The sequence below is a fragment of the Hippoglossus hippoglossus genome, chromosome 20 (assembly GCF_009819705.1).
Source record: "Hippoglossus hippoglossus isolate fHipHip1 chromosome 20, fHipHip1.pri, whole genome shotgun sequence".
Lineage (NCBI taxonomy): Eukaryota > Metazoa > Chordata > Actinopteri > Pleuronectiformes > Pleuronectidae > Hippoglossus > Hippoglossus hippoglossus.
Window position 1 is genome coordinate 1,828,499 of NC_047170.1, and position 136,646 is coordinate 1,965,144.

The following is a 136,646-nucleotide window of genomic DNA, read 5'->3' on the forward strand; positions in this document are numbered from 1 at the left end:
AGACGTCGTCCATGTTCATTCCTTCAACTCAATTCAAGAATGGGGGCGAGTCTGCCGGAAATGCGATGCTACCAAGCGGACCAATCACGGCTCTTGCGGTCTGCATCGCCTCGCTGTGTAGTTACATTTTTACATCACCGTCAGGGTACGGTGTAGGGCTCTGCGTAGGGTGCACGTCTACGCGTAGGCTATGGCGTAGCTTCGACGCAGAATCATTAATTGGGCTTTATTATCCTAAACCTTAAAATCTACAGTGAAAGATTCGAGATTAGTTAAGTGTAACAGAAGAACTAAAGTTTAACAGAGATTTAATGAATGTAAAAATGTGCAACAGAAGAATCCAGATGTTCCAACAATTTGGAGGTGAATGGGCTGAGAGTGGACAGGCAGGTGATGAGATGGAGGGTGTGAACCTGAGACACAAGAAACAGGCAGAAGTCAGGACAGCAGGCGAGGAGGCAAGAACACCATCAAGAAGGTAGAAGGCAGTAACAGGAGTCTCAGAGTTACCACAAGGTTAAAAGGAGGATTCGATGATTACTGGGTGCAGAGCCAGGGCTTAAATATGGTGTTAGCATGATGATTTGCAGCGGGTGTGATCAGGTAAGGAGGAGGCAGGATGGAGCAGACCTGCCTGCCACACCCTGTATGCAAACTTACAGTAGCCGTTTTCAAACATGAACTCTGGTGCAAAGAATTGGGTCCAGACTTTCTCTGGAGTTTACCTTTCAAACAATGCAGCAGGAGATTCTCTGCTCAGATGTGTTCTCAACAACATAGAAATCTGTGGAGTGTTCAGGCTGTGCAGCAGGCAGAGGATGTATCGTATTAATGCCACTGAGAAAATCGTGTTTGTCTTCACACCGGCGTCGGTCCTTATCACCAAAACCTTTCTTCAGATCTCAGTCAGTGTCTTATATGGTAACACTTTTTTCATCTTGAAAAATTAGATTTTTTTTTTTTTTCATCTTTGCCTCCGTTGCATGTTAGAAACGTCATCAACATGGCCACTCGCTCGCGCTGAATCCTGCGGAGGATCTGCTGCTGTGCTCTCACATTCTTCTTACCAGCGGGCTTGACAGAGACAGCAAGAGAAAACGAGAAATAAGAAGAAATGGAGAGAGGAGAACTGCAGATCCCCCCAAGATTCAAGAGATATAATGTTTTTGCGATGCCCTTTACTTTATTATGAGTAAGGTTGAAAGAAATGTAAGACAATAAATGTTTTAGGGTAAAGGAAGCAACAACTGTCTTCAAGTAGTTGATCGCAATTGGTCTTCAAATGCAGCCTCTGAAGGATGATGATGAATTGAAACAGAGCTTTACTGCCATGATGACAAAGGGCTGGCAGGAGTGAGGTGGTGAGTGTGCTCGCAATGTGGCACGAATGAAGACTGATGAGACAAAGCGATGTTATACGCTGTAAAGACTCTTCAATACATTCAAATTTATTAGAATAAATGGGAAGGGTTTTCTGAAAACATCTATAGCGGAAGCTGAGCAATTTGGTGTGAGCCACAACAAATGAATGCATCACCTCCTCATAGGTACTGTGCAGGGATAAACCCAATTACTGTTGATAAGAAAAATGTTGGCTTTCAGCTGTTTGTGTCAGCTAGTGATTAGATTTTTATGTGCCATATCTTAGACAGTCAGGGCTTCAGTAACAACACTGTGAGAAGGAAGACACAACAAGAAAATATTCACAGAGACGGCACAGTCAAACGCATAATGTAATAAAAAATTATTGAATGTCTCAAATCCAACTGCAAATCACCTCCAGTCATGTTATATTTTACCAATTCATGCATGTATACATATATGTTGGATATGTATATATATATATTGCATTCCTGCATGAACAATATTTATTTCATGCCTTTGCTTTATTAAATCCAGTACTCGTGAAGGAACAAAGATATGAATTGACACTCTAAAAATCTCTTTATCAACAATCAGGTTTGTGAGTGAACATTTTTTACAGTCCAAACCTACAGAAAACCAGAGACATGTTAAGGAAAGGCACCATGCTCTTCTCAGGACTAAGGAAAAACAAAACCTACCCAGCAGTTATCGATAGCGAGACTGGCGTTAACAAATTATAAGTCCAGCTTCTCCTCCTAACCCGTGGCGGAGGTTTGTCACTCCAGGAAAGGATTTCTGGGTCTAAGTGCCGAGTGAATGAGTGTAAGTATCATGAGTGAGTGTAGGATGGTGCAGGAGACTGACATGCCGACTGAGGCAGTGTCTGCAGGAAAGCACACGCTGTACCAGACGTGGCGTAGTGAAGAGGCAGCTGATGCAGAAGGCAAAGCTCTCCCGTCGGATTCTCCCCTATACGATCCTAAGCTTTGGGTAGAGACTAAAGGAGCAAGACAATGGATACAAGACAGAGAGAGCTGAATAGGTTTCCTCTGCAGTGTGGCTAGACGCAGCCTTAGAGATAGAGCAAAGAGCTCTGATATCTGAGGGAGAGCTCAGAGTAGAGCCGCTACTCCGTCTCACCAAAAGGAGTCAATTGAGGTCGCTCGGGCATCTGACTTGCATGTGTTGCGAGTGAATTCTAATGTCTTCTCTGTGCGTCCAGCTTTTAAGAGGCCACAGGCTAGACCCAGAACACACTGGATAAATTATACATCTTGTCTTGTCTAGGACTGCCATGAGATCCTCCAGGAGGAGCTGGAAAACGTCTGGGAAGAGGGACGTCTGGGCGATACCTTGCTTGACCTACTGCCATCCCAACCCCGGTTAGGCAGCAGAAAATGGACGGATGGACGGATGGACGGATGGACGGACTGATGGATAGATGGATGCTGAATTTCTTCGTCAGTAAAAGAACACTGAGTTCTAGCAGGGATTCGGTCATTTGTCTGCTACAGTGTTTTGTAGGGATGGGTCTAAAATAAAAGCAGGGTGGATGAACTGAGTGGCAGAGCTCCATCCACAGCACCAGATATCAGGGTGGAGACCCAGAGACCCAGACAGGGCACGGCCCATTCCCTTTAATTAAACATGACAACTACACTGTGTGTGTGCGTGTGTGTGAGTGTCTGCAGTTCCTGGAACATAATTATTCCAGGGCAAAAATATTTATGAGTTTTCCCAGAATATTCTTAAATGTTTGTTACCAAGAATGATCTCTTCATCTGACTGTGTCGTCATAATTTAAATGTATTTTCATTACTATTTATCATATGCAATGGGGCCATTTATAAGACCACCTCCTAAGACAGATCTACATTCCGCAAAGGTGATATTTATTTCTCCCGTTCAAATTTTTCTTTTTAATTAGATAAAATAGCATTTATTAAATCCAGCTGCATGGAAGCTTTCTCCATGAGCATAAATCAGCCAACATTCAATTTATCACAGCAATATGTGGTGCACAGTTTGCTTTCCAATTCCAATTCATATAAATTATTTAGCACTTGTGTTGGAACTTTTCGATTTCACATCATTGTGCTGCAAATATGAACTGAAACATTTAATAAAACTCATTTTCATGGTACAGTTGAAAACAAATTAACTCCTTTTTGTAAATAATATAAAAAATTATAAATGAGTACCATTTTTAAGACCAATATTGACTTTAAATTATTGAAATAAACTACACAGGTCACGTAATGGTTATTTGTTTGCCACAGCCGAAGCAGCATTGGTTTTAAGATTTGATGGACCTCATGCATTTATGAATCAAATCCTCTGCCTTCTTTTTAAAGATTTTCACCAGCTCTCTTCATCCATTACACATGCAAGTATTGTTTGTATGTATTGGTTTTTCCCTGGATGTGTCCGTGTTCCCAGCCTGAGAACATAGTGAATTCAATATTGCACTACATGTGTAACAGGAACAGTGCCAGCCGCAGGCCTTGTCGTGCACAGGGACCGATTTAAGGAGCTTAAAATACACGAGGGAAAGGAGAGGTGCTTGACTGAATGAGCAGCGACATCTCATCAAGTATAGACATCTCGAGGATTCAGACAGAGGTCAGGTGCGTTACTTTACCCTCATATCCTGTTGGGATCAAAACAGACCCATTTTTAAATTTAGATCTGTGAAAGATATCTTCATTTTTCTGATCAAAACACGGCTTTGTTGCATCCTCAACAATGGCCTACTGAATAAAAGAAAACACATCAGCGCTGCCAGGTGTTGAAATGTCTTACCAGAGGATTAAAATTATCATATTTTGGGGGAGATTGTTGTACATGAGTCATATTTAAAGGGGACATAGCATGCAAATTCCACTTTGTTAGTGCTTCTACAGGTTAATGTGGGTATCTGGCATGTCTACCAACCCAAAAACTCTGGGGAAAAAACACTCGCGCGTTTTGTTATAGTTCCTCTAAGTCAGAAACGTCATGCTTGAGCGACTCGATTGCGCTTCCTGGGTTTTGTGTCGTAACAAGGAACTGGAAGTCTCCCTACATGGTCTTGCCCCCCCGTCCCCCCACACTCGCTACGCCGGGTTTACACTGGAGGCAGCGAGGCTGCGAGGCAGTGCAGCGCCGTTCCCAAGCACGCAGCCGGGCTGTTCACACGGGACGAGCATTTCTCCGCTGGTCAGCCCGCGATTCACTCACATGTGGCATTTGTCTGGATCGTTGGGACTGGGAGGCTGCAGCAGCTGCTCGGGAGCGACCGCTCGCTCTCCCGTGCGTGAGCTGGAATTTGTGTCAGCGCCACACAGCCAGCGGTGTGGAAGACTTCCGCAGTGTGCAGCGCTACTGTAACCCCCGAACCCCGACATTCAACGGGTACAACAACAAGCGGAGAAAGCAGAATCGCGGGCTGACCTTATATATACAGTCTATGGGGCTGACCAGCGGAGAAATGCTCGTCCCGTGTGAACAGCCAGGCGGCTGCGCGCTTGAGAACGGCGCTGTGCTGCCTCGCAGCGGTCTTCCACACTGCCAGCTGTGTGGAAGACTTCCGCAGTGTTCAGCTCTACTGTACGCCGGGTTAATCATGGGGGGAGAGGGGGGAGGGGGGAGCTGGCTCATTAGCATTTAAAGGAACAGGCACTCAAAACAGGTCACTCTGTGGAGGGCTGTTTTATACAGGGTAAAAAGGGTGCTGTTTTAAATGATCCTTGTGGTATTTTGACCAAAGTATGTTACAGACATTTCATTAAGACCCCAAGGAACCATATCAACTTGTGGTAAAATGGGCATGCTATGTCCCCTTTAAGAAAACACTACATAAACAATAAATAAACAATACTTCTATAAAAGACGTTCAGGAACAAGTATCTAACAGTGCCTACAAATAGAGAGAAACACTGTATCGCTGCCTGTGTCTCCTACATTATCCGTGCCAATTATGATTTGCTGGAAAGATGTCATGTGAAAAGAGATGTGTAAAACAATAGATCCCTATTTTACTAGACCGATAATTATAACTCCTAATACTGTCACTAGATGAGGAAAGTATGGGAATTTTGTAATTATTGATTTTACATTGTACAGAGGGCAAAATGATCATATAAATTGGGCAACACTGAAACACATTTGATAGTTTTTCTTTTTTGAATGCTTTGAATACAAAGAGTTGCATATATGAGTTATGGGTCAAATTGGATCCGGTATTAATTATGATTCCTTAATTATTATTTATGCAGAGAATTACATAGTGAATGTTGGCAAACCATTGCGAATAGAACAAATTACAACAAAGCAATAGATAATGACCATGTACAATGTTTTAACAAAAGAAAATTCTTAAATTGGGAAAATTATGATCAAACAAATTTTTAACGTGCGTATAAAATGTTGCACACTGAGTTCCTTCAAATCAAAACTCATTGACAAAAGCTACTGCCAGGGGGGATTCTTTAATGCTAATAGTACCATTCAGCCTTTTCCTACCTGAAACATCATAACCACGGAACTATGGAACATATAATGTCCCTCCCCAGTTCTATAAAACTATGGTTAGAGGACATTCAAGTGGTTAGGCTTTGTTGTTTTCCTACAAATTCTTTGTGTGTAAGTGTGTCTTATTTTAGCTTGTATATGCTTTTGGTTGAGTCTTTACATGGTTTTACTCATCATCTTTAGTGCCTTCCATCTGCTATGTGCCTTTGTTCGTGTTTTCATATGTCATACAGTTATGTCATTGCTTTAGTAATTTATGCAAAGTGACTTTGTATGTACTTCTGAGTTTTTTCAAGTTAGTTTATGTTATATATTTTTTGCCATCAACCTGCAAGGGATTGCAGATGAAAAAACTAGTTGCCATGGATAAATCTGGCACATTTACATGCTGGACTTAAGTCCACATGTTGATTAATGTGCATTAAATAAACATAAACATAATAATCCACAATACTATTAACTGTATGTTTAATCCCCAAATATCATATTGTTTTGAAAAATTCCAATCCTTACCAAAATTTTGAAATGTTTTTGGTTGGTGATGTTTGTGAGGTAAGTGCAGAGGGTCACATGCTTTCACTGCTACGGCGCTGTTAATAACACATGTACTATCTTTTGTTGTTCTATGCATTGTTATTGACATGTATCACATCTTTTAGTATGTATGTTGCACGATTAAATATTTGAATGTCAATAGACACAGTACATGCTGTGAATCTCTGAGAATATATCATTTGTTGGAGAACAATCACAGTTTTCTTGGAGCCAGCATCTAGAAGAACTGCAGCTGTAAACACCCTCAGTCTCAGTATTAAACTGTTGTCTCCATCATTTCTGCATGTCTATCATCTTCTAATCACAGTAAGACCTGGGTCATAACTCATTTAACTTCTCTTCCATCTCAGACAGACACTTAAATTTGTTCCACAAAAGCCAGTTATATATAGAACTTTTGGAGGAGTGGTGTGTGAATACATTCTGGGCAGGTTTCATGGCTCACAGCGACATTGGATTGACTCACACACTCGGAAGGCTGGGTGTCAGAAAGTCAAGTGGAGTTATCAAAGTAATGGAACCGTGTTCAAGAAGGCAGCAGAGATTCGTCTGAGTGGAAATGCTGAAGGGAAGTGACAGAAGGACAAACAAATGACTAATGACATAAAGCTTTGTTTGTCTGTGCTATCACCTGTCCCTCCCAGTTGCTCTTTGACCTTCCTGCTCCAGACAGAACCACAGAAGGGGTGAAAATATATTAACTAGAGGCATATTTACCGCTAACACATCAATCACCAATTATTGATTTTGTCCTGAAAAAACCCCCGGCATTTTCCTTCTTATTCGACGTCATTCAGTGTCCACAGCAACAACCTCACCGACCTTTATACTACTTACTATTGGTCGCATGTAATTTTGTGATTAAAGGTCGAAGCATTCTGACCACTCTAAACACACTGTACGTCATTCTGAATGAATGTGTCAGGTGAATACCAAAATTATAAATGCAAAAGAGAAAAGTACAGGCTTGAAAGCCTGACCAGCATGGCTAAGAGCAGGTGGTGCCTTTGTGTGTGTGTGTGCGTGTGCGTGTGCGTGTGTGTGTGTGTGTGTGTGTGTGTGTGTGTGTGCGTGGGGGGGGGGCGCATGAGTTGTCAGAGGGCCTCTCCATTTAACAACATCTGTTTGAGTAAATATCCCATTTAGAACTTTATATAAAATCCTACATATGTTGTGTCTCTGACTCATCTTCAGTTTACAGTAAACACTGTCTGTTGCTCTACTCATTGGACCAGCAGCAGGATTCTTATTCTCCCTCTTGCTGGGATCATTATGATAAATATGCATGAGCGAGAGTGTACCTGTGTGTGTGTATGCAGGACCATGCAGGGCTCAGTTGGACATCAAATAATAGGCCATCATCAATCTCTGTCACACTCTCCAGGGACTAGGGAGGCTGTGTGAGTGCGTGCACACACCAGAGGGAGGGGGAGGGAATGGAGGCCAGGCCAACTGTGTGTGTGTGTGTCTACTCAAGTGATGAAGTTAACGTGGCAGAGACAAAGGAAGGACCATCAGCTTTAGGACAATGTGCGAGGGCTGTCTTTGAGCATATGGTGCCGTGGCCATGATATGTTCCTTCAGTCAGAGTCACGGCGACACAATATTTATGTCTGGCAAAAATCACATGAGTGTCACCTTCCTCTCTGTCTTCCTCCAGGACTAAATAGTTTTTCCCCCTTCACCAAGACGCACTTTTGTGTTCTATTTAAAGCCAGGCTGTGTGAGACATGTTTAGAGAAGTCATACATGTTTTAACCTTTGACTTTTTTGGAGGCCAGAATGCAGTATAAAAAAGATGAAGATTACATGTAATAATAGGTAGTTTTAAGAGTTATTGGGTATACAGGAATAATTACTATTATTATAAGGTGGTTAATCGAAGCTGCTATTTAGTAAAACATTTGTTATTGTGAATAAAAATGAATAAAGCCTGTAAATGTACACTTTGTCATTACAGTGAATGGCAACAGTGTTTGTTTACAGCAGTGGGAGAGTTGCTCCAGTGGGGCGGGGTGTGGCAGGTTCCGCCGCCAATCAGGGCCGCTCTTCCCCCCAACAAACGCTGGAGAGGCAGGACTTGCGGTGCTGTCAGCCAATCGGCGGCTACCTTCCTGAGCACAGGGAGAAGTTAGCACTGGGCTGCCAGTCTGGTCCGTAGCCACGATGGATGCAACACCATGCCTCCTGCTCGTCCTCCTGCTCGGGACAGGGATACAAGTAAACAGCGGTAAGTGGCTTTTAATGGACACCGTTCAGTAGTGTTTTTTCCCGGTGGCGTTTTTCTCCGAAGTTTCTCTCGCGGCTCCAGCGGGCTCCGTTAGAAAAGCTCTTTGTTCAAGAGGCATGAAGAAGCGGAGTGTGTCTAACTAAGATGGCGCAGGGTCGGCGGCCAGCCTGCTGCTGCCTGCCTGAGGAATGTTTATTGTCTGGGGGGGAAAAAATGGAGCAGTGGAGCTAAAAGTCACGCTGGATGTAGTGGAGAGCCCGCGGCCACCGCCCGGGACCGGAGAGGGTGTTTCCCCCGGCTTTTAGCGGATTTAGCGCCAACAAAGAGCTCCGGAGTGTCGTCCGGTGGACGGAACAGCCAGTTTCACAAACACAAAGTTGGCAGCATCCCTGGGTGGATGTTTGCCGTTTCGAGTCGGACACTGGTTGTTCATTTACCTGCTGGTTGTCCCATCCCAAAGGTTTTTTCCCCCCTCCTGAGCACACAGTTGAACAGCAGAAGTTCACGGTGCCTCTGGGCGGAGTGTCCAGATCCCCGTTACTTCCCTGCGTGTGATTGTTGACACCTCGCTGGGCTGTCCCCGTGTCAAGTCTTCGCTCTTTCGCTAGCGAATCAGCTATTTCTGACGCGAGTCAAACCCGAAAAGCTAAATTTCAGAGTTTTTCCTCGCAGGTATTGTTGCGTCTATTCCGTTAGCAGGTTCGTTCCTACCCCGTATGTCCTCCTGTCTATTTAGTTAATAAACTGTCACAAGTGTTAGCTGCTAGTTTGACTTTCCGTGTGACTGATTCCTATCTACTCTGCCCCGCGGTAGTTAGCCTGTTAGCCTTTAGCCGCAGCTCACAGCATCGATTCACTAAAACACCGACTTCTGTCATTTCCCTGTGTTTTAGCTTCAAGTGTAACAGTTTCTCTTCGCGCAGGTCGCTGTCCTCATGTGCACCGCATGCATGCAGCTTACTGTGAAAACACGAGGGGGGGGGGGGGGGGGTCGATATCTTCCATACTTATAAATCTAACGGCATAACGAACTCGTGTGCGACAGTCTCTGTTCAGAAAATGCCGATTTAATGTCTTCGACCCCTCCGGGGAGTCTTCTGATGCATTTCTAATCGGCACATCCTTCTTTTAAAATCCACTTTGCACATCGCTCTGCAGTGATAGTTTCGGTTCACCTCATGTGAACGCAGCGGAGGCAGACTGCGGCTGAAACCTGCTGCTTTGTGCTACCTGACATCTTTTCTTCCTGCCAAGAGATGCACGTCTCCTAAACACACTCGGGGGAGTCGGCGTGTGATGATTTGTGAATTGGGCTCAAGCGTTTTTCCGCTGCTCATTAGAGAATGGCTCTGGTCCACCAGCAAGCCCCGATGCTTCCATTCATGCATTGTTGTTATTGCCGCAAAACTGTCCATCTCCTTTGTTTGCACTAGCCAGCACGCTTCTGCAAAAGGTGAGGGCTATTTTCTCATATGTGCAAATCGCAGGTAGCGTGTGTGCCTTCCTGTTGACTCGCAGAGTTTCCTTTGTGTCACATTCCTTTGTGTGGACGGAGAGGGAGAGAGAGAGAGCCAGCCTCAATATGAATGGAGGAGCATGCTTTTCGGGCAGCGTGCATTAAGATCTCATCGGAGCCCCCTCGTGCCAAAACGCATGGTCGTGTTCGCATGTGCCCCGCCGCTGCTTCAGATGCAGGCTGGTTATCAAATTGATATGTTGGCTCACGGACACGCGAGACGAGAGAGAATTCCGCTTCTTTGTCCAGCAATAGGATTGTCATGGCTCGAGTCCACGCTCAGGGCTGCGTCATTTGCATCAGAATAGAATCCAATATTGTAGATGCAGATAATCTGATTCAACGACTAGAAGAAATATCAGTGTTCCAATGTTCATTTCCAGCAGTAATGTGACTAACCTGAATATCCAGCGTCTACAACATGCATGTATATATGTGTCTTCACAAAGGAATCAATATCAGTTAGCCAGAGAACACCTTAAATGACACCTTTTACTTTGAGCCGCTGTGGGGTGTTCAGCACCACACCCCTGCAGCTCACCTACTCTTGTCTTATGTACAACTGTGTAGTGCACCCGCAAAAGCATCCACACACATCCGAGCCCCGGCAGCAGTCTAAATTAGGTGGTGTCACTACTACTCTCCTCATCCTACCAGTCTCAGTCATCCTCCCGCCTAATCGGCTCTGTGCTCACGCTCTGTCACTTGTTTCTCCCTCTCCTTTGCTTCAGCCCCCCCACCCTCCACTTTCATTTGTCTGCTCTGAGTCGTGTGTTTCTCCCCCTATGTTCCCCCCTTTAGGCATAGTAAGTAAATGGGCCACATTTAGCTGGAGTGGCTGGTATAATCAAGTGCTGTGTCAGCACTCTGAGTCCAATGCACTCGGCTGCCAAGCAAGACTCCAAATCAATCCTGGCGGTCCCAGAACACAAAGGATGTGCAGAATTAGTTTAGCATGTCATCTCAGTTTTTGCTCCAGGGTTACTACTAGTAATGAAGCATCTGGGGATTTAGAGAGATGCATCCTACAATACCTTTGTCCCACTTTCATACATGTACCAAGGAAGAGCTTAGGGGGATAGTTCACCAAAAAATGAAACTTCACACTCACCACAATGCTGATAAAGGAGTGGATAAGTGCTTGAGTCCACAAAACACTTTTGGAGTCTCAGGGGTAAACAGTGTTGCAGCCACATCCAATACAATTGATGTAAATGAAACCTCTTCTTTAGATGTCCAAAAAAACATACTGTGCATCCAAGTGTCCGGAAGCCCTGACATTCATATTTGACTCAAACTGCGTCATTTACACCATGAGACTCCAAAAGTGTATTGTGGACTCAAACACTTCACCCACCCCTCACTCGGCATAGTGGTGAGCAGATAATGAGTTCATTTTTTATTTTTCGGTGAACTATCCCTTTAAGGTATTGTTGCAGTTTCAATGCAACAAATCAATGGGAAATTAAACAGGACAGACGGTGGTGGTGGGGCAAGCTCCATGATTGGAATATTCTATCTGATTTCTCATGCAAAACAACAACAAACACGTTGATAAACCCATGATGATGATGCAGTCGCTGCAATGTACCAGTTATGTTCATAAAATAACACTTGATTTTTTTGATATGATGAAGTGCAGGTCTGACTTTTGTGCTATTTGGACCTGCAATACATTAGATATTAACACAAATGTAATAAACAGGTAACCAGTGCTCTGTAGCAGTCAGATTAAAAAACCACAGCATTTTGATAGTTGTTTTTTTAACCGACATTCGTAGATGTCACGGCTGCTGCTCTCCGTCATGGCAACCACATTCATAGAACCACTTCCTCTTTAAAGTAAAAGGATAATGTTTGTTTGTTGCTGCAATGCTTTATATTGAGCGGAATAACAGAGCTTCTATTTTGTGAAGTTGTGTCTAAAGATTGGTTAGATGGTTTAACTGACATGTATGAAAAAAAGAAAAAAATCGTCTGCTTCTGTTGGTTTTAGCGTCTCTGCAGAACGTTGTCTCATCAAATACACCTCCACTCTGTAATACCATTGTACAACCATGAATGAACCGTTTCTACAGTTCCAACAGAGTGATACGTAGATGTTAATATAAGTATTGAATATCAGCATAACCAGTTTTAAAGCACCCAGATCTAGATCAGGACTAAAAACAGAAATAATTGAAAACCTAGTCTCCTTTTTCTATTGACAACAAATCTATTATTATGGCCCAAACACATTTTCATTTTTCTGATTATCTGCCTTATTAGACTTGATGGCATCTGTTAAAGTTAGTTAGTTAAACCAAAGATCTGATGGTAAATAATAACAGATCATTAGACTGAAAGAAAGATCATAACTAAGTTTGATTGATTGATTGGCAATTGTATTGCCACTCCTAGCTTTCTATGGTAGGGCCAGTGAAGGTTGATTATTGCAAATGTCCAGTGAGCACACAGGCAGCATGTCCTCATATGCCCCTGAATGACAGGTACTCAGAGAGAGAGAGAGAGCAGGAGTTATGCTGAGAACTGCATTTAATAATGTGGGAACTTGTACAGCTTAAGCATAAACAAGTTACGCCAAGGATTTAAAAACATTTCTTTATTGTAAGTCCAGCGATGGTGCAAAGTTCTTGGTCCTGTTGATGGCCATTCTGACTATGATAGATGGGTCACTGTGTTTGTATGTGAGAGAATGAGAGAGAGAGCAGTGGGGCATCGAGTGCTGCACACCGCTCTACAATGAAGAAATTGCACAAAACACCTTTTAATGCTATTATGAAAAGTGTCCCTGAAGCAAAATGTAGACACTATAATTTTGTTCGGTTTGTGTTGGCGTTTAAATGAGCCTATTAGTTCCAATGTAATAACCAGAGAACATAAATATCTGTGGTAATCAGGCCTTCATTGTTTGAATAGCATAAAGTCTGTTTTTGTGTGTGTGTGTTTTAACAGCACACAAACATAACGCTGATCCTACCCTGGCTACAGCAGGGGAGATATATTACTTAAAACATGTGCTGTGTTTTTTGTGGGAAAATGCTCGAAACGAGGGAAATTCTCTGACATAGAAACTGCCTGGCCAGAAGAAATATGTAGTCAGGAGAAAAAAGCATATACTGCCTTGATTTGGGATATTAAATCTTCCGTACTTTTCCCTTTTTGCAGTGTAGCGATTCTTCCTCTCATCTTCATCACCCTTTCTTTTAATTTCAGTCTTGATCTCTTCACTCTGAAGCTGAGTCAGTCTTTATTTTTGTCTGTGTCATGGTGAAAGTAAATTCAGGGTCAGTTGATATATATATGCTAATGTTACTCTCCCGTGCTATTATAATCTGTTTTTTAAAGATATTTATTGATGGAACTGTCGCAAGCGACGGCTGCGGCTCTGCTTAGTCATCTGACTACGCAGGTTAGGATGATCTTGCAGTGAAAATACATGAGGATGATGTTTTTTAACGTACATCTTATTCCGCTACATTAAATGGAAAAAAGCTTTACATCTTGTTGGAAGTTTATCAGCCTGATATTGGACGGATGGAATTTATGTTAGCTAGCTAGTTGGTTAATTCTGAAACAATCCGGCAGCATGATGGACAACCTCTTGAAAGTAGTGCGAGTACACAGACGTTATTGCTCAGATGATGCCTGGGGATGAAAGGCTTTGAACTACAAGCAGTCCATGAGTTCTCGAGTTACCACTACCAGTGTCATGTTTCGGCAGATTCAGCTGCTCCAGTTTGTTGACATAATCACAGAACCATAGTGTTATGTAAAGATTTTACAATGGTGACAGGTTCATTCACTCAACCCACTTGAACACACAAACAATGATGCTGGTGATTGGATAAACAAGTCTGTGTTCTTTGTCGTGCCAAAGTTAACGAAATAAAAAAAATGTTACTATCTAAAACTTGTAAAAAACCGAAGGTCCCAGAACCTTAGGGAACGATAACGGCCCGCACACACACTGACTCTGCTGCTCTCTCTCTCACTAACTCTCTCGCAGACTCATCTGACGTCTCTGACTCGCTACAATTGGTTTGAAATGATGCCACAATATCAACACTGTTTGGCTCGATTCGGTTGTTAGTGCACAGCTCCTCGCTGTGTTAGAGACACAGATTTAATCAGTTAATTACTGACTGAGCCGGTAAAAACTGCAAAACACAACTTTAAACGGTCCAAACCTATATGAAAGACCCCAAATTGAACACTGTGCGCAGACTTCGTGGAGCTGTGCATGGCTCTCTGGGTGTCTGCCCCAGGCTGTGTCATATCGTCGTTGCAACATTCAACAACGTTATTGCATATTGCATCTTTTCCTAATATCGTGCAGCCCTAGTCCAGACCTCAATGACCTATAATGTGAAAACACTTTTCACTTTATACACTTTTTAACTCTACTTTCTGGAAAGAAAATTTCTCTTCACCTTGCCCAGCAAAAATAATCCACTTCTTGCGGACAAGCACACGATCTTTAATAAGGAGCCCTGCTAAAGGGAGACTTGAGAGAGTAATGCATTTTTTATTAAAAGTGGGCTGTATGAGTTTTCAGCCCGTTTAGAAAAACAATAGTCATTACATATTTCATAACAACGATAGTGGGAGCTCTGCTTCCAGCTGTCCGTAGGGTTCGCTAGATATTTTGGGTTTTTCATCTTGTGTAAGTGTAAATATTCCCTGTAGACTGTAGAGTATTTTGCACTAACTTTCATCTTCACCACACTCTAAGCCCCCCTCTCTTGCTGCTGCGTGTGCGTGTGCGTGTGTGTGTGTGTGTGTGTGTGTTTCAATGAAACGCCTGTGGAGCGTTGTTTTTCTGGGTGCTGTGTGCCGTGCTGTCAGTACTAGCAATGGAGGAATGCCAGGCATGTGGGTGACCCTGGACGCCCGTTGTCCCGGACCAAGGAACCACGACTAATTTGCGAGGTTGTAGCCGTGCCAGTGGCCATTGGATTCAAAGGCACCAATGCGTTAATGAACCCCCCCGCGCGCGCTCTCCCCCTCATGTGGAGGTTAGGGAATCACAAGCTATACTCCTGATTCTGTGTTTGTGTGAGGAGTGAGTTAGGCCCCAGTTATACTCTGGTACATGGACGTCTGTGGACACCAGAGTCATGTTTGTATTATACTCTGTTTGGAGTATGCATTCTACACATGTGCATTAGATCAGTTTCAAATTAAAACAAAATGGCGACGTCCATGCAAAAAGAGCTGCTTTGTCTGCTGTTGTCTTTGTGTTTTTTTTTTTAAATATAAAAATTGTAGCGTGTGAGTTGTCACAGCAAGTTCTAACTCGCCTTGGACCAGGTTAACTGAAATTTAGACTAATCGTTGACCAAATTAATTGCCAACTATTATTATAATCAATTATAATCGGTTAACTCGATTAGTTGTTGCAGTCCTAATCTAAGTGCATCGATGGACTGTAAGAAAGTCTATAGGAAACTAAAACTGAACAATAACTCTGGAGCTGTTCTCCCTGGAGTTGCAGATGTAGAGCTTGTGGTATATCAGACCAACTTGTAATAACCAGGCGTGCTGTGGACAAATGAGAGGGGCGCCATGCTCGGCAGCAGCCAATCAGACAGTTAGCCAGTTCAGTCTGAGCTGTGAGTCAGCTGCTTTAAACAGCACCCTCTCTGGCCTCCATTAACTTCCGCTGGTGCGCCCCACTCCGCCTCTTCCACTATCCCTGGCTCCGTGTGCGTGTGTCTGTGTGCCCACATGTCTATTTTGGAAGTGACGTAGTCATTTATCTGTGGCTGATCTGCTGTTGGACTGCCCAGCATAGCCAATATTGTGTACAAGGAAGTGTGCATACTGGCTCGTTAAGTTCACCAAAATGACTTCCATTTTATATTAATTAACCACATTTAGGCCTTTTGAACCTGGAACCTGCAAAGTGTGTGGCTGTTAGCTGTGTTTTGGTTGGTGTTTAGAAACAAACTGAAAACAGGAAAAGGAAGTTGGCATGGAGGAAGAAGCCTTCATACTGTCTTATAACAACTGCTTTTCAACACAAATTGAGTTATTGTACTGTCAGTTTTGCACACATTTGCCATATAGGATATATGTTAAGAGTGGGAGTCAATGAAATTGACAAAGTGGACATGGCGGAGGAAATGATGGTCTTAAAGTGAGTGAAGCCTGCCTTGCCTCTCTGTATCAAGGTATATAAAGGCCCAAGCTTATTACAATTTGTCGTTACCCATGTAGACCATACAGGTATAAATCAAACCCATCTCTTTGTGGTGCCAAAACGGTGGGTTTGAGAATCCTCTCTGCAAACTAAAGTGGGCTGGCATTGAAACAGGTCCTTGCTGCATCAACAAGAGACAGCCTTGCTATGCAGCCTGTCTGGTTTGCAGGCTAATTACTTGAGAAATGCTTTTTAGTGAAGCCGTCTCTGTTAGGAAACAGCAAGGAGGACAGATGATAATGATGGTGTTTATTTTACTGGACTCCTTGGTTAAGGGCTTCAACTTCAGATGTGTCTGTCATAATAGACCTTGTGTGTATTTGTGTGGGGGAGGGGGTGCGCGCGCTGTGACTAGGTTGGAGCAGCTGCCAGGGCACTGGCTGTCTAACCTTTAGATCGAGGTCCTGCATATTTATAATACTAGCAGCGCGGACAGATGTAACCACCCCACCTCCTCACCATTCTCAATATGTTTAGCTATACATACGTCTTCTTTGTTGTGTAGGAACAGAAAGCTTCCTCAGCATTATGTGTTCTTCAGTGAAGAAACAGGCCGGTTGCATCACAGGAACATGCTGTTGGGTTGTTATCAGGGTTGTCCTGGTATTTGTCTTGTGGTTGTGGTTGTGGTAGCTGTGAGCAAAGGGTGCTTATGCCCAAATGTTCTGCAAATGCAACATGAGAGAAACAACTTTGACCAACTGGGCTTCAAGTAATGTCTTCATTGTCAGTGTAGAGAGTTTCCATCATTGGCAGCCTATCATAGTCAGAGTGTCAAAGAACACTACACTTATATTTTGGGACACACCAATATATTGCTCTACAGATGAGAGGTACTGCTATTCTCTCCTGTCTTTCTGAAATTCTCAAGTGAATAAGGATTGGCCGCGTAACACGGCATTTTACTTCCCTGTTAGGGTTTTTTTTTCTGGCCACCTCTGTTATCTCTTAGCTATTTGACCTGTCCAAAACTGATAATCAATCTCCTGTTTCTTCAGTGTCAAGGACAGTGTGTTGTTTCTGTTATAGTGTTAGCCACTGTTTGGTTTCCAGTATGTTGCTGAGCTTTAGCTCCTGTCTCAACCTGCAAGGTCAAACCATTCAACAGGGAAGATAGTAGCCTTTCTGGTGTGCTCTGTGTTGTTGTGAGGGGGAGGTTAATCTGAGTCGGGGCAGTGGGCCCTCTTGCTCAACACACACATTCAGAGGGCACATCTGGTATGGACAAAGGGCTGGCCATAATGAAGCTGGCCCTCTGGCTGGGGGTAGGGTGGATGGGGCCGTGACCTATGGAAATGACTCTCCAAGCTGAAAGGCCCCACTGAAAATGGGGAACCGACACAGACACAGAATGATCTGAGGAACAGAGTGGGGGCAGGGCAACATGTGTGACAGCATCTCTGCGATAGATTCATTTAATGATTATTTTTTATTACTTGATTAATATAATAATGAATTTATCAAAAATCTAAATTGAAAAACTTGTGTCATTTATATTTATTTAATATTCTTCTCTGAAATACAAACAAATCTGACAAAAACAAAGTATGCACTGCAAGGCATTTTTCTACATAATAAATAGCCCAGTCTGAACTGCTAATCTGCTTTTTAAAGTCCTATATCCCTCCGAAATACAATTTGTGAAAGAGCTTGGTCCATTAAAGTAAAAGCAATATATCATCTACATTAAGCCGTCCAACAGCAAAATAAATGAAAACCAAAGTAAAATTCAAGTAACTTTCTGGAGGAATATCAACACTGTGTAAATTCAAGTTTAGCAGTCTATTAAAAAAAACAATCTTGAAGTATCCTAGTAGTTGTATCAATGTCTGCCTGAAGTCAAAAACTGGCTATAAATATTAAATAAAAATTCTGAAAATAAAGTATAATTCAATAGTAGTTCCACAATGTTTATTATTCATTTTCACACTGAACTTAAGTGTACTCTAATAATAAATCAAATATTCTTTTCTCATTTCAATTTAAGTAAAGTTTGCTTTTAAAAAATACAATAAAGTCTTTTGAAAAAGGCATCTTAAAATAAAGTGCTTAACTTTAGAAAAGATGTATGAGTTTGAGTTTGCCCATTTCTTCTTTTTCTTCATATATAACTACATTTCACGTAAACAATCTCAACAAACATTAACAACTAAACAGCTTTAACTTTCCTCTTTGTTCCAACTTTCTCTGGTTCAGTGCAGTAAACTCTACCGTAAAGACTGATAAATCTGCGCAGGTTAAAATAAGACTACCGTAAGTGCTAGAAAAAGTGCGCAGGTTAAAATAGAAATGCTCCGTCACGATCTAATAACAGCGTATGTGTCCGTATACAGATTCTTTTTTTTTTCCTGCTTCAGCTTGCTCCTCAGGTGACTGCATGCCTTAACTGTGCGCACCTTCCTTATGACACGTTGACGCAAGTTCCGTGAGTCAAATTATTTACGTAATCGATGACGTTGATTATGTCGACGAGTCGCCCCAGCCCTACTGCTGAGGGAGTGATACTCTAGGTTTGTTTCTTATCATCTCCTTATAATTGGCATTAGAACACAAAACATCAACAATCGCCTGGTCTGGTCTCAGGCAGAACTCTGCAAACACCTGTCATCGGAGTGGACAACACAAACAAATCACAATCCCTGATCACTGAATAATAACTGTTTGCTACAAATATATTGAATGAGAAAAGTACAGTAATGTCTCAGCCACTATTCATGAAATGCATCCTGGTTTTATTAATTTCTGTTATGTTTGTATCGACACATTTGAGTCTCGCGTAGTTGATTGCTAAATGATTTCTATTAAAAAACATCTCTCTGCTGAATGAGCTTAAGTATGACTTAAGAGAATGCTGGAACCGCACTGGTATTGAAAATCTTTGCCCGACCACTGTGCCATTATGCAATGATGGTCCTCAGCTGCAGTGAACAACAATTTGTAATATTACAGACGGTAAGAGACTGAGCCCGATAGAAAATCTACCAATATATGTTGTATAAAGCTGATTAAATGATTTTGTTGAAAATAACCTTCCCATTCATTAGAGGTAATTTACCCCTCTGATTTTTATCTGTTTGGTTAGAAGTTTCTGGGAAGTTCTGTCTCTTACCTGCCTGTGTTTTATGATTTAAAAAACATGTCCGTTTGTGGTATTTGCCCTCATTGGCAAAGGCATACTTGACAGGAGCTTCATCTACAGGGGAGATGTGCTCTCAAAGAGTTGTCAAGTTCAGAGGCATCCTGTTTGTGGATGAAGTGAGGCTGTGATGTCAGCTGGGTGCAGGCTTAGCTGAGACTAGTGTTTAATTCAGGACGGGTGTTTGAAATGTCTAACGGCATCTCTTTTGGAGCCTAGGGAAAGCAAAGTGTTGAACATTTTGAATCTCATTCAAAGTAGCTCACGTCAAACTTGGGAGCTTTCATGTTTGTGGAGCCTGAAAGCGAGTCTTTGTTCCAAGCTGGCACAGACATCTCACCTCGCTCCAGGGAGAGTGTTTTTCTGAGTGCTTAAAAATGTACAGCTTTTGCTTCATTGTAACGAGACCTCTCTCACCCAGGCAGGTTTCAGACTGGTTGTACTGTGAAGTGAAGATGCACCCTTCCTTCATTTCATCAAAGTTCCTTGTGAAGTCTCTACCGGTCAATGCACCCCTAACTTTGTGTGTGTACATAATGTACAAGCTCTTTTTGCTGAATTTATTTGCTCTACAGTAAACCTTTTGTTTGTTTTGTGGATCCTGACATTAATAACTCAAACCACTGATGTTTTATCATTAATGTCATCATGTTCACCTGAGCTGATGTGTCACCTGTTTTTTGCCATCCTTCCTTTTCCCCCCTGGCCTGCTGCAGCGTGATCTAACAGGGGGGGAACTTCCTTAGCACACAGACAGTGTTGCCTGTGCATGGCTGCAGACTAATTGCGTCCTGTTGCCTTGGGGACAATAGAAATTCTGTGTTGAGATGAGTTCTTCCCTTGTTTGCAAACAATTTTGTATTTATTTTAACTACCACTTAGGAAATGGCAAACTGAACAAAGTGCCGGCTTACTAACTACCATGTGGTGAATCTCCTCCTGCTGTTACTATAGTTACTATCAGCAGTCAGCACAGAACTTGAAATATTCTGGTGCAGATGTCAGCGGTCTCTTCGCACTGTCTGGATAAAGAAAACAGCGTGACCACCACGAGGGCGCTGCATTGGTTTTGTTGAATCCAAGTAGGTCTACAGACCTGGGGCCTCATTTATAACCATTGCGTACACACCTGCAAACGTTGGGATCTATAATAACAAACTTGACGGGAGAATGTGCGCACTTGTACGCTATTTCTGACCCATGCGTACAGACATTTTGGAGACGGGAAAATGACGATGCAGACGTAAAGTGGTGAACTGAAGCCAGATTATTGATCCACTTCATCGTCAGAACGTGACTGTGCCATCAAGCGCACAAAGTGCACTGGAGATGATTTACAAAAACTAGTCACTGTCAAACTTCCATTTCCAAATAATATCCCAGAGTGGGTGTTAGGAGTGTGTGAGAGTGTCCCTGCTCGTCTCTGTCCCTCTTCACACACACGAACTGATAATCACCTATTATTAATCGATGATGTCGGATCATGACTCCGGATCGTTCCGGTCACTTAACCCTGATGTCGTGACTGTGCGTGTAGCAGAATTTAACATGTGTCGTATAAACTCTAGAGCAATCAAACAAACACAAAGCAATCATCAGTCCTGTACGTGTCCCAATAACTTGTGATCAGTGCTGGTGTTTTATTGTTAAAGTGTAAAGTGAGCGCAAATCAGAGGAGTGAGGAGGAAGCTCAAACAGAAACTCTGACACAGGACGACCGGACATTTAATTAACGTAGTGGAAAACACTGATGTTCAGTCACTGCATCGATGCAGAGTCGTCCTCCTCTCTACAGGAGCCCAAACATTAACACGTGCTGCTCCTCCTTCGCTCTGTGCTGTGTGCATCAACCTAACTTGGGTGTAACTTTATTCCAGCCACATGATTGGCACGGCGCGGCGCAGTGCTATTCTCATTGGCTCTTCGTTTTATCCGTCCAAACATGGATGGGATGAATTCTATCGAAAATGTTATATCGCAATAATTATCGATTTCCGTTTTATTACCTAGCCCTACTCGTGCGTTCAGGTTTCCAGTTTAATTAAAGGGAACATTGCCTTCAGGTGTGCGTGCGGCTTTATAAATCGGAATCTTTTTTTGCGTACGCCATTTTTCGGCCTTTGTACGCAGGTACACGTTTTTAGTATGAATGCTACGCACTGTTTTATAAATGAGGCCCCTTGAGTCTGAGGTAACTTGAGGACACTAATCATTGGAAAGAAACTGTCAGCAGAAAAAATTGCAGGCACTACCCTGGCTGGGTTTAGATGACTTCAATCTGTCATTGTGGTCCTTATTCTTATCACCTCAGCCTAACATTTACCAAACATAGCTTGTACTTGGGGAACCATGGTTTAGCTGCAGATTGGGTTGATTGGGTCATAAAAATGAAATATGATTAATAATGGATGTGTCGTGGGTGATGAAATTATACATCATTAATGAGAATCACTTTACATTCTTTAAGCAGCAGAACAAAGCTGTGGCCCACTGCTGCTTCACTGTAGACTGCTTAATTTTTTCAATCAGCGGATTAATGACCCAAAACATGGCAAACTAACAATAGGGATTACTAAGAACCACATACAATACTATAGGTTTTCAGCAGCAGAAACAGGACTGCAGTTTTTTTTTTTATGCCTGAAGATAAGCCCCTAATATCCTCAGTTGTATTGGATTCAGCTGCTATCTGGCTGCTACACTGTTTACCCCTGAACATTTGTGAATTATAATTTTTGTGAATTATTCATTTAAGCTGCTGCCAAAATAACCGATTAAAGAAAAAAACATTTAGATTTTTGGAGGTTGCAGTTGAAATAGTTTTTCCCAAAATATTGGCAAATCAATGTTACACGACAATGCTGTGTACATAATCAATGTTCATCACAGAAAATATAGATATAATTGCTATAGTTTTACAAAGGAAGTGCACCTATTCCCTGTTTAAAGCTAAAGCTTACAAACTCCAACCCTAAATTCACTGTACACCACCTGAAATGCAGTATTCACAGCCTCAAAACACATTACGTGCTGAGAAACTCACTGTTTCAATGGTGTAATTTAACAGTTCAAAGTTCAAACATCACAAGTTTCAGTGGATATGTCATTAATTTAATCTTAGGAGAACATCTTTTTGATTGGCTGCCTTTTCACACGGAGCACACAGACAGACTGAGACGTTAATTAAATGTGGCTTTTTCATGAAGGCTTTTAAGGTCTTTAGCTCCTGCCTCGTTGCCTCTAAATGCAATTTGAACATTCAAATTGACAAGCACCAAGGCAAGTAAACAAGCACATTGGGTACATCGTCAGCTTGTGTTATGTATTTCTCTTTACATGGTGACCTTGCAAAGAAAACTAGCAGCCTGCATTTTAAAATGGCCGTACCACTGCTTCCACTTACATATATATGATCTTTCCGGGAAGAATGTGCTGACCATGATAAATTGCCCTTTTTAAATTTTACATACGTTTATTTTCATAAAGTACAGGTGTGAACGCATTCAGATCGGATATAGATCTGATCATGCCTCATCTCTCTCTTTTACTCGCTCGTGTCGACACATGCACACGCACACACGGACAGTGACATTGGACACACTTGTGTACTCAGACTGGGTAAAAACAATATAACTTGGTCTTCGTGTACTGAAGTGTTTGTTTGTCTAGAGCAGGGAGGTGAGATCTGATCTGAGATCTGATTATGAGACGGATGTCCTGGGCTGGCCCCGCCCACACTTACACAGAGAGAAACTGACAGTGAAACAGAGATGAGATTGGAGAGCCTATTAACGTGATTGAGGCAGTCTGTCGAACTAGCTTAGGAAAAGGGGCAGTGGGAATACAGGGTTTCCGCAACAACCAGCCGCTTTGAGTACACTTGACCCCAGCATCAAGTTTGTTTGATTAGTGTGAGCATTTCGTACCTTACCTTGCTACAGATCAACAAATTGTACCCTGGTCCCCTCAGGCACTGCGTTACAAAGCAATTGTAACCACTCTGAAAATGCCAACAGACAAAACGTTATCAGCTAATTCAGTGAGGTATGCACTACCACAACTGAAACTATGATGAGTGCTTGCTGCCTGCAAGGACTATTAAAAGACGTTTGGATGTTTTGATGGCACACTGACGTGGCTGGATTTCTCTTGTTGCTGCTAATGGTCAGTCAGATAATGAAAGAAAGGTCAATGTGTTTGTGTATGAGAGAGAGATATCAGGGCATAGAGCACGCGGCGCTACAATGAAGCATGGGTACAAAACACTGTTAGAGATCTCATGTGTTGTCTCATGTCGAAATTTACGGTAATTATGAAACTGTGGTGGGACAAATCACACTATGGCACACTGCCACAGTCTTGGTAATTAAAGGGAAACACTGGTTAATTTTACAGTTTGCAGACTTGCTTTGGCTTCAAGCTGAATCCCACAGAGCAGAGCATTGATACTGCACAGCTGTCTGAGCTGCATTCAGCCATGGTGCACTAATGTCACAGCCAGTAATTCCCATCAGCTGCGACAGACGAAATACCTGCTGTGACATCACTAGTAGGGGTGTGACAACACACAACACAGTGTCAAGACGCTCTGACGTAAGATTTTACATGCAATTTATATTTCCCACACATCACAGTCTGGAGAGTAGGGCTGCAACTCGATTCATCTGTATGTGTATATATCAGATAAAAACACAAAAGCTGGATTTTGACCCTTTTTAAAGCTATTTATTTAAAAGTAACATTGTCCTTTAATACAATGCTGTTTCTATATGTATTACACACATCTGCAATTTAAATATGACTATAGTTCCAGTTTCAGATGTCTACATTTTAATTGTAACTCGTCATAGTCCAAGTTCAAGATGTCATAAATTCATCTAAATTATATTAAGTTTGAACTAGTCCGTATGGTGTTGTATTTCTGACTAGTCAGAATCCAATTGTGTATATCTGAAACTGGAATGAAAGATTATAGTATAATAAAATTCAACTCAATTGTTACTGATTACAGATGTTGAAAATTTGAGTTTTGAGTAGTTAAAACAGAATCAAAGGTATTGTTTTGAATATTTAGAATGTTTTATAAAGCTTGTATGAAAATTCTCACTCGTCACATTGAAAGAAAGATTAGTCAAAATGGCGTCGCTTATGTATAAAGTTAATTATGGATAATCACACTTGTTTAACTAATGTTAAAACTACTTGTCCTGCTGAATGTGCCTGATACAGGGAGCGGTCTCTGTCACTCACAGCAGACGAGCTGCACAGGATATTTATAAAAACTTAGCCGTGCAACATTTCATTCCAGCAGGTTGTGTTCTTGCTTTATAACATAACCGCTGTGAAACAATTAGAAAATTACATTTAGTATCTTTGTTTCGCTGATTTGTGTTCGCTATTTACACTCCCTTTCTTCATTTAGCATATAAGTCTCTCGTTAAGTTGGGGAAGTGACAGTCTTTGGAAGTGTGTGACCAATTGCAGTTAAAACTTCAAAGAAAACTTGTGTAAAGCTGATTTCACACCACACAGCAGCACAACTTTGATGCGGTATGAACCTTAAAGTTGTTTATGTACCACCAGTAAACCGAGACGAGACGATAAGGAAGAAGCAGAATGTGTTTTCTCTTCAGTTTAATACCACCGTGATGTTGTGCTGCTCTTCATTGTAGAATCAGCTCATTGTTCTCGCATCTTTAACGTCTTGCATCCGCTGTTTCATTAGTGGCGTTTGTCTTCGCCATTTTTCAAACCTTAATTCCAGAGATGAGACTGCGTTGTCACGTCAACTACATAAGGCTTGGGATTGGCTGGTTTACGACCCCCACCTAAGGAGATGCTGCTGCAGTGTGTGCCGTGTATTTATCCGACCCAACTAATCGAATACTAAATTAGTTGCCAACTATTTTTGTAATCGATTTAATAGATTAGTTGTAGCCGCCCTACTGGAGAGGTTTTTTGCTCTTCTTAAAATGCCTCCCCACACGATGGCATCTTCTCTGACTTTGCTTGCTTATGATAAACACACACCTGCTCCACGTCCAGCTCAAGGTCCTTCGTTGTGGAAAAAGATAAATATCTCCTCCCCTAATGTCTGAAAAATGGCTTAGACAAACATCGCTAGGATACAGCAGAGACAAGTCGTCAAAAGTGTGAGAACACTTTACATTTAAGACTTTAGAGACATTTCGCTGAAGACCGTGTAAAGGTGTCTTCACATGGAACAGCAGTGCAACATCACTGGAATGAACCTGAAGAGAAAACAGATTTATCTTTACAATATCAACATCATTTTGCCTTTTACTGTCACTATTAAGAATTTGCAATTAACTGCAGCTACACTGTTCTTTTCTTGTGCTGACAAAGTATCTTCTGGGAGACAGTTTTGTCTCTAAAACCAATCCAGCAAATCGGGTCGGTCCATCCTACGATAAATGGCCATATAGACTGTCGGTAACAAAGGGAAATGCTTTCTTTCTTAACTATCGTTTGTAAATAGGTTGTCAATAACCCAACACAAGTTATTTTTAGATGGCCCTGATTGGTATAGATAGGAGAGAAAAGAGCTGCTGTGAGCTCGGTTCACACACCTAATGGACATTAGTACACTGACTTCAGGGATGAGCTGTCTTCAGTTACATTAGTGCTGTTAACTTCAGCATTATGTACATTCAGACACCTTTGTATACAAGACTGCCACGACTCAAGTTGGCAATAAGTGTGTGCCCAACCATATGGCATTTTTTGTAACAGGTATATTTGTCTCATTTGGTACCTGACCATCTGCACCAGCAAGCTGCGTTAGACTCTTTTAATGGAAAAAAGAGAATTGACTAAATCAACAATTGCACCAATCAGGAAAACATCATGCTTCATTACAGAGAACTTTGTATACAATTATCTCTAAGTCATTAAGATGTATATTGGATCAAATAAAGCAGTTATAAAGAGTACATTGCAATTATATTTTATATATCAAATTCAAGAGCAAGTTTACAAGAGAACATTTTCACACAAATGCAGTTTTAACATAGACACACACATTAGAATTACATTTTGCAGAACTTACCAATGCCGTTATATCCGCTACAGTTCCCTAGTGTCACCAGTGTAGAGAAAAACACAATGTACCATCTGTCTACTACTCTACAACACTTAGCCAAAGCTTTATTCACCCCAGTGATTTGCATGAACTTTGGAGGTGCTAACAAAGCCTCCAGAATAATGTATTTTCCCTTTTCACTGTATGCAAACACTGTTTCAATCACACACCAGGCTCACATGCAAACACATCCAACGCCAGGCAGATTACACAGAATTTATTTCATGCTTGTATCCTGACATATTGACTTTTTCTGATTCCTTTATTTTATCTGTTCTTCACACTCATCTCAGCGTTTCCCCCTCTATTGTTGTAAGACTGAAAGGGAGGGAGGGAAAGGGTCAGAAGAGGGGAGGGGAGTAGGTGAAAAGAAAAGGGGGATGAGGGAGGGCGAATTTGACGGGGGGGTAATTACGGTGAGCGCATTATAGGCAAGGAAGAGAGAGGAGGGGTGGATGCAGAGATACATGTTCAGCCTCTAACTGCTGACAGGCAGCTTTGTAATTTATTGTTCCTTTGTTGCCTGGCTATTACACAGCCAACAATACACAATATGTAGCGTAGATTTAAAAAGGTATTTCATGGATCAGTGTGTAGGGAATGACAGGATATGCTGAACCTCCAGATGGCACTGCCGTTCATTTGCATTTACTTCGATGTCGAGTCAAACACCAGACTACAAAGAAAATGTGGGCCACAAACAAAGACCTGACAATCCAAACACAAGGTCTGGTGCCGGGGATTAGTCCAGGAACATTTAGTTTGTAAAATCAATTTTTCTACAAATGTTGAGAATCAATTAATAGTTAGTAACTTGAAAGGATAAAATTGTTTAAACATTCTCTGCTTGTAGTATGCAGGGTTTACTGTCTGTTTTATACCATTGCAAACTCTGTTTGTTTGTTTTTTGAATATGTATTGCTTTTGGAAGGTGATTAATCATTTTTCTATAAAACCATAACACAGATAGTTTTTGTTTTCACATTAGCAAAAAGGTAAGTCGTAACTGGTCCAAACAAACAGACTGTGTTTCCGCTGCAGGAACTTGGACCCTTTGCAGGAACTTAGTGGTTCCACATCATGGATGAAGATCCAAATTAAGTTCGAAGAAAATCCTTTAACTCCTGAAACTACATCAACTTTTGCGTTGAGGCCGATTTTGTTCGTGAATAGAGGCCAAATCGTCTGGTGTGTGCGCGTTTTGACGATTATGATATGTCGGTCATTATGTCTGTAGTCTCCGTTTTTAAAATTAGTTAAGAGTTGAACATCCTGTAGAGTGCACCGCACCTTAGTTACACTTGTAGTCTCTCAATTTAATCTAGGATATCTGTTGTAATGCCTGAAAGGGTAATTTTATAGACTAAAGTTTAAAAGAGAAATTATTTTATTAGGGCCAATGTGGATTTATTTTCCTCTCTAGAGTGGTCGAGAACTCTCAGTTAATTTGTTTGCGTTCATTCTGTCTGTCTTGTAATCGTAGAGAAAACTACAGAAAATTGCAGTTTAGCTTCTCAAGACTGTTCTAACTGAGGTGAAGAGAGTTTTTCTCTGAATTATTTGAAAATCTGTGGATTACACTTCAAGAATGAACTGACCTACTTTCCCACTCTTCCCACTTCCACTTGTTCTCTCTGGTCTCTTTCACAGCATAGTGAACTTTAAGCATGAAGGGGAGAGATTGGCTGGCACAAATGCCTATACCGATTCAGAATCAGTCATGGAGGTTGGAGGTCTGACCTGCCATGTTGAGTTATGGTGAAGATGATGATGTAAGAGGTCCAGAAACGGTGAAGTCCTAGCCTGAACAAGTTCTCCTTGATTTTATTGACCGAATTGATTTCTGTGAAGGACAATATCAGGAGAATGAGGGGATAAAGAGAATGTCTTAAAATACAACAGATCCACACCTGGTCCAGGTTTTTAAAGGGACACTCCAATTAATTTCATATTGAATTTAAATCGAGTGGCATGTGGGTAAAAAGAAAGAACAGTGGGAATGGAAGCATCAGAATTAGAGATTCCTTGTATGAGTCAAATACTAACATTTCTCATTTGAAAGGTTGAGACTCTTTAAACTTTCTGTTTCCCAGCACGCTGTTTTGGGTTTGTCCATGATGTTTCTGATTCAAGTGGCTTGATGTGCTTTGTTTTCAACATTGATTTGCAACATTCTTCAGACTTTTTCCTGTTTTACTAGCCTGGGGAATGCACATTGGGTGCTCATTTTTCATCCGTGTGGTGACAGAGACTTTGTGACTATGCTGGTTGGGCAAAAATAGAGGATGTAGACGAGAGCTCCTCTTATGACTGATGTAAAGAGATTCAAGCAACTTGTCCTGTTGACACTGGCTGGAGGGACAATCGACCATTTCTGGCAGCCAGATTGTTGCACAGCTGCATCCAGTAGAGGTCAGGTGTTATGGTTTCACATGAAAAACAGCACAGGTTGTATTAACCAGACAATGTGTGACTAGGCTTCATTACTCTACAGCTATGTATGATTGGGAGACAACAAATATATATATATCTCATAAGATATAAGTGGGGGAGAAGGGACAGATGGAGAATCAAACATCCAGAATAAGAACACGGACTAATGACAAGACAGCAGTTCAAATTCCATGCAGCCATAGATACCTCACTGTACACACACTCTCACACACTCTCTTCATATTAAAATATGCCAGAGCAGTCTTGGGAACAGTGAGGCAGGCTATTGGTCCGTGTCCGTGTGTGTGTGTGGGGTCTGGCTGTCTGCCTGGCGTCATTCAAAGCAGCATCTCAGATTAGTCAGCCACATTCTGTCTGACCACATTGTAAGAGACTGGCCTTGTGTTTGTCTTCCTCTCTCATACTTCCTCTATCATATCAGACGCACTGTGTGAATGTCCGTCCCAGTTGTCTTCATTACCAGTCCCACACTTCACACTACGGCCCACACAATTGTAAACTACTTATGGATTTTAAGATTTATTTAGCTCAGTGTCCTCAATACTGAGGGTGTACCGTGTAACACAGGATTGTCTTTGGGGTTTCTTTGAATGAAATGCATGGTTCTGATTGTTTGAAGTGAAAGTTTGAAATTTTTGGGATAATTCAGTCTTTAAATTGCAGGAAGAATTTAGAATTTTTGATTTAAAAAGACCGTACCAGCCCCGGTTTGTGCTTAACATTTGGAATTCTATAATACTATTTCATCAGCTTCATCTCTTTCAAGGAAAACTGTTGATGCTGTCATTTTGTTTCTTTGCTTCTGTGCCTTTTCAATGATGTGAGCAACACTAACAAAATTACAAAAGTCTCAGAGACAAATATCTGAAACTAATCCTCACATCAGGGACCCACTGTAAGCTACATCTTGCTTCAGGCACTAGTGCGAGAATGAAAAAAATGAACTAAACCCTTAAGTCTCTCATAGATTTTTTTCCCTCTGTGATTTAAGCATTTCTCAGCTAAACCTGACCATCTATGAACATGTTCATCAGGAGCATTCATATTCAATCATACATCTAGATCTGCAGCTTTGATTGTAAACCATTTGTTCAATGTACGTCAGCTATTATATCAGCCGGTGTCTTTGTAGTTAGGATGATCTCTGACTTGTTGTCTGCAGATGCTTTAAGTGGTTGTTAACTCAGAGAGGAGCTAGCTGTGCCAATGAGAGAAAGAGAGGATTGATCTTGGTAAAGAAGAAAGAGCCTGCGCCCTCGGGGAACAGCGTAGAAGGCGTGTTATTTGGATTATTTCTCGGTTGTTTCATAAAAGCATTCAGTTGTTTGTCTGGAGGCTACAGCTGTGCACTGAAATGTGAAATCTCTGCAGGTGACTGCTTTTTAATAAAATCTTCCTCCAACTCTCCTGCTAACTTTATGTTGGAACAAAAACACATGAGAAAAGTTTAAAGCAGTATTAACCGGCTCAGACACTGTTGCCCTCTTTAATAACAGAAGAAATGGGTGTGTTTGTTTTGGTTTTGATTTCCTCTCCACGTATTTCTGACTCATCAGTGTTGTTGACTTATAAAACCAACAACCGCTGTGCACATCTAGAGACCTGGTTAGCTCTTTCTCTTGATTTACATGCTGACTGATTCATGATTTGGATTCAGAACCACACTCGGCTCTAATATATAAGACTGAAAACATGTGCACATTGGGACTATCACCTTGGACTTTGAGAATATTGATTTATATCAGAATGTCTGCCCCTCTAGTGTTTTAATAATCATCATGTTAACCATTTATTCACAGTAGTAGTTGTGGTAATACTAGAGTCTTCGCCAAGAAATAGTAGATTCTCAGCGATAAGCCACTTAAATGCAGATGCATTTATCACATCACAATCAGTTAAGCAGGTAGATAATTACAGCTGGTCTACCTATTATCGAATACAAAGTATTTGCTATATTAATAGCACCCCTCGGTTTCTCATGAGAGTGTACTGCGATCACATTAAGCGAGCACAATTTTCAGCTTTAAGCTACAGGTTTCAAAAATATATATGCTTGCTTTATTTCAAATTTGTTTATTGATTTAGTCGTTCGCATTAACAACTGCAGTGTTGCTTGTTTCTTGCCCAGCAACAGCTGGAGAGATCTAATCTGAAACTTTGACGTTTACCCATTTAAAACTTTAATAACTCACAGATGATGAAAGCTGGACTTAATGTGATTGGAAAAGAGGTTTTGAAGGAGTCAGATTTTATAAGTGGATGTGATACCCTATGAATTTTATATTATGCTATTGAACCCCAGCCCTGAGCCTTACAGATTCACTTGAATGGCTCTAGACTCATAGTCAGTGTTAATTTGGCAGCTGGTTTTGATTTTGTTTCAGTCTTAGCCCCTTGATGAATGTGGGCTATAGTTCTTGTCAATTTCTTATCCACAAAAACATGACATGTCAGTCATCATTTTTACTTCTTCTTTGATCGGTTTATTTGTGGGTGGCAACCAATGTCAAGGTGCATTACCACCATCTACTGTGTTTGACTCTTCTTAACTGAGGTTTTAAGTAGGACTGTCACGCTTTAGACAGCCATAGATCCTGCCTCCTCAATTTTAGTGGATGGGAGATGGACCAAAATATAAGGCAAAGTTCACATGAGATACATCTTGTAAATAATAGATTGTCTTTTAAGGTAGTACCTTCATATGTCAATGTTTCCCTTTTTTAAGTTGGATTTTAATTAGTTATTTGATGCTGCAAATATTTAGTACAACAACATGACACCTGAGACTGACGATTGCTGCGTATCAGTGTGTACCAGTTGGACTTCGCTGCTGCGGCTCCAGAGACGAGTCATTCATCTTTGCGGTCTCTGAGTGGCACAAACAGTCAACTCAGTAAATCTGTAAGCATAAATGAAATCATGGCAAATCCATTCAGTAAAGGGTTTTTCATTTTACAATACCTATTTTGCTTGGATATGTTTGACTCTGCAAGGAAACCTACAATTTTATGAGTTTTTGAAAATATTAAGGCAGATCTGTCACGATAACACATTTTGTTGTACGATATATTGTGATAAATTATATTATTGTCATTATTTTCAAACCATTTTATAATTTAATAGCATAATTATGCAAGTAACCCTGTTAAAGTGCGTGCGTGCAGGCATGTCTCTGTCGCTCTTCACATCCAAGCAGACGATCAGATGTATTTAGTTATTAATTGACCATGAATCCGGATCCTTCCGGTCACTGTAACACTGTCCTGGCCGTTGGCGTCTGATGTTGTGTGGCACATGAACTGAGTGCGCAGAAATTCTGGACTTTTTTTCTCAAAGTGTTTACATGCGTGCCTCATAAACTCTGGAGCGAATCAAACGATCACAAAGTAAACTTCAGTAATGTGAATTATTATTATTACTGTCCCTGTGAACATAGCCACTCTCTTTAATGTATAGGTGTCCTGGCTAGCATCACTGTATCTACCTGCTGTCCATGGCAGCGCAGCTACACATCTGACTCATTACTTAACTGTCTTAACTTAGTTTTGGTTAAGTTTAAACGCTACAACCTGCCCAACACAGCAAGTCAGAGACGTCAGCTGTGTCAGAGAGAGCGAGATAATTTTTAGATATATTGTACAGCTCTATTGTCTAGACATCTGAGACATACATGGCTGACACTGTGCTGACAGTCTGAGAGTGTATGCGGGACAGGCGAGACTTATCTGACTTATCTGAGGTTGAGTCAGAGGAGACCAGTGTCAGCTGGCTCTTATTTAGTTTTCTCCTGTTGTCCACCATATGGCCTGACAAATGTGTGTTGCATTTGTCAGGTTTCTCAAGAAGAGGAAGACTCTTCTTGAGAAACCTGGCAAATGCAACACACACACACGCGCACGCACGCACGCACGCACGCACACACACACAGCATTGCTGTTTCGACTTACTCACCTCCCTCACTTTTCCTGTCTGGAATTTACCCCCAGACAATTCCACGAATTCCAGGACTAGGACTCTGTTACAGGGAAACTTTGATAAAGTTGCAACATTCTCAGACTGATGATTCTTTCAAGTAATATAATCACTTTTTTCGGTTATGTAATTTTAATCTAACGATTTTAATCTAATTATTTACATCATCACTGTGAAGCTGTTGCACCACCCTTCACATTGTTAAAACCTTCTGTGTCTGCTGATGTCAAACCTCTTTACCCAACACGCCGTGTGCCTGACCTGTTAATTATTTAAAGGTCTCCTCTTAGAAGGTGTGTTGTGTTGCCTTAGGGTGGCCAGGCATGCATGAAGTGTTTCTGAGCTGCATAATGATACCAGGCTATGAGCTCCCTGTCTACCCTGTGCTGAAGGCAAGGACACACACACAGAGAGAGAGAGAGAGAGTGACCTGGTTTATTCATAGAACTCTACAACACCACTGCTAATGTCTAGAGGATTGCTAAACAGCCTTCCCTACAAGAAGCCCTTTCCTTACTCTGTTGTTGTCTGGATTGTGATTTCCCAGTGTTCAGAGGTGATTAAAGATGCCCCTTGCTGTGGTTCCAGCATCTTTTTACAGAAAAAGTTCGGCTTAGTTGAAACATTTTACATTTGAACTCCCTGAAACAACTGAAAGCCTGTCAAAACATCACATATCTGCATCAGGTATCTGGTTTTTTTTGTTAGCAGCACTTGGACACTAATTAATGATTAGCTCTAATTAGCAATACACAAGATACAGCAGTGCATTTAATGAATAACCTGGGGCCTGGCACTGCTTATTAGATTCAATTATGACCTTGAATTTCCTCTCTTAGCTAACTTTTCCACATCAAATGTTTATGAAAGGAAGTTAATAACTTGTAATTCCCAAAAGTCCTTATCATGTCATATTATAGCTAGTAGTAGTAGTCATTGCCATGTCGAGCAGAACTCGAGGTTGAATGTAGATATTCATGAAAGAGGAATGTTGATCCATAAGGTGAAACCAGATTTAGGCCAATGAATGTTGAATCATTCCATGTTGGACTTAATGTATCAGGTAATTATTCACTATCGACCTGGAAGGAAAAAGTTCACCATGACTGAAATAAAGACGATAAAGAATGAGCATCATTACTATGGAAGGCGTTTTTATTTATTTGATTTGAAAGGTCTAATTTGTATTGGCAGGAGGTTGTTCTTAAATTGCACATGTTGCCAGGCAGCTTTGTTAAGCTCCCCAATAAATCACATATCTGTTTGCCAGTTTGAAATATAAGTATAACTGTGAGGCATCACTTACGCTTTGACTTGCTAATATTGAGCCATGTGACTCACTTTTTTTGATTTACTGTAACATCACAGAGGTAACGGCTGTTAAATAATTGTCAGTGATGGTTGATTTCTACAACAGCCATCAGATATTACCACAGAATAAGAGAAGTAAGAAAAGTATTTTACTGTTAGTGTAAGGAAGTAACACTTGACTAAATGCACTTTTAAAACCCCCAGTGCTTCCAAATGCCTTATACAACTTCCCCAAAATAGTCTCCGACATTTGGAGCCCACAGTACTTGTATATTTTTGTCTGCTTGTTACTAGCAAGTAAATATATATTAAGCTGTGACGTTTCTGTCACAGCATTTTCTGGAAAGGATCACAAGGCTCTGAATTTCAGTTCCTGTCAGATGTGGAGGACTGTAAACCAAACACGCTTTAAGACGATCAGATTCTTGGCCTTTTTGTGACGTCAGTCATGTGCTCTCCAGCTGCACTGCAGCTGTGTGTGTGTTTGTGCGTGCCTGCATTTTCATCTGCCTCTTTCACGGAGAGTTGCAGTAAGAGCAAACGTTTAAAGGAAAATAAATCATAAAGTGTGTGTGACTGGAGAGATTTAACCTCTCACATTGCCTCCATGAGAGTTTCTTCCCAATCACCAACATAACGGACACTGAGACACACACAGACAATGACACACATTGTGAAAAAAGTGCACCTTTTCAAAAGGCTTTTTTCTCTTTGACAGATATAGGGACATTTTATTAAAAAATGGATTTAGACAACCCAGCAGATCAACTGAGGTGTGAAATAGCAGAAAAGCAGCTGAACAGTTTCCTGGCTCAGACATGGAGAAATAAATTTCCCCATGGGATGTTAAATAGTGGGTTGAAAAGAGGAGAGAACATGCCATAATAGAGGGAATGCTTTTTACTTCAGACACGTAACAGAAATGAAAAATGAGTTATGAATCATATTTATCCATGGAATTTTACCATGATGTATGAGAAGTGTGTTACTGTGTGTACAGCGAAGTCATGGCCTTGATAAAAGATTTTACATGTGATTTTGCTGTAGTATTTAAAATGATTGACATGACTCTTATTCAGTCTCTGTTGATCAACTGTCAACTTGGGTCTAACTGCAGCTCTGAAAACTCAGATGTTTTTGGTGAAGAAATGTAGCAAAGTGCTGGAGATGCATGTTTTAAACGTTGTTGGCCTTTTATTGGATCATGTTGTAGTAACTCTTTCTTCTCTGCTTCCTTCCTCCTCCAGCCCTCCAGTGTTACTGTGACCGCTGCAGCGCAAATTCCAGCTGCACGACAGATGGCGTCTGCTTCGTCGCCATACGCAAGTCCGGCAGCCGATTAACCATTGAGCAGCGCCAGTGTGTACAAGAAAGTGAACTGTTCCCGCGAGACCGGCCCTTCATCTGTGCCCCGTCCGTTAAACATGACACGGGTATTTACCCAATATGCTGTACCGCGGACTACTGCAACAAAGATCCTGACCTTGAATATTTCCCTGGTAAGAAAAAACGCACACAGTAGGGTCACTGCGGTTGTTGGTGTTACTGGTGTAACATGTTGTTCAGACACATAACTGACTCACTGGCCACACCGCCTCTTTCATATTTTAAATATAAAATGTATGAGTTTTTGTTTATCAGTGGTAGTCCCCACGTTCATCAAATATAACATCTAACATCATCTCAAGCTCACCTGTAAAATACTAGTTATCAATACCTACAGTTATAAACACTCATCTTTAAACTCTCCCCTCATTATGTGAGAAGACTCCACTGCTCTATAATGTAACTACTGCTGCACAGAGCAGACAATTGCAGTTTATAAGGACAGTAAAAACATTCTGGATGTAACAGCATGTAAAAGCATCAAACACAAATTTAGAGATCTTTAATATTATAATAAGTAGTTCCCCATAAAGCTTGGATTGTGCACCAGTCATTAATAAGAAGCATTTCTTTCTGTTTAAGGAGAGTTTTTTTTCCCTCTCCACAGTTGTCAATGCTGGTCATTGTGGGCACCGTTGGGTTTCTCTACAATATTATAAGGTCTTGACCTTACTATGTTAAGTGCCTTGAGATAATGAATGTTATGATTCAGCGTTATACAAAAAATATTTTATTGAATGTATGAACAGGATTCTTTTAGGTGGGGTCTGACATACTCTCAGACAGTTGTCCATTATTCATGATCCAGTACAGATCTGATACAAATGAATGTGAAATATAATGCACTGCAATCCAAATCTAATGACATACAAGTCAGTTTATTTTTTTCATTTTTACTTTTTATTTCTTTCATTAACTCATTACTTGGAACAAAATCCAGAATAGCAGTTATTACGAAGATAAAAAAATCTAATGAATATCAAGATAGACATATATAAGAAAAATAACATGGGCACATTTTTCACAATGTCTTATCCATTCTTTTTAGACTAGCAGAGAACACATCCCATCCTTTCTCTTGTATTCAATCTATTTGCTACAGCGATGACTCTGCTGTAGTCCTGGGATTATGGGTCAATTTTTCCCTGGAATATATTTCCTCTACAATGACCAGCCACTTGCTGGTGGGGAGGGTCACATTTCAACCAGCTCCTTGTTCTGGCCTTTTTATATGCGGGCATCAGGATTTAGAAGAGATTCTTTTAAATTATATCCCCGGGGCATCAAATCCCGGTTACACAATCTGGGGGGGGGTCCGAAAATCACCTCAAGAATGGCAATAACCCTGTCACAGAGTGTAGTTTATACATGACCAGACAATATGTGAGCAATTGGTTTCTGCTCACACTTTCTCCAGTACTGCTGATCTTTGCCCAATTGTTTATTTTTTATGTGTGGTGGAATGAAAAAAGCTGATTAAATGCTCTCATCCGTATTCCGTCCCTCTTGTGAAGCTAGTAGAAGTTTGTTTCACTCTACACTTGTCTTGCCAATCCCTCTTCGTCTGTTTAAGGTTAGATTCTAGTTCCCATTTCAGGTTTTACACATAGTGGAGTTTTTCCATTTTGTTTTTTGTAACCTTCTGTGTAGTTCAGAGACAATCTTTGTAGGGGTTTGTCTGGATGTAACTTTCAACACTGATTCCTTTTTTAATTTCTGCTCCACAGAAGCCTGTTGTGTGTCCTGAAATTATTTGTTTTGTTCAGTAAAATGATGCCAACTGGATATTGTTTACTTCTGTCTATGAGTCACAGTCATCCATCGTCATTATGTATTTTAACAAAGCTATATGTGCACCTGTACACCGTACAACTTTAAGGGGATAGTTAACTGAAAAATGAAAATGTCCTCATTATCTACTCGCCACTATGCCAATAGAGGGGGGGGTGAAATGTTTGAGTCCACAAAACACTTTAGGAGTTTCAGGGGTAAACAGTGTTGCAGCCAATTCTTCAGAAGTAAGAAAACAACATAACATGCCTCTATACGGCTACTGCGGTGTCATCCAAGTGTCCGCAAGCCCCAACATTCAAATTTGACTCGAAAAGCCATCTTTGGACATGTTTTTGTCTAAATGTCCTCTGATATCCCCCTCGGAGGTGCGTTCACATTTTCACAGGCACACCTGAAAACTGCACAAACTCTCGCCGAAGGGCATGCGCGGGGTGCGCATTCTCATCGCTACGGTGGTGGACATTTAGGGTTAAAACACAGTGTAAATAATAATAAATAATGTCGTTTCGAGTCAAATATGAATGTCGGGATTTACTATATGTTGCCTTTGTTACAGAGGTAGTGTTTAGTCATTTTTGCTGGAAGTCCATACGAGGTGTATAAGACAATGAAATGCTAAAGTTATTCAAGTAACAAAAACCTGTTGACAGCTAAAAAAAAAAGAGGCCAAATTACCTTATTGGACAGTTGCTAGTGATGGATGTAGCCATTATGAATAACTGAGACACTTCGTGAACCTTGCATCATTTAGAAAGGAGAATTAATATGGCATTAAATGTTTCAATTCTAGGTCTACCATTAAATGATTGTTTTCCACCAATTGCTGTCCTCAATGTCAAGGACAATTCCTGGAAAATGTCCTGGAAAATGTTCTCACAAATAGTAGGAACCCTGCTCTTTACTGTCCGTCTCTGCCGGTAACTTTACAGTTGGCATGTGTCGCTTTCTTGAATTAGGAGTGAGATTTGTGGTGCCACTACAATATTTTTAAACTGCTGCACACTTTTTATGCTGCTATATCGATTTAAAGATTTCAGAGAGTGCCAGAGGATAGTAGCAGCTGTTTCATCATGAATTCACAGCAGTTCCACTGGCTTTTAATGTCCACTGAGCCATATAAAAAAAAAACACTAATAAAACTTCTCAAGTCAGCATAATTCAGCATAAAACCAAGCAGATCTGGGTGTGATCATTACTCTTCCACTAAATCACTGATTATTCTATGTGTAGCAGAGCCTTGAAGCTGAAGGTAATGGTGCAACACAATATTAATGGTAGTGTACATAACATACTCGGTAGAAAAATACGACTGTGTAAAAATACTGATGCAAATACATTTAATTGTTATGCAATACATTAAATGCTAAATGCTGCAAAACTATATGGGGAAAGTCTGTATTTATCTAGCTATTTTCTATAAGTGATGTTTACTTCACAGTACAGTTTTGCCATTCACACACATTCATGCAGTAAATCTATGTGCAACACTTATCAAGCCTCATTCACACACTGTCAGCACAACCGTCAGGGGCAATCTGTTTTGTTTCTTGCCCAAGAACTGTTTGACACGTGATACAGAGGCTCTTGGGTTTGAACCACCAGAAGAGCAGCTCTATCTCCTAAGCCGTTGCTGCCCACACTACCACTGCCAGTCAACACCTTCTAATGCGTCTTAAGACCACACGCATTAGCTTTTTTTAATAAGAGAAATGGACATTTTTTTCTTCTGTCAATTTAACATAAGATTAAGTTGTGACCAACTTCAGCAAGCAAGGTTCAGCAGTACACACAGTTACAAAGATCTATATTCAAAGGGCAGTTTGTGTGCCTTTTTATACTGGGTGTGAATTGGCTGCATACACCAAGCACTTTGCCGTAAACTCTTTCACAACCACAGCTTGCAAAATGCGATCTCCTCAGCAGCTTTTTTGTTGTTCTCACCTTTTATCATTTTCTGAAATAAAGAGGGACAAAATATACATATATATATTTTTTTTTTACTACAGATAAGCTATTTCAGTGTTATGAGATTATTTGCCAAACTATTCCAAAACCACATTGTGTTAATCACACCAGTAGCAGAGCAGCAAGACCATACCACATAGAATCTGTACCTCCAGAAACATGAGTCATTCTACCATAAAGATCTAAAAAGGAAAACTGAAAAAAAAGAATCAGTTTAGTGGTTTTAAAGAGGCAAACAACTTTATTTGCATTTCACTATGGCTGACTAAAATACCTCAAAGCATCTGCTGTTGCCATGGAAATCAATGTCCAAATCAGTATTCAAATGCCTTTTGTGGCTTTTTAAATTATTGTAATATTATGATATCTATGGATTAGTACAAAAATTAGTCACCATGCATTTACATTATTATAATTAGAAGTTGTATTGGGACAATGACACCTAATCTTGGAGATAGTTTAGTGCGTCACATGAAGCGGTCACATTATCAGCACTGACACTGGGGTAGTGACACACGGTCATGTGGCTTGCTGACCAGGTCTACCCCAGCAAAATGAGAAAGAAGTCAAGCATCACAGCATAAATTGAAGTAACTATATTCATGTACATATATACATTAAAAAACACCAGTACCATAATCTCAAAGAGAAAAAATTATTTGCGCCAAATAAATCTACGAGATCTATCTGTTGTCCCTGGGCAGGAAGCTCTTTGAGAAAGGTCACTAAATAATATCAGTATGAAACTCAGGAGCATAGTCAGCATTTCTCCATTCTCTCCCTGTAACGTTCAGCCTGTACATGGAGAAGTAAGCGTGCAGGTAAGAGGGAGGAGCCCACCTACCATGTGTCTTTCTATGGTTGTGTGGACAAGGGCTACACAATTGATCGTATTAAAATGGTGATCTCATCTCACACACGTGGACAAATATCTAGTTTGAAACCATCGTTGTGACATTTAGTTATGATGGGTGACGTTAGGATACGCAGCTGATTTGATGCATTATGCAGATCAATCTCTTCACAACTATAGAAAATCAATTGTGTGTGTGTGTGTGTGTGTGTGTGTTACATTTGGGCCAAACCTCCCATTATCCCAGCAGATGGAATGTGCCCCCGCGCCACTTAGCCTGTTAGCTTCCTGGCTCATGGCTAGCACTTAAGATCTGCCACTTGCCAGCCCTCCATATGCTCATTCTAACCTTTCCAACAGTGTGTGGCCTCATTTGGTATCTCACATGTTGATAATGGTTTATCTGGCATGTTAAACTCAGTTTCTCAAATACGCATTCACAGGTCACATAGAAACATTTGAGCTGTTGAACTGCATTTTCTAATCTGATCTTTGTGTCTGTCTCCTCTCTGTCCTGCAGTCCCTACAGAACCGCCTCCTCCCCTGGGCCCTGTGGCCCTTGCAGCGGTGATCGCAGGCCCAGTGTGTGTTCTCTGCCTGCTGCTTGTTGTGGCATTTTATGTTTGCCACAGCCACAGGGGTCTGGGAGCCGGGGGCGCAGGGGCCCACCATCACCACCACCACCGGGTCCCTAATGAAGAAGATCCCTCCATGGACCATCCCTTCATCACTGTTGGAACAACACTGAAGGACCTCATCTACGACATGACCACCTCTGGATCTGGATCAGGTGGGCACCGATGGATACTTTAGGGTGTTTGTGTGTTACAGTGAATCTAACAGTATAGCAAGGGCTGATGATGTATCTCAGCACATGTTAGGAAGCTTTAAGGTTCATGTCCATACTCGTGTGTGTCAGAATGTGTTTCAGCTGTGACTTATTCTGAACTGTTCTCAGAGAGCAGTTCCGTTGACCTGAAACTGTTAAACGGAAGAAAAACAAAGTCAGTAGATTCAGAGGCCGAAAATGGGCCAAGAATTTTAAGAGCGGCGAATATCTTTGTTTAAACAAAGAATAAACATAAATCTGTAGTCATGTCAAAGTGCAGCCATGAGCTCATATTTTGGCTTCAAATCTCACTTTTTTGTATCGAAACCACGTCTTTTCTAATCTAAAAGACGGCAGCAGATTGTGGGATGCACCTGTTAGTAGCAGATAGTACTTTTGAGTCACAGTTTGTTGCTGGGGTGCATATCTGAGAGTGAGACTGCAAATGTTTTGGGAACTATGCTAAATTGCTTTCTCACAGAGTTTAGTGAGAAAAATTCTTCCTCTCTTTGATAAATAAGACTCTGTGGAAACAACTAGCATCCAGAATTAACAGAGTCCACTGGTAAATCTCCTCTAAAGCTGAATAGTTAGCTTGTTATAATTCTCATTTGTATAAGCAATCCAAAAAAACAAAGTATACTGGTTTGTTTTACAGTCAGTTATTTGCTGGACTATTTGTGTTCACAATTCTACCAGTCTTAGGTATGTGTGTTTGTATGTCTAATATCTGTGTAGATCCAGGGAGGCCTGAACAGATAAGTGCATTATAACATAATGTAAAAACAACCAAACCGATTTTCACTAAACTTGTTGAAGAGATGGGTCCTGGACCTGGAAAGGACAAATCAAATTTTGGTGCAGATGCAGAATAAGGGTTTCTTCCTCTCTTTGTTTTACCATGTTTTATGGCAAATCATCTCGGTTATCAGACCACTTTCCATATCTTTTACACTTGAACTAGAAGAATTAGATGATCATTTGTAGGATTGTTCTGCCGTGGCAGAGGTATGCACTCTACTGAGTGCCCCTCTAGTATTTTTACAATAGTTGTAACTCTGGGTTTGTAGAAGTGCCCTTTACAAGTAAAATACTAAAGCTTGTGTGATTCTGTTTCTGTGAATGTGTGTCTTCACACACACACACACACACACACACACACACACACACACACACACACACACACACACACACACACACACACACACACACACACACACACACACACACAGATTGTGGCTGCACTCACTGGCAAAAGCTCTTGTTTTTGTGAGCTGAAAACTAGCACCTCTTTGTGGGGACTGGCACCTCCAACACACTGCCAAGGAACGGCTTGGATTCAGTCTTCCTACCAGTTTACACCTTATTGGACAATTTGTGTGGATGTGGGTGTGTTTGTGTGTGTTCCAGGTATTACTCATGCTCGGGGACCTAACTGTTCGCACAGTCAAATTAAGGGGACTTCCTTAAGATACATGGACAAAAAGCAGGTTCCCATGACATAAATCATTAGATTTTTAGGTGAAGGCATGTTTTAAGTTCAGGATGAGTTTTAGGCTTCGGTAGGTAGTAGTTATATTTAAGCTGAAAGTAAGTCTCCAGCAAACTAATGTCAGTCTCTGTGATGTTATGGCGAGTATATGACATGACACAACACAATGTACATTCACTTTATGACGCCAACCTCAACTTTTGAGTTGTAATTTGTAAAGTAATCAAGAGTGTGTGATTATTATTATTATTAGTAGAATGAGTAACAAAGTAGAATACAGTATTGATCACTTACAGTATCTGCTAGAGACTGACAAATCAGCCAGACTAATACATCGGCCAATATTGGCTTATTTCAAATATATGGTATCATTGTGTATGTCGGCCGTAAAGTAATAAAAGGATGTTGTCAGTACAAAAAATTTCAAAATAGGTTTGAAGTTATTTTGAAACTGTGTCAACCTAAAAACCTCTTATTGGGAATCATGCGAAGGTCTCAGAGCATCCCTGTAACCATACTAACTGAGGGAGTGACCAGGGACAGACACCGCTCTGTTGCTCAGTCTTCTGTCCTACCCAGTAGTATCTTTATCAGGCCAGAGAGAACGTGTTGTCCTCTAGCTCAAGCCTAGGAAACTCTCCATGGACGTCGTCCTTCTAAATGCTTTTATATCTTTCCACGTGTTTTCCACTGTGGCTGTTTTCATTTTGTAATTTTTCCTTTCCAGGTCTGCCGCTGCTGGTGCAGAGGACCATTGCCAGGACCATTATCCTCCAGGAGAGCATTGGTAAAGGGCGTTTTGGAGAGGTGTGGAGGGGTAAGTGGCGTGGCGAGGAGGTGGCCGTGAAGATTTTCTCCTCCCGGGAGGAGCGCTCCTGGTTCCGTGAGGCTGAGATCTACCAGACCGTGATGCTAAGACATGAGAACATTCTGGGCTTCATTGCTGCTGACAACAAAGGTGAGGGAGAACCCTGAGAGGCCGTAGGGGAAGAGTTGTGGTTAGCATGCAATAAGGAAGATTGGAATATAAATCAGACTTGAGCCAGCCAAAAGGAAAATGATTTAACACAAATTACTGACTGTAAGGATGGAGAAAGCAGGTCACTCAGTTGTGAGGCTAAATAAAATACATGTCAGTTCTAAACCATGCAAATTCGGCCTTCATCATTCTCAAATGACAGTGTGGGCTCATTTGAACTTGAGCTGTCAGAGAAGAAAAGCAGCTCTGCTAAAGGTGAAGGAGGTGCAGGCAACTGTTCACTGAGAGCTTACAGGTCAGTAGACAGCATTGGGGAGTAACAGTTCACACAGTTTAACAAAATGTTCAAACACACTCGCACAGACGAGGTGTGTGTTAGTTAAAGTAAGCCAGCTCAGGATTTTAATTCATATTTGTTACTTATATTTCACAAACAATAATGGAAAAGGACAAGGGACAATCTCAAAATATATCTCGCAACAATGTTCATTAAAATATCAATATACATGTTGGTTGATCTTAATGATTTCTTTATGCCCTGAATCCATTTATTTGTTAGTGGTAAACCATAGAAAATCCCATCAGCATGGTTCTTGTATCTCCCACCTGTCTTTAAAACCTGTGGCAAGCAGTTAAAAGACGTCTTTAAATTTTGCTGAACTTTTATATTGGCACAGAGACGGTTCCAAAACCTTAAGTATTCACTCACACAGAAGGACATGTAGTGACTGTACAATAAGATTAGATCAGTCAGACTGTAGCAGAGATAAGTTCTTTCTGGAAAAGCACATGGACATAACCACATTAATTTCCTTTACCTCCCTGCTTGTCTTCCTGGTAATGTGCAGATAACGGGACTTGGACTCAGCTGTGGCTGGTGTCGGACTACCATGAACACGGCTCCCTGTTTGACTACCTGAACCGCTACACCGTCACTGTGGAGGGCATGATCAAACTCTCTCTGTCCACAGCCAGCGGCCTCGCTCACCTCCACATGGAGATCGTGGGAACACAAGGTGAGACACACACACTCATTTGTCCAAGGCTCACATGTGTTTCATCCTGGGGATACGAATATACATGTGCAAAACTAGGTTTGCATTTTGACAACTACTAGTTTCATGGATAGGATTGGAATCATGGATTCTTTTTTTTATAGATTGTGCTGCAAAGTACAAAATAACAGCCTTTGCTAAATTAATATCTGAATCTCATTGTTTAACAAACAGACCTCCATAAATCAAAACTGGAGAATAAAATAGTCTATGCTACTATTGTTCTATGCACTTTCTTAAAAGAAATTGGAGTACAATAACCAAATCGACGATACACTGACACCCGACACACGCCCGTCTTAAACCAATCAATGTCAAGTATAGGTAGACATAGCCTACGTAGGTGATGATATCAAGACGAGGTGAGGTGAGAAAAGGCCTTATCTATGTTCAGTAGGATAAAGGAAAAAAATGCCAGAATTTAATTAGACAAAATAAACTGCCTGATGTGACTCACTTATTTTCTAAAGACAATTTGCAGTTCATGTGTATTTTCCAGTTTTCTGCAAATACGAGAGGAAAACAGGTCCTCTGTAGTTGGAAATCCATCAGCTTGAGTGACATTTTGTTTTTCAGTTTTGTATGAATGTACAGAAAGGAGAGCATCTGGAGGAAAATAAAGGGTTCCTCCAGTGTAGGCTTGAGTATGAGCTGATGCACACAGGCAGTGTTCACTGTCACAGTAAAAAATGTCTGAGTGCTTATCCTTTGACGTCCTAGAAGTGTTCATGTCTGTCTTTTGGCCACAAGCAGTAAAGGCCCCATTCACCCATAGCAATTCAAAGCTTATACAAATCTTCAGTTGTACCTTGGCGTCATCAGGTTGTTTGAACCTTTTAATCCCAATACCTGGGGTAAGTGGAGGCTAAATGTAGATCTCACTGGCTACTGGCTTGCTATGGCAGTCCTATGAAAGCCATGTAGCCTGGTCATTAGATCAATCAATCAATAACATTTTATTTGTATAGCCCATATTCACAAATCACAATTTGTCTCATATGGCTTAAGAAGGTGTGACATCCTCTGCCCTAAACAAGAATAAGTAACTACCAAAAAAACAACTTTTAACAGGGGAAAAAAATAAAAACCTCAGAGGGAGGCACATGTGAGGGATCCCTCTCCCAGGACGGACAGAAGTGCAATAGATGTCGTGTGTAGCTGAACACATCAACAAAATACAACATTGATCAGAGAGTACAGCAGAGTAAAAAGCTGTCCCATTTAAGAAACTACATAAAATGTAGTTGCAATAATAGTAAGATAAAAGGGATACAAATTATTAAAACAACTCAGTAGCACCACCGTTACAAATCACGTTAAAAATGCCTTTCTCTAAACGCATGTTTTGAGCAGTGAATACTGACACAGGTAGTGAGTGAGCCTAATCTGCCAGGCAGGGAGTTCTAGAGCCTGGGAGCCCTGATGGAGAAAGCCTGGTCACCCTGAGTAGCCAGCCTTGACCTAGGGACAGCTAACAGGGACAGACGTGCCGATCTCACGTCTGTCCAGTTGCGACTGGGATTGTAGAGAGTCAAGAGCTTCGAAATGTAATTAGGGGCCAGCTCGCGTTGAGCTTTGAACGTTATTAAAAGAATCAATCCTGAATTTAACTGGGAACCAGTGAAGCATTGGCGTTATATGTGAGACCTACGGTTGTTTTAGTTAAATTACGACCAGCAGCATTTTAAACAAGCTCCAAACGAGTTAATAAGGTTTGACTGAGGCTTGTATAAAGTGCATTGCAATAGTCCAGACAGTAAGAGTTGTCTGTTATAGAAAAACCAAGTGCGATTGCTACCAATAACCATAGGCGACGAATTGAAATTCCAAACACATTCCTGTCAGATATTGAAATAGTGCACAAGCCTTCTTTCCCCTTCGATGCATATGTAATCTTTACTTCTCCCAAGTGTAACTATGTCTGAAAAGGCCCTGTGGAAAGAGCTTCTCTCTTCCTTGATAACTGCTCTTACTGAACAAAAGTATTTGGGAGACATTTGAGGAGACATTTGAGGACACATCCTATGGAAGAACACGAGTGTCAAGGGAATAAGTAAAAACCATTCAATATGCAATAGCAATATGCATTGATCAATTGGTCACAGAATCCATTTATTCACCTTTTAATAATAACAATTAGTAGACTACAATTTGAATAAATTCCTTATGTATTGTTTTTATGGGCGATAAAAAGAGAAATTATAAAAAGACGAATTGATAATTCAAAATACACGAATTCATTCAAAATTAAATACATTTAAATCTAAAAATCTAATTGAAAATGCAGTTTAAAAAGATAAATAATCAACTGGATTCACAAGCTATATTACAGAATTTAATCACGATATTAAAATATCAAGTAAAATCCTCACCCTTGTCTCTTTTCACATTGTTTTTTTTTTGAATAGCAGATAAATAGAATCCCCATTTATACATATTAGGTGTCAGCACAGGATTGTTCTTGAACTTGTGAATCCGCGTCTCTGTTCAGGCAAACCAGCGATAGCCCACAGAGACCTGAAGTCAAAGAACATTCTAGTGAAGAAGAATGGTACCTGCTGCATCGCTGACCTGGGTCTCGCTGTCCGCCATGACTCAGCCACTGACACCATCGACATCGCTCCAAACCACCGAGTGGGAACCAAAAGGTAACCTGACCCTTTTCCTGATGTAAACAGGTTATCACGTATGTTAGAGCCATGGACTTATGATTGAAAAGACTTCTCCCCATCTTGTTCTGCGCTCACTGTACCAGGAGGTTATTGGTCATAATTCTGAGCTCTATCTTTCATGGTGACATGAGAATCCTTTTGGGACAAACTCACCTCTACTTCGCCGTGTGGGCAGGTATTAGGGTTGCGGCGTTTCACAGCAGGTCTGAGCTTCAAAACAAGTCAATGCAGTGAATGGCAAGAGTAAGTAAAGAAGTCATCCCCATTACTGCCACCAAATATATAATCTTCAAGAGGCAACTCTATTTCAACTCTCAAGGTTCTCAGGATTTCATCTGTGGTTCATATGACTCATTTTGTCATTTTTGGCTCGCATGCCATTCCAGAGGGTTGAAACAGGCTGTGTTGGTGCTCAGGCCACCAGAGATTTGTTCAGCCTGACAGTCTGGGCCACTTGGAACCCCTGGACATCACAGACCTTGAAATGAATCCCCTGCTAAGTCACCAGGGCAACCACAACGTAGCCTTGAGTCTTTCCTTCTTAATGTGAAGCTCAAGGAGGCTATGAAAAAAGTATAGAAGCCATCAGGACCAACACAGAGATTTATCAGGAATATGTGAAAGGATCAGTCTGTGATGCAGAAGCAACAAGGAATGTGCGGGCATACACGTTTTATCATATAGTGGTGAGAGACTAGAGCTAAAACAACTGGTCAGGTAAGAGATTAATTAGTTAGTAGAGTGATTATATTTTTATTTAAATGCCCATATTTTTCTTCTTTTTTTACTCACCCCACCAATCAAACCTGTTATATTTCTTTAATTATTCTTTGCTAAAAGCAGGATGGTGTCTTACGCCAGCAGTTCTCCATCACCTAAGCCGGCCACAGGAATTAGTGCAGATTTACATCCATGTTAGACCCAGAATCACGTCATGGATCTGGAAAATAAACATTACTCCTCTAATCCTTTCTGCGATAATTGACTGTTCCACAATTTAAATGTTCAAGAGATTCAAGAGTTTATTGTCATATGCACAACGATAACATTAAGCAGTCGCTTGCAATGAAATATACATATCTAAAATATATATATACACCTAAAGAAAAAAGAAAAACAATAGTGCAAATATGCAATAGTGCAAATATGCTAAGGTGCAGAGTTATGACAGATTGGAGGAGTTTAAAAACGTTGTTGCCAGTGATCCAGGTATTAAACACTCATCGCATTTATGGTGAGTCAGCGGCAGCCTGGTATCTATTCATCTGCTTCCTTCTTTAATTTATCTCTGGTGGATGTTTCAGGGATTTGCAGATTTTTGTGATTTAACTTAAGGGGAACTGATAACCAGGAAATCCCTAAGGATGTTTTTTGTGAAATAGATCACAAATGTATATTTTCACCTCAAAAAGGAGCCTTGTAATTTTATAAAAGAGCTGACCACTTAATTTTATTAAAGCATTACTCAAATAGCAAGAAATTGTGCCCCTAATCATTATTTTCAGCAGTTTGGCATTTTTTACATTTGGCTCTCGAATTGAGTATTTGGAGCAGCAGGATGACTTATTTTTCCAATAACCAAAATAAATCTTAACATCAATGTCATGTATAAAATGTAACACATTGACAGTTGCATTCAATGTTACTACTCATCACCTGTTATGAACAACCAACCCTGTTCCCTTTTAATCCAATCAATTTATTTTTGTATGCAGCTCCAACAAAGTTGCATTAATGTAGTTTAAGTGTTCTGTTTTTTAGGCCAAACTGTCATTTTACACTAATTGTCTGGCGCAGCCCTACATAAATCCGACTGATTTTTTTAAATACAAGTCAAATGACTGACTTTGAAAAGTCTCTTTATTCAAAGCTTATTAAATGTTACAATTACAACACCCACTCAAAAACGTCCCCTTGCTTTTTCCATTTCCACTCAGCTTCTCCAGTTCTCCAGGCAGAGAGAACTTTCACTTTCCCTTTGTTTCTCTGCATCCATACATCTCCCGTTGTATAATGCAGACCCGTGTAGCTGCAGGGTTGGAAAGACAGCAGAGCACTGTTTCCTACACTCTGCTCCCTCCCACAGTGATAGCAGCATAGCTTTTGCTTTGGAATGATTTTCAACCCCCCCCCCCCTCGTTTTGTGGTCTTGTGTACGTCTTGCCCCTTCCTCCTCCTCTGTGGGCTGGTTTGATGCTGCGGGTGTATTTCATTGCCACTAAATGATTCAGGAAGCCGTGGGTCATTGGAGACAGAAGCCCTGGCTTTGGATGAAATCCATGTTACATACTGATGATCAGATCCCAACAGTGCCTTTTTCTTTTTTAAAACTTGTTTTCGCGATGCCAAGCTTTGAGCAAAGTATCAGTCCAACCCAAAAGTTTTGCTTCTTTGAAAACCAATAGTTTTGTGTGAGAAGTGAATGCATAGTGCTTTTATTAAAATAGTTTTTGTGCAGGCATCTGTTCTCAGCATCACATTTTTTTTCTGTCCAGCTTTTGGCGGTTTGGGTCCTACAGTTATCTGACTGAAGAATAACTCGATGACACGTTGTGCTGTTTGTTGTTTTTAAAGTTACATACAGTTTGAGCCTCCATTTCCTGAGGGCTGAGTTTTCTTCTGTAGCTACATAGAATGTAATTTCTATGCATATATATGTAAATGTTACTTTCTTTTTTTATTTTACCTTATTACAATGTCATCAGCATAGCATGCATCTTAAAATGAACTATATTTCACTTCATGTTTTATCTAAAATTGCAGCAGGTTACATTTTTATAATTATAAATGAATTCATAAGCGATAAAACTCACTCTTGCTCAGCTCAACACACTGTTTTGATGAACCTATAGATGACAACAGCTTGCTTTTAAAATTGCATTAACTTTCTGCCTAGTTGTTTACCAGTTAATTAAGCCTTCTCTAAGTTCCTCTTACTTTCTTCAGAACTATTGATTAAGGTCTAATGTTAACAGTTTGATGTTTTCCTCATTTATCTGAAGCAGCAGTTGCTGAGGGAGGCCATCCATTCATCATTTGTACACCAATCAGTTAAAGAATTCGATTTTGACTTGGTCTCTTATGCCCAGAGTAAGAGTTATTTGATTACACCGCTGAATCCATCTCCTTAGAGATCATCAGCACTGTGCACAACCACACTCGCAGGTTTAGCTCTCACTGATTAATCAGATTTCAGTATGTACAGAGACTGACGCCCTGATATGGTCAGTTATTCAAGGTTTTTCCTCATCCCTCCACTGCGCTAATTAAATAATGGCAGCACAGTGGATATAATGGCTCTTAGTCGCGAAGTGGCACTTTTCAAATTGGAAGCTGTATCTTCTCTCACATCTGCTCTGCTGCCTTCACATGGCTGCATTGATTTAATGAACTGAAGAGAAGACTTTCATTCTGACAGATAAGTCTAAAAATGACCCACTAATTTATAGATTGATATATAGTATTTTAATCTCCCCAATTTAAACATGTCTACTGGTTAATCGTGTTTTTTAAATTTGCACCAATCAGCGTTATTCCACAAGTCCTGCGCAATTGCTTTAAATATTAGCTTTCATGTTTTTGACAGAATTAAGAGATTGGTTCATAAGTCAGGGGCTCATTTAAACACTAAAGTAGCTTTTGTCTGCAGTTATCATTCCTCCTCTTCCTTCATTCTTATACCCATCATCTGCTTTAAGTCTTCTCGCAAAGTTTATATAAAGCTATTATGTTGCATCAGTGGTCTGTGTGAGACAAATCAAGTGAATATCTTCCAAAGTCTGTCTCTCTGTGTTTTTCTGAAGGACTTTGCTCTGTTTGTGTACCCAGACACGTTTCCTGGTTGAGCTGAAGCAACAGAAAAGTAGCACAACAGTAAATGAGAGAACATAGAAGAGACTATTCTTCTGAAAATACTAATTTTTCCATTATCACTTTTCCTAAAATAAAGCATAAATGGGTTCATCAACACAGAAATATTTTATACTTTGAATTCTTCGGTATATAAATACCGTAATATAAATAAGAGTTTTTTGGCTGTTGTTGCATCCAATGTTAATTGAAGTAAATTTTGATCAGCCTCTGCTCTTAGCGGATTTTGCTTTTAAACAAATTAAACTGTCTGTTTCACGAATATCTAGATCTGCAATTGTTTTGTCATTATATCTGTATTCAACACAACACAAGCAATTGGGATTAATCTAACACCCCAGCATGAGAGAGATGGATTAGTATAATGTAACTAAACATCCCTTAGTTTGATGTCAACAATAAATGATTAGATAAACCAAGAAATAAAAACGATAGCCTTTCAACATCAAACTGCTGCAGTCATTACTGTGATTTATTCCTGTCTGGACAAGGCTGAGCGATGTAGGGAGGGAGAGATTACGTCCACAGAATCTGTCAGAGGTTACACAACACATTGTTAGTTTGACACAAATCAGTATTTGTTAAGTACATCTGTTTTTATGTTAGGTCATATGTTTTTCAGATTTATACACCACTACTCATTTAGCATCAAACATGATGCCATGATAAATGTAAACATTTCAAGAAAAATGTATGACATGTAGCTGTAGCTTGTTCTTCCGGCCGCGATAGCCGTGATAATTTGAGTCACTATAGTTGCAATACAAAATTTTCACACTGTTTTTCGTCTGCATCTTATGACATGTGTTTTGTTTAACCCTTGTATCATATTCACTTTGGGTAACAGCGCTCTGGCTCCCACTAAAGAACAAGATCAGTTTTATTACTGTACACCAACATGTTGCTTTGTACTTTACATCTGCATGCTGCTCTGGACATGAAACTGTCAAAGTACAGTTCAAGACCGGGAAAGTACCTGCGTGTCATAGCATGCTTGTGCTGGTCTTTGTACTCTCAAGCTCAGTACTGTTTCTCCAATAATCTCCAACTGTGTCTCAGTTCATCCTTTTAGCAACGGGTGCTTAAATGTCTGAATAGACGGGTAACAGTCCATTATCTCTCTGCTCAGGTATATGGCTCCAGAGGTCCTGGACGACTCTATAAACATGAAACACTTTGAGTCTTTCAAGCGGGCCGACATCTACGCCATGGGACTGGTCTTCTGGGAGATCGCCAGCCGCTGCTCTATGGGAGGTGAGGATCAAATGAGAGGGGGAGGAGAGAGGGGAGGGTGAATCATTGAGTGAATGAATGGGTGGTTGACAGATTAATGGAGCAAGAGAGGAACAGAGTTAATTATGGAAATATTGATGCACCATTATCAGCCTAGATGGAGGGATGGATGCAGGAACAGCCCGTCTGAAAAATGTATCATGGAACCACCAGAATGTAAAACCAGAATATTAACCACAGATTTTGCTTTTTCTTGCAGGCATCCATGAGGACTACCAACTGCCCTACTACGACCTGGTTCAGTCCGATCCATCAGTGGAGGAGATGAGGAAGGTGGTTTGTGAGCAGAAGCTTCGGCCCAACATTCCTAACCGCTGGCAGAGCTGTGAGGTACGACTTGTGTCTCCGGATCTGACTCTAACTGACTCGCAGGGTTTTTGGGAAGAGTTCCATTTTATCTTCATTTTTTATTTCCATAATGGAATGTATGAGGCTTTCCAGTTTTGCATCTGCATACAGTGTTTCCCCTAGGTTTACAGCTTTGGGGGGGCGGCGGACACGGACACGGACACAAAAACTTGTGTGTGCGCGCACGTGGCAGTGTGTGTGTGCATGGGGATGGAACTCCGCCGTACGCGATACAGAGAGCAGAGGAGAAATCTAAACGCGCGACCATGTAGAGACAGAAATGACATGCCGTCGTGTAAATAAGATAAATAACATAAGGCCATTTAGTTTGTTTAATAAAAGAGCAAGCTATAGACCTGTTTTATAGGAAAGGTAACCTTAAATGACTTATGTTGAGATCTGGCGCTATATTAAAAAAAAATATAGCTCCCCCTAATATAATGGTAGGGGAAACACTGGCATATATATATTTTATACATCACAGGCTGGTCCTGAGTGAAAGTATTCCTCATGCGTCTGCTCCCAGGTATTTTATTCATCTTTAACTACAGCAGTTGAATGTTGAATCAGAAGCTTTCAAACTGTGAGGAGTGGCCTCGGAGAGATGAAGGGGGTCTTGGAGGTAGAGGTGAGGTGAAAGGGACAGATTCATGCTGGTGTTGTGAAGACAATACGAAGCAGGTTTTTGTAGATTTGTCCATTGAATTGATTCCTCTCATCAACACAAACAGGTTGTAGCAGAAGTTGTTGGAGGCAGGAAGGGTTCTTTAAACCCTTCAGCAGCCTTTGAGTCCTAACTCAAACCAAATCTGAACACACAAGCATGATACATTTGATGAAGATACCATTATATCCAATGTCCATCTCCAATTAACATCCATTAAGAAATTAATGAAATAGGAAGCCTCAGAACTCATCATGGCCTCGTTCAGACCTGATGTTAACATCTTCCCTGAGTTGTCCAATCACAAGCTGTCATCAAAGTACAGGTGCCATTTCTAACCAAACAGTGCAACTATGCAGTGTAGATTGAAATATCGTTTCTCCAGGGCAGTGCAATTTCAATAGTATCTAAAAAAACAATATGAGCCTTCAAACTGGCACTTATTTATTATACAGTATTTATTTGTATATTCACTCACTCATTGATTTATTCGGTCCGTCCGAATTTGGCCTTCATGGACACAAATAGGCTTCTTTGCACACAGAGTGCTGGTCACAGCAGTTCCATGATTGCATCCGCCGATACTGGCGAGCACCGCAAATCTTTCGTGGTTGTTGGGCTCGCTGTGACTGACTGTGAAATTCTAGCATATTGCCCAACCTTTCTGCCGACTCAGCTGACGTCTCTGACCTGCTACAGTTTAAACACATTTTTACGCTTCTCTGTGTTTATACATTAATTTCTTTGTGGCTAATGCTACAATGTCAATCTGATCACCTCATAATGATTGATACATTTCTTAAATTGGAGAAATCTTTATTCATAGTTCATACATTAATTTATTCTGTCCCTTCTGACTATGCTCCCTCTCTTTCTCTCTCTTTCTCGCTCTCTCTCGCTCTCGCTCTCGCTCTCTCGCTCGTACGCACACATAGACAAACATTGTCATCGGACACATTTGTAAACTCGGGTAAAAATACCATAAATTGCTCTTTGTGAACAGAGATGGGATTTTTTTATTGGCATATGGAGCTGGAAACTGAGATCCAATCCCATGTGGTCACAGGAGACACATTCAGTATGGATTTTAATACCAGGTGTGAACAGACGAACCTAAGGCTGTCCCCTTGTGATTGGTTCTCTCTGGACAGAGGTTAATACCAGGTCTTTTTCAGTAGTCCAGTGGTCGTTGTCCTTACATCCATACACAACAAACAGGAACGCTGAGTAACTTATTCACCATACTTCTGTTGGTACCACTTTTTTATAAAAAGTTAAGCTCAAGTTGCCCACAGTTCAAATCACTGATCCTTTTTTTATTGTTTTACATTCCCCAAAGAATCATAGTATGTGAACTTCAGCTGCAAAGTGTGCAGCAGGATTCTTCCCCATATGAAAGAAAGGATGATTAGAGGGTGCAGTTGTTTTGAATCTGTCTGTTTGGAGATCGACAACATCAGACTTTTAAAACCCTGCACCAAACTAAATGTAAGAGGGAACCTCTCTGCTGGTTTTTTATGTAAGAGTTAAAACATGCAGTTCCATGTCTATCGTTGAAAACTGAGATATAGAAATGTTGCCAAGGTGTCATGTAAGATGTTGTGTTCAACATGTTCGAAAAGTCGTATTTGGCAATAAGCCCAAGAATCCTTCTCCATACCATCACTCATATTTATGATACACACACACACAGGAGCACAAGCACTCATCTCATTCCCACAGTCCCCAGAGAGGAAGAAACCACTCAGCGTGTGTGTGCGCACGTTTGAGAGGGTGTGTGTTGTATCTTCTTCAGACTTGGGTTTCAGATTAATAAACTGTACTATGGGCACACACATTTTCATTATTGATTTATTGAATTTGTTGAGGGTCATTATGATTTAATTTGAGGTGATGGTGGTACATGTAAGCGACATTACTGTTTGGAGGCTCAGACATGATTGTAAGTTTTGCAGTGGTTCTGCAGGTCCTTTTTTTTTTGTATTAAAATGTGCTGAGTTGAGATCATCAGAATGAAAACAGTTACAGTCCAATGTATATTCATTCAGTGTGGGAGACATTATTCAGGGTTTGAAGGCATACACAGTGACACAGTGTATCGCCCTACGCTCTATTATTCTCAATGAAAAGGAAGGCTCTGGCCTCAGACAGGCCACCACTTGAAGCTAACAGACAGGGTCCAAGAACAAGCCAGTGTTGAAGTTACACAGGTCAAGACTATTTACCATCAACCTGAAAACACATTCAGCTTTTGTGTGGTTCCATGTAAACAGCCTTTCCTTTGCTTCTCTGCAGATAATATAAATATCACATTCATTTAATTTGTCTCCTCGGCATACATCCAGTTTAAAAGTATCGTCTGTGACACTGTTCATGTTAATATATATTTTGGATGCACATACACCACTGTAACCCAATGCATTGCAGACACCCGCACATAGACAGTCTTCTGAATGAGCTCCTTGAAGTTTTTCTTTGCGATGTATATATTGTTAAATATGTATTTATATATTTCACATTCCTAAACTTTGTGAGTATGCACTATTTTTCAACATTTTAATTTATTTCTTAAAAATGATTCCTGTATGCATCTTGCTCATCTTAGTGCCAGGGTACTTCATACCAACCAACTTGGCTTCCTTCAATTATATACATAAGCTCCCGTTTTTACAGACAAGTCAAATGGGACCATTTGCAATTCTGGTTTTGTATTTTACCACCATTAAATATGCCTTTAATTGTAACACAGCTTTTATTTGGACTCAGTTTAGACTTCATGTTCAGTGTTTTGTCTAGACACAAACACGGAAATGTCTGAGATCAACACACACACGCAACCACTCATTTTACAATGACTCACAATGATCCACAGACTATAATAATTATTCCCACACATCCAGACTGACAAACAGGTTCAGTAAGTCAAACTGCACATTCAGACGCAGAGACTGATTTTAACACATTAGTAGCAAAGATTTGTGATTAACATTTCTTGGCTTGGACTCTACCTCCTACTGAATAAGTAGGAGAACCTCAGAATTTATCAGTTGTAGTTTATTTTATTTTTTGTTGCTAAAAAAAAAAGGAAGGAAAATTGAATAATGATAAGCCACCAATCACCAGTGCCTGTCATGTTGAGTAATGGGCTTCTAGGTGGGCATGCACCTCATTCTGATGCCTTTTAACAAGAAAGATTTTTGCAAAGGTCAGATTACACCAACGCCACATAATATGTGCAGATTACTTTCAGGTAACACTGCACAGCAGGGTTTGTGTTTATTGGCTCATTAGACTTTCTTATTTTATTATAATCATGAGAGGCACATTTACTGCCAATAAATAGCGTATACTGTAGTGTGCACTTAAGATGTTTAGTTTCTTATCCACCACAGAATACCATCAGAGACCATCTGATCGGTCCCAAATTCAGTCATGACAACGAGCCCAGACACAGCCAGAGATGTAAGCAATTAGCTTCAGCGACTAAAACAAGTGCAACAGATGGTGTGACTCCCACAGAGCCCTGATCTCAACATCCAGTCGCTCTGAGACTACATGAGGAGACGCTAGACGCTGAGACAGACATGTATTGATAGATTAATATAAAACAGTTGGGCCTTGGAGCTATGAGTTCTACTGAGTGACATTCTAGTTTCTAAAGAATCCAGTGATACATTTTTTTTTACAGAAAGCGTGTGCACAACAAAAATGAGCACAATTGAAGAACATGATAGAAGGCTGGTTACTTTCCCTGGATAAATGTATATTTCACCCTCTGCTATTGTCTCTTCTTATTGTGTGCAGCCAATGACTAACTGTGATCTACAAGAGACGATTGAACAAATATAATGTCTGACAGCATTTGGCTGTATAATGGTCCGCCTCTGAAATTAATTCAACTGTACAACGGAACCTACGAACTGGCGCTTTTTATATATCATATTAACTTAAATACTACATTCATCCAGTCCATCCTGACTCTCTTTTCTCTCTTTTCTCTCTCTCTCACCGACACACACATAAACGCAGTGTCATCAGACACATCGGACTGAGTAAAAACAACATCATTTTGTCTTCATGAACATAAATATTGTTTATTTGCACACAGCAGTGAAATGAGATCCGACCACAAGTGGATACAGCTTCGCACTAATATATCGTCAATCAGCGGTTGTTGTGTTGACAGTTGCCGATTGGACATTTTTGCATATCACCCAACCCTATCAAGATCCCCAAGTGTATGAAGTGCTCGGTCAGAGTCAAGTCTTGTACAGTTTTACCTCTGTGTTGCTGCTGAAGACGTTCAGTTGAACAGTGGGGGGGGTTTCACTCGGTTTGCCTTATCTCAATAAAACTGCTAATCAGAACTGCAGATTAAAATAAATGTAGTTGTATTGAAAAGCATTTGAATCTGAAGAAATGAGCTTCAGCTTTGTGTGTGTGTGTGTGTGTGTGTGTGTGTGTGTGTGTGTGTGTGTGTGTGTGTGTGTGTGTGTGTGTGTGTGTGTGTGTGTGTGTGTGTGTGTGTGTGTGTGTGTGTGTGTGTGTGTACTTGGCATTGGTCCACCTGTTGCGTGCAGGACTGGAATGTGTCCGGCGCCTTGATGAAAGTTTCACAGATGATGCACAAGCGTCTCAGCAGACGGACACAGTGAGAGACTAACAGAGAGTGAGACACAAACAAACATTGACTCATACGTACCAGATGCTGTTTCCAGCCCCAACCAACCGAGATGTGAGGACATTAGTGTAAACTTCAGGAGGCTCTGGCCCTCTATCGGCCCAGTCTATTTACAGTGTCTTGACACAAGTCGTGACTTAAGTGAGACTAGTGAAAAACTGTTTATTTCCCAGAATAAGCCAGATCAAACCAAAAAAGATTAAGCAAGAAAAAGGTTTATGTTAAATTTATGAGCAGGGACAAACTACATCAAATGGTGAATCCTGAAAGTGTAAGAATGATAAAAGAAGTGACTTGAGGTAATGTGGCTTGAACTTTTTTCTGAACAACAGAAACTCATTTTGAATAATCATCTGCTCAAACAGGATCATTTCGTATAGCTGCAGATGTGAGAACAGTTAAAATGCAGAGTGTGAAAGTTTAGTCTCAAACTGGAAATATAATTTTCTTCACACCAGTCCATTTACTCCCAGCCATTTACTTTCAAGAGCTTTCAACAGCATCTCAGTCTCCGTCAGTGGTTGGAGTTTACGTGGATGTTGTCATGGCGACGGCTCATTTTCACACTAACTTACATTATGACAGCTGTGGCACAGTTGGCAGCATTTTTATGTTTCTTAAAGAACTGTCCGACACGTTCGGTGTTTCTCTTCATCATCTCACTCTAAAGACCTTTCAGCATCATCACATCTGTCTCTATTTATACTACAGGAGATTAGTGCCTTTCCCAAGGCATCAGACTGCTCCAGAATGATGCTGTAATTATGTCACATTAACGTTTGTCCTCTCTATCCTCCAGGCCCTGCGGGTGATGGCAAAGATAATGAGGGAGTGTTGGTATGCCAACGGTGCCGCCCGACTCACCGCGCTCCGGATCAAGAAAACCCTGTCCCAGCTCAGCCAACAGGAGGGAATCAAGATGTAGACGCAACCACCAAACACGCATACACGCACACGTCTCTGACTGGCATTCATATCTTTAGCGTAACAGCATTATATTATCTTTAATATTATTCATCGATTCTTCCTCCACTTTTGTTTGAAGGGAAGTGAAGAATATTTTCCAGCTTGTGCTCTTATTTTTCAAAACCCATTTCATTCATTGATAACCTGATAGATCCTCAGGAACCATTCGTGTGTGTGTGTGCTGCACTGGGCTGACATACACACACGAATGGCTGGATCGATGGATGGATGGATGATGGACAGATCAGATGGTTGTTTCTGAAGCGGATAAAGGAGTCAAAGGAACCCTCAACTCATTCTCCTCCATGTTAATTCACTACATTCATCACAAGAAGTCTTTCACAGACCCCATAAAGGCAACTGGTGTCCCGCTCAACTCCCGCCTCCACCGCTCATTACACCCCCAGCCAATTAGAGCTCACACCTCCTCAGCTAAGCTCAAGCCCAGACAGGGAGCTGGACATCAGCCGGAGAGGCCTCTGAGCTGCCGGAGCTTCACTTTCATCTCCTCATATCTTCATTACCGTCTCCCAATTTGTACATTTGCATTTCACTCTTTACTTCGGACATTAAGCTACTCTTCAGTGGGGCTGCAAGTCACTCATTTACATCTTTGGATAATTATTAAATGATGAAATATTCAAAGATCCTGAGTGTAGAAAAACGCATGAACCTAAGACTCAGAGGCTGTTACATGCATACATACATTCTTGAATGGATGTAATAATATGCACAACTGATTTAACAAAAGAAAATCAGTGAATATCTATTTAATCAACACATTTCAATGCAAACAAATTCTATTTGTTTTTTAAATATAAGCAACCGAAAACCATATTGTGTAGTTCAACCACTGCTACATACTTAGTTTAAATTTGAATACCCCTGCATTAAAGCAGTGAACATTTTAACAATGGGAAACAACAATCTGAATAGACATAGTTTAATTAATTTTAATTTTAATTTTTAACTTTGTATGTAAATCTCAGTTTCAACTTCTGAACTTTAAAAAACAGCAGGGATGGCATCAACTGGGACTCTGTCTAATCAGGTTTAGTATTGATCAGTGTCAGATCTATATCAATAGTGAGTAACAGTTAAATATCAACAACCTTGTGTCTCTTCATAATAATGATGTCTTGAAATTTAAGCTAAGGAAACAACTTTGGAGAAACATTTAAGCTATTAAAACATTAAGCTATTAAAATATACAGATGTTGATCAGGATTCCTCTCACTGCAAATAGTGACTCGGCCATGGTCAATCAAGGTAAAGGATGATTCAGCAGTTTGTCATGTGAAGTTGTTTGCAGCCCTACTCTTGAGTCATGTTACAGTAGCACTTGGGACTGAAGCAAGGAAGGAATCATGGTACTGCGTGTGCGCTGCTCTGTGGGGTTCACACACACACACGTCGGCTTCTTCTAGTTGAGTTGTAAAAGCAGAATCTCTCATCTCTGCAAGAATTTTGCACCTGTTTTTTCTTCTGTTATTGTGTTTCCCCGTCTCCCATCATGTTGTCAGGGAGTCGGACAGGTCAGTTTAATTTATTGTATTTCTTTTTTATTTTCTTTTTGGTGGCAGGGGATCTTTTGCAAAACTTAACAGGACATGATGACCTCATTCATTTTTGGCGAACATGCTGCAACATATGCAATATACAGTAGATAAATGTGTCTATTTTCTATACTCTGCTAAACCACAAACACCAAGAACAACAACAACAACAATCAGCTGCCACCATGCCTTCCAAGCCAGCTGTTACCGGAAAGTGCCAGTGCTTTAAAAACCCAACTCCTCTCATGTCGGCTGCCGTGGAGTGTGTGTTCTCGAGTGTATGCAGCTCTTTGCGCATGTGTGTCAGAGGAGGCCCGCGGGAGCCCTGCCGAGCACTGCAAGCTCGTACTATGCACACCCAAGAATAGGGATGGAAAAGCAAGAAGGGACACGCTGCACGTCACAGCACCCACAGTCCAGCCGACACCCTGGTGCCATTTCGTCGAACCCACATCTCCCCCACCCCCTGACACCTGAACACCTCAGCAACAACTCATTTTACAGCTTCTCTTCTCAGCGGACTGAGTCTCGAAACTAAGCTCCAGCACCTCAAACTGTGTTAAGTTGGGAAAACCTCGCCACAAAAAGCTCACGGCGATTTTCAAAAAGAGACACAAAGACTTGTTAGCATTACTGTTGTCGCCCTATAAATGTAAACTCTTGGATTTCTGATTTTTGTTTTCACACGTGTTTGCGCCGCTGACCGCGCAGCAGCACGAATCAACCTTTTAAGTGGTTTCTTCTCTGTAGGATAATCCACAACAAAACAAAAAAATCAGTGAGGTACATTCATTTAAATATAGCAAACGGATAATTACTAAGCCATAGGTTTTCCAGGTGTATCTGTTTGTTTTTTTTGTTTTTTTTTTGTGGCAAGTTGTTTTTCTACTAGAATGTACATTTACGAAAAACAAAAGATGAAAAAAACTATGGACAATTATGTCATTTCAGCTTAGCAAGCCTTAAGGGACCAACGCAGAGGAGTCAGGATCTGCTCTTATTCTTTTCTCCTTGTTTTTGTTTTCTTCTCTCTTTTGAGATAAATACCAATCATAGGGATCAGTGATATATGATCATTGATCCCTATGATAAAGATAGTGTCATGATTCTATCTAAAGGATAAAAAATATATAATGTAGCATCTGATTTAATAGTTTGTTAGTTTGTTTTGTCCTGTTGCCAAAATTGCCATACATCTAAACCCATTCTCTTAATCTACAGATTTGCTTGTGTCTAAGTTCCATCTGAAGCATAATTCGTTACCATCATTACAGTTTAAATACAGAAAGTATTAAAAGGTCAAAAATGAATACACCCAGTACATGAGGTCTGCCATTCTCAAAGAAATCCCACAGTCCCTTGATTGTTCAGCAATAAGTGCACTTCTGAACCACTTGGGGGTTTACCTGTGTGGCAGTTTGGTCGGTGAGTTTGTCTTGTCTTCATTGTTTTTCTGACATTATGGATACATAACCTATTGATGTGCTGCTAATTAGTTGTCCACCTCGCTTTTCAAAGTCGAGGTGAGAGCTGCCGTTGGATGTAAATATCCTCAAATTGCCTAAATCTGCTCATTCTGTGCCATGCTGCTCGGACGCTCATTTGTTAGGCAGTCCTCTCAAAGATTTGCTGATGTGTGTCGACGCGGTGTTTGCAGCCGCGATTTCTGGAAGAGCGGAGAGTCCACCTCTCTCACTGCAGCAGCTCATTCCACTGATGAGCTCTCTCAAGATGCACATCAGTTCAATCAGCTGCTGTATGATGAAACGCTGCAGCCTACATTGACCATGTCTGAAAACCACCGTGCCAATCTTTCAATGGGGTTCACAGGAGCTTTTTCTCTCCACTTTGAGGCCCGAACAGTTAAAAATGCATCTAGAGACAGTTTTCCCGTGTCAAAGCCTAAGTTTAGACGATCCCACGCGAAAGCAAGGACATCTTTTTTTCAGAAAACAATCAAAAGTACATTTACTCTTTAAAACCCATATTAATGGCTTTTGTAGCAACTGATCATGTAATAACAAACATAATACTAGAATTTGTCTAAATTAAAAAATAGATTCATTAAAAATCTAAAATGATGGACAGTTCCAGCCTAAGTAGACTGAGTTCTTAAACCGGTTACTGCAATGGCTCTCAATCAAACACATACCTCCGCCAAGGACAGGAATGTGGTAGAAATATAACATAGAAAAGGAAGTGCTCTGATGACCTAAATGATTTGTCATGTTGTGCCTTTGGGCAACCATATGTTCCCAATAAATTTGCCCATCAGAAAATATTTAATATTAAATAATAATTTAAATTGATAATGAAGTCCCCCCGGGGCACCACCCTTCAAAGATAGGGAAAATATAGATGATTTACTTATCCAGTCTCATAAAATCTATGAATTTTGAACTTTTTGGGGAATTTGGAATTTAACTTAATTACCGTAGCCAAAATTACCACACCAAGTAGTTTGCAAAGTTGAAGGATTTGGAGTTCTTGGCAGTTTTGAAGTTGCCCAAATTCACAAAGCAATATTAATAAACAGACAGCATGTGTGTTGAAGCAACATTTGAACAACAACAGTGAGCTTTATCTGCTAATGAAGACTGTGGTAGAAGTGAAAAAGTTGGTTTTGAGTGGAGGTTTATATTGCTCATCATTTCTAAAGAAAAATAAAAATCTATCTGACTGAAATATACAAAAGCCGTTGTAAAAATTACGTCTTCAGTTGCTACAGGTTTTATTCAGTAGTTCCCTTGTTATCCTTGACAGAATTCGGTGAAAACCCCGTTTGACAAACAGCAGTGCAGGTGTGACAAAACCCCCTGTGTACCACTGCTCCGAGTCGCTGTGAATTCCTAAATATCTGGAAATGTTTAGCAGTGGCAGAAGGGACTTAGAAATCCTTGTAAATGCCTTGTGGAGTAGACAACAGAAGAAAGCTATCCTAATATTTGAAGAAAGCAAAGTGGATATTGCTGCTACATTAAATACAAAAAGGGTGACAAACTATGCTGAATTAAATGTTCAATGTGTAAACTAGTGGGTCAACTGGGCCTTGCCAGGCGAAACCAGGGCCAATGCTTCTTCTTTCTAATCCGTGCGGGTGGCAGGGTGAGGGATTGGTGGTGGTGCAGGAAACCCTAAATTTCAAATCTCTACCTTCCCTTTAAGAAAGCCCTGGCTTGTCCTACTGGGCCTCTGGGTGAGATTGAACCTGTACAGTATGCGTATTCCATTTCAATGTCATTCTCTGGGACGTTAGAAACAACAATAGCTCAACTCAACAGCACCTCTGGTATGCCTCTACTCGGACAACCTTCATTCTGTCTTAAAGTCACCAGCAGCCTTGTACTTTTTCTTTTTCAAAACCCAAGATGACTTAACTGTAAAAAGATGTTTGCAGCCAATTGTTGTTCCTCTTGTGGTCTTTATACAGCAGTTGTTCTCTCCTTGATTCTATCTTGCCTTTCTCTCTTGTCATTCCATGTTGTCTAACAGACAGATGTCTCATTGCTACAAGGGCCACACTTGATTGCAGTCACTTCTCTTGCCTCACAGCTCCACGATGGCTGAAGCAACTCGCGTCCATCCCTGCCAAATTTCACGTCCTTGTCCCTCTGAACTCGGAGTGTGCTTGAAACAAACCAGTTTATATGATGCAATGAATTGCACAGATTTCCAGACACTCTCTCCTTGTAAGGCATTCATGGTGTTGTCCTCAGTTCTACACAAGACGAGACAGAAGTCACCTGAAACCGTCTCACCTCCATGCTGCATATTCCTCAACTTGTTAGGTTTTGAAAGTTCAGAAACTTGTCAGACACAGCCAAGACCAGCATCCTGCTTTTTAGTAGTAAATCAATATAGCGTTAGCATTATGAGATTGGATTGTTAGGGGGGGAAAACAAGGTAAATACATAATTGATGCTGCAGAACCAGAGGTATTATCTTTTTAATTCCACACAGTTTTCTACTTTTTCTACACAATCCGGTGCCTACATTGACCACAATGCAACTCAACCAGGAACAGTTGGATCAGAAATTTGTGAGCGTCATGCTAATAGCAGCTAATCTAGCATTTAGCTTCAAGCAGGGATGAGGAGAGAGTAAGGAGGTCTGATAAGCTCAAATCTTTTTCAGGTTACTCGAAGAAGGGCTGCATCCAACACAATGTAGTTTGTAGGTTTCTGATCACATCAGTTTGACCAACATCATGAATGTCTTCCAGGAGAGACTTTTCTTAAGTGTGCTTCTTAATGTATATGTGAAAGCAGTGTTTACAGGCTGCATGAAATCGCTGGAAACTTGTGTAGACATGGCTGATCATTTTGTACAAGCTTGCTTCGAGCATGCATTGACCTTCGGGATCCCTTTTGTGTGGAAATCATTGGGGTTAAAACTGTAAAACATGCTTTCCCTCCATAATTTGTGGGTTATTTGGATTTGACCGTTTTGCTTGGTTATTTCAATATCTAAACCATTTAGAAAAATACAAAGAAAACCCACTGTACCTCCCCTTTGGGAATCTCACCCCGTCTTTGTGTAGCTCAGATTAAAGGGGGGGGTCACTGTACACTGCTGATATGCAGCGTCCATATAATTTCAAACCTCAGTTCCCCACAAGTGAAGGTCATGAGTGGGAGAAACGTCATGGCTGAGCCGTTTAGTGACTCAAACCCAGACAAATGTGCAGTCTTCTCACGCAACACTTCTTAACCGAGAAAGGTAGAACACAAGAGTTTTCTTCTGCTCTGTGAACCTGGATGGAGGGACCAAGACGGAGAGGTTAACATGAACTATGCCAGCAGCTCTACCGCTTCAAACCACGCACTGAGAAATTCCCACAGCTGTGAATGTATCAGACCTCTCAGAGTAAACAACCGATCTGAGCACAACCTGCATAGCTCAACCCAAAGGTCGTGGCAGCAACGTAGTGAGCATTGCAAATATCCGCCACACGCACGGGTCTGTTTCTACGTCTCTGCCTCTCGTTATGCAAAGTCTGGGCCAAACATGTTTGCCCACTCAGTCCCCCTGGATCACCAGGATGAATGACCTTACTATGCTCGTATGATCCACACACTGTGAAGAGGTCCGTGTTAGGGTCAAAAGATTGAACCGTTCACCTTTCGTGGTTTCCCTCTATCGTCTCGGCGGAAGTCTGAACACCTCAGTGCAGTGCTCGAAAGCCAGGGAAGTGTTATAGGTCGATGAGAAGAGGGGTTTGGGTCACTAAAGGGCTCAGGCTCTGCTCAGTTACAAAGTTTGCTTCTCCAGTTCGATGCTGCTGTGAGGCCTTTGTGGCAACAAGGGTGGCAGAAAGCTTTATCATGTTTTATTTGGTGCCTAAGTTTGACAAGACTTCTTTTTTACCTTTCACCTCGAATGACAAGACTGCATGTGATTGTGTCTGCATTGATGTCTGCATTATCTGCTTTATAGATATCATCCAAAAGCTGAGATCTTAAAAAAGCATAATTAACATATTAAAAAGGTCACTTAATTGAAAAGAAAATACCTCCTTTTAAAGACCAATGTGTTTTACCTCACTGTATATATATATTCTTGATTTGTTTACTCCAAGTTTGCAATTTATCTTTCTCTTTTGTTTCTATGAAATGCTTAAAAAAGTTGAAGAGAAAAATTTGTTTTTCTTTTCAATTGTACTTTTTTGTCAAATGGCATTGTATTGTGTTTGTGTTGTGCCCAAGCAGTATACTATTCCTCTTTTACCATGCTCTGTATATGACCTGTTGGTTGTGTTCTGCGTGAGCTGTACAGTCAAAGCGCTTTACAAATGTCCAAGCCCCCTTCTGAGCTCTGGTTAAAAAAAAAAAAATGCCTTGTTCAATATATTCTTTTGTTTAACGAAAAAAAAAAATTGAAAAAGAAGATTCAAAGTGGAGGTGGAGGAGGCTGGAAGTGAGGGGAAGGACTGTATACCCCTCGACAACGGTCAAACTCTCCTCGCTCCACAATCCTCTTGGATTTCTAAACATATTATAATCTTGACTTTTTTTATATAGTATGTACAGATGAATGAGAGATCAGCATAGGAACTAGAGGATTGACACTTATGTTAACTTCTAACATAGCTGGAGTAGAAAATGGTGTGAATAAAGAAACAAAGTTTCACTACAAGTTTTGTCCTCATTTATTGGTTCAGCAACAAACCTCATGATGAATCCCTCAGACCAGAAATCATGGAACTGGATCTCTGCATTATTGAGACTCTGATATTCAAACATGGTTTAACTAATCCAGACTGAAACGGTGTTAGCCATGTACCATAATCCAGATCATTCTTACCCTTAGTTTGTAAGCACCCTTCATACACAGGTAGATTCAAAGTGCTGTACGGACATTATACATGAAAAATCGAAAGGCACAGTTTGAGCAAAATAAAGGATTCAGAAGAGAAGTTTAAAAATAAAATCTGTACCAAAATTTTGAAATAAGGTGAAAGGGAGGAATAATAGAAATGAAATAGGCCAAACTGTCGGATGATAAAAATGAAAATGGAATGAAATACAATGATGGTTATGACCTTGTAAAACAGCTCAGTTGAAGGCACTTGTGAATGAAAAAAAGTTTTCAAACTGATTTTTATAATTGCAATGGATCAGGCGGTTGGTTCCAGCGCTGTACTGAATAGTGACTAAAAGCTGCTTCTCCATGTTTCGATTTGACCCTGGGCACCACTAGCAGACCAATCCCCAAGCCACTAACAACCATAGTCACTTAAGAGTCTCCAATGAACCTGACCCCAATCTGCATGTCTTTTGACATGTATTTTATTTGTATTTCCTAACATGATCCCATTATTACTTGAGTATGATTTGCTGGTGTTATGTATACGTCTCATCCAACTCTGCATCTCTTCTCAGCTTTTTGGCTCCTCTTTCAGCTCCTATAGTTTAGATTTTAGGAGCGTTCATCAACTACAGCAGGCAGCTTTGACTGCAAACTGAAAATATATATGGTTCAGCTGATTTATGTCCTTAGAATTTAAATTTCCATACCAAGCAATACAATAGAGTAAGAACAGATTAGTTACAAGACTTTTTATCTACATTAAATACAATTGTAGTCAAGGTGCAGAAGAAGTTAAAATGTTATTCTCGAATCCCTTCACATTTTCACCGACATGCAGAGTTATGGTTTTTAAACCCTACAATGCACGACATTTGAAACGGTGTAAACCACATACACGTTTAAGTCGTTTTCAAACATGACCTCGGGAGGAACCCTGGAGAATTGGGTCTGGACTTTCTGCAGACGTGTTGACAACAGCCACGTATTTCCCGGAGAATTCGGGGAAGGGGTGGAGCAGCAGGCAGAGGTTGGATGTACCGTCATCATTCTGCTGCAGAGATCATGGGATTTTGTTTACATCACATCCACACGGCGTCTGCTCTTATCACCACAAACTCTCTCCGTCTGTTTCTTCTACGAGAATGGCTCCGCTTTTTCAGGCAGCCATATTTGTATTCTTTATTTTAAATTTGTATAGTCACTTGTTAGAGGCGGCATCAAACATCAAACTGCGGAGGATCTCTGGAGTTCAGTGCATGTGTGAAAGCAGCTTTTGCAAGATACAGTATCTCATTTTTATTGAAAACAGGTAAATCCAGTGTATTGACCCCACTTCAGTGTCTTGTCACTCCCTGTGCAGCGTGCTGAGCAGCAGATGGGAGCGGTGAGAGTAATCAATACAAATCCCCCCCCATTGGGAATGTAGGGAACGGAGCCTGCTAGTGGGGGCTGATCAGAGAAACGTGCAGCCAAGGGAGCGACAGGAGTCCTCCGCCGCAGCAGATGAACACGTGTAAGGCGATCTGTCAGGGACGTGTTTTGATGAGGAGGATAAATCTCCCTGTGAAAGAGCACGACAGTTGTATGTGTGCCAGGCTCATTTCCCTCAGAGAACTTTCATATTAAAATTTTAAAAAGTTGAGCAGCAGACGGGAGCACGGGGAGTGATCAGTGAGTGAATCCACCTACGTGCTCATATCTCTGCAACCACAGTGGAGCAGTTGCCAAACATTCACCTGATGAGACATCCCAGCCTGGACTTGTTTGTTATGATAATGAGGCTTCGTAATTGGAACTTAATCCCAGTATTGATTCATTTGACTCTGACCAACCTGAGGCCGGTACCTCATTTGTAAGAGGAATCGACTGCAGGCTGCTCTGATGTTGACTGAGCCTGAGGAGCCTCATCCAGGCTCATTTTGATCCATCACCTCCACTGATTGTCCTGACGCGTGTGATTGAAGTGCAGCCAGAAGACAAGCTACCAAAGGATGGCGTGGAAGCGACACACGCACACATTACGACCGTCTTTTGAAAAGAGTACACTTAAACGGTTTCTAGTTTTATCCTCGTCTTTTCTCTTGCTCTATTTTTACTCGTTTATTTTTCACTCTCTCTGTTGCTATTCCTGTACATCTTTTTTTGTCTTTTTTTTCTCTCATCACCTAGAGTGCAACCGAAATGTACCTTATTGTTTTGTTAGGCATCAAACCCACTAATCTTACCTTATTTCTCTTTCATTCGACACTCCTGTACGTCCTCTGCTTCCACACGACCTCGACATTGTGCAGTCTTACCGTTGACTAGTTGCCGCCCATCAGGGGTCACATTCATTTAAAATCAACGTTATCAAATGATTATCGACCGACTAATTCCACAGACACCTGTCCGTCTGCCGGCTCCACCAATCTTTGAGGCACCAGGAGCACGAAAAAAGCCGGGACAATTTGCCAATCCTGGCAGCTGCCCTCGGCTCGCCAGACGTGCCTCTCGTGTCTTTACTCCTCAACATGTAATCTAGTTAGCTGGTTTTGAGTTTGTAATGTTTGAGGCATTTGTGAACTTCACACTAATCTACCCTGCGACTGGACCAGGTTATTAGTGTTAGAAACTGATCCAATAGTTTTCCATGATAGGTTTGTTGTACGTGTGTATTACTCACACTTGCTTCTCGGGTGCTGTCCCCTTTGTGTTTTGGTTTTATAATAGTTAGATAGTTTATTTCTGTTTCCATTTCTGGTCACTGTTTTGTCTTTGTAGTTTGCCTCACCTTTTTATTCTTGTATTCCTAGTCCCAACTTTTTGTTCAATAAATAATTTATTAAAACTACTTACATCTGCTTTTTATGTTCCCTTCCCCCTCCGAGCTAATGGTTGTAACAATAAATCACACACGTGAAAAGCAATGAGGAAACATTGACTATCAATATCTTCATTGCAGATAAACCAGCGAGGATGAACACATAGTTGTCTAACTGCACTGTACTGATCAGGGAATGGAGCTGTGGTATCTAGGTCCCGCCAAAACCACACACTTGACCAATCACTAGTCAGTCTCTGCTGTCAATCATGACGTCAAATAACGAATTACATCCAAACTTATCAGAAACATGAACATAAACATCAGTGTGATAACAACTACCTGAAATGACAGAAACTTTCTGTGGAAAAAAATGTATTTGAAGTGTACTTACATTTGTGGTTTGGTCTATATGCCCTCTGCTAACATGGAGGAGGCGGTGTTTATGAAATACTGCAGCCAGCCACCAGAGGGTGATCTTAATGTTTGGATTTCCCGTCTGGGTGGTGTCGTGTTTTAAGTCTTTATTTTACAGTCTGTGTTTTTCAGTATAAAATGTGTCTTTAAATCTTGTACTTTCATTCCTAATGGGCAACATTCCAGGCCTCCAGCTTAATAATACTCATTCATTTAACACTCCCTGGTGTTTAAGAATTTTTATACTCCATAAATTCTCAAATAAATCAACAATTAAAAGCTGGTATTCAAACAATGACTAATGGTGTGTGTAAGGTGGTGGCAGAAATCTAAAACAGGCATCTGAAATCCTTGACTAACAAGATAACAAATGGAAAACCTGATACCTCGATGGAGTGAGGACTTGTGTTTTTATATCTAGGGTGAACTGACATGTAAAGGCAAATGACCCTGTGTTTTCAACCCTGCACTGGTAAAAGAGAAAGTACTCGTTACTCTTACAGAGTGACTATCAAATGACACAAATGCAACATATTCCCTTGTGAGTGTTTCACATCAAAACTATTCACACCAGCAGAGTGTGAATCCGTGACAGGTCCAACACTGATCAAAAGGTTTTATAATAGATTTGCATCAGCACATTCTTCAGGGAAAAGAAGGGATTCAACATCATCCTGTGATTAGGATCTGATCCTCCCCACTTGACAAAAGGTTTAGGTTTAGGGTAAATTCCATTTTACAATGTAGAGGAAGTAAAGGAGAGCTGCTCTGCCTAATGCAGGGTGTCACTGGGGTAGTTGAAGACGTGGTTCTTTATCCCAGAAGAACCACATCTTTATCCCAGAAGGCAGAATTTGATCCTAGGGTTCTACTGACCCACAGCAGCTTCTGGAAGTCTGACCATAAGGTAAGATGTTCTGCAGCCTAAGCTACTATTATGTACAGTGATTTGTTGATGCATTTTCTCTCAACTACCTTCTGTTGTCGCTGCATAATTTTCACCTTCTGATTGAAAGTTGTCATGGCAGCAACCACACCACTTTGACAAAATTTATTTATGTGTGAATTAATCACATGAAATGGCCCCAGTGTGTATGGAGCAGTACATATACACTCTCATGAGAAACACTTTGACTCACTGGCCCCTTCATGTCTGAATGTGTTGCACTCTCCAATGGTGTGCACCTGGGTTCCATCCTAGGTCCTTTACAGTTTGTTACATCAGCCAAGGAATGAGGGTTTGTTTTCTCCCGTACTGTTTGTATTTTTTAGTTTTGTTTTTTTGGGGGGATTATGCAAAAACTACAGCATGGATATACATGGAACTTGGTGGAAGGATGGAGCCAAGAGAGAACCCGTTAAAGGTAGGCGTGAGAAAAATGCGTCAGATCCAGGATTTTCTTTTACTTGATTTAACATTGCATTTCAAAAGAATTTAGATTTTCACAAATTTCCCAGAGAATATTTCATGGATCTTGATAAAAGAAAAACTGGCATTTTGAGGGAACACATTAAATTGTGGCTCATATAAAAATGTCCATTTGGAATCAAGGATGAACTAATTAAAATGTGAGGACAAAAAGATCACTGTGTCCTCTCATAGCTAGCAGGTAGAAAATAACTCTTTGCAGAACTAAGGGGCGACATTAGACACAGTGTTTGATGAGAAGGTGTATTTTTATCTCTCAAGCCTTCAGACGTGTATTAATCTGCTGCTGGAAATATGCACTGTTTCCTCAGAGCCGGGTTTGAAAAACAATACAGAAGCATCTGTTTCAGAAAGTTCCGGAGCCTTTTTTCAAAAATAAAACCTTACATTTTTGAGTTGTTTTTAAAGATTTACATCTTTGAGTAGGAAGCGCTGGGCTGAGAGCCACAGACAGAGCGAGTAGTGAGAGACAGACTGGCAGGTGGACACAGTCAGCAGCTGCAGCCGGAGGGTTGGCTGACATGAGGAAAGTACATGGAATGTAAATACGCTGTGTGGAATCAAGTCTCTCCATGGACCAGTCAACAGATCATTCATATTTATGACCATAATTGAACATTCAGTAGAACTCAGGGTGGTATTTCAGTGCAGTAATAAACGATTCCCAGTGTCTTTGATTCTTCTGACTGACAGGATTCCTTTAAAGTTAATGAAAAATATAGTTTATAATATATATATACATTTTTTTTTTTTTACAGGTGAAAATTCTGATTAAGGGGTAAAAGAAAAGAAAGTTAATTTCAAGGAGAAGATGTGATGCTATTACTGCATTATCCTCTTTACTTACTTCAAATCAAATAAGTTGATGCTCTAAACTCAAAACCTCCGACTTTTTATATTCACAGAATCAATGCTGCTACTTACATTTTTGTCTTATTTCAGTAGTTATTGTCTTATCTGTACTAAATCTTAAAGCCGCCGGGCAGCGGGATTGGAGTGCATCAGCAGATCTGCTCCTCCTCTGCCTCTCCATTTACAGCTTAAAACGCTTGTCTTCCCTCCTCTCCTCGCTGTGTCACAGTCGAGGCTCGGAGCAAGCAGCGGGAACGAGAGGTCAACAGCAAAATGGGGAAATCGATGCAGTGAATCATTAAGCGGGCTGTGGCTGCAGCACCCCCGCACACTGCAGTGCTGTGGTGCCATGTGCAATCTCGGAGCCATTGAGCTGTGGACTGCAGAAGCAGCACTTGTTAAGGATATAGAGTAAGAATGCCTCTACTACCGTACGTCCTGAGGGGGGTTCCATGTGGAGTCGAGTGATCTGTGCAGGGTGTTGTCAGCGACTGGACAGATTTCCCAGGAGAGAGGAAAAACTGGTGCAGCAGGTTTCTTCACAAGCGCTCTGTGTATTGGGAAATAATATGTAGAAGCACACCTCTGTGTCCAAGCACATGGATGTACTGTATGTATTTGTGGGAAATATTATCGCGTGATGTTGCATTCCCCCCCCCCTTCATTACCCCTTGGTAGAACTAACCATTCCCAGTTCTCCTCATAGGGCGCAGGGTGCAGCAGCGGCCATAAATCATTGACAAATGTCTGATAAGCGCTCTGACACTTGGAATCCTCCTCCTGCAGCTCCACTGCTTCTCCACTTCTCCTCTGATGAAGCTTCTATTCCACCTGCGCTTCACTGCAACACTTTATCTGCCTGAGGGAGGGGATGTGGTCTTAGGTAAGTTGCCTGTGAAGCACAGAGCCGTAGTTTATTTTCCTCCTCAGTCTAAGAATAGCTTGACAGGCTCTCTGCAGATTGACAGTGATGTATGGATGTTGGCCTGCTACACCTGCTGCTGTTGCAACATCTGTCCGCAAGCTGAGGAGCGCAGGCCTGAAGTCTCTCTGCAGCATTACTGAAAAACAAGCTGAAGTTAAAACATTAACACACATTACATTCATATTATTTTAAAAATGATGGATTGTTTCACGAGTCCTGTGCTGTCAGAAAGAAACAGATGTAAAATTTGTGATAATGCACCATCTGCACTCTACATTTTTTGCTTATCATATTTAGATGCACTGCATTTTTGGATGAACTTTCCATGCACTTAAAGACATTTCGGGACAGAATGTAAATCAATCAGCGAACTGTAACCTTTCTGTTGTGTAATACATCTCAGGCAGTATTAGTTTTATTCATTCATTCAACTCTGTGTCTCTGAAAACTCAGTTCGAGAGAAGAACCAGTTTGCACAGCATCACCTCAAAGCCACAATGTCACATTCACAGCAGTTAATACCACATTAACATAACAAGTCATGTAGCCTCTTAACTTCTTAACATCTAACTTTTGTGCCTTGTGTTTGGTTTATTCACTAAAGTGTCTGAGCTCTCTCACATGGACCAAGTTATGTCAAGTTAAAATGTTAGTTAAAATAAAAACATTTTAATGGGATTTAAATACTGAACAACAATAGATGCATTGATGCAGTGTATTTGGAATTGGACACGTTTTATTCTGATGTGTTATCCCTGTATTTAATCTATTTTTACATCACCAGACTTCAAATGATTGCATTGGTTCCAAAACACTGTTACAGGCTGTGATGGGTCTGGTCAATAATTATCACTAATCCACATTAGAAATGTGGCATTGCATCCTTTTTAGGTAAACAAAGCAATACTCTCTCTCTCTCTCTCTCTCTCTCTCTCTCTCTCTCTCTTTCTCTCTCTCTCTCTCTCTCTCTCTCTCTCTCTCTCTCTAAGACCATCTGGCTGTGCTGTACTGAATAATGACTAAAAGCTGCTTCCCCGTGTTTAGATTTGACCCTGGGCAGCACTAGCGGACCACTCCCCAATGGTCTCAGGGGTCTCGCAGGGTTATATTGGGCTAACATGTCTGTGGGCTGTTTTCTACTTTCTATAAAGTTGGGTTTTTAACAGGTTGCAATAATGTTGAATAACGTGAAGACACTGTTGGTTTTCACTCTTGTTGTCTGTTTTCCGCTTCACAGGTCTGTTGAGTGGAAACTTAGCTTTTTTTCCCCCCTCAAGCTGAAAGTGTGCAATCAAGCTCTATAATTGTCATTCAGCTTAAATTATTTATAAATTCTTGCCAATTTCCCTATGGCCCTGTCTGGAGGTTGGACACTCTGTATCAGAAACAGATAAGATAAGATAAAACTATATTGATCCCACACCAGGGAAATTCACATGTTACAGCAGCATACAGTCAGAATAAATAATAAGTGCATAATATACAACTGCAGAAATATTGTTACAGTTAATTCTCCATCTTGTCGTGTCAGGCTGCCTGTGTGGGACCTGCTGGGATCACTTGGTTGATGGTGGGTTTAGTGCAGTTAGAAAAAGTCGCCACTGGAGGGTGTGCTTCTGTCCCTCACATCAGTACTGCCACACTGTAAAGATGTACATACAACAGTGACACATCAGTGAGGATTCATAGAGACCACAGCTTTGTGTCTGTAAAAAACACTCAACTCTAAAATATAATTACAATTAATCGGTTAGTCAGTCCTGAAGTCACCATTCATGAAAATGTGTTTCTGTTCTTTGTCATTTAAACAGAGCAGAGTGGTGGAGCCCCTTTTGATTTGTCTTTTTAATTATTATTTATACACTGAGTAAAGGACTTGAAGCTTGTTCAAAATTCAGGAGCAACAAAAGGAATCCATTCAGTAGAACTTCACAGTTTACCACTGAATTATACTCTCCTGTAACAGGCCTCACAAACGGATCTTTGAGCTGCTCTGGTGACTCAGGAACAAACAATAATATCTGATGTAACTGAAGGAAATATTTTCAATGATTCTTTAGGGTCACAAAAACATCTCCAAAAATGTCTTCTTTAAATAAAAAATCATATATTATATATATTTGATTGGGATATGATCCAAGAGTATCCCTCCATTTCATTTGTTGCTGAATCAATAGTTTTCTCACTTTCCTATAGATAATAATAAATGTATTGTTCTTCAATGACTGTGGACTATAGTGGCATCCGATCTTGATGGTGGATCATGATCGTGGTGGCTGCTGACCGTGGACTATGATTGCAGCAGGACTGCTTGATATATAGTATTTCTCCTCAGATACTCCACCATTACTGACAATAATCAATTCATTGACCTTCAGTTATGCTTCAAAATGTTTATTCTTATCAATGCTGCAAATACCTTTATCTTTCTGATGTTCTCCTTTACACGTGGCATCTATTGCACTTCTGTCCGTCCTGGGAGAGGGATCCCTCACATGTGGCTCTCTCTGAGGTTTCTACCTTCTTTTGACCCTGTTAAAAGGTTTTTTTGTAGTTTTTCCTTACTCTTGTTGAGGGTTAAGGGCAGAAGATGTCACACCTTGTTAAAGCCCTATGAGACAAATTGTGATTTGTGAATATGGGCTATACAAATAAAATTTGATTGATTCTTTTTTTACTGTAATTCATGTCTTATTTGTATCAAATATCCTGTTATTTGTCGTTTATCTTTGATTTTTATCTTGAAGCACATTGAGACTATATGCTTGTCATATGAAATGTGCTGTATTAATAAAGTTGACTTATTTAAACCTCGCCCATCCTCAAACCCTCCCTCTGATGCCCGAGCGCTGATAGACCACAATCAATCACAGTCCCATTTCACACAAACATTGTTCAGCTGATGCAGGATATTTAATAGATCTATTTAGCAGTTATTTGCTGGCAGACCTTCAGTAGGAAAAACACCAGTGTGAGCTGTGAGCTGGAAAACAGCAGGTTAGCCATCAAGTGAGGCCTTGCCTATACTGTCCTGTGTGCTGTGTTAGGAGACCCTGCTGGTCCAGGAGAGAGGGAGTGAAACTAAACTAAACAAAGAATTTGAGGAATCTCACTGTTTTATTGCCACAGTCAGTAGCACTGTGACCTCAGGGTGAGTCCAGATCAACACGTCAAACAAAAAAACCCTGTATTAAACCAAACCACGGTTCTGAAAGGCCACCGAAAGAAAATATCAAGACACTGACCTCCCCAGCAGAGCTCATAAACAGGAGGAAAATGAAGGTGGAAACAAAATGGCAGCTCCCCCCTACAGGGCTTCCTTTAAATCCCCCAATCAGTAACTGAGAACTGAAGTATGGGTAAGTGGTTCCAGCTTAAGCCCAACACGAGGCTCAAACAGATGAAATGTCATCAAGTGAAGCTCTGACGGGGAAGTGTCGGGAGATGAGACAAACATGAAGCTGCTCAGCCTTTCTCTTGTCTCAGGTGGACTGAGTGACAGCAGCTGATCAGATGCACCAGCCAATAGCACGGGGAGGGAGGATCCAGGACTTTCATTCACTTATGATGGACATGTCCCATTGTGCAGCAGGAGTGCAGTGTCACAGTGTGGGCCCAATTTCAGACCTCTGAGTTATGTGAGATTCAATTTTGTATTTCATTTGAACACAGTCACCGTCTCGCACACACACACACACACACACACACACACACACACACACACACACGGGAAGAACTTGAAAACTTGATATTATTATGTAAACAGATTAAAGGTCACTCTGTAACTTGCTGTTTTTTTGTCAGTATCATGTATCAGTATCAGGTTTGTTGATCATAAACAGAACAATAGGTTTATGTATCATAATGAGAAAAACTTACAACTGATGTAAAGAGATGTAAAACATTCCAACTGTGACAGGTCAGGACCTTTCAGTCACAATCACACACACATACACACACAGGGGCTTGTGGTCCAGTGTGGTAGAATGTAGTTCACTGTGGTCCACTGTGGTCCTGTGTGGTTCTGTGTGGTCCACTGTGGTCCTGTGTGGTCCAGTGTGGTAGAGTGTAGTTCACTGTGGTCCACTGTGGTCCTGTGTGGTTCTGTGTGGTCCACTGTGGTCCTGTGTGGTCCAGTGTGGTAGAGTGTAGTTCACTGTGGTCCACTGTGGTCCACTGTGGTCCCGTGTGGTCCAGTGTGGTAGAGTGTAGTTCACTGTGTTCCACTGTGGTCCCGTGTGGTCCACTCCGGTCCACTGTGGTCCCGTGTGGTCCACTGTGGTAGAGTGTAGTTCACTGTGGTCCACTGTGGTCCTGTGTGGTCCCGTGTGGTCCACTGTGGTCCACTGTGGTCCCGTGTGGTCCACTGTGGTCCACTCTGGCCCCGTGTGGTCCACTGTGGTCCTGTGTGGTCCAGTGTTATAGAGTGTAGTTCACTGTGGTCAAATGTGGTCCAGCCCAGTATCCTGTGGTTTGCTCTAATTATCAGGGTCATGTTTTTTGGAAAAAATACATGTAGACATTTAATTCACTCTGTGGAGAAACTGCAGTTTTGGGCAGAATGGAAAATGATGAGTCAGCATGTCAACGGCGGTCCATGACCCCCTGCTCTGCTGCAACAAAAAATACACATCCGACAAGCTCTCTCTCTCTCTCTCTCTCTCTCTCTCTCTCTCTCTCCCTCTCCCCCCCTCTCTGTGTATGCTCCCTCTTGGCAGCAGCTCTTCTTATGTGAATGTGAATGGATGTGATCACGAAGCAGCCGCAGTAGTCAGTAGCCTTCATTTCAAGGTCTTTTGAGAACAGCAGCTCCTCCTGATATGTACAGTATATAATATATACTATATATGATGTTTCCTTCTCTCTCCAGTGACTAATCATCAGTGAAGAAGTCTTGCAGAGAGACGTGCGCTCCATCAGTGGTGCTGCATTTCTTACTTGTCACCAACAGAGGTCATTGACAGATTACAGTTGTCTCAGAGACTTTTATATCATGTAATACGTTTTACTTGCAGAAACTCACACTGGTGCAATGGAAACACCTGAATGCATTGTCGACCAAAGGAGTGTTAGAAAAAGGCAAAATGTAGGAAAAGGTTTTGTCTTTTGGCTGTTTTTATTATGTCAAATCATATTATGCATAAAAAACTAAAGTGATCGAGTTGGATGTATCAGATTGTAATTTCGTTTTTTAAAAATCAATAAGTATAAAAGGATGTAGGAGGCCATTACATTACTTCTACTTCAGTGGGGCCCAGTGTTTTTTTAAATGACAAGCAGTCCAGCCATTCAGCTACTTTCAATGTATTGATTAGAATGCATTAACCTGGACTCAAAGGGAGGAGGTGATGTTCAATAAGAAGATATGAGAGCTGGAACCATCCCCATCAGGGAAGGGACAAACCATTAAGGTAAACTGTGCGCCCAGCTTCACATAATTCACATACACTCATAAAACACATTGCATTCTGCACATTGTTGTGTCCTGTCTGTAGGTAATGTGTACGTTGTCTGAATATTGCCTGTACTGTATTTTGTTATGTATATTGTCAATGTATTGCTGTTTATTACTGTTTATATATTGTATTTATTATTGTCTATATATTGTATGGCATCTTGTCTATATGTTGTATTGTACATCGCCTTTGTATTGTATTGTATCTTGTCAAAATATTGTATAGTATGTTGTCAATATATTATAGTGTATGTTGTCTATATAGTGTAATGTGTATTGTCTATATATTCTATTCTATTATTATTCTATTCTATTATATATTGTCTTTACATTATATCATATCTCATCAATATATTGTAATTTGTATTGTCTAAATTGTATTATATGTTGTCAGTATATTGTACTGTATATTGTCTGTACTCGTAGAGCGTCACCATTAGCCTGAATGAAATAATGTAAGTGTGACTGACAGCCCTAATCCTAAACCTGGTGAATTCCTAAAGATTTACAGACCTGTAGTGCTGTTGTTGAAAAACGTGTTTTAACCCACAGCTGAAAAACGCCCCAAACATGTAACATTTGCTCAACACTACAGGGAACAGCTGTTTTAGGACACTATGAACTCCATGCAGTAAAATTACAATGGAGATATTTGTGAGCCATTTTAAAAGAGTTACATCTTCGGTAGGAAACAATGGGCGTGGTCTTTGATCTGATCTTGTTCTGGGATTTGTTGGAAATGGCGAAATGAACACCCTGGGGACCCCCTGACCTCACACACTGAGAGGTGCTGTTAAAGGGGAGAGTCAAATGACGTGAGAAAATGTACTGGCCTGGAGAGTGACCACTGGCCAGAGGTCACTGTCATACGGCGCAGTTTAGCAGGCGACCCACTTTTCTCTCTGATTAATTCCTGTGTCTGTGTGTGTGTGTGTGTGTGTGTGTGACAGAGAGACAGAGAGAGCAGCGGTGGAATAAAGCAGGTTATCCCCTCTTAAGGCTGCGAACCTCCAGCGTCATGTCATCACAGTGACATACTAGTTGCCATAGTGATAATCTGTGTGTTGCTTTGATCAGCGGTTGTAGACAAGGTGGAGCTTGCTGGGGAAAAGGAAGCAGATGGTGGGGAGCTATTAATGAATCATTTTCTTTACCTGTAAACAGCTGACTCAGCTGTAAACAGCCACAGCCCTGTGAACACCGTGTATAATAAATATAATTCTCAACACTTCTAATGAGTGGAAACAACACACTTATTGAGTGTTTGACACAAGGTCGTGGTCTAGGATGAAGAGTGGGTCGTCCACTAATAAGAGCGTTAGTGGTTCGATTCCTTGCATGTGAAGTCCACATGTCTAAGTGTCCTTGGACAACACTCCGAACCCCAAAGTACTCCTGACGACATGAATACTTTGCTGACAGCATGTGACTGAGATGCATGACTGATAAAAGCACACTGTGCGTATGAATGTCTGCTAAATGAAAAAATGAAAAACTAAAAGAACTAAAAGAACTAAAAGAAAGTTAATATCTCCTGGTAAAAAAGCAGTTCCATACACGTAGAAGACACCGATAAAGATCTCGAGAGAGTTTGTGGTGATAAGAGCTGAAGCCGTTCATCCTGCCTCTGCCTGCTGCTCCACCCCTCACCTGTCGAGGATTTGAGCAGAAAACCTTCCGCTGCGTTTTGCATGTGTGAAAGGAAAAAGGCAGAGAAACGTCTGGACCCAATTTTGATTTTTGGTTCAATTGTATGACACAGGAAAGCTTCACGGATGTTGTGAAGTTCGGCAGTCGTGACTCCCAACATCTCCAGGAGCCGCTGCTGACGCTGCTGGGTGTTCAAGCTCTGTTAAGTTTGCATGAGTTCTTTATGGCAGATTTCAGCTCTGTCCAGAGGTTGTTGACCATTGGCGTCATCATCTTGGTGTCACCCTCTGTCACTAAGTAAGCACGTCAGCACAGGGGTCCGGTCATGTTTGCTGCAGCTCAGGACACTTTCAAAGATGTTTCTATTCCTGTAGAAACCTGCAGTTTGTCTTCATTCCCTCTCGTTTGGATTATTGCAATTCTCTCTTCACCTCCTCAGCCCACTGAATCTACTTAAGCTGCAGCTCAGCTAAAATGCAGCAGCAAGACTATTCACCAAATCTGCTAAAAGAGAACATATGATTTTAGCTTCTCTCCATTGGCTTCCAGTACATTTTAGAATTGATGTTAAGATTTTATTTTTGACTTTTATGGCCCATTCTGGACTTGCACCTATACATTATGGATGTGTTGACACTATATGTGCCCGATTAAAAATTGAGGTCCTCAGCAAAGGCCCTACTCACATTCCACTGTCCTGGCTGAGGACCAATGGTGACAGGGGCTTTTCTGTCAGGGCTCCAGCTCTTTGGAAGAATCTCCCTGAGGAGATCCGTCTGTCAAACTCCTTATTCTCTTTCAAATCTCTCTTAGAGACACATTTGAATAGGTGTGCTTTCTCAAAGTGACCATATATTTTAACCTTGTTATGTTTTCTTTTATCTTGTTTTTGACTCATCTTAATATTTTATATTTCTCTTCAATTTTTCACTTGTAAACCACTTTGTAACTGTGTTTTGAAAGGTTCTATATTATTATTATTATTATTATTATTATTATTACTATTATTGCTGTTGTTGTTGTTGCTATATTATTATCAATATCAGGGGCTTTAAGCAGATTTTTTGTTTTTCACCAGCCTGGAATCAGAGAAATAAAAAAAAAGATGGGTGAAATAAAATGCTGCACCACTTGACGAATCGGACAAAATGTTCAGGGTGGCAAGCCCCACCCCAAAGGTTCCCAAGCTCTGTCCCTGAGAAAGGACATTTTTGTAGATTACGCTGCATCCAGGCGCTGTTCACTCCCCCTCGTCCTCCACAGGGTCGGGGAGCAGCTGAATCTTTCAAGGTCAAGGTCTTTTCCTTTTCTCGAGAAAGATCATTTATATAAAAGAAGTATTATCATTAGTTTTCTTTCTTTGTTCCTTTACTGTACCCTGTTTTTTCAAGTGCTCTAAAAATCACTCCCACACCATGGCAGGTCTCTATGGCACATTTGCACACACATTCACGTTTACACGTTTACACAAATCCTACACAACAGATTATCCTGCACCTTCTCTAACACAAATTTAATATATACATAAAAGTGTTTTTCCATCTGTTTTGTTTTTTTTTGCTAATTCTACATGGTCACACAACTAAGATTATATAAAACACCACTTACAACACTACTAAATTCTCACAACCAAATACTCTCAATATAACCAAATAGACACAGAAAGATGTCTCACCATAAAACAGATACATTTTAAGGAGAGAAAAATGCACTTTTTAACTATTTAAATGTTACATTTTGGGGTGATGAATGTTGTTAAACACTCCCAACACAAATCTCTCATGATTTCGTCATTGCATTTCGAGAGATACCAGCCCTTACACTCGTCAGAAAATAAGGTTTATCAAATGCTCATTCTTTTCAGGATCACCCAGATTCCTGTCGTATAAACACAGGATTCAACGAATGTAAAATGAAATATCTATAAAGGAACGAATATGCTCACACAACGCTTTTATTTGTGTGGGTAAATGTTGGCGTGGTGTGTGTGACTGCTGTGTGTGTTGTGCTTGACGAGACAGGCTGACGAATTATCCCCCATTGAGGTGAGGTAATGAGCAATTTGAAGCGCTGCCATTCTGCAGCGGCTTTTTGCATTTGGATTTCAGTCTGATCTGCAAAGCTGGATATGAAAACAAAACATCAACAGGAACACTTCTCCCTCTGCTACTGCAGCATCAGCTCGCGCACAGCAGAGAGAGGAGAGAAGGCTACTCAGGTACGACATCACTTCAGTTCAAACCGGAACAGCTGAGTGTGCAGTTCTGGCCGTCTCCCTGCAAGAGCTGCGTATTGTTATGGAAATGAGAAGCAAATGTCACCGGCAGAGGAGCAGAGCTGAGAATGAATCCTCTGTCCCTCTGGGGCCACAGAGGAAGGAGAGCAAATTATATTGTAATATATACATTATAATAACTTATGATCTAATAAGTCGACTGTAATGTCACAAATGTCTCTTCAAAGGAAGACCTGGAGAACACCCACGCAGGCACAAGGAGAACATGCAAACTCCACACAGAACGGCAGTTGTTTTGGCCCACATTTGGCCCACATCCCACAAGTATGCTAATGCCACATGTCAACCAAACGTGCCAAAGGTGGCCCGGATTAGTTTTGTGCTATTCGTGTAATATTCACCATTTACCACATGGGGCCATTTAGGTTCATTTTTTAATTGATAAAATGTATCTTGCAGATGCTATGATGTTACCTGGGGTCATTGGGTGTTTCGGGTCTTTCAACATCAGACACCCTCACCCAGGAGACCCAGGTTGATCAGACTCCGATTTCACTCTGCCCTGTCTCCCTATATTAAAACATTTGGTCATTTGAATATTATTATTATTTTGATGATCAGTTAGATTCTGTAGATAATCTGGTTTTGAGTTGTGTGTTGTATTATTTTACAGCAGGTATGTGTTGACAGTTTCTTCTGTGATGTCTGTGGTGTTGCTCTGTCTGATGTTTTTCCAGATATGTGCATGGGGTCAGATCAGCAGGTGGATCAGGGAGAGTGACAGCAGGTGAGTAGGATCAGGTCTCTGAGAGAGGAGGGGCTGGGCAGACTCAAGGTGACAGAGAATGGGGGAAGTGGCTGCATTAGATCCCATTGAGTCAACCTATTGCATTGATCTGCTGTATGTGTGCAGATAGGTTGAATTGGGAGGTCAGCAGGAACACAGAGTCCAAACTTGGTCTTGTCTTGAGTGTGGTTTCTCTTTGTCTTTCTGTTTATCTCCCCTTATACTTACCAGCACAGGTGGTAGGTTCCAAGCAGGTGAGGCTATAAAGCTAAATGCCAGTGAGAAGTGAGGGGGGGGGAGGAGTTGGCAGCTTGCAGTGAGGCTGCAGAGTGTTCTAGTTTTGTGCTCTTTTTGTTTCTCTAGTGTGATTTAGTTTTTTTTTGCATTTCCCAGGGATGTTTTTGTCTTTTTGTTGTAGAACCTTTTTGTGAATAAAATGCACCTACGGTTGGCATGCGTCAGTCACTGTGGTAAATACAAGTCTGAGCCTCCCCCTGCACTCAGCTGTACACAAATAACCATGTCGACTGTAGATAGAGATTTTACACTAACATTAAGGGACTCTGTACATTTCCTAGATTAAAAACATAGAAGGAAAGGGTAGTTGGGTCTGACCCTGGATCTCTAACCTACCAGTCACCTCAGGCCTTCTTTCACTTCATCATCCTCCTGGGAACTGGAGGGCACTGCAGCTACCATCTGTTTTCCCTTCCATGAATAGCAGAGTCTGCTTCTACCTCTTTCTCACACTATCTCTTTTTTTATTTATCTCTTTTTCTTGTGTTTCTTTGTATAGAACCTCACACTAACCAATAAGAGGACAAGTGGAGTGTGTTGACTGTTGTGGTGACAGTATTCAAGAAATGTTCTAAAGCTTTCAATGCGTCGTCCCTGACATCTGTGGCTATTCAACATGCAACATCAACACCTTTTAAAGGCTAAAGCGAGACTTTCTTTCAGCCTCTTTCTGAAAGTTTACTAAATCTGTCAGATTTTATTTACAGCATGAAAGAAAAATGCTTCCCATCCCCTGCTGCTCTGATAAACCTTGCGAGAGATTGCTGCAACTGATGAGACTTGTACAGATACACGGCATTATCGCTGCCTGCTCGTATGTTTGGAGCCAGCCTCTGAGGGATTAGAACATCATTACTGCCCTCCATGACTCCATCAAAAACCTCCCACTGAGTGCTGGATCAAGAGGGAGGAAGTTGAAAACAAAATGATCAGGGAGTAGCTGTTTATAGAAGGATATTGTGGATGCCGTAAATTCAGCAAGTGAACCATATTAATTGCTCAACCAGCAGATGTTCCTAGGATGTGACATGCTCTCCATAGTCCACTTCATCAAGCTCCTGGGGCTAAATGCACAGTGTTAGACAACAGTGCATTCTGGGCTTTTCTAGCGTCTGCTGTGCTCTAATGAAAAGCATGTAAACCACAAGCTCGTAAAGACACTCTTCCCAAGAGCAAGGACACCATTGTTCTTTCTTCTTACCATCCATGACCACAATATTTCTTTACTCCAGGATCAATCTTTCACAGTCATACAAATCATTTTTGTAATTGCCATTTGTGGAAGGCAATGACAATCTATTTCCTCATTTAGTCTGGAGAACCTTTCCTTAGGCTGAGATATGATGGGATATTAATGTAACTGGATATTCACAGTCCCCTGGGGATGAGTCCTGAAAGCATTAACAATAACAATAATTTAACAATGAGCATTTATCAGACCTCTGTAGCCCCCTCATCTGGCAAAAGGGGCTCCAGGCTACATTATCAACACATTACAATATCTCAGTAACAGATCTAGGAATTTTGTAAATCAGGGGCCATTTAGGGGCCACGATTTACACAGAGGGGCCAATTATATGGCCAACATCCATGCAGAATTCCTGATTCAGTTAGGTGCACGTTCCTTGTTTACTGTTTGTTAGATCTTTAGCTTTGAGCAAAGCCACGACGATGTACAGAGAACCTCCCGCTTTGTTGTGCATGTGTGAAAGGCAAACTCTGGGTAAAGTCTGGACTCAATTTTCCGGACTTTAACCGCAGGTCATATCTTCAGGGGCCAATCAGATTTCAGCTGGGGCCAGTGCCCCCCTGGCACAGCCCCTGGATCCGCCCCTAGAATATCTGACTGAAGAGGTTTGTCGAAGCTCTGTCATCAATGTTTGCTCTCTCATTAATAGTGACTAAGTTATATCTCTAAGGTTATTCATACCATGCACAAATATAGTAAAAACAGTGCTAACCTCACTGACAATCATTTCAATGAGTTGAATACTGATTTGCTAGTCATTTTTCCAAGAGCTGACAACAGCTTTAGTGACTGAATGTTAAAATAATGACGTGTACACAGGAAATCAAATTCCATGGCACTGATTTCTTTTTTATTTTATTACCAAAAACAGTCAATAGTCATCCCCATGCAACTCGGAGGCTTTATCCTTCATCTGCCTCAGCCTGACTCATGTAGTTAAGTCCCACTTGTTCAGCACATTCATTTACAGCGTGTCCGTATGTGATGAAGAGTGGCGGGAGAGAATCCGACCAGATGAGAGAGTGGGAGCTTCAGTGGAATAAGGCAGCAGGTCAGACTGATGCTGCTCTCCACACACACTGCTGTGAGGGAAACCGTTGATTCGAAAGCCATTAAGGCTGTGATCTCACTCATTGTAACCGTGGCCTGGTCTGTTTGAAGGGGGGGGGGGGGATCAGGGAAGCACTGATGTAAAGGGCTGGAGGGATGGAGCTAAAATTGTGTGCTGATGAAATCTTTCGAATTCTAGTAAATAACACTTGTTTGTCACAATTTGGTTAAATGGACACCCTACGTTTGATGCTCATTAAAACAGTGGTGCAAGAAAAGAGTGATACATGGTGAAGCAGGAGGAGAAAGTGACAGAGGGACAGTGGGAGTGAGGGAGGAGACAGGGGGAGGTGGTGGGATGTGTGGAAGGGCTGGGGGTGTGGATTTGTTTGTTATATTGCCTAATCCCGGCAGCACTGCATCCCACACAAACACCATCTGTCACCATTCATATTTGGAGTCAGCTGCCGGGGACTGGACGCGTACTGGCTGTCACAGGCGGGTACAGGCGGGTACTGGTGGGTACTGGTGGGGAGGGGGAGGCAGGGCTGGGTCCGCACACCTCCCGCTGCAGCCTGTGCTCTCAGACCGGAGCGGAGGGCGGGGGGGGCAGCAGCATCAGCATCAGCATCAGCAGCAGCACCCTGGTGGTTGGGTGCGCTCAGGCACAGAGGAGCGGGCAGGACGCAGAGGAGCGACGCGGTGATGCGGTGACACATGTCCGCCTGAGCACGCTCTCACTGCGGCTTCCACTCTCCATTCACCGGAGGCTGGACACTGGGACGCTGGGAGACGCTCCAGCAGCAGCGACCACCGGCCACGATTAACCAGCCGAGGCAGCTCCGGAGAGACCGGGGAGCCCAGGCACTGCTGATCGGGGATCCTCTCGGTAAGCTCCATCCTGGCTCCACCTGTCACCACCTGCAGTGTTGTAGTGACTCATGTAAAGATGTGTTTCATACAGCAGTCACAGTGTGGCAACCGGTGCCATCTGTTGTCACTGAGGGAATTCAATCGGTGTTTTACTGTTTCCACTTTACCTTCACATTTCATTCTATTGGCCACAGTGGAGGTGCTGAACATTCTGCCATTTCTGGTGTTTGCATTTACATATATATATATGTCTTTTGAAATTTATATCAGCCATCAGACATAGTCGGGCCTGTATGGACAGCTCAGCATTCCCAATGTGAAACCCAATGCCTCAATAATGGTCCACATGGCCTGGGCTGTTTAAATGTAGTTTTTTTCCTCCTTATTTGCTTCAAAGTTTCAGTGAACAAACTTGTTTCTCTTCTCGTGCCTTAGGTAGGCCCAGTCTTTAGTCTAATATGTGAACCACAACCAAAATCATGTATTTGTATAATAATAATAATCACCATAATAATAATAATAATAATAATAATAATAACAATAATAATAATAATAATAATAATAATAATAATAACAATAAATAATATGTGTTATTATTGTAAAATCTGGGCTGATTCATAGTATTCCGATCATTGAAAATATATTGTATATATTTAGATCACTGTGCTATGTGTAACAAACAGGCTGATAGAAGTATAATATGGTTGTTACAGTGAAGTTGTATCAGGGATATTGTCTTCAAAATGAAAGCATTTGTAGTCTACTGTAGATTTATATGTCACTACTATCATTCTTAAACTAGAGGAGTAACCGTTCTACTGCAGGGCTTCGAGTTTCTTTCTTAACTTGTCTGAAATTCATTTAGTTGTCGTTTAATGAGAAGTAGTCTATACGCCTGTATACTTATACAGATATTAGTTCGTGTCACTTTGTTGTAAAATATTCATTATTTGAAGCTAAATCGTTTTTTTCCCCTCTACAGTGTGACAGAGGGTTTTTTGTCCCCGCGGGGCCGCCGTAGCCATGGGAGAGAACATGTCCAAGCGGCTGAAGCTCATCTCGTCAGAGGCGGAGATGGAGGAGCGCTCGTTTCCAAACCGCTTCCCTGACTGGGACCAGCGGGTCGCCACCTCCAACTCAGGAGCGGACGTAGATTACAACGATCCGTTTGACGAAGAGGGAAAGGTGAGAGCTTTCGTTTCCCACCATGTTTGTTTTGAAATAACATCTTGCTAACAGTGACAGCAGCTAGCTTGGTAACACGCCTGCACTTGTGGCGTCGTTTCCAAAACTTGTTTCTGATAGTTTTCAGTAATGATTAACATAGAAGTACATATGTTAAAAGTGACATGTGAAGGTACTGGGGGCATTGTGGGTAAACTGTACTGACTATAACACACGTCCATGCTAAACGCAACACATGACAGCTGATGATAAACACACAGTGCATGTTGCTGTGGGCTGTTTGGTTTCAGTGTGTCATAGCGAAGTGTGTCCTCAGCACCACGGAGCTCACTGGAATCTGGGGACATTTGGTTTACAGCAACAAATAGTTCACTTCACGTGTCATTGCTGAGAACTATTGTTGTACATGGGAAACTTGGAAACATCAGTGTTGTGGTGGAAAGGTGCCGTCAGCCCATTAAAGGTCCCATCCCATTAAATCACCTGAAGTTTAAATCCAGTGTCTCTGTGCTAGTTGTTCATTTGCCCCTTGTTGTTTTCCCAAAACAATATCATAGTTTTATTTCTGTCATTTCTCCTCCTGTAAAGTCTGATGGCCTCCTGCACTCAGGGCTTCTCTCATTCTGCTTCCAGTGATAAAGCTCTCTGGAATCTGTAGCTCCCTCCCCATGACTATAGATCCTGACAGTTAGTGACCGGCGTACAGGGACCTAGGCTGTCCAGTTCATCAGCTAGATCCACAGGCACAGGCCAATTCCTCCACGACAGAGAGCAGGCTGTCGTCATGACTTTCCATGTTGAGCTGCTGGTTACTGCTAACTCACACACATTCAGCACTGTTGGCTTCAGTAAACACCAATCGATACATGTGACAATTCTTCAATATCATGTTCCTGCAATACACGAGGCTGCAGTTTGAGGACTGCATTTCAAAGCCCCTACTTTTTATGGTCATTTTATGTAACCACGTATGCGGGATGTTGAATTTGTAGTTTCTCTAAATTGATGCGGTAAAAATGAGTGATTTTCAGTATTTGTGCAGTCATAGTTGTCTTGAGCTTAAATCCATCAGTCATTGTCATAAATTAAGGAGCAACACCGTTTGATAGTACAGCAAAATCTGTTTGTTATTCATACCAACGTGCAGATGTGGGACTTTTAATTTGTAATTAATTTAACTATATACAGTATGTTTAACTGAATTACAGTATGGGTGTGTTATGGCAGCTCAATTATCAGACTTGAAATCATATAAACAAACAATTTCCCCTCACCTTTTAATACAACTTTGTCAATTAATAAGGGACATGGTAATTTTTTACTTTGCATACTCTGTGTTAATATTATACGTTGAAAAACGGATATCATTGTAACCCTGCATGTCAGCTTGCCTTGTGCCGTTGCAATGCATCTACCGTAACGGCTACAATACGGGGTCACTCCAAAATGAGGTTCATGTGGTTTGACCATGCAGAAATAAATGACAAATTGGTTGACAGCAGTTCAACCTTGTAGCATCAGGGGGCAATGTCACAAAAACCTAGGGTCAGATAAATGTGGTCCTAGAGATACTGCAGCCTCTGTTATTGCAGGAATCCCCTTCTCCCATCCCCCCAAAGCTTTGTTTTTACTGGACACATGTAAATATGCAGAATCCACAATTGATCCGACTTTTTTGTTCCATTGAGTCTTTAAGTCCTTTTTAGATGAAGTAACGCTGCCAAAGAGGAGATAACATTATTTCTGTTGCTTTGGAAAGCTCCTCAGCTTCTCTGTTATTCCTATCCAGGTTTAAGCAATAACCCTGTGGTAGAACTGCAGCCAGAGCTTTACTCTCAGTCATGGCTACAACGATGGGTCCATGTGTACCCAGTCTGTGTGTGTTTTTTACTGAGTTATAATGTCTGAGATTGTGCTTTGATTCTTAGTGTGCAGTCAGACTCGAAAGCAGTGTAGTGTTAAAAAAGGAGTTTCACTAATGGATTACTTCAGGGGCTAATGAGACAATGAGAAGGGATCCAGGAAAACCAATTAGAGGAATAGATCAATGAGTTTTGCTGGCTTAGCAGACGTCTAAAGACATCACAGCACTTTATATCAATATGAAAATGAATTTACAAATGTAGAAAGTTATCATGGTCAAAGACACTTAGCTTTGTTCACAGTAATCACAAGGTTAACAGTAGAAATGTACCATTCTTGTTACAAAGTAATCTACAAGTAGAGCTGGGCGATATGGAAAACAAATCTTATAACAATATTGTTTTTATATCAGTCGATATTGATATATATCACGATATAAATCAAATAACAACAACATATTTTTTTTCTTTTTTCTATTGCCTTTTTCAGTTTCTTTATTCTCTTGTCTACCTCGTTCTGACCTGCTGCTGTAACAGCTGGATTTGTGTGTGTGTGTGTGTGTGTGTGTGTGAGAGAGTGTGTGTTTGTGTCCCCGCTCGTCTCTGTCCCTCTTCACACACAAACTGATAATCACATTCACCATCTAGTCCTATATTCTAAAATAGTTTATCGATGATGTCGAATCATGTCTCCGGATCATTCCTCTCACTTTAACCCTGATGTCCTGACTGCGCGTCACGTTAGGTCTCGTGTTGTGTAGCAGGTTTAAACATGTCTCATAAACTCTAGAGAATCAAACAAACATGACGTATGTGTCCTAATAACTTGTGTTTATTGTTAAAGTGTAAAGTGAGCGCAGGTCAGAGGAGTAAGGAGGAAGCAGACTCCAACTCAGACCGGACTTTTAATGAGCGTCTGTCTGATCCTCAAGCAGTGCTGGTTATAATTAGTCAACGGTGGACGTAGCTGAAAACACGAATATGTTCAGTCACTGCATCGGTGCAGATTCGTCCACCTCTCTGCAGGAGCCCAAACATTAACACGTGCTGCTGCTCATCCTCCGCTCTGTGTTGTGTGCAAGTTATATCGCGATAATTATCGATATCGTTTTATCAACCAGTCCTATCTACAAGAAAAGTGGCCTTCCAGGCATTTTATTAGTTGGCATGGTGCCTTTATCCAGTAATGCTGTATGTTTTCTTCCCTGTTAAAAAGCTAAAGTAAAGCTTTAGATTTTCAGTCTTACGTTTTACTTCATTATTCTCTTAGCTTTTCTAAACATCCCTTTGTCATACTGTAAAATGTATTCCCTTTCCTCCGCCATCGATCCTGTTGTCCATGAATACTGTAGCAGTAAGTCAGACCACAGAGAAAAGGACATCTTGGTCATAATCCTCCCTGTTTGAAGACAGGGCACACTCTTCTCAGGCTCTCTGGGTTTTAGCTTCACAGACTGTTCAGTTGCACCTAACCTTTTAGCCCATGATGCATTGAGTAAAATGGAGAAATCAATTGCAGTTGGGCATTGGCTTGTTGAAGACTGTTTGCACAGGACCAGGTTTGAGCAGATTGACAAACCTCTTCTCTAAGTGGTTCCGGTTAATTAATCAGGCCAGTAAATGGGTGTTAAGTCCAACAAACATCAACAACAACAATATCCTGCCGTGTGCCGTCCCAGACTCCCATAGGTGTTAGTTTGAGGGGGTGACTCGTAAGAGACACTGAAACCTCTATGGCTGCTGTGATTCATACAGTTCACACTGTAAGCTGACTGTAAATGGGGCCTGTAGAGAATTATTTATCTCCATATCAAGGATTTAATCAGCCTTTGAAGCACTGTCTGACCTATGCTGTTAAGTCTGTAAAGGGTAAATAGAGCCTTGTGGAAAATTACCTTATTAACATAGTGTGTTTCCCCCAAAGAATCCTAATGATAAACGGGTTTGGGTCATAAAATGCCTGTAACTATTAAGCTTCCCATGACTTACAGCACACAATGGACAAACACACCAGCAGGCTTTTTTAGACCCCAAGGCAGATGTAAAGTTGCAGCTTGTTGATTCACTGAAGCTTTTAGATGAAAATCTTCTCCTTTATTCGATTGAGTCATGAGAAGCAGTATGGGGAGGTTGTAGGTGTAATGTGTGTAGGTGACATTAGTTTTTAGTTAATGGTCTGACAGACTCATGCTAGCCTTTTTAACAGAAACCATTTTGACATGTGAGATTAGGAAACAGACAAACTGCAGTTGATAGTTATTATTATTCAATAATTGTAATTGATTGCTTCTGCTGCCGTTTCTAAATATGCTCTCTGTCCTCCTTAGGTGAACGAAGCATTCCAGAAGAAAGTCCAGAGTAAGATCAAAGATCTCCTCCAGCAGATGGAGGAGGGCCTGAAGACTGCTGACCCACATGACTTCTCCACCTACACTGGCTGGACAGGTCTGTCACCAGCACCATGAAACTGTGATGACATGCCAGTTCTATATGTCAGGATCAATCTAGCACCTATCCCCAGTTTAATGGCTACAGCACATCTATTCTCTTTACAACAGGTATTGCCTTGCTGTACCTCCAGCTGCACCGGGTGTCCCAGGAGGCCTCCCACCTGCAGAGGGCACTTGACTATGTGAAGAGGGCCATGAGGATCCTGAATAGCCGCAAAGTGACGTTCCTGTGTGGCGATGCAGGGCCACTGGCAGTCGGCGCGGTGGTCCACCACAAACTCAACAACACCGCTGACAGCAAAGACTGCCTCTCTCGGTGAGTGGCTTCCACTGTGGATGCTGGTTGGGATGTGATCATACACTGTGTATAAAAATGGACTTGGACTTCAGGTCTAGAAAGTGAGGCCAATGCGTTCAGTCAGTTTCTGTAGTTTCTTCAGTTTCTTCAGTTTCAAGTCTTTTTCAAGACTGCATGATGTTCACGATGTTAAGTTCCCATTTAGAGTTAAATAGAAGATAAAGGGCCGTATGTATTGAGGCATAAATACCGTGTGACTGACTGACGTCCAATGGGTGCAGGTTTCTGGCATAGGTGGGCGTGCAGTTTCATCGTGGTCTCTGTTCATGTGCTTTAAAGTCGGAAAGTGGAAAGAACATGGATGCTGTGAACAAAATGTGTTGTATTTGTGTGTTAAGAGCATATAAACGACACATTTACACCTCTTTTTCCAGTATTTGCATGATAAAGAAAGCAAAGAAAAAGGATCAAGTGTGACAGGCATATAAATAATTTAAAGGAGACCTATTTTGCTTTTTCAGTCTTTCCCAGTCCTCTAGTGGGTTGTATGTGTTTTTTGAGAATCTATACGGTGTGCATTGCTCAAAATCCCAAAGTCCGCAGCAGAGAGAGCTCTTCTCTCCCACAGTAATCACTTTTCTGTGGGCTGCTGGAACGCCTTATCTTAGATTTGTCTAATACTTCCGCTGCACATCTACGTCACAACGCGGGTCATTAAGCTGGGCAGAGATCAGGGAGGAGGAGAGAGCAGCGTTTGCTGTGAGTTAAATTTCGTTTTTTGGGGGTTTTGTCGGAAAATCCAAACACTACACATTACAGACACATTTTAAATGAATTACACCTGTATAATTAAAAATAATCATCAGTGTTGTGTTTAGTTGAAGTGATGTCTGTTCACAGCTTCCTTTCATCCTGACGTACCTGAACTCATCACCACAAACTCCTGACATGTTCGTCGGTGTCTTCTTATGTGTGTGTCACCGCTTTTTCACTGGGAGATTTTATTTATTTATTTATTTATTTTTATTTTTGCATCTGTTGTGTATTAGAAGCATCATCAACCGCCCATTCACTCGCGGTGAATCCAGCAGGGAATTCCCTGCTGTGTTATCACAACGACTTCTCCTGGATTTCTCCGGACTTCTCGGAAGTCAGGCAGATAAAGTCCGTAGAAACTGTGGAGCGTCTCACTCTGACATCTTGGTTCACACATGCACCTTCTCTGTAGAAAATATGGAGGAACTGCGGAGTCCAGTGCATGTCTGAAAGCAGCTTTTGTGTTCTTTAAACCATATTGTTGCGTATTAAATGGCAGCCTCATCCCTATCAGTGATTCTTGTTTGTTCCTGTCAGACTCCTCCAGCTGCAGAGGTCAGTGCTGAGTCCAGACTCTGAGATGTCAGACGAGCTGTTGTACGGCCGGGCCGGCTACCTTTATGCTCTGCTCTACATTAACAAAGAGATCGGAGCTGACACGGTGGATGAGACCACCATTACAAAGGTAAGACACCACATATTTATGCATTTTTACGATTCCATTAATGTTGGCTTTGGTCTATTTTTAGTCCAAGTAACACGAAAGAAGAGAAGTTAACTTTGATGTCTTCTAAGTGTGTTTTCCACATTGTCCATATCAATTTATATTCAAATACACACTTTCTCAGTGTTTCACTGTTACAGCATCTCAATCTTATAAATAATGTTGAGCAGGTATATTACATGTAAAAGCTTCTTTATCAAGCTTCCGCTCCTAAAAATTGATGTTGTCAGTCAAACAGGAAAAATTCAGAGTCCATTATCCCATCGTAGTAAACTACAGTAGGAAAGAAAAGGGAGAAAAACTTCCAAAACCTAGTGGTCAGAATTTCATCAGTTTGGGAGAGTATACTCTGGAGGCAAGTATTTAACCGAACCCTATCTAATCTCTGCTCATGACTCTATGTGCCTTTGAGCAACCCTGACTTCACTCGCTGATCTCCTGAACAGAGTGAGAGTAGGCTCTCAAACCCGGAACATTTCACCAACAACAGCAAGAAGATGCCACACGGATTTGTCTCTTTCAAGCCCTGTGTGTGCTGGGGGGTTTGTATGTGCTTCATGACTTTTTCTCTCCACCGACCATCTGTTGACCTCCAGATAACCTCCACCATGTTTTCACCCATTTGTTTGTCATTAAGATTACACAAAAACAACTGAACCGATTTTCACGAAACTTGGTGGAAGGATGTGCTATGGGTCAGGGATCCAGAACTGCCAACAATGAGTGTGTGCAATTTGGTGCAGCTTGATTGAATTTGGGGACTGTTGTGCCTTGCTGAAGATATGCACTCTAGTTTACAAACGAAACACTGACCAGAGCTCATGTTCTGCTGTTCTTAGGGTTTTTTATTTAGCCAATATAATGGTCTGCTCAAACAAATTGACCTAGTAGCCGACACTTATTATATATTATGAATATTCATTCAGTCAGTCCATCCTGACTATGCTGGCTTACTTATTCTCAGACACCGACTCAGCTGACATATCTATCCATCAGTTTAAACATTTAGATTTTCAGTGTCCATGGGTTGAAATATTTTTTATTTTTGAAGCTACTGCCACAATGTCAACACTGATCACCAGATAATGATTGATCATTTTATTTATTGAGTAAAATCATCACAGTTGTGTGTATTTATCCACTTCAGGTCATTCTGACTCTGCTCACTCTCTTCCTCTATCTCTCTCCTCTGCTCGTGCCGACACACGCCTGCACAGATTGATGGTTGTTGGGTCGATGTGGCCGATTGGGGAATTTTTGCATAAAATGTGCTGTTGCAGTCCTAATGCTCTACAGTTTGGATTATTAATTTGGCCACAGGTTTAGGCTGCAGTTGACAGATGTGATTTATTAATGAAGGACGTGGGATCATTTTGGAGCCGAATTAGGACTGTTAAATTGACTGTTAAGATTAGCCTGCATATTGTCGGAAGATTTTATTCTGTGCATAAATCTGTGCTTATTTATAGACAGGACCAAGCCTATAACTGAGCTGTCATTGTTGTAGCTGTTGTTAATTTTGTTGAAGGGTTCCCTCTGAAACTTGGGAATGAATGAACAGAATTTCTTGCCTTTTGTCGATAACTTATTTTTCATGTCAGAAAATGCTTTATTGTTTTTCAAATTGAGTGACATAACCTATTTGAAAAAAGTTCAATATTTTGTTTCAGGGTAGGAAATCGATCAGGACAAAGGTACCTGGATTGAAAATGTGCATAGAAAGGATCCTCAGATAACTTAAGTCATTTTTCTCAGTGAGGGTGTTGTAATAACCATCTGCTCTCACTGAGCGGGGACAAGACACACACACACACACACACGCACACGCACACGCACATGCCCACGCCCACGCCCACGGAGAGAAAAGGGACACAAGAGTGGATATTAATCCCTGTACTCACTACTCTTTTCATCATCATACACACATACACACACTGCAGAAACAGCAGGACCAGCTGTCATCTTTGGAAAAGTACCATGCCAAACACCCGAACTGTTTGTGCATGCATGCACAGACATTGACATTGATTTCCTGGGGCCTTACTTATCCTTAACCATAACTACTCGCCTTCTAGACTGTGACAGAAAAACACACACAGAGGGACAGAAGGGCTAAAAGAGTAGGCAGCAGCAGTGTTGTCTTTAAAAGTGTTTGAGGTATTATTATAACTAATAAAGGACTAAAGATTTTGAGCCTTTAAAGCTCCATGTTGCCTGTAGTACTGCACTCCTGTTCATTTCACCATCTTTTGTCCACAGCAGCATTCTGCAAGCTTTATCGTCTTTAGTCTCCTACCCTGGTGTTGTTCTCTCCGATGCTCTGTGAGACATTTTCTTCTTTTGTCAACATTTTTGCTCATGTTTGTTTCATTATCTTACTCTTGAGGGTATTGTGTGTGTCTGTCTGTTTCACCTACATAGTTTTGTGCTCAGGCTGGTTATTTGCACTGGATTTTCTTCTCTGACTGACAGCTTGCAGAGTAGGGAGTGTCACTCAGTGCTGAAAAGTAGGTTTTAGAAGTCTGCCTTTTACCATCAGCAGATTGTCTGTTGTTTGGCTTCCTGCAGAGGCTGTGTGTCTGCTTCGTGACATCACTACAATATGAGAAAAAAACAAAACTAGCCTTTGTCTTCTGCAGCACAAACCAGAAGTCAGTTATCTCATGGGACACGTGCCTCATGACTCGGTCTTGCTGTTTCAGGAAGTATAACACATAATTGATCGAAAATCTTTTACTGTTTATTAAGTGTTTTTCATTTTCTGCTCATACCACAACCTTATCTCAGGAGCAATAATCAAACTTAAAAATTAAAAGAAATAATAATGTGACATTTATCGTGATAATTATTGATATCAACTGATGTAAAAATATCTTTATCGAAATATTCATTATTTAAATACACCTTTTGAGATGTCCTGCTCAGGACCAAATAGTTGGACAGGTGGACAGCAATAACATTATTTATTTCTCCCCCTGCTTTCAGACTGAGGCACACAGTGCATTAATACCGCTTGGTAATTTATTCAGTATATATTTAGTGTTTGCTTCGGGCTAGAAGAGCATGCGGAACAGCATTTCTGTGGTGAGACAGACGATGTTGGGAACTGTTACTGTCAGTCAGACTTGTGTGGAATCTGATCAGAGGGCTGCTTTGTTTCAAACAGGTGAAGTTACCAACCATAATCAGCTGAGTTGAATCAGACCAACGTCGACCCATTACTCCACCAAACTGAACTGTAAAAGTATGAGGTCACTTAACAGCAGCACTCCAGCTCCAGCTGATGTCAGCATATGCTGACAGCACTGACGCACTATGAGTCTGAGACTCTGTCGCTCCTGTCATCAGTTTGGATTTTGTCCTGACTCTGTTCACTTTACAAGCAAATAAATAGCCTTAACACTTGATTCAGTTAGTTATATTTAATCTGAAAGGCCAGTTGTGTGCAGAGAGATACGATTCAGCCTCCTCAAACCTCTTGGTGCTAAATCCCACCAGCTCTGGTTGGTTTCCAGTGATTAATTAACACAGTAAACAGATTAATTTCCCCTGAATTCAATTTCCTCCCTTTCAGAGAGACGGCTGATTGCTTATTGAGGTGTGTGTTTGTCTGTGTGTGTTTCTCTCACAGTCTACACAGCACACGTTGTAAATAATTAGTTGTAGGGAAAAAGAAGGGAGCATTTGAGGTGAACAGATTGAAGTATAGATGTATGAGTGAAGGAATTTGTAAACGAACAAGCTGGTTATTAATCTGCTTTGTCATGACGGAGGTATTGCAGCTGCACCTACTCTATCTTGCATGGGGACAAATTAAACTGCTGACTCAGAACCCCCAGCCCCTACACCCACACATGAATATACATGCAGTGCACACTGTATATGAACCAACCAATAAAGTAAGGCAACAATCTCGACAGAAACCTGGATGAAGGTTTATTAAAAACATCCGCAACACAACTCTAAAATGTGACAATTAAACCAGCAACCAACCAAACAGAAACCCCCTGTCTGGTCCTCAATCCACGAGCAACAGTCCTTTTTCACTGCAGCCATTTTGAGATGATATAGATGATACATACTGTTTTGTTTTACTAATCATACAAATTATAATTCGTCATTTATGTGATTAGTAACACCTGTGTTTACCGAATGCATCATGTCAAAATTGCTGCTGTGATTAAAGTTGTTGGATTATTGAGCTGTGTCTCAATTCGGGGGCCGCTTCCTTCGGAGGCTGCATTTGTAGACCGATTAAATCCCAGCAGCGCGACTAGACTGTCAATTTGAAGGATCGGACAAATGCAGCCGACAAATGTGCAACGGAGGCTAAACCAGGTGGACCTGACATGATTCATTGCGCTTTTGTGACAAAATGTTTTTCAAAGAGGTAATGGCGGCAAGAGAGGCGAAAAACGTTGGAAGAATATATTATTTAAATGTTACTACTCAACAGAACAGTCAACAGAACACATGTAGAAAGCATCAACACATCTTTTCAACCTTTTTATTCAACAGAAGAACGTTTTCGTCAGTAAGGGTAAGACAAGCTGGTGAAGCAATAGGAAGACCAGATGTTGGTTCGACCAAAGCAGTCTACGCACACAGTCTTTGACACAACCTTTCTAAACCTGTACCCAAACCATTTGCTTCCCAGGCTGAATTTTGAAGTTTGGCACTGTGCCTCACAGGTTGCATTCACTAGATGTAATCAAAGAGTGAAAAGAAAAAAGTACTGAAGGCTAATTTATTCTGCCCTTAGGTATGTCCATTTCAAACAATGTGACCGTCACTGCACACATACTTCAATGCATCCTTACGTTGGCATGGTTGTAAAGTTATATATCCACTAGAGGGCAGGGCAGCGTTGACAGTTTCTGACCACAACAAACATTTAGACGGAGGAGGAGGTTGTGGTAATGTACCTGGGTGACGTAATATAATTTAAATGCCTGTATTCTCTTACCTACTCTTCAAGTCCCACATCAAATAGTTCCACCATAGTTGAAATTATTTCCCCCGGTGCACACAATGTTCAAATTGCCATGTATAGTTGGTAGCGCTACACATACCTCTGCTCATTCATGTCAAATGTTGGTCAGTCAAGAAGAGATGATGTGTTCCCGTGGTGGTCCCTGTTAGTGGTCCCTTGTAGCTGCGGTTCTATGAGCCGTCGTTTGTAGTTGCTGGGGTATGTTGTCGTGATTGTTCCACACAGTCCAAATAATTCAAACTGAAACACAGAATTCAACGGTGTCCTGGCAATCAGCTATAGAATCTTGGGTCCAGAGTTTTTGCCTTTCACACATGCACAACACAGTGGTAGATTCCCTGCTCAGACCTTTTCACAACAGCAACAGATTTTTTCCGCAGGATTCAGGTGATGGATGCTGCAGCAGAGAGAAGCAGCAAGTCACATTTTATTTCTGCTGTGTTTCTTTTTTACAGCACATTGACACTTACATCGGCTTCTATCACCAGAAACTCTCTTGACATCTTGGTCAGTGTCTTCTATGTGTATGGCTGCGTTTTTTCAACTGCTTTAGAAGCATCATCACCCCCCACTCACTTGCCGGGAATTCTGTGGGGGATCTCCTGCTGTGCTCGTCTCTTCCAGACTTTCTGCAGACTTTATACTGGGGTGCCAGGCAGGGAAAAATAACTCAGCAGGCTCTAGCTCGGACATTTGCGCTCACACATACACGTCCTCCGGAGGTCAGTGCATGTCTGAAAGCAGCTCAAGTGTTCAAATAATATATTACATTTGGTGACCCTACTGCGGCATAAACATGAAATAAAACAAAAAGAACAAAAACTATTATGGCTCAAACATTGACCCCAAAACATATGTTTTATCAGTGAGCTTATATTAAGCCCACAGAGAAAAGGATCTTGATCTCTGGCTCCTCTTTGTAGCTGTTCTCTTTAACATTCTCAGCTCATTGCTCCTCTCAGGGCTTGCTTGACCTTTTCATAATGGGAGCCACTGATGCATGTGTATTGGTCTCAGTTATATGGACTCAAATTAGGGTCAAGAATGTTTAGAACTTGAACATGAATGTTCACAAATAATTTCAGCCAGACCTCTGTACACATACAGCTCTATTAGGTAAATGTATTACCCACAGGATGGGCAAAATGCATATAATTCCACGTTTCCCAAAATGTTGATTAGAGGATCTCAGAGACCTGCTGCAGTGTACATCAGAACAGCAGCAGATATCTTATGTACACTGCTTCCTGACCAAAGCACAGCTTTAAAACAGCTCCATACTGTATATGGTGATTATAAAAACTGTTAGGGCAGAAAAAGATCTGACGTCCCACGTCTGGCCTAACAATGCTTGTGTCGCAGTTGCTCCAGTGAGTCAGATACAACGTGACAACCACACACTGTGGACATCACAACACCAACAACAGCCTCCTTCTGTCTGCCCAGCTAACCGCACCAGTAGAGCCAATAATGCGGCGTTGTTGCTACGAGTGATGTGTGAAACAACACCCAGTAAATCCAGTTTGGAAGGCAGCACCAAGGCCTCAATCAGTTCCGTTAGTTGGGCAGAGAGAAGGACACTGTTGTTGCTGCAGTGATGAGTTACTGCGACACAATCTTTCTCTCAATAGTGTTTAGTTAATATGAATATATTTATTTTACAAGGAGGTGTTGGTTAAATGTATTTTCCGAGATGTTTTTAATACAGATAAACAACAAGAGGCATCAAATCAAGACACTAGGGGAGGGTAGTGTTTTTTCATTCACAGGAAGTTTGGAAGGAATTAAGGTCTTAAACTGTATTAATGCCATTTTATAATGACGCCATCATAAATCTAAAGTGGATTACTACACTATATGACAACATTTTCAAACTTCTCAATGAATGTAATTCCCACCATAAGATCATAAATATTTGTTTTTAATGTACATAAGCTATAGATTGTACACAGAAGAGAGAGTAGAAGAGAAGATCTGCATGTGAGAGAAATTTATTCAACACAACTCATGCGTATGCACACAGCTGCAGCTGAAACTGAGGTCTGGTTGTTTGTGTGGATGGTAAAAACTTTATGGACAATTGCACTAGAGGGAGAGACCTAGAGAGCACAAGACAGCTCTCCAAGGAATCAGTGGAGTAAAACACTGACTTAGAGATGTCTTATGTTATAATGAGAAGTGTACATTTTTTGGTTCATTGTGAAACTGTTGCAGGACAACTTAGAGTATGGCGGAAAGCAACATTCTAGATAATTGATAGGAAACACTGTCATATGATGGGGAATCATTTTCTGATCAATATAATGTTCAGTGTCTTTTTATGTTGAATTTATCTGATCCAAAAGTTAATCACATACCCTCCCATGTAGCATCCCCAGAAGGTTTAAAGACACACACACACTCTCTCTCTCTCACACACACACACGCACACACACACACACACACACACACACATCATAGTCATGCTTAATTACACATTCATACAAAGTTTTCTGTGGATTTTCTGCAGGTTGAACACACTGATGTTCTGTCAGGTTATATTCAGACCAGTCACTTTCCCTCACAAACCCTCCTCTCTCTCCAAATTCCAGGTGGTGACAGCCATTGTGGAATCGGGGAAGACCATGTCAGCAGATCAAAAGAAGACAGAACGCTGCCCTCTGCTCTATGAATGGCACAAAAAGCAGTACATCGGTGCTGCTCATGGCCTCGCAGGAATCTATTACACACTCATGCAGGTAAGTGACAGGAAGTGGCTGAATGGGCCGACTGGCTGGTGGAAGGATGGTTGTTTCTTCTGTCTGAACAGCAAAGGTTTAAAGACATTGTCACACAGCTCAGATAAAAGTCTGACCAATCTCCAGTTGCTAATAAAAATTGTTTAGTATATACGATTTTTTAAAGGCCACAAATGTGGAGGAGTTGTTGAACTTGTGATAAAGAGAAACATATATAATAATAAGATATTCTTATTCTCTTGGTAAAGGTCTCCTTCATTTTTGATAATGTGTCAAAATGTTTAGGATGTAATAATTCCAATTTATTGTTTAGCTCATAAGAAAATGGGTGAATAAGCCTTTCACGGACAACTCAGTATCTGTGTTTATGTTTGCTGATTTAAAAACTTTTTTTTAAAGGGTAAATGTTCTGTATTTCTAAAGCGCTTTTCTAGTCTTGATGACCACTCCAAGTACTTTACAGTACAGTTCACAGTTACAGTACAGGTCACTATCGCTATCTCTTTCCCTCTATAAATAAGCAGACTTGATCACTATAACCGAATTAGTAAGCTTTTTGGTCCAGCTATGGTTTCCACTATGTGTGTGTGTAAACTTAGGGTGTGTATATATATATATATATATATATATACGCTCCTAAGTTTGTTGATTTCGTTAATTACCGTTTGTTTTTTTGATACTTTGAACTTGGACATAATTTAATTACTATACGTTAAGCTACCAATTGACTTGAACTAGATGTCAGGCCACCTCATATACACACATTCACACCACGTGCAAGCATTCATCCACCTCGTCTCTGCAACGGGACCCGCAAGCAGTTCAACTCTCGGTAAGAAGACAATAAATATGTGCGTGTTGGAAGTTTCGTATGGCGTTTGACTGGCTTTAATATGAAAAGGAGGAACCATAGCCAGAACAATCTGTATAGTATCTGCCCCTACAAATCCGTATGGGGTTGGGTTTGACTTTCTTATCTTAAACCCTTTCAAATTTAAAATTCTCCAGGGATTCAGCTTCAGTATTTGATAAAAGAAAGAAATCTTTTGGTTTTGATTGCTGGACTCATTCCACTATGAAGTCCAGCAAGTGACATGAATCAGTGGCTCTGTGGTTTAACACCAGTGTAATGTCTGATGTTTGGAGGGTCTTTTTTGTCCTGGGCTGAGAGCCAGTAGAGCTGTTAAGTCCCACAGTCACACATTACAGAAGTGCTGTTGGCTTCACTGCATCGGTTCTTTTTTGAGATCAGGAATGGAGGTGGATAAAGTGGATATTCACTATGAATTCTTCTCAAGGGATTAGCCCCAAAGTGGTGTAAAAGGTAACTCTGCCATTTAGATATTTTTAAGCAACATCAAGCGGCAGAGAGTAGAGGTGTGCATCTTCACTAGCCTCAAGATTTGATCGATTACGATTCAGCAGTCAACGATTTGATTCACAATCGGTCGATGCATCTCGATGCATTTCAATGTATCATATCCACAATTTTCTATATTACTGCAAGGTGGCCCCACCTGGCCCCCCTTGCCACTGCATTGAGCCGCATTCCTCCGCTGGTCAACGAGTGATTCTGCTCCTCTGATGTTTTTTCTAATCACACACTTGTAGAACTTATCTTTATAAAAACCTGATGATAAACGGGTGTCCCTTCTTCTGCAACAAGTTAAAACAGAGCGTTATGTCGTAATCTGCGGGAAGAACTTCTGTCTGCAGGAGTGTATGTGTCTGCTCGTCTCTCTTGCTCTTCGCACACACATTGATAACCACATGTACGTGTCGTAATCACTTGTGATTGGTGATGGAGTTTATTGTTAAAGTGTAAAGTGAGCGCAGAGGGGGAGTGAGGAGGAAGCAGACTCTGACACGAGTCTGACACGGGACGATCAGACCTTTAATCAGCGTCTGTCCTGAAGCAGTGCTGGTTATAATTATGCAGATGCAGAGTCATCCACGTCTGCATTGCAATGCTTCTAAGAATCAAGGATTTTTCCACACCTATAGCAGAGAGTAGAGTGAGACAAAAACAATCACAACTGGATAGGAGCTGAAACTGTGAATCAGTGACCTCAATCCACACAGTTCATTGTGCACTGTTCCCTAATGTTCTGAACTCCTTGTTACTGGTTAATTATATTTTATTAATGCGTTGCTCTGAGGGTGTGTGTGTTGATTAAAAAAATAATCAGATTTATTTCTCATATCATTTTAGAATGCTGCTTCATGGTTTTCTGATCATAAAGTCTGAATTTGAACGGGGGACACTGTGCGCGGTCGGCCTCTTTAACCTCTAAGTCACCAGGATGCCCCATAAAATGAGTTCAGGTATCTTACTATATAAAATGGATGCGCTGACCTAATGTCCACTTGTCACTGCTGAGTTATGTTCCAGTTCTGGCTCGACTGGGCAACCACTGACCACCCACTGCTATTCAAACCAGTGTGACTGGATATGTGACTGGATATGTGACTTGAAAGTCTTACTCATGGCTCACGTGTAGCTTTTGTCCCGACTTCTCAATCGATATCACCAGGTCTATTTTTGCGGGAGCATTGATGCATTAAAATTACAATGTCTTTAAAAGTTTGTGTTTATTGACAGGTAACAAAAAAATCATATTTACCAATGCATTACATTTGCTAGTGATTTTTTTGTTTAGTTTCTTACAGCAAAATATATTTTTCTTGATAGTTTGTTTCATATTCAGTTAAGTCTGTTAGTTACCATATCTAGTATAAACTAGAATGGTGCTCAGAGAGCACATACCTCTGTCGAGGCTAATGACCTTTCTCGCCTGTGAAAAGAAAAATCCTGGATTTGGCTGTTTATCAGGATCTGCTTCCGAATTGAATGAGTTCCCACTCCTTCACAGTTTAGTAGTTTTGTGAAATCCTCCTAACTAACAAACAGACAAACATAACCTTTTTGGCAGAGGTAATTTGCTGACAATTATTTTTTCTTATAAAACAAATGATTAAAGGAAATACTTTCTGAACAATAGTGGAAACATATCTACAGAGGAATGGTCAGTTACGTTGTAACCTTGGTTCTCTGAGTGATGAAACTATCTCCCCAACTCAAAGGCTGCTTGCAGACATGTGTCAATCAAACTATCAACTGCTTCCACACCAACTCTGGTGTTTTATAGGTAAACCATGCAAGCCAGTGTGTCTTTTTAAGAAATATCCGTGCATCTCGACAGCAGGGGGATAATTCCCTTCACATATGGAATATGTAACAGAGTGGAGCCATAAATAGTCTTTATACGGTAGAGAACAGCAATCACTCACAGCAACCAGAATTCAAGAAAACCACCTCAGGGGACATAATGATTAAGGGTCAAGTTTTGGTCGATCAGAGATACTATCAATTTAAAAACAAAAATGAAAAATGATTATCGAAGAGCTATCAAAGAAATCAAATGTTGTTCTGAGAGGCCACATGTGAATGCAGAGTGAAATGACATGATAGAATTTAGATGTAGCTTAACGGCTATTCCACACCCATCATGCCGTTGTGAAGTGCTCTGGCTGATTGATACTCTGAACATGTGTAACTCAGTTTGTCTGTATAACTGATATGGCATTAATGTTACTACATCATCAGTCTCTACGATCTTTATCATTTGCTCAAGTCTCTTTCCCTGATTTTTACTCTCCTGTTCTGACTCAGTCCAGCCTCAAACTGCCTCAACATGATAAAGATCAAAAGAACGAATCCCATCATGTTGTCCAAATAGGATGATAGAATAGAACTGACTAATAAGTAAGCTCTCCTGTCTCTTCATCCCATTTAAGCCAGAAGCAAAGGTCCAAGCAGACATCCTATCTGAGTTGGTGCGTCCCAGCATTGACTATGTCCGCCACAAGAAGTTTCGCTCGGGGAACTTCCCATCCTCCCTGAGCAACGAGAGCGACCGCCTGGTCCACTGGTGCCACGGAGCACCTGGTGTCATCCACATGCTCATCATGGCTCATAAGGTGAGACAGGTTTACGGTTTGTAGTGTGTGGTTCACATCACACAGCACATGTGTGAACTCGAGCACATGAACAACGCTGGTCCCTCGTGGCACGGCTCTGCACTAAATGGACAGTGTGTGAAGTCACCGACATGTTGAAATGTGTATAATGTTTTTTGATTATTTTATGAGACACAGACATTATCTTGTCATTGATGAAAGTGACAACAGTTTATTGAAAAGCTACATGTGACTGACTGAACACCAACTCTCTCATTTCAATATCCTGGCTGCGCGCGACGCACGCACGCACGCACACACACGCGTTTGTACTTCTGTCTTAGTGTGGACACTCGCACTCGCCCCTTACCCTAACCTTAACCATCATAACTAAATGTTTAACCCTTCCCTAAACCTAATTCTAACCCTAATCTTAAAACGAAGTCTTAACCCTTAAACAGCCCATTGAAAAAGTGAGGACCTCACTCTGTAGGGGCTATGCTTAAAATGGTCCTCACAAATATATCAGTACAGGAACACACACACACACACAGCAGTAATGCTTTGTAGGCTACTTTGTTCTCTTCTTGGCAGTTACGCAGCCACTTGGCATCTAATATGCTGCTATTCTAAGGTTTCTCATTCCTCTCACTAATGCAGAGGCTCTTTGATAACACACAGTGGAAGACACTATGACTTATCACTCTCACTATAAACAATTCTTGCTGCATAAGGAGCTTTTTAGTGGCTGCATTTATTTTATCAATGGAAAGTTTCACATTAGCTGTAGCAACTGTAGCTTCTATGTACAGTGTTCAATAATGTGTTGTAATTTTTTTGTTATTTATTTTGTTAAATATTTATAATATTTATGGTTAAACTGTAGAATATCAAGCCTAATTACATTTCTTACACAAACACACATACACACAATGGTTTCACACAGGTTTTATCAAGGGAACTGTCGGCAGAGCTCAGAGACAGAATCTTGTCGGGGAAAGACAAAAAAGAAACTTCTGCTGCATTGAAAATTTGAAGTATTTGATATTTAACTTTCCGTGAGCTAGTGGAATAGTACATTTTAAGCACCCACTGTGTCCACGTTAAAACAGCAGCTCAATCGTCAATAACTTGCATATTCTGCTACAAGAAATGGACTTAAAATGCCAGAATTAAAAGCACAGGCTCATTTAGAAAAATACATTTAGTGACTGTGGGCTTGAGAAGCCTTTGTGGTTTTGGTCTGTGTTTGTTTTGGTCATTCGACTTTCTTTACAGAAAAAGGGTATTAAAAACAAATTGTGTGGTTATTTGATTTTCATTCTATCTCAAAATGTAAATGTTGATAGAAGGCCTTTTCCATTTTCATGGTCAAAATGGAAAGTGAGAATAAAAGATTGTTTGATTTTCATTTTGTAAATCAAAATAAAATGTTGGCTTTGGATTACATATCATCATGGATAAAACTGACAGAGAATATTACTTTGTTTCCAGGTTGTACTTTGCCAAGGAAAATAATTACCATCGATGTCCATTAGTTTCAAATCAACACATGTCTGCATGGCATACATGTGTTGATTTGAAACACCTCTTTTTCTGTTGATTTCAAATAACCAATTGTTTTTTTAATGTCCATATCTGAAAATTATATAATATCCTGAAGATACATTTCTTCACACGCGTCTGATCGGTAATCTGTGAGCTGGAATATAGAAGCATCGCTCTTAGATTTATTAGCTACTAAAGTCAGGTCTGACAACACTCAACTGACACAGATCTCATGATCTTGTGCCACACATGGCTTTTCTCTCACTAACTTTTTATTGTGACCTGCTGAGCATGAGCTGAACAGACCCATTGAATTGAATGATTATATACTTTAAGTGGCAGTAATGCAACTAATGGTGCCTAACCTGCTTTTAACCAAGAAGAAGAAAGTGGACAGTTAGAGGAACGAACATGGTCATTTGTTCAGTGTTATGAATTTGTCAGGTCTGTCAGTGTAAAGTCATTGCCACACACATTGCCACAACATACTAACATGTATGTTGTGGTTGTTACAAACTGCTTCTCTGTCCCTGGTTTTATTCGACTTCAAATGTGTCTGTCTAGATCTTCAAAGAGGAGAAGTACTTGAAAGAAGCTGCAGAGTGTGCAGAGGTGATCTGGCATCACGGCCTGCTCAGGAAAGGCTACGGCATCTGTCACGGCACCGCGGGCAACGGCTACAGCTTCCTCACTCTATACAAGATCACCAAGGACAAGAAATACCTGTACCGGGCCTGCAGGGTAAGACAAAGCATCAGCCTACATATGTGGAGCTTAACCCAGGAAAAAAACAGGCTTCTTAAAGCTGATTCTATAATTTTAGATATGAAAGGGACAACTTGATAATATCAGATTTGGGATCAGCCTCGTTGAATTAATATCCTGATTGTGTTTCACATGAAAGTAATGTGGGAGACAATTGAGTTGATCAGTCTTATGGACATGGGCGATGGTCCAAAAAATGTATTTATGCTCCAACCTTAAATCTAGTTTCTGTTTTTTGATGATCTGATTCCAGACATTTAAAAAAAAGATTAAATAGAAGACAAACTTGTTAGATATCTTTGGGGGTTAGGGTTATGGATTATTGAGCACATTTTGAACTGTACCAATTTATCAATTTACTTTAAATCTACAATAGGGTTTACAAGTAGATAATGTAGGCGTTGGTTTCTAAAAAAGATTGTTAATTTTGATCTTTTTCTTTTTCAAATTGGCCATCAACAGCTGCATTAGTGTATTATGCCAAATCAGTGGAAGTACTCTAAAGCAGTTAATATCAATTAACAGTAAAGGTACATGGTAACTTACTAAGAAGATAAAAAAAACTATGAGATGCATATGTTTGTTTAACAGCCTCATAACCTGCTGATATCATTATTTTACAAAGCAATATTATTTCATAGTTTTCTGATGGAAAGCAGCCTTCACACAAGTGAAGTGTAAAATGAATTATGTCTGTTATGAAAACAGCAGAAACACATTAATAATTACATTTTCCTCACCATTAGCTACTCATAGCCTTAATGGTCTACATACTATTACTTGATATTTTTCATACAAGTCCTCCCAAAAATCTCATCAATGGGGCAGATATGGTGCAGTGGATGTGCTGTTGTCAGCAATAATTTAATGAGGTAATTATTTGATGTATAATGTTCCTCCTATTTTCCCAAACACATAAAGATGAATGTCTATAAACATGTTCTTACATTTCTTTAGTTTGCTGAGTGGTGTTTGGACTACGGCACCCACGGCTGTCGCATCCCAGACAGACCCTACTCTCTTTTTGAAGGTAAGAAATCGTTATTATTATTTAACTATTATTCAAATTTCCACCAGAAAGACTTAATCCTGCTGCGTCATTTATCTTCACTTCCTGGAACCTCATCTTTTAAATGTATGTTATAGCAGACCTGTTGTTTGCGTTGCGGACATTTAGTCTCTTGTCCATTCGAGGCCAATTATACAGCAGACTGAGTAAGGTAGAGTGGACTCACACCTTGCCACAGCAGATACGCTCCTCTGTGTAGAAATAAGTGGAGTGTATTAAGGACCTAAAACACCTACAAAAAATATCAATGTGTGAAATGTTTGACTCGTGTGATAAAAGAAACCAGTTAGACTGTAAACAGTGTAGGGAGAACAGAAGACAGTCTGGGCCTCAATACCAGCTGTCTACACCAGAAGCCCTACATATTGTCCTTTTCTCCCAGAGGCTTCATCATCATAAGGCAATAGCTGATGGACTCTGAGACGGCCTGGCACTAAAAGCTTTGTGTTTTTGACTTAATAAGGTTTGAATAATATTAGTAAATGTAAATTATAAGTAATCGATGTGTTTCTCCTCCTCAGGTATGGCAGGGGCCATCCACTACCTTTCAGAGATAGCGAGCCCTGAAACTTCCTGTTTCCCTGCCTTTGAACTTTGACCTGGCCACTGACAGAACTGAGGGGCGGTGAAGGGGGACAGGGACAAACTGTTTTACTGAAACACTGAGCAGGGATATATTTGTGTTATAGCTTTCAACTGTGGTCATCATTGATTAGTTAACAAGCTGGACTGAAGATGAGACTGTAACTGAGCAGAGTGCAAATCAAAGAAATATCCAGAAAGATGAAGGGAAGATTATTTTTGGACAAAACTACAGGTTGAACCTTTTTTTCGATCAAAGCAAAACAAAAGCAGCAAATGGATCGAACAGGACGGTGTGGATTGATAATTCTCCTCTTCAGGATGGGCACCTGCTTCTTGTGGGCCTAACATAGGAACTATGTGGGTCCCCTGTCGTCCTCCTGCAGTGTACGGTGTTATAGTAAAGACATGGACCCCATGAGCCCCCTTCACACCCGTTAGAGTATTGCCAGGTGGCACAGACACAGAGGAACACACTCTAAGCCCACAGCCTTTAATATCGTTGCACCTAGGCCAAGAATGAGGGTGTGTGTCTGTGTGTGTCCGTGTCTGTCTGTGTTTGTGTGTACTTGTACTTTTGTCTTTGTGAGGACCAGTTTGACTATTCGACCCTACATAGTGAGGACATTTTTGCTGGTCCTCACAGTCTGCTGTCAGAGGGCATTTAGGCTAAAACAGGGTGTAAATGATGCCGTTTCGAGTCGAAATTGAACGTCGGGACTTGCAGACACTTGGATGACACCACAGGAGCAGTATGGAGGCATGTTGTGGTTTTTTTGTTGTTTTATTCCGTCTGAAGAAGAACTCACCATTGACCTCAATTGTATTGGATTCTGCTCTAACAAAGTTTACCCCTGAGACTCCAGAAGTGTTTTGTAGACTCAAACACATGATGTGGATGTAACACTAAACCAATCATGTGATTGGTTCGATGCAGCGCTATTGTCATTACCATTGGCTGTTTTATGTTGTCTGTCAATACATGGATGGAACAAGTTCTATCGATGTTGTATCGACCAAGTCTTTTCTATCGAGGAAAAGTTATTTCACGATAATTCTCTTTATCGTTTTATCGCCCAGCCCTAGGTGAGGGTTAGGCTAACAGCTGGGTTCTGGCCTCGTTGGGATGGTTAGGATAAGGAGCTAGGCATAATGTCAATGAGTGTCCTCAGAAAGATAGAAGTACAAGTGTGTGACTGTGTGTTTTGGTATCTCTGCCTCTGCATGCTCACTGTTAATGCTTTTTGATCCCTCATGTCTCAGTGTCAGTGTGGTGATTTCTCCTCTTTCTGTATTTGTAGCTGTGCTGTTGCAGTTCTCTGGGTATTTGTCACATTGTGGGAAAGTGGGGGAAAACATTTCTCTCATCTTTCATTCTATTGAGAAACCAGCTTGGTGTGGAGATGACTACACATGAGTGTGAAGGCTGCTGGGTCCCAACGTAAAGAAAGTCAAACATTAACTGTCAGTTTACAACACTGATCATCTGGGGATGCTATTCAGCCTCGCTTGCTAACATTAGCACAGATTCATGCAGCATTACTTTTTGCATGTTATTTGCATACGTGCTGAGTCATGAGCAGATCGTGCACACTCACTGTTGTGTCTGTTCCACATTATCCAACAGAGGGCGGTGTGATTGACGTCTCTCCTTTAAGGTTTCCAGTGGTGGTGACAACAATTGCTCATATTGTCAAAACTCACAATTTTCACTGAAGAAGAGAGTACACAAGTCAAAACAAACGCATGAAATAAGTTTAATTTAAACTTGCAATATCCAAAATACCTAAATCAAAATACAGTTTAACAAAATATAAACTGTGATGTTGGGAAGAAGCATGGGATCTTCGGGGTTCCAAACCACCATTGCCATTATTGCATTCAGCTTCACCCAGTTCAGATTTCTTCAGTGTTCATAGTTCAAGACATTTGAAGTAAAAGTAGGACTGTAGGTACTAGGTAAAAGGCCTTTGTTTCTATTGATATAACATCTGCAGAAACCTGGTGAAGTAAGCTTCTAGCTTACAGCATGCATTAGCATTAGCTTTTGCTTTGGTATCAGTACATTTTGAAATAAATACTTCACTGGTTGGTATTGTTACACCTGATTTTGGGTACAAAATATTATGAAGTGATGGATTTTATTTTTTCAGCGAGGAAGAGTCAAGGTGCTCACTTTGTCAGCGTAATTTCACAGGTAAAGGAACAATCTTTAAAGTTTTGCAACCATAAAATGCTAATCCTGTTTTGTTACTACCCCTCACTTAAGTTTCTTTTTTCACTTCTACTGATCTAACGCACATGAACAGCTGTAGAATCTGACATCTGGTGTGTGCCTGTTCATGGGGCTGAGCTGCAAATGATCTAGACATGGAGGTGTTGAAGCATATTGGCCTATAAATAATTAGGCCACTAGTGAAAGTTAATGAGCTGAGACAGTTATGCCCCCAACTTAACTATTTTGTTTATCACATAGGAACAAGACAAGAGGCAGGGTGTACAGTATGCACAGTCTTATTAATAGTTAAGATTGTTGACTCAAATACATGTTGGTTCTGATCATTACATTAGTGTAACACCACTGGAATATTATGTGAGGCATTGTTTTACGTTTTAATTTAGTTTAGTCAGCAGACATGATTAGACCCACATCAACACCCAAAGTAAAGTTAGAATTGATGTGCCCTTGTATTTTTATGTTTTTATGTTAAAGTGTGTGATTTAAATTAGGTCATTACTTTTATTATACTGCTTTTATTCATCGGCCTCACATCAGGCAGTTGAATCAGTTGAGTTTAATCAGGGCTGTGTTATAGCTTTGCCTAAAAGAGACATGGTGCTCTGTGTTTAGATGGTTGCCATGGTTTCAACATGGAGTTGAAATTACGCCTGTACATAATATCCCAAAATTCCGACAGCACATGAATGCACATAAATGCCTAATTCTCTTGCATAGATCTTGTCATGAATGTCATTGCATGAGGATAATGTGACATGTAAAACCATGTCGGTGTTTCCAGGTTCCCTGGTCCTGTTCAGTGTGTTTGATGGTGAATCGTGTCCTGGTCCCAGCAGAAGGGGGCATCAGTGGAGATGTGTTCAGTGTTTGACCTTTGCCCCCGTCTATGTATTTGATTTGAGCCTTGTTGTCATGATATGAATGTGTACGTTTCTTCTTTTTTTTCATTAAGCTTGTTTGTCTTAATTGTTCTTATTACTTTCTTTTTGGCTCAGACAGTGGGGAATAAAATGAATAGAGCACCTGTGCCAGTCATGTCTTGATTTATTCGTATTATTTCACCTAAAATTAATGAAGATGGTCGTGTGGTCATCGGTTTCTCACAGGGGCAGAAATAAATGAATTAAATATCAAACTGATTCAGCAAATGGATTTAAAATTAAACTGAGGAACTTGCAGTCAATTTATTAATAGTTTTGCTTTGGGATGAACAAACAACATCAAGTTCAATCATTAGTCGGTATCACATTTTATCAGAAGTGAAGTTTATTTACATATTTCACAATGTATAATATTATAAATTGAAATACTCCAAAGGAGGGAGGACACAGGGTCAAGATGCTTTTGCAATTGCAGAATCTGTTGCATAGTTTGACATGATCAAACGGAATACATTTTCTAATATTATGCTATATGTGAATTCCAATATTAAACAGCCAGAGACCGGAAGAGACTCTGTTGCTGCCGGGGCCACAAATGATTCTAACACAGAGTCCAAACAGGCTTGGCTGTTCTCAAAAGCTGTTCCAACCACATCTGGTGCCACAGGGGGATTCCACTGGAGGACAGGCTGCAGTTATTTAAATGTACGACAACCTGGTGGGAAGAAATTAGAGACTCTATGTAAATTCCTGACAGAAATTAATTTAGATAAAGTGCTGATAACCAGGTGAAAATTAGGTTTCCAATCTCTAAATGCAAAATATAACTATAGGCCAGATGACTGTGCACTTAAATTTGCCATTGATATGCCTGGTTCTCACAGAATGAATTTTCAATCTAATTGTGCCACTGATTTTTTAAAAATCTTTTTCTTTTTACTTCAATAGATTCAAAGCCTATTAAAATGTGTAGCATCTCATAAAAGTATGAAAAGACTTGGAAATCAGTGACTTGGTATCTCATAAATGATTCATAATCATGAGAAACCTTCAGAATCTATGTGATAGTACGTAAATGATGGTAAAATATATTGTTTCTCATAATTATTGGACACTATAGTTTTAGGTACCAAGTCACAAACAGAATAAATTTGAAGTACGTATTAAACATTTTTGTTTTGTTTTGGCAGAGTTGATCTTCAATATTTTACAGACATTCATGTCAAAATTCCCCTTTTTGTGACAAATGCCAAACAAGCGTCTGTGAGATCCATCCTCGGAGGAGAAAAAAGGTGGAATATTTGTTCTGTAAAAGCGATTGATCCTATTACCCATGTATCCACCAAGTTTCTTTGATTATTTTTACTTCATTTACTGTGCAACTCACAGAGTAAATGAAGACATTTTCATTAAATATCAACTGTTCAATGTCTCTTAATTTTCACAGCCTGTTGTCCAGAGGCCGTGGAACCTGTTATGGCCACCAGATGTAACTGCAATAACTGAAAGTCCTCAGTCCACCTTAAGGAAGAATAGGCCTCATGCAAGCACCAAGCAGACCAACAGTTTAGTGGGACATGTAGACGTGATAAAAGGGAACCTGTCGCATTCTTCCATTTTTCTCATATTTACAACTTTCTCTTAAAGTACAATTAAAATTCACGTGTTCTTGTTGTACCAATAATCCAGAGATATTTTGCCTTCACAGAAACAAAACACTTGAGACTCCTAATCCTAAATTAAATTCAATTAAAACCTTGTTGTGTATGAAAGTGGAGTTTAATGCAGTAAAATGAATGTCTGGTGCAGTGTTGGAGTGTGATGTGTGTCATGGCCTGCTGAGATTCTTGGATAAGGCCCGTGGTGCTTTCAGTGTGGTTGGTGCTTGTTGAGTGAACATGACTATGGGATGTCTGTGAGGACAAAGCTACAGAAAGAGCTCGGCTATCTGTTGAAACTACCACATCATCATCGTCCGAGTATTTATCGCAGCGAAAAACTCCAAACTGGAGCTAACATGTTCAACCCTTTTACAAACACACAGCACGGAAACAAGTCGTCTCGAGATTCTCTGAACATAAGCAATAAGGAACCATGAGCAAGCACATGTAAAGTCAAATATAATTAAAGAGATAAACTTCATGTCATAGATAGGAAACAGTTTGTTTGATATTTTGACAGAGGGAAGATTTGAACTTCAGTTGATTCTCATTAGATTTGATAAAACGTTATTTATCCTAATGTCATCTTGACAGTCAAAGTCATTTCCAGCCTCAAAATTACAGAGATTTGAAAAAAAACCTGAATTATCCAGTGTGAAATTGTGTTTAATTACACTTTTAGCTCAATGCAACTGTACTGCTCTTTTATTGTGTGTTACTGTGTTATTATGTTGTGGCTGTTTGTCAGTGCATGTCTGTATCTTGTTTTTGTCTTATTTTACCATATTGCCTTCAGGATTAATAAACTATTGTATTGTATTGTATTAAAAAGGTTAAGCTTCATGCCACTGATTGATCGATATCCAGGACCATATACCAGTAAACTGCAGAGCTGCTCATTAAATGTTTGTTTTTGTTAAAAATAAGAGCTCATCAGACAATAGGACATTTTCCTGATGACTTTTTTTTAAAAAAGGAGCATGATTTATTCATGCAGATCACTCAGTGCTGCCACTGGTGGCCAAATGGTTACTCCCAAATTGTCTGTGTTGAAGAGTTAGATTAAGAGTAACACTGATATTGCACAAGTATGAAGCTACAGCCAATAGCCAGCTAGCTTAGTTTAGGTTAAAGATAATCTGCGTCTCAATTCAGGGGCTGCATCCTTTGTCTACAGACGATTTAAACAGTTGTGTTTAGTGTCCCATGTGTACCACTGTACGGTCAAGTTGAAGCATGATACTCGAGCATCAGTCTCATCGCTTGCCAGCCCGGAAAGGATCACCTGTTGGAGATTCCCTCGGGAATGAAAGGACACATTTGAAGGAGCCGTCCACAGCCTGGTCGTACCTCTGTGACTCAGTCCGTCTTCATGTGCAGCCTCTAAAGGATGCAGCTCCTGAACTGAGACACAGCAACAGTGGGGCTCTGACTGAAGGCAGCAAAAAAATCTGCCTACCAACAAAACAAATTTCAAAAGCAGATCTGTAAGAAGGGACTGTCGCTCCCTCCTTCAGTCTCACTCACCACAGACACACTGAGTTACTTCACACCAACCAACAGGGGCTTGTTTGTGCACTTCACTTGATCTCAATCACCATATTGAACTCAACTATCAAACAGAGGTGTTCACGATAAATCACTTACACAATACCAGGGGGTGACTATGAAGAAATTGTTACGAGTAAGATTAAATAAACATATTTTACCACATATTTCAGGTATGAAAAGGCAGCCTGACTAAGGGCATCATCAAATAAGTTAATTAATATCAATTCTTTTAAATCTTAAGAAGTGTACATAAAGTCCTGATTAGGTCCAGTTCTTATCGTCCTCAGTTCAGTTTGGCTCCTCTCTCTCTCTCTGATTTTTTTCGAATCTCCACTTTGGGTTTGGTTTGCAATTAGCGTTTGATTTACCTGAGCAAAAGCTGTTGCCATGACAACTTTACCATTTATAAGTTTGAGATGTTCGTTTCAGCAACTTGGAGGAAAAGTGAACGTCGCAACCTCACGTTAAGTGTCGAGGAGACGATGTGATGTGAGCGGCCGTTAAACAGAACAGAGAGTGACAGTGTGGAGCAGCTGATTCTCCTTCACCAGGTCTGAAAGTGCACGCAGTGAGCTTCAGGGAAATAAGCCGAGTGAAGATCAGTTGCTTCCTAAAGTGTGCGAGGCTCTTGGCACGTAACACTCAGTGATGCAGCAGGAATGTCACATGAGGGATATGGATCAGTGCTGCAGCTCCTACAGCAACATCCCCCCCCCTCCCGGCTGCAGCATCTCACTCAGAGAGCAGGGGAACGGCCATTTACATTCACTTCCCTCCTTCCACTCCTCTATATTTTCAGTTTGAGCACATACAGACAGGATGGGATTTATTTAGTTACTTCCCCTTTTACTGTTTACTCATTTGTTTCAATTTGATTTTTATTTTTATAATTGTAAGTGCAGTCAATGCAGTAGCACAAAGTGTGTTTTCATACCTGTGTCTTTGCTCAACTTGAAAATGCCAGTAAAGAAGCTCTAAACGCAGTTAGATATGTTCTGTTTGTAATACTGTTGTGGCAAAGTTTAAACTCTAACTACATTCACATGGACACTAGTAATCTGAATATTGACCATATTCAGAATAAGACATTATTTAGATTATGATGTTGACATGAGTTGCGAATGGAATATTCCGTTCATATTCCGTTTGCTTGTTAAGGAGCACAGCCTGATTATGTAATTATGTCATTACGTCCAACGTTATTCTGCCAGCTTTAAAACCCCAACCTGAAAGTAGTTTATTTTACGATGATAACGTTTTCACCATTTTGCGTGTTTTATTTCTAATTTTGCTGAAGCTACAACTCCTTTCTATTTCTTCCTCTTGCCCAGGCAATGCTACATCAAGCATTTGGTAACTGCTGTGTGTCGATATCGCTAAATGCTGTGAAAACTTCAATAGGACATTATAATGCAAATAAGACGTATACATGTCTACATAATGCAACTAAGGTCGGAATAATCTCGGATTGTTTAAATTAAATGATTGCTTATTCCAAGTATGACCTTATTCAGGGTAAAGTCATCTGAAAGTGATGTCACTGTCTCATCCAGACTATTGCTGTAACCGGGTTAGAATCGGAATATTGACATCCATGACAACGCAGTCTCTGGCATTTCCTACTATCTCTATTCATGCAGATTTACTGCTCCCAAAAGCAAATCCAGTGTTTCTACAAAATGTGGATGTTTTCACTGCTGGTATGACCCGGCCTTAATATGCAGTAACACTCCCCAAGTTCAAATAACAGTGGATTTTCCTGCAGCACACATGATCCAACTCTGCTAGTGATACGGGACTGATAGTGTTGCTGGCTCGATGCCACAGAATGACGATGACTGATGATCATGTCAGCTGCAGACAGCTGTTACCTTCCAGAGTAACGTGATGGTGAAAACCAACTGTTTTACACCGTGAGCCAGAAAGTGTCTTTTCCGTACGCAGGAGCCAAGACTTTGCATTTGACACTGGAACAGCATCACTGTGTCCAGGTCTGAGGAGGTCAACTAAAAGCCTTAGTCAGTGTAACAGAACAATGAGCCACTCGCTGCTGTAGTGGCTCATTATACCGTTACATAACTGGACGACACATACTGTCATAAAAAATGCATCAGGAACTCATCATTTAGTAAAAAGCCCAGGCTGCAGTCAAATGCTGGATAGAGTGTCATGCGTGAAACTGTCTTTTAAGAACCGTTTGTATGTGGATGTGTTTCTGTAAAGTGTGTAATTACTTGTAATCAAAATTACCCGGCATTTGAATGCATTATGAGTTTGACAGGCATTGTTCTGTGTGCACAGATCTAGCTGGAGCAGCACAGGGAGGGAGGAGGGGAAGGTGACAGTGGGTAAATCCAAAATCTTCAGCTCAACGGGTCCATCGTCACTCGTCCTCAGTTCAACAGGGCCGGCACGCTCGCTGTACACACGGGTCCACAACTAATCAAAAGTAAAAGAGTCACTTCAGTTGAAGCAATGTGCATGTGTCTGTGTGTCTGTGTGTGTGTATGCGGGAATATGTGTGTTTGTGCATCTAAATTACTGGTACTGTGCCTTTTGGTCTTTTCCACAGAACAACAGATTGTGTTTTCCAAGTTTTACATCCAAAAAAGAAGAGTTGCAAACATTTGGCAGGCTTCCCCTTCCTCTTCATCATCTTCATCAGATCTTCATCTTTCTAGTCAAGTTTGATCTCCTCAGCGGACTGCAGACGTCACTTCTTGTCGCTGTTTTGAAATATTTGTTCGTAGGACGGTGGTGGGTGGTTGCAGTAGGACGGAGGTGGAGGATAGGAGCTCATCATCATATGGGCGGAGCCAGGCTGTGCTGCGTATGCTGGGTGGGTCATGGTGATCCCTGGGTCACCCCCCGTCATCCCATTGACCCCGAAGCCCTGCATACTTCCTGGCTGCTGGGACACTGGAAAAAAAAGAAGCAATGTGGTTAACATTTATCATCAGTTCACTTGTTTACAAATATGTATAATCTGTGGCTATATGATCATACACTGTCATATTTTATACATCATCAGCATCATGCTCTACTAGCTGTTCAGTTTATAATCTGAAAGATTTCCGTCTGGCTGGATTTATCGACACATTTATCGATTACTGGTGGTGACAGCAAATGTTTCGCCAAGTGCGAATGACAAATGTATTGACCATCGGGGGCAGCAAACACCCCTTGAGCTGGACTAAGATAATTGAAGTCTGAGTACATACCTGGCCTGAGATCTCACCTCAAGGCCCAGGTAGTTTCTGTCATTATCACATGAGGGAGGAAGAAGGGGAAGGAACTGAAGATGAAGACATTTCCATTTTGTCTGAGCACTATGATCACTATATATATATATATATATATATATATATCTCTATACTGGCTTAAGAGTTCATTTTTGAAAGTATTCTACTCAGAGAAAATGGAAATTTGAAAATGATGTGTTGAATATAGTCTCAACTGTCCTGTCATACTGCTGCTACTGCACAACTGACGCTGGATGTTTGGTGATAGGACAAAAAATGAAGTCGGAAAAATAATAGGGAAAAATAAGTATGTGTCAGAGAGAGAGAGAAACTGTGCAGTCAGCTGACCAGTGGCCTCTGGGAAACTGAGCTGTCTGCAGACATCCAGACAGAAGCTGTTACGGTGATGCAAGTATAAGAAAACTGCAGAAAATCCATTGACTTAAAGTATTTTTTTAATTAAAGTTAGTGTATGTGAAGCATTACTTCAGAACATGTCCACACTGACATGTTTTGGTTTCAAAATGCATCAGTGTTGCTACATGTATGCCCCCCCTTCAGTTTTTAATTGCCTAAATGTTGGAAACGCTGCCGGTTCGGTTTAAGTTAAAAATTTCTGACGTTATGTTTTAATCTGGATGGACAGAAAACGATGATATCACCCTTCTCCTCGTCTGATCAGTCACGACTCAACTAGTGGTGCGTACAAAGCGTTTCTAACACTGACTGTCAGTAACAGTTCCACTGTCATCAGGCTAAGAAAAGAAAATCCTGCTGTTCTCACCATTGCTGCTCCATGGTTGTATTATTTTCTGCAACAATCTGCAAGCCCAGTGTACGTGAATGTTCATGAGATATGAGATTTTATTTTTTTAAAGTAAAATCATTTATCTGGATGAAGAAAGAAAATTCATTTTAGAATGTTTTAAAACTAAAACATATTAGCGTGGACTCAGCACTATACTTCATCGGTGAGCACATGTTTTGTTTCAGTTCTTGCTGATGTCTGTGTATATCGGTATCTGCGTTAATGTTTTCCAAATATTTTTTTTTTATTTTACAGGATAAACCATTCAAAAAAGATGTGCATTTATATTTCCATTTTATGCATAAAATGGAAATATATATTTTTTTCAATTTAGTTGTGTTTGAAATATCATGCCTTATATGCCAGTATATAGGCATCTGAATTTTTATTTAAAGCATATCTGTTGTGCTGACGAAAAACATAAATCGTTTACTTTTGTAAATATTGTTTTGCTAATGATTCAACATTTGAAAGTACATATTTTCATCATGCCCAAATGCCCTGCCACATCCCCCCACCCCCCTCCCCTCCACCTCGCCACACAGCACCTCAGTCCACCAGAAACCCTGAGAAAATCCTATCTAGTTTCCTTCAGAATAGACTTTTACTTAGAGGTTATTATGGAGTTCTCCATTCAATTTCCTGCTTGGCTGCCTGACACAGAGTGAAGTCCCATTCATTTAATAGTAACACAATTAAAGACTTTATAGTGAGATAAGAGTTTTTTCTGCTGTCCTACTTTGCAACATCTCAAGTTTTAAATGGAACAGGACACAGCGCTGATGAGAACAAAACTGAGTTTTGATTAGTTTGTCAGTTATTCAGTTTAAAACCAATTCCCCTTGGCAGTAGAATCAAAAACACAGTATTTTGAAAGAGAAATAAACACTCATTTGAATAATGAACAAATGTCATACGCTAAAGATTTAGCTTCTGTGTACAGTGTTTACCAAACTCAGTAGAATTTCATCAGACAGCCTCCATCACACCCAATGTCTTGAATCCTCCCTTATCAGCGTCACAAAAAGCATTTCCACAAAACCTTTTGGTGAATAGTTGCCTTATCTGTCCAAATTAAACTCTTAACCCATCATATTCAGGTCCCATACTTTCACTATTACAAGACATGAGGTCTCTACATGAGATGGGAGTGGTAGTCACCTCCTGTGGGTCTGTGGACATTTCGTTTACAGCAGCAGACTGTAAGGGAAATGTAACATTTTGACCACAATATGATCATGTTAATTTCCTCTTTGATTGATCATGATTGAATCTCACACAATGTAACCTTGATCATGCTGTATCCTGTGCAACTGAATGAATCTTGGCCTGATTGCTTTAACTAAGGCATTGTTGTTGTCATGTCATCAGAAGATCCTGACCTTTGACTTTGTAACAACCCCAACCAGAGTGGGAGGGATGAGCCAAATGTATAAAGACAAAGAACTGTTTCCCATCGGTGTGCATATTACAAACTAACCTTTGTCGTATGCACCATGCTCTGGGCATTAAAGTGTGACAATACTGTTAGAGAATTGTGTCTCGTTCCTCGTTGTAAGAGTGGGATTGTAGAAATTGCCACGACAAGACCTATAAAGACGTATACGTCATCCTTTCAGGACTATTACAGTTAGTCTTTTCTCGAAATTCTTCCATTAGCTTTCTGGGATCCATTTCATCAATCAAAGTGCTGACTAATGCTTTTCAGTAGTCAGACTGTATATATATCAATGTCCATTTCTTAGCAACATGGCCAGAAGCAGCCGTACCATCCCCTTTCTGGATCTGGACTGATGAACTGATTTACTGACATTGGCTTGTTGGCTTTTCCACATGTGCGCCAAAAGCTTAAAGGGATAGTTCACCCAAAAATGAAAGTTCACTCATTATCCTCTCATCGCTATGCCGATGGAGGGGCGGGTGAAGTGTACTTCCAGTCGGCAGTTCGAGCCCCAGTCTTCCCCATCTGCATGCCGAAGTGTCCTTGGGCAAGATGCTGAACCCTGAATTGGCCCTCATAGAACAACAAAGTGCTGCTAATAGATGCACTGTATGAATGTGTGTGTGAATGGGTGAAACTGTACTGTAAAGAGCTTTGAGTGGTCATCAAGACTAGAAAAGCGCTATATAAATACAAAACCATTTACCATTTACTTCTTCAAATTTAAAAAAACAACAGAAAGGGAGGGTTAAAGAGGACTTATAGGCTTAAAACATGGTGTAAGTTAAACCGTTTCGAGTCGAATTCGGATGACACCACAGGAGCAGTATGGAGACATGTTATGTTTTTTTTTTCGTTTGAAGAATCAGTCACCATTTACTTCAACTGTATTAGATTTGGCTGTAACTGTGTATCCCTGAGACCACACCCACCCCGCCATCGGCATAGTGGTGAGTTGATAATGAGTGAATTATTATGTTTGGATGAACTCTCTCTTTAAAGAGTTAAAGATAAAGCTTGAAAGCATCACAGACACCCTCCTTGTGTTTTAATGCAGCTATTTCCAGCACTGTAAGTTTTATTTATTCATTCATTTGTCAAACAAACACCTACAAACTATAATCAGCGGTTTCATCATCATCAAATATCACAGAAATTATCAGTAGATTTGATTGAAAATTACCAAACACATCCTGTGATATTTCACATCAGCTCCAAATAATAATATTTGATTTGGTCTAAACCTTTTTATTTTTATTCAATTTCTTTTTTCATGAAAGCCCTTTAATGGAGGAAATGGTTGATGGCTGCTCTATAAATAGATGTTAAAGAAATGAGGCTAGTTAAGAATAGACATCAAATACTGTGTCATATAATCTGTGAGTGCAGTGTCTACACACAGATGTCTCGTGGACCACAGCCGTAGATCTCACCAGCTTCCATTCTGGGAGAAAAAGATAATAAATGACCAAAACACTGGTGTATAGTGCGGTTTTGTCAGTTGTATTGTTTCTCTTTTTTTTTTGTATTGTGTAAATGCTTCCTTGAGGATCATAATTCTATTCATAATTTGGACGTTATCTTAATTAGTCCAGTTGCCAGAAAATATTCTCCTCTTACACATTTTTTCTTGTTGTCCTTTGTCCTACTTCTGATCTTACCGGCTATTTTAATCATTTTATAATGTTTTGTTTTAACTTGTTTTTTTATTTGTCTTTTCTCTCATCCGTAACATTTTAATTTCTGTACATGTGCTCTATTGCTGTGTTATCTTCGAATTGAAAATTAACTATTCTAAATTAAACCTTATCAAATTTATTTAAATGGTTTCTTCTAGTTTGCTTTTCAACTCTTTATCATTTGCCTTCAATTTTTCATTTTTAACTTTTTAGCACCTAGTAATTGTGTTTTGAAAGATACTACATTAGGGTACCACAGGGGCGGCTGTGGCTGAGGGGTAGAGTGGTCGTCCTCCAAGGTCGGCAGTTCGATCCCCAGTCTTCCCCATCTGCATGCCGAAGTGTCCTTGGGCAAGATGTTGAACCCTGAATTGCCCCTCATAGAACAACAAAGTGCTGCTAATAGATGCACTGTATGAATGTGTGTGTGAATGGGTGAATGTAAAACTGTACTGTAAAGAGCTTTAAGTGGTCATCAAGACTAGAAAAGCGCTATATAAATACAAAACCATTTACATTATATAAATAAAGTTTTATTATTCATTCTTATTGTCATTTCATGTAGAGTGAAATCTAAAAACTCTTAACACAGTGAGACAAAGGCTTCTGTGACCTGGACTCACTGAACTTTGCCCTCACAGCGTTTGAATCTTACAGTACCTGGTGAGGTGACAGGGTGCCTGGTGAAGGAGACGTTGAATGCTGGCTCGTCTCTCAGAGGGGACGGATACATCCGTCTGCGGATGAAGAAACCAGCACCACAGCAGAACAGCACCCCCATCATCAGCAGCACCCTGTGAGAAAGAGAACGGACCTTTCACCAACCCAACAGCATGAGCAGAGAGACTCCAGTGTGGAAGGAGAATCGAGGACAGATCAATCTTGGGCGGGGTTTCAATTCAATTTAAGAGGTGCATGATTATCTTAATGCTTTGTGAGACTACATCCACACTTCAGGCCGATTTATACCCGACGTTAGATACGTACACGGAAACAGATGGAGCCTTCTGTCTGTACTTTGCTTGAATTTCGCCGCTGCAAATGAACGTAGCAGAGACCCGACAGTTCGTGAATACACGCATTGGGGAATGTATGAACCAACTTAAGCGACATGAGCACGATTAAGTCGGTTAGAGGTTCTAAATGTTGGTTTCCATACATTTTTGGTTAATTGCCAAACCCTAGTATGAAGCAAAGCAAATTCTTTTTAAAGCAGAGAATATGACCTTAGTGTCTTAATACCCATTAGAACCAAATATTTCAAACTCTTACATGTTCAAATAGTCCCAGACCTCATATAAGAGACATCCTCAGGACAAGACTCAGGAATTTCCAGGCAAATATCAGTTAATTCCAGTGGATTCGACATGATTAGTAGATTCACTCACTAGGACTCGTGTAGATCTCAACTTCAGGGAGCCTGATGTTTAAAGGGGACATAGCATGCCCATTTTACCACAAGTTGATATGGTTCCTTGGGGTCTTAATGAAATGTCTGTAACATACTTTGGTCAAAATACCACAAGGATCATTTCAAACAGCACCCTTTTTACCCTGTATAAAACAGCCCTCCACAGAGTGACCTGTTTTGAGTGCCTGTTCCTTTAAATGCTAATGAGCCAGCTCCCCCCTCCCCCTCTCCCCCCATGATTTTAAACGATATAAATTACATATTTTATATGATATAAATTATCAAATATGCATCCCATACTTTGTATTCCCCTTCTGTTGTCCTGGAGTTTTAATTTTCCCAATCACATAATTAAATGTCCCCCTCTGCCCATCCACTACAAGCACACAAGCAGACAGACAGAGAGAGAGAGAGAGGGGTGGGGGGGGGGGGCTATGAAGACCATCATTTACCCCCGAACTCCGACATTCAACGGGTACAACAACAAGCGGAGAAAGCAGAATCGCGGGCTGACCTTATATATACAGTCTATGGGGCTGACCAGCGCGGAGAAATGCTCGTCCCGTGTGAACAGCCACGCGGCTGCGCACTTGAGAACGGCGCTGCGCTGCCTCGCAGCTGCGCTTCCGTGTCCGGTGTTAACCCGGCGTAACTACTGTAACCCGGCGTACAGTAGTGCTGAACACTGCGGAAGTCTTCCACACAGCTGGCAGTGTGGAAGACCACTGCGAGGCAGCGCAGCGCCGTTCTCAAGCGCTGCCTCCGGTGTAAACCCGGCGTGACGAGTGTGGGGGGACGGGGGGGGGGTTGAGGTGGGGGTGGGCCAAGACCATGTAGGGAGACTTCCAGTTCCTTGTTACGACACAAAACCCAGGAAGCTCAATCGAGTCGCTCAAGCATGACGTTTCTGACTTAGAGGAATCATAACAAAACGCACGAGTGTTTTTCCCCCAGAGTTTTTGGGTTGGTAGACATGCCAGATACCCACATTAACCTGTAGAAGCACTAACAAAGTGGAATTTGCATGCTATGTCCCCTTTAATAAACAAACATAAACTGCAGAAACAGGAGGTTTTTTTCCCACAGTGTCTACACTCCCCACTGCCTAAGAGAAGCTGAGCACACAGAGTATAGAGCATGTTCCACCCAGTACTTAGGTGATTTGTGTAGTTTAAGACATGACATTTTAGTAATAACTGATAAGAACAAAACAAAGTCATTTTCATCCACCAGTGAAATGTGTTGATAAAGATGATACGGTGCATTTATATATTTGTAGGAACATTAACTGCGTCACCAAGCTTCTGAATTTTAGAATGACATGTTCACTGGGTATTTTAATCTCTCTATCTGAAGAGAAAACAGTGGAGCTGCACCAACTCACCAGAAATACCATAGTCTCTGGATGGACAGGGCCCTCACACAGCAGCGAGTCCCACAGCAGTCCTCATAAGAGCGACATCTGAAACAAAGAGGCACAGTGAGCCGTGCAGTTCAGCAACAGGCAGGGGAAGTTTACTGGTACAGCACATGTCAACAGCAAGCCAATAGACAGTGCTTCACATGGAGGCCATTAGCACAAAGACATATAAGATATGACAAAAGAAGGCATTTAGATAGAATTTAAAGAGTTCAATTGAGAATTCAAAAATAGACAGTAGATCAGAAATGTATTTTGGCCCCAAACCAATTTAGTGCTTTATAAACCAACTGTAGCATTTAGATGCTAATTCTTTGACACACAGGGAGCCAGTGTAAAGATCTGGGAGCTGGAGTGAGATGATCCACTGTCTTGATGTTAATGAGGACTCAGTCATCAGCGTTTTCAATCAGCTGCAGCTTTATGATCGGTTTTATTGAGAGACCTGTAAATACACTATTGCAATAATCAAGTCGTCTGAAGATAAATGCATCGACACGTTTGCCAAGTCCTTCAATCCTCCATATGTTCTTAAAGTGGTAACAGGCTGATTATCTAAATAAAATTACACCACCTGGCTTGGTTTATGGTTTCAGTTATTATTTTCAATTATCAATTATTGATTTATTCATTATTTTTCCATTATGTGGGGTAGTGGGATGATGAACAGTAGAGACTCGAGGATGGAGCCTTGGGGAATTCCACATAATTTGTGTCCACTCAAATGTGTAATTACCAAGTTGTCCCTGTTACAATAACACACAATAACACAAATACTCTCAAAATAAACACATGCTGTGCTCTCTGTACGTGTAACACACTGTCTAATATCAAGATGTTTGATGACTGTTAAATTGTATAGAGTCAGGGACAGAGTCACAACCAGACTCCCTTACCCATAAATAATTTATTCAACAAACTGATAAATGCGGTTCGATCCTCTGCATGACAAAGTGTCCTTGAGCAAGACACTGAACCCCCAATTGCCCCTATTGGCTGTGCTGTTCTCATAGAAAAAGTGCTGCCCATAGATGCACATGGACACATGAACAGGACAGTACAGCATTAGTTTGCCACATGAGGTTTCTGCACTATGCAGAAAACCTTGTTACAGAGAGACGTTCCAAATATAACAAATTCATTTGAGCAATACAGACCATACGTCAGTCACCGTGGACATGTGGTCCCAAAGATTCAATTCAATTTTATCTGTATAGCGCCAAATCATAATATACATTATCTATCAATCACTTGACATAGAAGTCAAGACCTTAAAAAATACAGACTAACCAGTAAACAGTTCCCACAACGAGCAACTACTTCCTGTCTCTATACTGTACAGGACGCAGAGCCTCACTGTAGTGCACAAGCAGACACAGGTGTAATGTAATGTAATGGTGCCATTAATCACATTTTCTGCTTTGTAAACTAAACTTTTCAAAGTTTCATCCTGGCGGCCAAATATACAGAACAGACACCAGCTGTGATTGATCAGTCGGTGGAGAGCTACAGAAAAGCTGCATTAATACAGCTGAAATAGCAACAAAGGTGTGCGTGTGTGTGTGTGTGTGTGCATGCGTGCGTGCGTGCGTGTGCGTGTGCGTGTGTGTGATAGACGACTGTGGATAACCACCATGACAGCGCAAACCTCAGACTCACGGTGCTGTCTGGCATTTCAGCAGCAGACCTGGGCTGAGCGTCCCTGGAGGCCCCCGGGCCCAAAGCATGAAGTTCAGTAGAATGTTTTGCATTGAGCCACATTTACGACAACTCCTGCTGTATTCACTGCCTGTTCGCATTCATAAATATTCTTAGTAGCTACTCGAGGTATGGCAGAGAATTTAGAATCAATTCCAATCAGAGTTTTTCAAAGTTTGAATGAGTGGAATCTCAGGAGACCCTCATTTCAAAGTTATAAGATCTTTCATCCTAACTTTGAGATATAGTAAGTGATCAGATTAGTTTTTTCTTCTCAGGAATGAATGAGTAAAAATTATAGCTTAATGGTATTTATTTGCATGCTTTTATTTGCAAAGGGAAAAACTCTAGAAAATGAAGTGATAATTATTTATTCACTCATATTATCTGTGTCAAATCCATCTTATCCTTGAATACCACAAATCAGTCTTTCATTTGCTGACCCTTATGACATCATCTTGTCTTCAGACAAAGAGACTGAGACACTGAGTTGAAAGAATAACATGAGAAATGAGCAGTGAGGCTTAAAATCCTCCAGCTAAGACTCTTAAATTCGGTTGCAGCTAAAGCGCCGCAGAACCGTGGAAAAGGCAGATGTGGAGGAAAAGATACGTTAAGAGTCTTACAACAGGAATTAGGCTAAAACCCTCTGAATGATGTGGTTCGGGCTTGAACTTAACAAGGGGCAGAGACATTTCACTTTCATTTCTCTGTGTGGGAAACGTGACTGCTACGGTAAGAAGGGTCAGTGTCAGGGCAACAGAGGCTCTTCTCCACTCTACATCTGTCGTGTAGACCCGTGGGTTCATAACAAACAGTAATCTGATCAGTGGGGCTGCACCAGGAGTCATTAGACATTTAATGTATATGTAGATTGTGCGGCATCAGAAAATGGATTGAGCTCCGGAACTAATAAATAATTGTTTAAAGTAACATTGTTAAAACTTTGCTGCGAGTCACCTGTTGAGTACAAAGGAAAAATAAATAATGATTCTGAAAGTGTCTGAACAACACACAAAGAGAACGTTACACCAAGCGTCCGAGCTAAGTGGGCTAATTTTTATATGTTTCAAATGATAAGGTCTTGGGGCATCATTAACCTTACAATGTTCGACCTCCAAGAGATCCACTTGTTACTGAACCACTGTGATTCCGACCAATCAGCCGCCCTTCGAGTGAGAAACCACTGGTAAATGGTAAATTATCTGTATTTAAATTGCACTTTTCTAGTCACGCCGAACAAGGGAGATGGGGATCGAACCAACTACTCTCTTGTCCTTGTAAAGTGTCTGGAGTAACTACTGGCAGCTATCAATGACAGCATCATCAATGACTGCTCCTTAATAGGTTAGTTATGCTATAGCATTAGATATATCAAAAGGCTTTTCTCCATGGAAAAGATGATGCCACTCTGACTGGCTTTAGCAGCTGTCACAGGCCGTGATCAACAGATGGTTCATCACCTGCCATGAAGGCACCAGACCGATTCCAATAAAGATTCCCAGGATGGTTCTGTGTAATGAACCATCTGGCACATCAGGTTAGGTTGTCCTGTACCCTTTGTATTTCCTGCCTGTCTTTATACTGAATATACAATCTTCCCCACAAGCTGCGTACAGCTCCAACAGCTTTCACCCAGAAGACAGGAAGCTTAGATGTTGCCTGAAAGGTGAAATCCAGGGCAGAAAAAAGTTTGCAGTTTGTAAAGTTTAAGAGCTGTGCACCAATTTTGACATTTTGACAGTGAAGCAATGTTACTTAAACTATAGGTTGAAATTGGGGTTTCTAAATTAAGGTTTCTGCTGGAGTAGCCAATTAAAATCAATGCTGTTTTGTCATTTAAGTTTTACTCAATCTTTTAATATACATTCTTTTCCTTCCTTTCCATCTTGAGACTGGAATCACAGCAGTGCTTCATGATATCCTCATACAGTAATATGGTTTATTCTCCGGGTTTAACCTGAGAGAGAAAACAGTTTGCCGGAGGCCGGAGGAAGAGGAGACAGAGAGTAGGAAAGGGAGGAGGTGTCAGAGTTGTTTTTCATTACTAAGGTCATCTCTCCTCACTGACACTCTGTCTCTTTCTCTCTTCCTCATCGCAGCTGAAGCTGTGGCCGGCAGCTAGAGAGCAAACTAAATGGATGAAAGTTTAAACTGTGGGAGAAGCCTGTCGTCTGTGTAATCAGTAAAACACAATGGGCCTCATTCACCAACCGTTCTTTGGCTTCCTCTTCCTAAAACCCACTTGAGGAAACACTTTTACTGAAGAGCTCATCTTACGCACACTTGATAAATGAAACACTTGTGTAAAACAGGCAAAAAAGAAAGAATAGAAAGTTCTTATAGAGATAGAAGATATTGGTGAATTAGGCCCAATGAGCTTCCCTCAACACAGTTTAACCCTCAATAGCTTTGAAAATAACAATATGTTGAACTTGTTCATGAACCCACATAGATTTAACCAAGAAGTCTCCATCAAACAGTCCAAACGCTGGCAGGCATACCAGACCTTTGTTGTCAAGGTTACAATATTAAATACACAGAGTGTACCAGCAGCAGGAAACCAGACCTTCTTCATTCAGTATTCATTCATAAATATTCAGTGTAGCTCATGAAACTGTCATAAAAACATGGTTATAGGTTGTGGAGCAGTTATGGACAGAACAAACAAAATACTTTGTATTCAATGAAACAATGAAAAGATATTGTGATCTAATGTTGAAATATTTCTCAATCTAAGTTGTTGTGATCACTTTAATTTCCTGCGTGTGTTTTACACTAAATGCATGTTCACATTAAAGTGATGATGGGCCTTGTTTCCAGAAGAACATGACCAAATATTCACTTTCCAACGTTTTTCTACGACTAGATGAAGACATTTGAAACACTTTTTGTTTTAGATTTGTTTTAGGCTTTATTACATATATATTACATTATGTTCAAAAGGCAAGAACTGATGATACTGTCTATCTTATTAATTACAAATAATAAGTATCTGTTGTAAAAGAAAGGACCCACATCATTAAGCAAATCAGTTTTCAACAGATCCCTTGTTCATCCATCCCAGACTTGTTGGATCAGGCTGTACAGCCAAACGGTGGAGTATCAGATGTCTGTGTAGTGGCTATAGAGATGGACAGACAAGGCTTTTGTGTGCAGAGTTTTAGTTTCATTGGTTTAAAGTTGTAGAACATCGTGGTACTTACATGAAGTAGATGGGGTATCCGCCTTCAAAATACCAGCAGTACTTTTTCGCCCCTACACACTGTAACAGAGAAGGACAGATTATTAAAGACTGACACTAAAACACACACGCAATGAACAGAAACCACCCAGAGAAGATGTTAGTGCTGGACAAATCTTTTCTTCTAAAACACAGGACAGAGACAAACTGACACGTCAGCCAATCAACTTGCATGGATCTTCGCAATGACAGCGGACATGGGTCAGAGGCGGGGTTACAGCAGGTCCCCAGTATATCACAGAGCCAACATACAGAGACAAACAACCATTCACTTTCACATTCACACCTATATGGTTACCTTTAACCGAACTGTAACCAAAATCCTAACTCAAATCTGCATGTGTCGTGGGAGGAAGCTGGAGTACCCAGAGAAAGTACACAGGGAGAACACTCCACCAAGGCCAAACCCGGATTCGAACCAACGACCTTCATGAAATGTAATTGCTTACTACTGCACCCTCTGTGCGGCTAGTTAGAATAAGTTACTTAGTTAAATATCTTAAGTGGAAGCCAATTTGTTGTTATATCACATGTACAACAACTTATTTCACACATGTGTTGCATCTTCTACTAATCTATATTTATTTTCAGCACTTATTGTCCATCCATCCATCATCTATTGCGTGTCTGGTTGGGGGGGTTCTCCTCATTGGCTCAAAGTCCACACTCTCCAAAACCCAGTCCTTTAACATCTCCATTGATGGTTGCCTGGTCCAAGTCTAGCCTTGGTCTAATTCTGGACATTACCCTCTCTTTCTGCCCCCATATCAATATTATCTCACGCTCTTCCCAGATAAACTCTTACAACCCCTCCAAACCATCCAAACCTCTGCTGCTAGGATGATAGGATCATTATTCACACCAAAGCTACAGGCCTCATCCCACCACACCTCATCCAGCTTCACTGACTTCCAGTGCAACAAATAAATCTGAGCTGAGCAGTAATATGTACTGCTCAGCTTTAAAACCTTCCATTACCAGGCTCACCATCACACCTGCTGTACCTTCTCCATCCACACACCAGTGCTCTTCCTCGGCTGCTCCTCTCTCTGTCCCCACATCTTAACTCAGCACTATGGAGCTGCTCTTGTTGAGATATCTATGTTTTACCTGTATCCTATGAATAATATCAGCTGTATAGTCCATATAATCAATAGTGCATAATACAAAGTATAAACTGTCACTGTAGCCTGTGTAACTGAAACAACATGTTTATGACAGTTGGTTCCTCAAACAAACTGTGAGCCAGAGAGGTGGAAACAGGAACTTGATACCCAGACAATACTTTGAATAAGCTTATGCTACAACTGGTAGTTTCTTAGAATGATGTCTAGACTGTTGACTCAGAACGGGCAGGGTCAGGCACAGGGCACAACCTCAGAGAGAGCGACAAAACAGGAACCAGGCATAGCAACTGACTGGTAACCAAGCACATGAACATGTGACAATCTGATAGTAAAATACGGTTTGAAGTAAAGAATCTGCACCGCTGTACATTGAGGAAGCAGCATATATTAGACCAATAACTGAGTCTCCAAAAGAAGGACCTCCTCTGTGCCGCACCCTGGGTCTTATTATATATACTGTGGACTTTGGAAGAAACGGGGCTTCTTCTCGACATGATCCAGAGAACCTGGTGACGTGTCCGGCAGAACCCCAGAGACTCTCTGTAAGTATTGTTCTTATACAATAAACTTGATACTGTGAAACTTTTGAACATGGATCTTGTCTAAATCATTGCCTTTCCCACTTGAACCTCGAATCCACGAACACGACGCTGTCCGGTCCGGACGGGACCGGGCTCGACACTCTGCACCTTGAATCTGGAGCTTTCTGTCACATCCACAGCTGGACTCTATTGGACTGTTGTAAGACTGCTGTGTCTTTGCCCCTTCATCTGATTTTCACCTTGGTTTTACTTTCTTGTGTCACATGTTGTATTGGCAGGTGTCTGCATCTCCTTATCCGATTTGAACACTTCATTTTAATCATTCATGTGTTTATTTGATAGGATTATTGATACGTATCCTTGTGTAGAAATATAACGTTTTATTATTATCGATAAAAGTCTTTGCTTTAATATTTCATTTTCCATATTATGTATACTCGCTTTTTTCCAGTGAATTGATGATGATCACGGCTGGATGTCTTGGGTCTGTGTTTCAAACCCATGAAATGTGGCCGACAAACGTGTCCTTCCAACCCCAAGCAACCCGGGTTCAACTGGGTGGATCCTTCCCAGCCCAAAATATCACAGGGTTCATTGCGCTTCAGTGACAAACTGTTTTTAAATTTAAATATCTGCTTTAACTCACGTCCTCCGAAGGATGCTCACATAAGCTCCGCACCAGCTTAACCACACAGACTATTCATAGTTTGTTAGGATCCTTCAAGATGGGCTTTTCACAGGAAGCTTTTCTGAGCCCCTTTCATGAAGCCCCTTCTGGTATGAGGCAACATAAACAGAAAATGGAATCATTCATATAACGATTTGATGGTCTTAATGCTTTGCTTTAAGAGTCACATCGACCCATTCACATTCACACAGCGGGGGTCGTCCACTAACCAGAAGGTAATCGTTCATTCCCCAGCTCCTCTGGTATTCGAAAGCTGAAGTGTCCTTGGGCAAGATACTGAACGTCAAATTGCCCCTGACGGCTTATAGCAGCGCTGTATGAATGTATGGGTAATCGTGGCTTGCTCTGTAAAGTGCTTTGAGGGGTCGAAAAGACTAGAAAAGCTCTTTCTAAACACAAACCATTTACAGTCCATTCAGAGTCCTGGCACTTTGTGTGTCAACTACATTTTAACTGGGCGATACATCTTGAGATTGTGAAAAGAAGCTTGCATCAACAAAGATAGCTTGCTAACTTCACACAGAAAGACCAAGGCTATAGGAGACCTTTCAATCATCGTAATAAAAAATGATCCTATAGTCGTTGATGGATTGTAAAGGTCCTACAAAACAGATCCATCTTACTCATCAAACCCAGGAAGGAATCAATCTATTGTATCATATTGTTTTGTTGTAGAAATTGCAACAGACCAACAATAACATGCAGAGCAGTGCTCTCAATGAGGATCCCCCAGCATCCTCTGAGTCTGATCCCCTCTCTTCCATTACCGGCTCCACTTCACAATACACAGAGCACCAATGCTGACATGCTGGAGAGCGCTTTTAATGAACTGCCTTTGAAATCTTAAGAAAACACCCCGCTTTGTAAGTGACATAAAGGGTTTTAAGGCTTTATCACTCTGGGTCCTGCAAAGAGGGAAGGAGAGAGGGAAGGAGTGAGGGAAGGAGTGAGGGAAAGACTGAGAGAAAGACAGAGGGAAGGGAAGAGAGGAAAGCGTGCTAAATGAAGTGGATGAGACTGCAGGGATGTGTTGTGCCTCAGGGTGGGAGGCGGCACGCACATCATCACGTTCCATGAAGATGGAGACATTTTTTTCAGGGATAAAAAATTTAACTGGAGTCTAAATGGCGACACCCACAGTAATACAATTTTCATTTTTAAATACATCACATTCACTAGGTTTACGCCTCCTGTCCATCCAACTGCAGACACTTTTAAAACTGACAATCTTGAAACAAAGCTGGGCCCTGTTTTAGTTTGATGGTTGTGTTTTTGTCTGAAAGAGCAGACATCCACACTTGCTTCCTGACTGAGTCGCATCCATGAGTCTTAGAGCTTCTATCACGTGAACCTGTACCAGAGGGAAACCAACTGCATCATCCTCCACTCCCGGCGCCAACGGTTGCTAATCTTGTTTTCTTCTCTAGCAGCTGATGTACAGTCAGAATCTGTCTTGTAATGCTGTGGGTTGTACATACCCAGTGTCTGTGAACTGTCACGTGATATGTGTTAATACGGACACAGATTGTTTCGGATATATATAAAGCTAAAATGCTTGTCTGGATGGAGAGAAGTATTAGTGTGGACGTAGCCTTGATCCAAATATGGTTTTCATATGTTTATGAAATTGAAGTGACATTTAGTCATATCCTTTTCTTCTGCTCTAAACTCAATTAACTCCAGTAGGTGATTAAAAACCCCTCAGGATTAAGGAAATGAAAAGTAGCCCAGTGAACTGATTACAGTTTTCTTTTGGAGTATCATCTGCAGGTGCAGCAACCTCTCATTCCCTCGGAGCAGCTCTCCTCAGTTACATGAACAATGTCAATTACCACCGACTTCTGGTTAGAGGACGACCCGCTCTACCTCCTGAGCCACAGCCTCTGATTCTATTTTTAGCAGTGTTTTGTAATAATTGCTTGGATGTTAAGTTTATAGTTTTTTGTGGCCTATGTTGCTGTAACTACAGTATATTACTGACTAGATGCAAAGATTTAAAAAAAAACATAAAAGAAATAGTGATGTATAAGACTAACTGTTTTATGTATTTCCCTTTATTTATGCATTAACTGTGTTATTACATAGGCTGTATACAAAGTTGCTATAGTTTAAATGTTTTGATTTTCTAAAATGGGGTGAAACTTAGACTGACTCATGATTGGTCAAGTGTAATCGTTTGTATCTGGGATATTTTGGCTTCATTTCTGGATTGTGGAAATGGAGACGCATCGTCCTTCTTTATTTACTGTCCGTGTAAATTGTGAATGAACTGTTTTTCATTGTGATGTCCAGCAGGGAGCATCACAGGCCTTTCAATGATAAATACAATCACTGTCTTCACCTCTTATGACATTGAGACTGGCAGGTACCTTGTGGTTTTAGGGGTTTGGGTTGTAGTACAGGAAGCTGTAGAGGGGTTTTCTTGCCACAGTCCCTGGTGCAGCTATATGGATTTGCCCTTCAGCATTTTACTTAGTGATATGATATTATGAAAGAATAATTTAAACCCACATTTAAAGAATATTTGTGTGAAATCCTTGAAATGTCCGACCACTATCAATCTAAAGTATTAATTATGTGTAAATAGGCATGAAAAGATTGTAAAACCCAACCTGAGGCAGAAAAGAAATTCTGCTGCTGATAGAGCAGGAACCGAGGGAAGACTGAGGGAAGATGGAGGAATGTGAGTTACTTATTTTTTGCACTCCTAATGAATTTAATTATATTATAATAATTTGTAACTCTTCAACTTAAGTCCAAACTTCTACATTCAGCAGTGATGTCTGACCCAGTGCGGAGAGCAGAGCTGTGGGCAGGTCGAGTTGTTGTGGTGGCTTCCAACATGCCAGCACAATGGCTTATTTGTCAGGCTGCTGGTGGAGAATGGGAAGATCAGAGAAAAGCCTCCCATCCCCTTTCACTCAGACGATGTAC

At 40.9% G+C, this 136,646-nt stretch overlaps 3 protein-coding genes across 5 annotated transcripts in view; 2 read left to right on the plus strand and 1 right to left on the minus strand.

Annotated features, from left to right (window-relative positions):
• The first annotated feature begins 8,570 nt into the window (after positions 1–8,570).
• tgfbr1b (transforming growth factor, beta receptor 1 b) lies at positions 8,571–66,893 on the plus strand. Its single transcript, XM_034572584.1, has 10 exons — positions 8,571–8,662; positions 35,606–35,857; positions 40,877–41,146; positions 43,405–43,635; positions 44,505–44,672; positions 47,203–47,359; positions 52,383–52,507; positions 52,746–52,876; positions 59,039–60,072; positions 60,420–66,893. The coding sequence occupies exons 1-9, from the start codon at positions 8,599–8,601 to the stop codon at positions 59,162–59,164; spliced, it is 1,524 nt and encodes a 507-aa protein (XP_034428475.1). The 5' UTR covers positions 8,571–8,598; the 3' UTR covers positions 59,165–60,072; positions 60,420–66,893.
• A 19,985-nt stretch (positions 66,894–86,878) lies between these two features.
• On the plus strand, positions 86,879–112,220 carry lancl2 (LanC lantibiotic synthetase component C-like 2 (bacterial)). 3 transcript variants are annotated; one of them, XR_004612336.1, is made up of 11 exons: positions 86,879–87,106; positions 88,073–88,275; positions 92,465–92,582; positions 92,696–92,903; positions 94,239–94,386; positions 102,010–102,156; positions 105,955–106,137; positions 108,229–108,405; positions 109,387–109,459; positions 110,020–110,605; positions 111,382–112,220. XR_004612336.1 is itself a non-coding variant. In XM_034572585.1 (10 exons), exons 2-10 carry the CDS (start codon positions 88,114–88,116, stop codon positions 111,495–111,497), a joined length of 1,332 nt encoding a protein of 443 aa, XP_034428476.1. In that variant the 5' UTR covers positions 86,879–87,106; positions 88,073–88,113; the 3' UTR covers positions 111,498–112,220. The 3 variants fall into 3 exon arrangements, 2 of the variants coding, with proteins under 2 accessions (XP_034428476.1, XP_034428477.1); XM_034572585.1 differs by lacking the exon at positions 110,020–110,605; XM_034572586.1 differs by having other exon boundaries at positions 86,883–87,106; positions 110,020–112,220.
• Positions 112,221–118,494: 6,274 nt separating this feature from the next.
• vopp1 (VOPP1 WW domain binding protein) overlaps positions 118,495–136,646 on the minus strand; it is a 26,378-nt gene continuing 8,226 nt past the window's right edge. Inside the window, exons 2-5 of the mRNA XM_034572592.1 lie at positions 131,318–131,376; positions 126,378–126,455; positions 124,243–124,376; positions 118,495–119,331 (exon numbers count right to left, since the gene is read on the minus strand). Of these exons, the coding sequence (XP_034428483.1) occupies positions 119,126–119,331; positions 124,243–124,376; positions 126,378–126,455; positions 131,318–131,376 (477 nt within the window). The 3' untranslated portion in view covers positions 118,495–119,125. The remainder of the gene's footprint in view (positions 119,332–124,242; positions 124,377–126,377; positions 126,456–131,317; positions 131,377–136,646) is intronic.

Bases quoted from the DNA above. Each gene is read 5' to 3' on its own strand.
- lancl2 (XM_034572585.1), top strand. From the start codon at position 88,114: ATGGGAGAGAACATGTCCAAGCGGCTGAAGCTCATCTCGTCAGAGGCG. The intron at 92,904-94,238 runs GTGAGTGGCTTC...TGTTCCTGTCAG, and splicing joins AGCAAAGACTGCCTCTCTCG to ACTCCTCCAGCTGCAGAGGT. The intron at 109,460-111,381 runs GTAAGAAATCGT...CTGTATTTGTAG, and splicing joins ACCCTACTCTCTTTTTGAAG to CTGTGCTGTTGCAGTTCTCT.
- tgfbr1b (XM_034572584.1), top strand. From the start codon at position 8,599: ATGGATGCAACACCATGCCTCCTGCTCGTCCTCCTGCTCGGGACAGGG. The intron at 52,508-52,745 runs GTGAGGATCAAA...TTTTTCTTGCAG, and splicing joins CAGCCGCTGCTCTATGGGAG to GCATCCATGAGGACTACCAA. The intron at 52,877-59,038 runs GTACGACTTGTG...TCTATCCTCCAG, and splicing joins ACCGCTGGCAGAGCTGTGAG to GCCCTGCGGGTGATGGCAAA.